The following is a 144179-nucleotide window of genomic DNA, read 5'->3' as shown; positions in this document are numbered from 1 at the left end:
AGAAAACTAAGCTGTAGAACATTTCATGAAGAGCTTAGAAGCAAGCTAGACTGTTAGAATTTGTCATGTACCATAAGAAATCATTGTCATCGATGTCTTGGAAGGAAGTAGTCAATTGCCCCAGCGTCATAGAATATTTGCCAGTAACATGGATAGATGAAGCAGTACTCTTGCCAGATTCAACAAGAGAGATAGGTTGCACAGGTTTGTGCCAGAAAGGAGTATTAGTCCTTTTCCCTGAGTGGCACACCCTGTGACTCAGAAGCTGCTGAGATCACAGAATAATCATGTCATTTTCAGTTCTCAAACAATTCAGATAAACTCCAAGTTGGAGCTTTTTTCTGATTTAAAATAATTTTTTGATATAGCATGGTCCTCAGCAATGATTAAAATGGAATAAGTCACTTTAAAGGGAACCTGTCATGTCAAAAAATGCTGTTTACCTGCATATATGAAGTTACTGTGCAGGTTAATCGAGTTCTAAAGCTGCCTGGTCACTGCACTGAAAGCCTGGCAACTGGGAGAAAATTAACTTTATTGTACTTCTGAGCCTGCTGTCAGTAAGTTGCAGGGGATGCAGTCGTCACTTACTATGTACTGAGCAGTGACTGAAGCCACACGGGATGCCCCTCTATGACTGAAAGACATAGATTGCAGGAACAAAGTTAATTTCCTTCCAGCAGCCATGCTTTCAGTACGACGGCCGAACAGCTTTATAACATTTTTAACCTGCAGATTTACCCCAGATCATGTCGTTTTAACTTTTTAATAATAATGTAGAGAAAATGATTTAAACAATTTTTAAAATATACCTTATAAATGAAATCTGAAAGAAAACTTTTCGAAAACCTTCTAGAAGATGTTCCCCTGTGCTGTTTCCGAAGCAACTCTGTGTTCGGCTCCAAACACACTGAATATGACTTTCTAAGGGTAGGGGCAGAGCCTAAACAGCGTGCACGCTCCTGACTTAAAGGGGTATTCCCGTCTCCAAGATCCAAACCCAATATGTAGTAGGTGTAATAATAATTATATTAGCAAATACCTCCAATTAGAAATGTAGTGTAGTTTTTCTGATTCGCTATGTCTCTTTCCTCATGTGCAGACATTGAAGGACCTTAGGTATCCATGATTACGACCACTAATATAGTGACAGTTAGTTAGCTAGTTGCCAGTGGTCATATCCATGGATACCTAAAGTCCTGCAATGCCTTCACATGAGGAAAGAGACATAACGAATCAGAAAAACTATACTACATTTCTAATTGGAGATATTTGCTAAGATTATTATTATTACACCTACTACAGATTGGAATATGATCTTGGAGATTGGAATACCCCATTAATCCCATGTATTGTATGTGAGTGCATCAGCAGGCTACCTCAGTTACACAGTGCACAGCGCTGAGCTCTGTCAGTACTTGGTTGTCTGCACACTTCTCCTTCTGCTCAGTCAGCTGGTTCCTGTGTGTTCCATGATGTCTCCAGTTTTCCTCAGTGTATAGCAGACTCACAAGACAATCAGCTGACAGGGCAGAAGGAGCTCAGTAACACCTGCACTCCCCTCAGTATTTACCACACTGCTCCTTCTGCCCTGTCAGCTGGTTCCAGTATGCTCAGTGGCATTGGCACTTCTCAGTGTATAGCACAGGCACACAGGACAATGAGCTGACTGGGCAGAAGGAGCTCAGTAACACCAGCACTTCCCCTCACTGTTTACCACACTGCTCCTTCTGCCCTGTCAGTTGGTTCCTGCGTGATCAGTGGCATTGGAACATCTCAGTGTATAGCACAGGCACACAGGACAATGAGCTGACTGGGCAGAAGGAGCTCAGTAACACCAGCACTTCCCCTCAGTATTTACCACACTGCTCCTTCTGCCCTGTCAGCTGGTTCCTGTGTGCTCAGTGGCATTGGCACTTCTCAGTGTATAGCACAGGCACACAGGACAATCAGCTAACTGGACAGAAGGAGCTCAGTAACACCAGCACTTCCCTTCACTGTTTAACACACCGCTCCTTCTGCCCTGTCAGCTGGTTCCTGTGTAGTGCTGAGCAACCCCCGTAGTGTTCGAGTTCGGTTCGGTTCGTCGAACACCCGTATGTTCGCCGAACTGTTCGTCGAACACCTTCAAACACCGTTAAAACCAATGGCAGGCAAACAAAAACACATAGAAACACATAGAAAACACATAGAAAACACTTCAAAGGTGTCCAAAAGCTGACAAACTGCTCAGAAGACACAACTAACACATGGAAAAGTGACAAGTACATATAGTCATGCGAAAAGAAAACAGGTGGAGGAGTAAAAGGAGGGGGAGACACAGATATAGGCATGTCATGCCCTTCTAAAATCAAGAAAAGCTGGAGTAAAAATCTAAAATCAGCCTACCAACACCCAGACGTCGTGACAAGAAAATTAAAAAAAGAAATATCTTTAGGTAGAATGGTAGTTCCATTCAGAACACTTTCCTTACAAGACGTAGTGGTATCCCCGTTGTGAGTTGTGCCAAAAACGGAACCCAATACATTCGGACTAATCCACCATTTGTCATATCCAAGGGGCAGGTCCATAAACGACAACATCGATGCAGAACCAAGTACAGTAGTATATACTGTACATCCTTTGACAAGGCAATCAGGCGGATCAAGAAGTTGGGAAGGGTCACCCTAATGGCAAAAACAGACATTGATGCGGCGTTCCGGTTACTTCTACCTGTGCCTCCGAATAGTGTCCACCTATTGGGCTGCTTCTGGGAAGGAGCATACTATATAGATCGCTGTTTGCCCATGGGGTGCTCCAGATCCTGCTCACTATTTGAGGCGTTTAGTTGCTTCCTCGAATGGGTTGTAATGGACGTTTCTAAGGGGGCACATATTATCCATTACCTCGACAACTTCTTATGCCTGGGCCCAAAAGATTCGCCACAGTGTGAATACACGTGTTAGTCCACCTGTGAGAAGGAGAGAGCTGGAGGGAGAGCAGACACCACAGAGCCGAGGGGTTAGATGAAGAACGGAAGAAGGAAAGAGGGCGAGGGAGGTAAGGGAGTACAGTGGAAGGCCGACCTGAGTTCCCCCCACGTTCCTGCTGGGCGGGGAACAGTCCTGGGAAGAAAAGCCGCTTGCGCATCCTTTTGAGGTTACGGGCGTGAGCAGGCAGAGGCACTACGCTGGAGTGCAAAGCCGACACGGCCAGTCCGTTCCTGCCCGTGCGACCTCCGTGTCACCGGGTTTGTGCCAGAGCCGCGGAGGACCCTGACGGCCAGCCCCCCTCTCCCAATACTGGTGCCTGTCCGCTGGTGGGTTGAGCCCCCCCGCGGTGGGGGGGGGGGAGTAACATCTGCAGAAGAAAGACCATCTTCCAGCCAAACTAAGATGTCTACTTCTTTTCGTGGACAATGTGATACGATCCCTTTTCTACGGACACGCCCATCGCTACAAATTCCAGATGAGGCACAAAAACAGCAGAGACTTCAACGGATATCAAGTGCTCCTTCATGTGGGCTCTCCTCCACCTCAACTTCAACATCACAAATGCTCCAGTCCTCAGAGGTGTCACCCCAATCGCACTTGCTTCCTCACATCTCCCAAGTCTCCAGCTACCCGTCTGAGTATGGGGTAACACAGATGGTTGAGTCTGCACAGCTGTCTACTCATACTATAGCCTGGGAAATGGAGGTCTGCTCCAGAGCTTCTGTTAATCCAGACGAGGAAATGATCTGCACTGATGCCCAGAATCTTTATGAGTCGGATCCAGGACCAGATGAAGAAGGTTCTGAGCATAATGTATACCCTCGTTCCCAAACTGTAACTCCTGTTGGTGGAGACAATGATGAAGACGATGATGAGACTCAAATACCTGATTGGAGCGACAACTTGACTTTTCGGTCAGGGCAGGAAGAGGTTGGCTCTGAGGACGACGGGTGTGAGAACACACAGGGTGATGATGACGAGGTTGGAGATCCCACTTACTGTCAACCCACAGTCAGCCAGTCGATGAGGTCCTCAGAGGAGGTGGAGGAGGATGTGACTAGCCCAGGGGATGGGGATGACTCGGTACCCGGGCCTTTGCCTGGCCTTTGGGATAATTGTTAATTTTATAAGAGTTCGTGATGCCACCTGTGGTATCTGGTGAGAAGCAGCGCTGCAGCAGTCCACTGAGGCCAGTGATAAGGCAGCTCGATGGTATAGCTCCCCACAGGTGGAGCTAGGCCTCAGAAAAGCGTATGCAGGGGGAATGCAGGACAGGCGAGACCCAGCTGGGTCAGAGCAAGAACGGGAACGGACACAGTAGTCACTTCAGTACCTTTTACTGGTGGAAATTCAGGCACATCCCGGAGCACTGTAGGGTGAAGGGTGCATATCAGAAACCTCCACAATGAGCGGGTGTAGGGCCTTCTGTTTCTTGCCTCTGCGTAGTAAGTTTCTGACCTGCCTGGAGCTAGGCCCAACTTTGTCTCTGTCCTGCGCTGGCTGACCTTGTGGTAGGGCCTTGTCTTGGAGTTCACGCTCCCAGTATGCGGGGCCTAAGCGTCTCCTGGCTCTGTTACGTATCAGCACCTTAGCGATCCTGGGACTTGTAGTTCTCGAGGGATTCCGGTTATGCCTTACTGGGTCATAGATATCCCGGTAAGCTCGGATCCGGTGTCCGGTAAATGCTTCGGGATGAGCTGGTTAAGCTCCTCTGCCCCCTATGTACTAACTCTCCACTCGTCTTCGGCCTACTCGGGCCCTCACTAGGCTATACACACTAACGGCAGCTTGCCGCGCTTCACCGATCTTATGGCGCCGGCACACCTTAAGCTCTAACTGGGTTCCCTGAATCTAGCTAACAGGAGCCTCGTGCTCCACTGCTGAACTATTAACTGAGTTCTCTAGACTAGACTGAGCTCCACTGCAGACTGACCTCTCTTAGACTTCTCTACAACAGGAACTCTTCAGAGGAACTGAACTGCCTAGCTCCACCTTCACTATTTATATCCCTAATGGGCTCCCTCTTCTGGTCTGAGGTGGAAGGTGGAGATGTGTGAATGTTTATGGGGGCCTCTTGTGGAGGATTCCATCAATGCACTCTTCACAGATGTTATTGACGACGAGGTTAGGTTGCGCCTTCCTGGACCGAGACGGAGTACTGGAAGCACGTCAACAACTGCATCCTCAACCACAACTCTGCCTCTGATCACAAGTCGTAGTGGCTCTTCAGGTCGCATGGGCTCTAAGCCTTGCATAGCCTGGGCATTCTTTCAGATCGATAAGGATGACCCAACTCGTGTTATCTGTAATATTTGTCACCAAAAGCTAAGTAGAGGCCAAAAAATCCATAGTTTGAGTACTTCATGCATGAACCGTCACATGGATATGAAGCATAAGTTGCAGTGGGAAGCTCACTGTGCTACAATGCGGCCTAGCGGGCTGGGCCAGCCACTGTCTGCCCCATCTTGTGCATCCGCGGCCTCTTCATCCTCTGTGACTGGGGGGACAGCAGTCACACATGTTTTTGGATGCAGACCTGCCACCTCTTTACCCACAACAGCCAGTGTGATTGGCAAATCATCATTTCATTTGGAAGTGAAAACACCAGCTGGTGTTGAGCGCTCTCCGACATCGAGAGCACCACCTTTGGATCAAGGCAACCTAACTTTTCCGCCTGCATCTTCCTCACAGACCGGCAAGTTTGCCGGGGACACCCTACTCCACCCTGTCTAAGCACAACAGCCACCCTTCGGTCCCTCAGATGTGGACAAATAAAAGACCATTTCCTCCTAGCCATGACAAAGCTAAGAGGTTGAATTTCACCATCTGCAAGCTGTTGGCTACAGAAATGCTGCCTTTCCGCCTAGTGGACACAGAGGATTTTCAAGACCTTATGTCCGTCGCAGTGCCCCAGTACCAGATGCCCAGTCGGCACTACTTCTCAAAGAAAGGTGTGCCTGCGCTCCACCAGCTTATCGCACACAACATCATCGCTTCTTTGAGAAACTCTGTGTGTGACAGGGTGCATTTCACCACAGACACTTGGGCGAGTAGGCATGGACAGGGGCGTTACATGTCGCTGACTGGGCACTGGCTAACTATGGTGACAGCAGGACAAGGGGCTGTTGTCCAAGTCTTGCCGATCCCATGAGTTGCACGTCAATCCTCTTTATCTAGAAGTTCCTCCACTGCTTCTGCCTCCTCAACCTCCTCTCGGTCCTCCACCTGCACCCAAAGCCTGTCTGGTAATGCCACCCGCTTTCTAACTGCGCAGAAGGAATGGTGCACACCTCCTTACTATGCTGGCAGCAGGGCTCAACGGCATCAGGCGGTGTTTACTTTGAAATGTCTGGGAAATGTGAGTCACACAGCTGAGAAGTTGTGGTCAGCTCTGGAGACACAGTTTCATGAATGGTTGTCTCCACTGGACCTGCAACAAGGGAAGGCCGTGTGCGACAATGCTGCAAACCTGGGTGCGGCCCTTAGCCGGGGCAATGTTACACACGTGCCTTGTATGGCTCACGTGTTGAACCTGGTTGTCCAGCAATTTTTAGCCCACTATCCCGGACTAGATGGCCTTCAGCAGAGGGCACGGTCGCTGTGTGCTCACTACCGCCGTTCGCATCCCGTAGCTCAACTACTTACATCTCTACAGAAGTCGTTGGGCCTGCCAGTTCACCGGCTGAAATGCGATGTGCCGACACGGTGGAATTCAACTCTGCACATGTTGCAGCGACTGTGGCAGCACCGAAAAGCCCTGGTGCAATACGTTCTGAAGTATAGCCTGGGCCAACGAGATCCAGAGGTGGGGCAAATCACGCTGCAGGAGTGGTCTCACATCAGGGACATATGAAGTTGACGCACCCCCTGGGCCGTGGGGTACCCGGAGCCGGGCCGGTAGACCCTGGGGGTTGTAGACACTGTGGCGGCGACCCGGTCTGTGACCCAGGGGGGTCAATCCAAGGGTAATTTGTATATATGGGTTTTATAATGTCCGACTACGCCACCTATGGAGTGCGGCCAAAGGGGCCGCCCTGCGGAACAGTCCTCTGAAGCTGGTGGTTTTGCAGCAATGGTATTATTACTCCCCACAGGAAGAGTGTAGCTTCAGGGCAGTGTGGGTGGATGATGGTGGTTGTAGTGCAGAGAGTCAGTAATGAACACAGAGTCCGTGTGATGCAGTCCCAAGATCTTTACTCACAGTTGTTGCAGTCCAGATTACAGGTACCAGAGCAATCTCCCCCGTCGTGCTGTGCGTACTCAGTGAGGGGCTCAGTCCACCCCGAGATAGCTCCGGAGTACTTAGCAGGACCCCCTTCTGTGTGTCCTTTCTCTGGCCTTCTCCCTGCACCTCACTCCCAGTGACACTTCTATCTGGTATCCTCGGGCATTGGCGGGCGACGTGTGTTCCGTCCCCTGGGTCCTATGTGGCTACCTTCTTAGTGAGACTGGTGTGGACTTTGGCCTGCAGTACATGAAATGCTGCAGCCTCCAGTTTCTAGTTGAGCCTTGCTGTTTCTCCACTAGTTGAGGGACCGGTTCCCCTTATCTGGCCTGACCCCTCTACCTCCTGGTAGCAGCGGGCGTACGGGTGGCCTTCTGCATGGCCCGTACCCCTAGGGTCCCTTCGGTTCCTGGAGCCTTCCTGCTCCCACTCCTCTCTTCTCTCCTTCAGTCCTGGGCCTCCCAGGCTAGGCCCGCCTCCGGAGCAGAGCTCATGCAGAGCCTCTGCTCCTGTCACTTCTCCTCTGACTGGCTTGCTCTTTCTAAGATGGCTTCCTATTTATACTCTCCCTGTCATGTGCTCCCCTAAGCTGCTTTCTCCACCCACACCCACTACATAAGACCCTCCCACCAGCTAGGGACCTGGGACTGTGCTCTCCCTTAGGAGCAATCTCGCCCTACCCCCACTGCGGGTATGTGTTGGATGCAGGTGTTAGGGTCCCGAGCCATGCTCCTTCCTTACCTGAGGGTGAGATACCACACCTCTGGGTGAGATGCAGTACCTCTGTGGCGACTGAACCCTCAGGGGCGCCACACACCCTTCTGCAGAGTTTTGAAATGGCGACGAAGATGTTTAGTGCTGACGACGATGCCATTATCAGCATGACTATTCTGGTGACTTACATGCTGGAGCACACGTTAAACAGAATTCAGAGTCAGGTGGTGGGACAAGAGGACGTGGAGGAAGTAGAGGAGGAGTTGTATGCGGAAGGGATAACATCTCCAAGGTCCAGACAGTCGGCAGTACCAAGACGGCAGGCATGGGAGGGTGGGGGAGAGGGATTAACCAGGGCGCATGGTAGTAGCCAAACTGTTGAGGAAGGTGCAGGAGCCGAGGAAGAAGTGGAGGACGAACTGGCGGTAGGCATGTAAGATTCATCAGATGAGGGAGACCTTGATCACATTTCTGTTGTGTGAGGTTGGGGGGAGAGGTCAGAGGAATGAAGCATGATTCTTACCTCGCTACCAACACAACAAGGACTTGGTCCTCCTGGATGCGCAAGACACATGAGTGCCTTCTTGCTGCACTACCTGCAACATGACCCTCGGATTGTCAGAATTCGAAGTAATCCCGACTACTGGGTTGCCACACTCTTAGTTCCCCGGTACAAAGGTAAATTTGCCGAAATAATTCCTGCCATAGAAAGGGATTCAAGCATGCAGGAGTATCAGCAGAGGCTGTTGCAGAATCTTACATGTGCTTTCCCACAAAACACCAGTGGTGCACGTAGTTGATCTCACAGTTCTAACTTTCAAACCGTGGGACTGTCGAGTCTTCATCACTCAAACCGTAACAAAGATGAACAAATCATGGATCCGCAAGGACTTTTCTACCCCTGTGTCATCCTGGGGAGACTAAAAGCTTGAGGATTTGGTTAAATCACCTCACCAACCGTTTTAAGCATCTCTGGGGCAATTGATGCCACTTAAGTGGTGTCTGTGCCACAATCTTTGGAAAAAATGGAAACTCTTTTTGGAGTCCCCTTGCTGTGTTTTATGTGACGTTGTCATCGTCAATTCCAGGTGGGTTGGGTCGCTCCCCCCCCCTTTTAACTGTAAGAAACTACATACACTATGGCTTGGGGTAACACAGATGGTTGAGTCTGAAGAGCTGTTTACTCAGAGGTCTGCTCCAAAGCTTCAGTGTCTGCTAGTCAGCGTAGAATTTTTAACTGCATCTAGCCTAGGCAATACTTTGGGCGTAGTAGCCCAGCTGCGAAGCAAGCTGCACCGCCTGTGTATCTAATAAGAATTTTTAAATGCATCTAGCCTAGGCAGATTGTGGGGACCCCCAACCAAACCCAGACGCTCAGCCCCCCTACCGCCCCCCTTTCCTTGACAATACAATAATGTAACTCTTACAACTGGATGGGTAAGGATCGGTCACAGCTTTATTAACTCTTTATACTCATTCCATTAGAAAGGCATTTTATTTCTAAAATAATTCAGCTTGTTGCAGCATGCCCTGGGTCTCCACACCGGCAAGTTGGCCAACAAGTGTAACTCTCCAACATGTCCTTTCTATTTCCAGGCCACGGAGGATCCTGCATCCTCGTATGCAGGACTCTGACCCCCATCCATCACTCTTAACGCTTGTTCCACTCCGTCCTGGAGTCCTGACAGGAATATGTCCAGTCCAATATCCATTAAGCGAACACCATCGGGCTGTATGAGGCCTGCTTTATCGCCTTCCAGTTGTCGGTGTTTTATCACTACACCGCCTCTGTCTCTTCTAAATTTTGCCATCCGAATATTTATTACCCGCCTTGTACGTTCGATGGCCGTAATGTCTCGCGCACCTTGCCATACCGCTATCGGCACAATCTCTGACCATACTATAGTTAGTTTTGTGAAAAATTCTCTGAAGCGCTCAGTGTCTAGTTTCATTATTGCCATTAGTTATGCACTCTTGTGATGACCTAGGTCGTTTCCCCCTGCCTGTATAACTACGATGACCGGACCTCTTGCCTCTCTCCCTACCTTGATTACCTCCATTAGTACCTCTGGCCATAGCAGGCCTCTAATACCTCTCCAGTTGAAATATGTGTTATGAAACTCTAATTTCCTCCCGCCTGGGTGGACTTTCGCCCTTTTTTCTGCCCAATATATATACGAGTGGCCTATCACCCACACTGTTGGCTTAGCGTCACCTGTAAAAGAAACAAACCACGTTAGGATAACAAGTCCGGTCTTATGTATCTCGCCAAACACGTGGATCGCCATCTCCCTATCCTCTGAACTTCCGTTTCTGACAGTCCTGCTCTTGCTGATTCCGTGGCCGTGCCTATGCAGAATGAGTGTGTCCCGTAATCTTTGGGGTGGTTCCCTGCCGATGTTATGCATTTATTAAATATAGCTTGGAACTGGTATCTTGATAATGGCGTTCCATCAATGTGTGATAGGAAGAAATTACTTTGTGATCTGATGGTTATATATGTTTTTACTATTGTTACCCGACTCAGTGTTCCGTTTGTGGGTTGTAGAAGTACCCAAGTGCCCCTGCCCGCTGGAATAGTTTTCGATTGGCGTATGCGTAGACGTATTACATTATTGGCTATGACTACGTCCTGGTGTAATAAGCCTCCACTGGTGGTAATTTTGGATTGAGGGACTAATTCGCTTATGCATAGCGCCCCGAAGAAGGCGATCGCAAATGCAGTAGACAGTAGTGTTGCTTAAAATTGTGAGTGTCATGTTAATGGTGTTAGGGATATGATGTGAGAAATCACTTTTAGTGACACGGGATGGGACGTCTACACTTCTGACTTGGCTGACCCCTTTTCCACCCTTTTATGGATTGTCTGATGATGAATCTCTTTGTCACATCTCCCCAATTCAGTAGTTGGAAGTGAAATGCTACTCCGGTCAGACACCGCTGCGCTGACGCCCCTGATATGCCCCTCATCATTAGCTGGTGGAGAAATTCTATGGTGACTTGTAATCTGGCTTGTTCACATTGGTCAACCCATCTGCCTGCTACTAGTCGTGTCCACTCTTCCCATGCCTTACCGTATGCTTGACACGTCGATGGGGCAACTGACGCTCTGATTAATGGCATCAACTATTCGCCACTAGATCCCATAGGGAGGGTGGGCAACTGTTGCCCGATGGGTGGGCGTTGGGGAGGAGCTCTGTGAAAATCTGCCAATTGAATTGTGATAAAGCGTTAGCAGCAGCTTTAGACCCCTCAGCATCGTGCCTAGCGCGGACCCATACATTGTGTTTTAGGCACAGGAATGCTAGCCGGCGTAGTAGGCCTAGCACTGGGAGAGACGATGATGCCATCTTATTAATGCAGTGCGCTAGGCTGGTGTTTTTTGTTATGAAGCGTATATTTTTGTTAGCCAGGAGTGCGCCCCATATTTCTATTGCTACCACTATTGGGAAGAAAAATTATTTTCCTGGCTAGATGCAGCTAAAAATTATTATTAATTTCAAAGCTGGTGGAGCTTGGTATAGATGGCCTAATACAATGAGTACCACACACTGCTACTATGCCCAAAATTATTTTCCAGGCAAGATTCAGCTAAAAAATATTAGTAATTTGAAAGGTGGTGGAGCTTAGTATAGATGGCCTAATAGAATGAGTACCACACAATGCTAATATGCCCAAAATTATTTTCCAGGCAAGATGCAGCTAAAAATTTTTATTAATTTCAAAGCTGGTGGAGCTTGGTATAGATGGCCTAATACAATGAGTACCACACACTGCTAATATGCCCAAAATTATTTTACAGGCAAGATGTAGCTAAAAATTATTATTAATTTCAAAGCTGGTGGAGCTTGGTATAGATGGCCTAATACAATGAGTACCACACACTGCTACTAAGCCCAAAAATTATTTTCCGGGCAAGATGCAGCTAAAAATTATTATTAATTTCAAAGCTGGTGGAGCTTGGTATAGATGGCCTAATACAATGAGTACCACACACTACTACTATGCCCAAAATTATTTTCCAGGCAAGATGAAGCTAAAAATTATTAGTAATTTGAAAGCTGGTGGAGCTTAGTATAGATGGCCTAATAGAATGAGTACCACACACTGCTAATATGCCCAAAATTATTTTATAGGCAAGATGCAGCTAAAAATTATTATTAATTTCAAAGCTGGTGGAGCTTGGTATAGATGGCCTAATGCAATGAGTACCACACACTGCTACAAGCCCAAATATTTTTTCAGAGCTAGATGCAGATAAAAATTATTTTAAATTTGCAACCTGGTGGAGGTTAGTATAGATGGACTAATAGAACAAGTCCCACACACTGTTGAAGCCCAAATATTTTTTCAGAGCTAGATGCAGATAAAAATTATTTTGAATTTGCAACCTGATGGAGGTTAGTATAGATGGACTAATAGAACAAGTCCCACACACTGCTACAAGCCCAAATATTTTTTCAGAGCTAGATGCAGATAAAAATTATTTTGAATTTGCAACCTGGTGGAGGTTAGTATAGATTGACTAATAGAACAAGTCCCACACACTGCTACAAGCCCAAATATTTTTTCAGAGCTAGATGCAGATAAAAATTATTTTGAATTTGCAACCTGGTGGAGGTTAGTATAGATGGACTAATAGAATGATGCTATGCCCAAAAGGTTTTACTTCACTAGGTGCAGTAAAAAAATTTGTATTCTATACACAGGTGGTGTAGCTTGCAACACAGATAGGCTACTCCACTGACTAACACACACTGCAAGAGGCCAAAAAGGATTTGCTTTGCTAGATTTAGCCAAATGCTGTTGAAAAACTTGCACAGCACTGGCACAGACCTGCCTGGCAAAAAGTGATAGGAACTGATGTAACCTAGCCCTCAAAAGGACTGCAATTACTATTAGTCTTTACTCCCAACCTATCTATTTAAGAGCACAGACCTGCCTGATAAAAGTCGTAGGAAATGATGTAACCTAGTCATCAAAAGGACTGCAATCACAACTATTCCCTACTCCCAAGCTATCTGTGGATTTGTGCGAAAATTGGCTTGAAATTAACACTCAAAGTATAACGCACACAGCAACTGCGGTGCCGTCTAACACGCAGCTGCAGGAGTGAGAAAATGGTGGCTACGTGGAAAATGGCTGGTTCTTATAGGGCAAGGACTTGTGACATACACTGCCAATGACACATGCCCTTGCTTGTGTGAAAAAAAGCAGTTCGCTCCGTGTGTGCGCTGCTGATAGGCTGACAGATTGCACCTCCACACTGTAAATGCGGGAAAGAGAAAAAAAAATGGAGATCTTCATTATTTATGCAGAGATCCATCCCCTGCCCCTCCCCCCGCCCCGCTGTACACTCAAACTGCATATTAACATTAATTTTCAGCATTGCTGAGAAAAAATCCAGTTATGATTTTGGTGCACGAACAGTTATCGAACATAACCTCGAACAGCCGAATGGCTCGAACACCGCCCAAAACAGCTCGAATTTGAGATTGGCGAACAGTTCGAGTCGAACTCCGCTCATCTCTATTCCTGTGTACTCAGTGGCATTGGCACTTCTCAGTGTATAGCATAGACACACAGGACAATCAGCTGACTGGGCAGAAGGAGCTCAGTAACACAGGCACTTCCCCTCACTGTTTACCACACTGCACCTTCTGCCCTGTCAGCTGGTTCCTGCGTGTGCTCAGTGATGTTGGCAGTTTCCCTCAGTGTATAGCACAGACATACTGGACAATAAGCTGACAGGGCAGAAGGAACTCAGTAATATCGGCAGTTCTCGTCAGTGTTTACCACGCTGCTCCTTCTGACCTGTGATCTGATTGTCCTGTGTATCTGTGCTATACACTGAGGAAAACTGCGGACATCACTGAGCACACAGGCACCAGCTGACAGGTCAGAGGAGCTATGTGACTGAGGTAGCCTGCTGATGCACTGACATACAGTGCAAGGGATTCAGCCAGGAGTGTGCATGCTGTGTAAGCTCTGCCCTCACCATTAGAAAGCCGTATTCAGTATTTGTGGAAATGAATACGAATTTGCTTCAGAAACAGCATTGGGTGGTCATGTTCTGAAAGGTTTTTGAAAGTTTTTCTTTTGAATTTCATTTATAAGGTATATTTGAAAAATTATTAAAATCACTTGCTCAACTTTATTATTTATTAAAAATTTAAACTACAGCTACGCTTTAAGAACCATTGTTTTGCATGGGTTTGTAACTGTGTAAATTTACTGTAATGTGTGAAGGTTTTACTTAGCTATGGAAAAAATGTTGCAAAGTAAGAATGCTTACTAAAATACTTACTTAAAAAAAGAAGTGTTAATAGTTTATTTTTATCAATTAATAAAATGCACCGTGAATGAACAAAAGAGAAATCTCAATGAAATTAATATTTAGTGTGACCGCCCTTTTCCTTCAGAACAGCATCAATTCTTCTAGGTACACTTGAACACAGTTTTTGAAGGAACTCGGCAGTGAGGCTGTTACAAACATCTTTGAGAAATAACCACAGATCTTCTATGGATGTAGGCTTGAGCAAATCCTTCTGCATCTTCATGTAATCCCACACAGACTCAATGGTGTTGATATGAGGTCTCAGCGTTGGCCCTATCATCACTTCCAGCACCAGTTGTTCTTCTTTACATTGAAGATAGTTCTTAATAATATTGGGTGTATGTTTGGGATTGTTGTCATACTGCAGACTAAACTTGGAGCATTCGGATGTCTCCATTATAGTGTTTTATGATGGACAAGTATCTGCCAGTATTTTTCAGCATAGATACACAATTAATCTTGACCAAATTCCCATCTCCATTTCATGAAATGCAGTCCCAAATTTGCAATAAACTTCCACCATGCCTCATTAGTTACTGCAGATGCTCACTATTGTATCACTCTTCAGCCCTTCAGTAAACAAACTACATTTTGTTACAACCACATATTTCAAAGTTTGACTCATCAGTCCAGAGCAATCCAGCCATTTTTCTGCACCCTAGTTCCAGTAGTTCCATGCATAGTTGGCTTTGTTTCCGTGTCAAAGTTATAGCTTTTATCCGTAATTCTTCCATAAAAAACACTTGTGGCCAGACTCCTCTGAACAGTAGATGAGTATATTTGCCCCACTAGCAACTGCCTGTTCTGAACTGATGGAACTGCTCTTCCCATTTCAAAGTATGATATGTCTTTTATATGCTGCACTAAAGTATCTTTCCTGACCAATTTGTCTATGGTCCTCAACATTGGTAACTTCTTACTGATTCCTCAAAAGAAAGTTGAACTACACCTCTTGAAACCCCAGTTTGCGTTGAAATATTTTCCTGGGAGAGATCTTGCTGATAAAGTATAACTACCTTATATCCTGTTGCTGTGCTTATTCTTGCTATGGTGTATGACCAGTGACATGAAACAGCCTTCCACATATTTCTCTTTGTAGCAGAGTTTGGCTGTCCCTTAAACAGTCTAAAGCCTCCTATACAGCTGTTTCTATTTCAGATAATGGCTGTAAGTCATCTTACAGTACAGACCAAAAGTTTGGACACACCTTCTTATTTAAAGGTTTTTCTGTATTTTCATGACTTTGAAAATTGTACATTCACACGGAAGGCATCAAAACTATGAATTAACACATGTGGAATTATATACTTAACAAAAAAGTGAGAAACAACTGAAAATATGTCTTATATTCTAGGTTCTTCAAAGTAGCCACCTTTAGCTTTGATGACTGCTTTGCACACTCTTGGCATTCTCTTGATGAGCTTCAAGAGGTAGTCACCGGAATTGGTTTTCACTTCACAGGTGTGCCCTGTCAGGTTTAATAAGTGGGATTTCTTGCCTTATAAATGGGGTTGGGACTATCAGTTGTGTTGTGCAGAAGTCAGGTGGATACACAGCTGATAGTCCTACTGAATAGACTGTTAGAATTTGTATTATGGCAAGAAAAAAGCAGCTAAGTAAAGAAAAATGAGTGGCCATCATTACTTTAAGAAATGAAGGTCAGTCAGTTCGAAAAATTGGGCAAACTTTGAAAGTGTCCCCAAATGCAGTTGCAAAAACCATCAAGCACTACAAAGAAACTGGCTCACATGAGGACTGCCCCAGGAAAGGAAGACCAAGAGTCATCTCTGCTTCTGAGGATAAGTTTATCCGAGTCACCAGCCTCAGAAATTGCAGGTTAACAGCAGCTCAGATTAGAGACCAGGTCAATGCCACACAGAGTTGTAGCAGCAGACACATCTCTTCAACAACTGTTAAGAGAAGACTTTGTGCAGCAGGCCTTCATGGTAAAATAGCTGCTAGGAAACCACTGCTAAGGACAGGCAACAAGCAGAAGAGACTTGTTTGGGCTAAAGAACACAAGGAATGGACATTAGACCATTGGAAATCTGTGCTTTAGTCTGATGAGTCCAAATTTGAGATTTTTGGTTCCAACCACCATGTCTTTGTGCGACGCAGAAAAGGTGAACGGATGGACTCTACATGCCTGGCTCCCACCGTGAAGCATGGAGGAGGAGGTGTGATGGTGTGGGAGGGCTTTGCTGGTGACACTGTTGGGGATTTATTCAAAATTGAAGGCATACTGAACCAGCATGGCTACCACAGCATCTTGCAGCGGCATGCTATTCCATCCGGTTTGTGTTTAGTTGGACCATCATTTATTTTTCAACAGGACAATGACCCCAAACACACCTCCAGGCTGTGTAAGGGCTATTTGACCAAGAAGGAGAGTGATGGGGTGCTACGCCAGATGACCTGGCCTCCACAGTCACCAGACCTGAACCCAATCGAGGTGGTTTGGGGTGAGCTGGACCGCAGAGTGAAGGCAAAAGGGCCAACAAGTGCTAAGCATCTCTGGGAACTCCTTCAAGATTGTTGGAAGACCATTTCCGGTGACTACCTCTTGAAGCTCATCAAGAGAATGCCAAGAGTGTGCAAAGCAGTCATCAAAGCAGAAGGTGGCTACTTTGAAGAACCTAGAATATAATACATATTTTCAGTTGTTTCACACTTTTTTGTTAAGTATATAATTCCTCATGTGTTAATTCATAGTTTTGATGCCTTCAGTGTGAATGTACAATTTTCAAAGTCATAAAAATACAGAAAAATCTTTAAATGAGAAGGTGTGTCCAAACTTTTGGTCTGTACTGTACATATGAAAATACTGATGATTGTCACCTGTTTGGTATAATTGGTTACTCATACATCTGACTATGATTCTAGAAAATCGCTGACTTTGTACAAATGTACCTAGAAGAACTAATGCTGTTTTGAAGAGAACGGGTGGTTATTAGAGCTGAAATTTCAATTTGCTGGGTTTGCCAAACTTTTATAAAAAAATTGATCTTCAACGTTTTTATTGCAATACTGCAAAACCTCTATTTGCCGGGCAATATGTGTCCAAGACTCTGACATATCCTAGGAGAGTTTTGAACTCCTTTTCAGCTCTATAATGCAAGCAAACCTTTATTCATTTTCAAGTGACCTCATCTTATTTGGCTAGAGGAAAACAGATAATAACTAGTGATAACCAACAGCCTAATTAAAGTACATCTGTAAGTAATATCAACCCTCCTAAGCCTTCTGTATGGGCATGCAGATTATAGAAAGTTGAATAAAATGAAGCCTTGATATCTGTGATCTGTTGTCTTGTTTCAAAGAAATCTATCTTCTTCTTATATGCAAATTAGTTGTTACGATCTGTGGGCTGGATACCGATCTCCCTGAAAATCTGCCTCCAGAAATTATTTTAAAGGGATTTGTCCACTACTAGATCAACTTCTTCTCATACCCCACTCTTGGTCCGATAAAATAAAAAAGGGGGCTCTCGTGAGGTTGTGGTGATACCGGCACACAATCAGCGCTGGCGTCAATGTCCCTGCCTTCGGACATTTTGAACATGAAGAAGTCAGAGATCAGCTGCAGCCCAGACTTCCTCTTCATGTTAAAAATGTCCAAAAGCGGGGACAGTGACGCCAGCACTTATTGGGCACCGAGGTCACGTGTCTTCATAACAACTGCATGAGAGCCCCGGGAATATGGGTGGCAAAACTTGTGGAACGGCACCGACAACGGAGGTGAGCATAAGCTTTTTTATTTTATCGGGGCCAAACATTTAGATCAAGAAAAGAGTTGCCCTAGTAGTGGCCATCCCCTTTAAATGAAAGGGTGACTCAACAGCATGAGAAATGTAGTGACTGACAGTCTGCTCTGCTGATCTACATATTTCACACTGGTAATGCCCTCTTTCATTTAAAATAATCTCCGAAGGCAGAAAAACTTGGATTTCTCGGGAATAATACATCGGTTTGCAGAGATAAATGTAATATTCTATTCAACTTTTTATGACCTACACGCCCATTTAGACGGCTTAGGAGCATTTAGCCTACTGAAAGATTCCCTTTAACAGCACTCTACAGTATCAGACTTTTTAGGCAACCTAAATTGTAAAAATGGTTCAAAAATTATTATTTTTGGGGGGCAGATGACTGTCTTGCTGGTGTTCATACACAGGCAGCGCAAATGTAAGAAGTCACGTCATTTTGCATAAGGGGTGGTGCTAGGTAGGTTTATATTCCAAAAAAATGTACTTGCAATAAGCCACTGTATTCAGTTAGCATAAACAGTTTTTATATTGGACAACGAGGAATTATGCAGACAAAAAAAAAAATTCTGACATATTTTATTTCAGCGTGCACACTTTGTGAGGTCATTTTAAATTTCTGGATTGTGGAGATTATTCTTTTGTCTTAAAAAATTGTTTTTCTCATCTTGCAAGCCAAGAAGCACACTTTCTGTGACTCACAAGCTATGTTTTCAGGATTTAGCTTTAATGGCAAAATTAGGACAAAGTGGTACTAAACTGCCTTCCTTATTTATAATGAGTGGGAAATAATAATAATAGTAATAATAAAATGCAGGTATTAAGGTGATATTACTGCAGTACATCACAGATGAATTAATTTACAGTGACACTGACTATGCAGGTACAGCACCTCCCTATATCACTTGACACTTTTGATTTTTATTCCCAGACTAAGACCACCACTTCCATTTTCAATGTGCTTCAGTAGTATACCACAATCAGATTTAGGCTTTTTTCTATTACTATGTGAAATGATGCTGCTTAGCAAGCTTTCATCTTTTACAGTGGTTGTGATAGTCCCCCAACTGGTTGCAGTAGACCATGTGATGTGATTGCTGGAAAAAGTTATGGGGAAGCTCGCTCTGCCACACCTGACATTAGTATCCCGCTTTTTGCAGTTTTCAGAAATGTGTTAAATAACATCAGGCTTTGTTTTTCCATTTCTCTTTTGTTCGTTCACTTTGCATTTTCTTAATTGACATAAATTAACTATTAACACTCCTACTTTTGAATGGATTCTTACTTTATAGCATTTTTCAACATTTACTTATTTGTATGTATGTATTTTTTTTTCTAGGTTATGTAATTGAAATGTGTGTATTTGCACATGCCTGTATATACTGTATGTGTGCATTGTTAATCCATACATGTTAATGTATTAATTATGTTTGTATCAGTCTGGCTCATCCACAACAGTATCTGCATGACTAATGGCTTTCAATGACTGCATTCTGATGGCAGCAGGTTGTCTCATAAGTATATGCAAACAGATGCTTGTGCTTGTTTATTTATTATGAAAAGACAAAAATTTAATGTCATGTAGAAAAATATTGTCATGCAAAGTGTGGGAAAGACTTAGTGCAACACAGAGGAAAGAGGGAAAGGGAGCCCAGACACTAGGGAAAGTGGGGAGTGGAGACCTTCTAGTCTGGTCTAGTGTCACCCAGTCTCAACTACAGTCCCTATATTGGCTCTTCACCAATCGCCGCACGCGTGCCTTGCCCTGACTTTCCCTGGCATATGGCTAAGGCTAGGGAAGGAAGGAGATGAGGTACATTTTTATTAATTCATGATCAGACATAGAAAAAAGGGAGGAATACATAGTAACAGGGAACAATAATCGATAAAATAGTAGAAAAAAACAAAACAAGCAAAAAGGGGCACAAGCAAGGAACATGATAGTACAAAATCCATAATAGGAAATAACAGCCAGGCTGCCAATCAAGGATCTAAAATTGATCCACGGGTAATATCTAAAGTGCAAATGCTTAGAGGACCAGTAAAGACTACACGATAGTATGGTAGAGACGAGGGCTCAAGAGGTTCCACATATTTTTTAAGTAAGGACCTATGGAACACTTTGTGGACTCCAAGGACCTGAGGAAGTTCAAGACGAAACGCTGCTGGGTTAATGACGGCGGTTATTTTATAGGGACCAATAAACCTAGGTCCCAGCTTCCAAGAAGGAACTTTCAATTTTATATTCCTAGTAGACAACCACACAAAGTCATTCACATTCAGGTCCAGACCTGGCAAGCGCTTTCTGTCAGACATACGTTTACACCTGTCTCCCATGATCTTTAAATTACTCAGCACACCCTGTCATACCGAGGGGAGCGACGAAGCAAACCGTTCCTCCTCAGGAACTCCTGAAGCTCCTCCCCCACTAAAGGTACCAAACTGTGGGTGATAACCATATGCACCGAAGAACGGTGACCTGCCAGTGGATTCTTGACGAGGATTAATAATTGCAAATTCTGCTAGCGGTAGGTAGGATTCCCAATCCTCCTGATTTTCAGAAATGAAACACCTGAGGTAGGTCTCCAAATTCTGATTGACACGCTCCGTCTGTGAATTCGACTGAGGGTGGAAGATAGAGGAAAATGACAGCTGCACCCCTAGTCGAGAACAAAATGCCTTCCAGAACTTGGAAACAAACTGGGTCCCCCGATCTGACACCACATCGGAGGGAAGCCCGTGAAGCTTCACGTTCTCATGTATGAACACCTGAGCAAGTGTCTTGGCCTTTGGAAGCACACACGAAATGCGACAAAATGAACCATTTTACTGAACCTATCTACTACCACCAAAACCACCACTTTGCCTGCAGAAACTGGTAGGTCAGTAATAAAATCCACGGACAAGGGTGTCCATGGCCTACTAGGAATAGGTAGCCGAAGAAGAGTACCAGACGGACGGGTTTGCAAAACCTTAGAACGCACGCAAATACTACAAGCAGCTACGTATTCAATTACATCCCAATGCTACCTCAGCCACCAAAAACAACGAGAGAGGAGTTCCGCGGTTGCCTTGGTACAAATAACTTTCCTGAAAGGCAGGAGGCAGGGGCGTCCCTCTGTGCCTCCAACACCTCACCCTCCAGTTCAGGATAAAGTGCCGAAATGACTACCCCTTTCTGTAATATCGGGGCAGGGTTCTCATGGTCACCACCACCAGGGAAGCTCCAGGACAAAGCATCAGCCTTGACATTTTTGACCCTTGGACGAAAAGTGACAACAAAATTGAACCTAGTAAAAAACAGGGACCATCTGGATTGCCTAGGGTTGAGACGTTTAGCTGACTGGAGATAAGACAGGTTCTTATGGTCCGTAATAACAGTAATAGGATGGAAAGCCCCCCTCCAACCAATGTCGCCATTCCTTGAACGCCAATTTGATTGCCAAAAGTTCCCTATTTCCCACGTCATAATTTCTCTCAGCCGAAGACAATTTTTTAGAAAAGAAGGCGCATAGACGCCTTTTACCAGGGGAAGAACCCTGAGACAACACAGCCCCAACCCTGATATCCGACGCATCAACCTACACAATAAGGGGTTGACTGAGTATAGGTGCAGTGGCAAAATGATTCTTTACGGAAGAAAAAGCCTGAAGGGAAGCATCCGACTAATTGGAAAAATCAGACCCCTTCTTAGTCCTGTCAGTAAGGACACTATATTACACTTTAACAGAGTAATTTTGGATGAATTTCCTTTAAAAAATGAGTAAAGCCCAAAAAACGCTATAAAGCCTTCAGGTTCTCGGGACGTTCCCAGTCAAGGACTGCAGGGATCTTCTTCGGATCCATCCGAAAACCCGAAGATTACAACAAGTGCCCCAAAAACTGCACCTCCTGAACAGTGAAAATACATTTTTCTAGTTTGGCATAAAGTTTGTTATCCCTTAATATCTGGAGCACCTGCTTAACATGTCCCCGATGAGTCTCAAAATCAGATGAGTAAACCAAAATATTGTCCAGATAGACCACCACAACCCCCCCCCCCCACCAAATTATGGAAAATGTCATTTATGAAATGCTGGAATACCGCAGATGCATTGGTCAAACCAAAAGGCATAACCAGACTCTCGAAATGTCCTTCTGGGGTATTGAATGCTGTTTTCCATTTGTCCCATTCTCTGATTCTAAACAGGTTGTAGGCTCCCCTTAAATCCAACTTGGAGAATACCTTAGCTCCCACAACCTGGCTGAACAAATTAGGAATCAGAGAAAGAGGGTATGGACCACGGACGGTAATTTGATTTAATTCCCGGAAATCTAAACAGGGACGTAGACCACCATCTTTTTTCTTTACAAAGAAGAACCCTGCCGCCACGGGCAAAGATGAGGGTCTGATATGTCCCTTCTCCAGACTTTACGCAATGAAATCCTTCATGGCTTGTCTCTCAGGGCCAGAAAGATTATACAGTCTGGACTTCAGTAGTTTAGCTCCAGGGGTCAGGTTAATAGGACAGTCATAAGCACGATGAGGAGGCAAATCCTGACACCCCCTCTCAGAAAAAACTTCCTCAAAACCATACAGAAAAGCAGGAAATATTTCCATAGAGACAATAGCAAGGGAATTATCTAAACAGTTCTCATGGCAGTAATCTCCCCATTCAATAATCTCCCCAGCTTGCTAATCCACCAATGGATTATGTTTAACAAGCCAAGGGATACCCAAGACAAACGGTGTGGGAAGATTGTCCAGAATATAGCAAGGGATTATTTCACAATGAACTGACCCCACCCTCAGTGTTACATTATGTACAATCTGAGTAAATGCTTTCTGTGCAAGTGGCGCCAAGTCGATGGCGAAAATGGAAATAGGTTTATCTAAAGCACAGCAAGCAAGACCATGAGTTTTCACAAACTCAGCATCCACCATGCTGACTCTGGCTCCACTGTCAACAAACACAGAAATTTTCTCGGTTTTGCTCTCTATCACCACCACTGCTGTCAGGACAAAGTGGGAACTGTAGTTTGGCCACAAATGCACCCCTTGTGTATCCAACTCCAGACTACTAAGAGTTAATCGAGTCTCCTTTTGTTTAGGAATTGAAGGACACATCCCAAAAAAATGTACCTTTTTCCCACAAAAAAACATACGCCTTTTTCTTGCAAATCTCCTGGGAGATGTATGATGCAGAGACTTTCCCCAACTGCATGGGTTCCTCCACATCCCCCAGTACTGGTTCACCCCCAGAACACTTTCCTGGCAGAGGTACACAACCCCAACAAGAATGCCCCAGAGAAGGTGGTCTCACCCGTCTATCCCGAAGGCATCTATCAAGACGTATGGCCAAAGATATGGCAGCCTCCAAGGACACGGGTTTCATATACTGTCAAGGCATCTTTTAACCTTTCAGTAAGCCCCTCACAAACTTGACTTCTAAGGGCTGAGTCATTCGATTAGGAATCTGTTGCCCTTCTACGGAATTTTTGTAACTGTATGTCTCCACTTACCAATTTCCCTGCTGAAGTCGACGTAGCCTAGACTCAGCCAAGGTGACTCGATCAGAGTCATCATAGATAAGGGACAGAGCCCTGCAGTAAAGAAAATAGCCAGGATTGAGGATTGCCCTGCAGTAGAGAGATCACAATTCAAACCCGTTGCTCCTCATTTCCGGAGGAATAGGGACAAAGTTTGAAATACAATTTGCAGGCCTCCTTGAATACAAAAAACTTGTCCCTACCTCCAGTAAACATGTCCGGGACGGCAACCTTGGTTCAGGCTGGGCAGGCCTATCTGCAGAGACCCCCATATAGGCGACCTGTAGCCGCTGATGTTGCTGTTGTACCTCCCCGCGGAGGTCATTCACCTCCAGAGACAGCCTGTGCAGCCGCTCTGCAACTGAACCCATACCAAAGGAGAAAGGAAAAAAAAAAAGCCACGCCCAAAAACACAGAGCAAAAAAAAAAATATCAGTTTTTTTTTTCCTCTTCAAAATGTGCTCGGCCGGTGATAATTTCACGCAAGGTGTGGGAAAGACTTAGTGCAACACAGAGGAAAGATGGAAAGGGAGCCCAAACATTAGGGAAAGGGGGGAGTGGGGACCTCCTAGACTGGTCTAGTGTCACCCAGTCTCAACTACTGTCCCTATATTAGCTCTTCATCAATCGCCGCACGCGTGCCTTGCCCTGACTTTCCCTGGCGTATGGCTAAGGCTAGGGAAGGAAGGAGATGAACACTAGTTGATCTCCACTAAACTCTATAGACAACAAGGGTAGACGAACAGGGGGGAATTGCTTAGCTTTAGACGACTCTAAACAAATGCGCACACGGCCTCAAGCTCCAGAGAGGACGAAGTACTGCTCTTACTAAAGCCTCACAAGTAGTAATGAATATCACTGGCACCTCGCTCTCAGACACACCAGGTATTTATACACCCAGGCCAGGGAGCTAATTAGCCAGAGGGAGGTAGCTGCTGGGTCCTAGAGAGAGTCAGCTTCCAAGAAGATGTCTGTAATGCCAAACTTAGAGATCTCCTGCAACCGACTGCAGGGCGACTGTCTGTCACCTCTGACACACCCGTGACAAATCTTTAACTAAAGAAATGTGTTTAAAGGGAATCTGTCAGTAGAATTTCATTGCCCAAACCGTTTTATGTTCATGCAGCTCTTGCAAAGACAAGTCCATCTGTAAGAATGGTGGACTGTACTGTCATGTTCCTAACCCTGAAGACACCAGCCGCATTATGTAGATAATGTCATGCGTTTTATGTGTTAGAACCCTCCTGTTAGTTTTCTTTCTATTTTGTGGTCACTTGCTGCCTATTTATTCCAGCTCCGCCCGTCTGGCTTTGCTGGACTTCAGTGTTATTTGACTCTCTATCTAGCCAGGTGCTTCTGTACCTATCTCTCTAGTTCGTTTGGTCCTTTGGACCTCTAAGTACTTTTTGTCTGTTTGGCTTTTTCCCCCGCTACAACTTCTGCTAGGAGGTGTCCAATTTTGTCCCAGTCCTTAGTTCTTTAGGGACCCCTCCCTTTATTCTATAGGTCTGCGTTCAGACTAGCTGAGGACGAAGGCGGGCCTGTTCACAAGGAACAGGTCGCCCGCTGCAACATAGGGAATCAGCTTAGTCTTATTGTAGGGACAGATTCCCTTTCTTTCCTTAGTTCTTGTAGCAGATCATAACAGTAAGTCCAGCCCAAACTAAAACTTAGGGAAGAATTCCGGGGATCAGTATGGTGTCTGTTCAAGAGTTGGCTCAACGCCTGCAGGGATTGTCTCTAGAGGTGGCCAAGCTCCAGCAACACATGAGTAGCTGTCCTGGAGCGCATTTTGTGGAACCAAAGGTAGGACTGCCTGATATTTTTGATGGTAAACAACAAGATTTTTTTTCCTTTACAAATGCTTGTTTATTATATTTTCGTTTGAGACCCAGGTGTCTTCTGGGAATGAATCACAGCTAGTGTTGAGCATTCCGATACTGAAATATCGGGTATCGGCCGATATTCACGGTATCGGAATTCCGATACTTTTAGAATATCGAATACCGGAATCGGAAGTTCCCATAATGCCTGCGCTCTGCAGTGTCTCTGAAGGATGACAAGCTGGATGGCAGCGCTCAGCTGCGATCCAGCCTGTCATCAGAATGCCATCGCAGCGTGAGAGAATTCTCTTGATTGTTTAAAAGCCGGCGGGCGGTAAAAAGCCGCCGGCTTTTAAGCAATCAAACAGCCCCATACTGCTTCCCTGCAGCCTCCCACCCCGATCCTCCGCTCCCCTCGCCACCTCCCATCCCGATCGTAAGTTAGGACCGGGCGGGGAGCACAGCACCAAGGAGCGGAGAGCGAAGGAGCCGGGCGGGGAAGCCAGCAGTGAAAAGACTTCATCACCGGCTTTCCCGTTCTGTGCTGCGCTTTCCCGCCGGTTATTTCAAATGAACAGCTGAGGTATCAGGTGATGCCGATCAGCTGTTCATTTGAAGTAGCCGCGGTGCCCTCGGAGGGTTCATGTGAGTTCATGCTTGACTGCATTGCATGAACTCACATGAACTTTCCCACGGCCGCACAGGTCAGCCTCACCTCCCAGACCATCAGACCGGTCATGATTGGTTGTGTTCGGTGTCTGTGCGATGTCTGTGAGTGTGTGCGGGTGTGCGCGGTGTCTGTGCGATGTGTGCAGGCAAACATAGGCCGATGTGACACTACTACTCCCATCGGCCTATGTCTGTCCCCCGTCCACTCGTGCCAGCAGGATCAGCTCGATGGGAGCAGTAGTTCCCATCAGCCTGATCCTGCTATTTAAATTGCCCTACTGTGTCCCTAATAAATTTTAAATACATGTCATTGGTGGCCAGTGGTTACCTACAATAAATTAGTTTATACATTACCTGTCCCCGCCGATCGCCACCTAAAATAAAGTAAAAAATAAAAAACTGCACCTATACTCACCTAGACACCTAATTCCCCGAAGCCATCGATCTCCTGTAATAAAATATAAAATAATAAACCACAACCTTATCCTTACCCCTCCGTAGTAGTCCACGAGTGTCCCACGAAGATCTCCAGTTTAGAGCAGCCACATAGAATGTGACCGCTCTGAACCGCCGCCGCCGCTAGAATGATGGGGCCGTAAAGCAGCCCCGTCATTGCATAAGCAGGTTCGCCGGAGTTCAGGCAGCGCTGCTCCGGATAGCTGCTTTACGGCCCTGCTGTACCGTGAGAAATTCCCACGGTACAGCAGTGCCGTAAAGGAGGTCTCCGGAGCAGCGCTGACTGAATGCACTCCGGTGACCTCAGTCAGGGGCTCCCGCTGCCGGGAGAGGACGTGTTCCCGGCAGCGTGAGCTTATAGCAGCAATGACAGCTGTCACATCTCCAGATGTGACAGCTGTGCATGGGAGATCAATGCAGGAACGTGGACAGGTAACTATTTTTTTTTAGTAAACTAAGAATTAAATAAAATGGTGTGTTTTATTTCAAATAAATTATTTTTTTCTGGGTGTAGTGAGTTTTTTATTTTTAACACTTTGTAGGTTAGTAATGGGGATGTCTTATAGACGCCCATCACTACTAACCTGGGCTTCATGGCAGCTGGCGCTGACATGAACCCCAACCCTATTACCCCCTGCCACCGCACCAGGGCAGCGTGGAAGAGCGAGGCTAAGTGCCAGAATTGGCGCATCCTATGGATGCGCCATTTCTGGGGCGGCTGACGGCTGGTGTTTCTAGCCTGGGAGGGGGCCAATATTCATGGCACCCTTCCTGGGCTATTAATATCAGCCCCCAGCTGTCTGCTTAGCCTTTGCTAGCTATTAAAATAGGGGGGACCCCACGTCATTTTTTTGGGGGGTTTCCCATTTTAATAGCTAGTAAAGGCTAGGTATTCAGCTGGGGGCTGATATTAGTAGCCTGGGAAGCTCCGTGGGTATTATCCTCTTCCCAGGCTTCAAACATCTGCCCCAGTCGTCTGCTTAACCTCCACTAGAAACTACAATTATGGGGGATCCCACGGCAATTTTATTTTTAATAAATCCTTTATTTTAACACTAAATGACACTTGAGGGGTTAATAAAGATGCAGTCCCTAAATTATTATTTATTTTTTAATTAATTTTTCCCAAAAATTTTGACGTGGGCTTTGCCATATTTTTGTATGCCAGACAGGTACACCATCCAGGAACGGGCTGCCCCCAACTCCCAGCTGCCTATTTGTACCTGGCCGGACACAACAATATAGGGAAGCCCTTTTTTTTTAAATTATTTCATGAAATAATTAAAAAAAAATTGAAGTGGGGCTTCGCACTATATTTGTGTCCAGCCAGGTACAGCAGGCAGGAACGGGCTGCCCCCAACCACTAGGTGCCTATTTGTACCTGGCCGGACACAACAATGTAGGGAAGCCCTTTTTTTAAAATTATTTCATGAAATAAGTAAAAAAAATTGACGTGGGGCTTCGCCCTGTTTTTGTGTCCAGCCAGGTACAACTAGGCAGCTGGGGGCTGGAATCTGCAGCGCAGGGAAGCCCAAGCTTTCTGGGCCACCCCCGCTGCAAATTGCAGTCCGCAGCCACCCCGGAAAATGGTGCGTTCATAGAAGCGCCATCTTCTGGCGCTGTACCCAAATCATCCAGGGCCCTGGTGCGGTGGCTCACTGGGTAATAAAGGGGTTAGGGCCAGCTTGGCATTATCAGCCAATATTAGACATGACCACCATGACACTGAGAAGCGCAGGCTTGCTTGCACTCCTCAGTGTCTGGCTGTGACGGCATAAAGATGAGCCGAGGTCATGTCCAATGAACTCGGCTCACCTCATGCACGTCACTGACAGCGTGGGAAAATTCTCCTGCACTCAGCGCTTCAGCGTGAGAATTCTCCCACGCTGTCAGTGACGTGCATGAGGTGAGCTGAGATCATTGGACATGAACTCACCTCATGCACGTCACTGACAGCGTGGGAAAATTCTCACGCTGAAGCGCTGAGTGCAGGAGAATTTTCCCACGCTGTCAGTGACGTGCATGAAGTGAGCTGAGTTCATTGGACATGAGCTCACCTCATGCACGTCACTGATAGCGTGGGAAAATTCTCACACTGAAGCGCTGAGTGCAGGAGAATTTCCCACGCTGTCAGTGACGTGCATGAGGTGAGGCCATGTCCAATGAACTCAGCTCACCTCATGCACGTCACTGACAGCGTGAGAAAATTCTCCTGCACTCAGCGCTTCAGCGTGAAAATTCTCCCACGCTGTCAGTGACGTGCATGAGGTGAGCCGAGTTCATTGTCGGCTCATCTGGATGCCGTCACAGCGAGACACTGAGGAGTGCAAGCATTCCTGCGCTTCTCAGTGTCTGCGGGATGACAGGCTGGATGGCAGCTTTCTGCTGCGGTCCAGCCTGTCATCTCGATGTAGCAGAGCTGAAGCTGTCGTGGGAACCATGGAAAGGTAAGGATGATCTTGCTTTATTTTTTTTCTTTCATTGCAGGAGATCGTTGGCTTCAGCTGGAATGGGCGTGATGGTAAGTATGGTTTAATTTAGAACATTAAAGAATTGTGTGTTTATTTCAATTAAAGGATTTTATTCTGGGTGTTTGTGTTTTTTTTTAACTTTGACTATGGGGTTAGTAATGGGGGTGTCTTATAGACGCCTCTCCATTACTAACCTGGGCTTGATGTCAGCTGGCATTATAAGCTGACATCAACCCCAACCCTATTACCCCACTGCCTCCGCTACAGGGCAGTGGGAAGAGCGAGGCTAAGTGCCAGAATTGACGCATCCTATGGATGCGCCATTTCTCGGGCGGCTGACGGCTGGTGTTTCTAGCCTGGGAGGGGGCCAATATTCATGGCACCCTTCCTGGGCTATTAATGTGAGCCCCCAGCTGTCTGCCTAGCCTTTGCTAGCTATTAAATTAGGGGGGACCCCATGTCATTTTTTTGGGGGGGTCCCCCATTTCAATAGCTAGTAAAGGCTAGGTATTCAGCTGGGGGCTGATATTAGTAGCCTGGGAAGCTCCGTGGGTATTACCCCCTTCCCAGGCTTCAAAAATCTGCCCCAGCTCTCTGCTTAACCTCCTCTAGAGCCTAAAATTACGGGGAACCCCACGCCAATTTTTTTTTTTTTTAAATCCTTTAATTTAAAACTAAATGACAAGTACAGTAATCAACACTGTCACTGTACTTCATATATATGTGACTGACATGTTTCTATCTATCTAATCTATGTGTGATTCTCTATTCCTTCTATTCTAAATTGTCGGGTACAGATGCTGAATTGCCGGCCGGCTTTTTTAAAGAGACGGTGCATGAAAACACTATTATTTTTTTTAAGAAATCCTTTACACTAAATGATAAGTACAGTAAGCAACACTGTCACTGTGCTTCATATATATGTGACTGACATGTTTATATCTTTCTAATCTATGTGTGATGCTCTATTCTTTCTGTTCTAAATTGTCGGGTACCGGTGTATGCCGCTGCTGAATTGCCGGCTTTTCGTGTAATACATTCTACATTATTCTTAGTTGTTTTACTTCATGTAGAATTAACCTATAAGGAAAGGAAGGGTTTATTTTCATTCCGATATTTGTGTCCCATTGACTTGCATTGGTTTCCGGTATCGGAATCGGCGATATCCGATACTTTTTGGGTATCGGCCTGATCCCATCCGATACGATATTTCCTGATTTCGGAAGGTATCGCTCAACACTAATCACAGCGCATTGAGTTTATCATATCACTTTTGCGCAAAGAACCACAGGGGTGGGCCTTTACTCCCCAACCTAATGATCCGTGTTTTAGATCAGTGGAGGATTTTTTTTCTGCTATGGGGTTATTGTATGACGATCCTGATCGAATCTCATCTGCTGAGACAGAACTGAGACATTTGAAGCAGGGGTCAGGTGTTGTTTAAAATTATTGCACACACTTCAGAAGGTGGTCTTCAGAAGTGAAATGGAATGATTCAGCGTTAAAATGTTTGTTTCTTGCCGGTCTAAGTGAAAGGGTTAAAGATCTGCTGATTGCATTCCCTGCACCTGTGACCTTGCAAGAAGCCATGCAAATACGTGTGGACAGGAGACTGCGTGCCAGGGTTAATGATGAGAAAATTCCCGCAATGGCAGCTCCTAGTCCTCAGAGTGTCTGCTCGGAGGGCGGAGAACCGATGGAGGTTGGGGCGATGTCACTCCGCTCTCAGGAAAGAGACCGCAGGTTTTCCAAGGGATTGTGTTTTTACTGTGGTAAATCTGACCATTTGATTAAGAACTGTGAGCTTCGTTTAAGCAAAGAAAAAAAAATGGTCAGTTATGCCCGTATTGCTTGTTTGAATTCTAAGGGAGTATTTCTTTCAGGGAGTACCTCATTGCAGGAAGATTTGATTGAATTTCAGGTATTTGTGGATTGTTCTTCAACACTTAATGTGATTGATAAGGGATTTTTGGAAAAACTTAAATTGGAATCCAAACCTTTGTCATCACCTATTTCTGTGATTGCTATTAACAACACTCCTTTGAAATGTATTACTCACAAGGTTGCTGAATTTCCCCTCACTATCAATGGTATTCACCAGGAAAATTTGGATTTGGTGGTATTAAATAATTTACCTTCTCCAGTAGTTTCAGGCTTGCCTTGGTTAAAACTGCACAATCCTTTACTGGACTGGTCTACTAATGAGATTAAGTCATGGAGTCCTAAGTGCTATGATAAGTGTTGTAAAGGTCGCATTGCGGCTGTGGAAAAAGGGGAATTACCTGTACCTATTCAGGATTTTTGGAAGGTTTTTTCAGAGGAGGAGTCGCAAGTTTTACCTCCTCATAGGGACTATGATTGCACCATTGAGTTTGTTCCTGGAGCTACTCTTCCCAAGAGTCTCTTATTTAATCTGACTATCCCTGAGAGAAAGGCCTTGGAGGAATACATACAGATGAGCTTGGCTGCTGGTCACATTAGACCTTCTAAGTCGCCTGTGGCTGTTGGATTTTTTTTTGTAAAAAAGAAAGGACGGCGGTTTATGTCCATGTCTGGATTTCGCGAAATTAATAAAATTACCGTACTCAATTCCTACCCATTGCTGTTAATTCCTGACTTATTTAACCAGTTAGTGGGGGCCAAGTGGTTCTCTAAAATTGATCTCCGGGGGGCATACAATTTGTTACGAATAAAGGAGGGTGACAAATGGAAAACTGCTTTTAACACTCCGGTAGGTCATTTTGAGAATCTGGTGATGCCTTTTGGTCTTACCAATGCACCCGCGTTTTTTCAGAACCTTATTAATGACATCCTGAGACCTTTGATTGGTAAGAATGTGGTTGTGTATTTGGATGACATTTTTATTTATTTGCCAGATCTGGAGTCTCATTGGCAGAGCGTACGTGAGGTATTGCAGTTATTAAGTGACAATTCACATTTTGCTAAGCAGGAGAAATGTGAGTTCGCTGTGCAGAGAATTAGTTTTTTGGGCTACATTATCTCCAGCGAGGGCTTTGAGATGGACCCGGTGAAGGTTCAAGCTGTGCAGGAATGGCCTAGGCCTATTGGTTTGAAATCGATACAGAGATTTTTGGGTTTCGCCAATTATTACAGAAAATTCAATAAGAATTTTTCTATAATTGTTAAGCCGCTGACCGATCTCACCAGGAAAGGTGCGAATACGGTCCAGTGGACTACTGAGGCCATTGAAGCTTTTGTGTATCTCAAGGAGAGGTTCAGTTCTGCCCCCATCCTTGTGCAGCCTGATGAGACCAAGCCTTTTTTGGTCGAGGTTGATGCTTCTTCGGTTGGGGTCGGTGCGGTTTTGTCTCAGGAGAACAAGGATGGAGTACATCCCTGTGCTTTTTTTTCAAAAAAATTTTCAGAAACCGAACTTAATTACGAAGTTGGTAATCGGGAATTGCTGGCTATTAAACTCGAGTTTGAACATTGGTGGCATTCTTGGAAGGTGCTAAATTTCCAGTTCAGGTTTTCACTGATCATAAAAATTTGATTTATCTGGATGCTGCCAAGCGCTTGAATGCCCGTCAGGCTATGTGGGCACTTTTTTTTTCTCGGTTTAATTTTTCTGTTACTTACATCCCTGGTACCAAGAATGTTAAAGCCGATGCTTTATCTCGTAGCTTTTCTCCCATGGTTGGTACCGAGGAGGAGGAGAGCATTTTACAGGAAGGAGTTGTGGTAGCTGCATTGGACTCCATTTTGGAAGATGGGATTCTGAAAGCCCAGGAGGATGCCTCATCTAACACTCCCCATAGGAGGTTGTTTGTGCCTAGAACCTTTAGGAAAGATTTGTTTGTGGAATATCATGAGTCTCGGTTGGCAGGTCATCCAGGAATTTCTGATTCTAAGAGACTTATAAGTCGCAGTTTTTGGTGGCCTGGGTGGCAGAAGGAAGTCATCAAGTGGGTGCATCAATGTACGCTGTGTGCTAGGTCAAAGACTTCACATACCCCTGCTGCGGGGTTGCTTTGCCATCTGGAGGTTCCTAGTGCGCCTTGGACGCATCTGGCAATGGATTTTATTACTGACCTTCCCGTGTCCGAGGGTTTCAATGTCATTTGGGTGGTCGTGGACCGTTTTAGCAAGATGTGTCATTTGGTTCCTTTCATTAAACTACCCTGCGCTAAGACACTCGCTAAGGCGTTTGTTAAGGAAATTGTCAGACTCCATGGCGTTCCCACCGACATTGTTTCTGATAGGGGACCTCAGTTTGTGGCTCGCTTTTGGCGTGCTTTTTGTGACAGGTTGGGAGTCCATTTGTCATTTTCATCTGGGTATCATCCTGAGTCTAATGGACAGACAGAAAGAAAGAACCAGGATGTTGAACAGTTTTTGCGTTGTTTTGTGGCAGACAATCAAGAGGGGTGGTCTGAGTTTCTGCCACTCGCTGAATTTTCTCTTAACAACCATGCATCCTGTTCTGCTGGGTGTTCTCCTTTTTTTTGTTGTACTGGGAGACATCCGTCGTTTGGTTCGTTCTCCAAATTGGTGTCGGCTGTGCCGGAGGAGGAGAATTTTTCCGGTGATTTGGAGAGAGTTTGGACTGACGTACCTTGTAACCTTCAAGAGGGTAACAAAAAGTCCAAGAAGTATTTTGACAGGAAACGTAAAGACGTTTTGTTTACGGTGGATGACATGGTTTGGTTGTCCTCAAATAATCTGCGGTTGAGGATTCCCTCTAAAAAATTGGGTATGAAGTTTGTGGGGCCATTTAAGGTGCTTCAGGTGGTTAACCAGTCTGCTGTTAGGTTGGAGGTCCCCACATCCTTTAAGATTAATCCTTTGTTTCATGTTTCCTTATTGAAAAGGCTGATGTATCGGATAGGGATGCTGCTGTCACAGTTCCTCCGGTGGTGGAAGACGGCGAATATGAAATTTCTCGTATCCTGAATTCCAGAAGGCATAGAGGGAGATTATAGTATCTCGTCGCTTGGAAAGGTTTCGGTCCCGAGGATAACTCCTGGGTAAGGGCGGATGATGTCTCTGCCCCTAGACTTGTCAGAGCGTTCCACAGGAGGTTTCCTGATAGGCCTGGGCCTGGAGGATCCGGAGGATCCTCATAGAAGAGGGGGTACTGTTAGAACCCTCCTGTTAGTTTTCTTTCTATTTTGTGGTCACGTGACCTGCTGCCTATTTATTCCAGCTCCGCCCTTCTGGCTTTGCTGGACTTCAGTGTTATTTGACTCTCTATCTAGCCAGGTGCTTCTGTACCTATCTCTCTAGTTCGTTTGGTCCTTTGGACCAAAAAGTACTTTTTGTCTGTTTGGCTTTTTCCCCCGCTACAACTTCTGCTACGAGGTGTCCAATTTTGTGCCAGTCCTTAGTTCTTTTAGGGACCCCTCCCTTTATTCTATAGGTCTGCGTTCAGACTAGCTGAGGACGAAGGCGGGTCTGTTCACAAGGAACAGGTCACCCGCTGCAACGTAGGGAATCAGCTTAGTCTTATTGTAGAGACAGATTCCCTTTCTTTCCTTAGCTCTTGTAGCAGATCATAACATTATGCATATATTGTGTTATGTGAAGTGTGAACTAGGTATTGCGGTTTTATAGTGTATATTTTAAATAGACTGGGTTATGGTAGTGTACAGCATAGGGTAGAGACATAGATTAGAGTCTATGACATAAGGTAAGGGCAATAGGCTTAGCACATACTGTTATGCAAAGAGTAACTGTAGTTATCTAATACATAAGATATGATACAGTTAATGTTTTGGACTAGCCCACAGTGGGAGGGGGATTTGTACTAGTGAAAAGCAGACACTCCCTGATAGTTAGTCAGATAGGAAAGTACAGTAACCAAGATCAAGTTCAAGTGCAGTGAGCTGCTAGTGTCAGCAAGTATCTATTGTTCATGGCAGTCGGAAGCCTTACTAGAATGCCTTGTGAACATTCCTGCAACGTCCAGAGCTCAGGGCTCAGTATGGGTATTATGGAGAATGCCTTATCCTCTGGCGCACAGGGGATGATGAATGTGGAACCGCGAGAAGGGAAGGCAAAGGATCCCTGGAGGAATGTGCGACTGGATGGGAATTCTCAAAGGCTGAGGGAGCCAGTGAACATGGGGATAGTCCAGGAGGAATGGGATAGCAATGCTGAGGGCATGCTGTGTTAAGGAAACAAGATACGGGAAGTGTTGTGTCCAATACTGCGTGTTGCAATCTGAGGAACTTGAACTGTCCAGTAAACTTTTAGTTGTTGAAACAAACCAAGTGTCCCTTGATCTATGTGCGGAGGCTCATGAAGATGGAGGCCTGGAGACGGCGAAGGTTTGTGGCCTACAAGTTAGTGTGATCTACCCGTCATAAGATAGCACATTGGGGCTAGAACACGATTTTCCTGTAAAGTTGCGGGGCATTATGGAGCAGCAGCTCAGTAATGGCTACCACCTGTGGTCACTTAATACATATATACATCAATGCCTTTAACTATCCAGTCTGTTCCACTCTTATCTAGAAATTGCCATTTGAAAATAAGGTTGGAATGCTTTTGGTGTGTAGAAGTGCTTCCCATGCTTCTGCTCTGCCCAGTTTTATTCCCTGCTCAGGGCCACTTTCTCTTGCTTAACTGACAGTTTCAGTTCTCCTGCTGTTTGACTTCATGCAGGAGAAGATGGCGCAGGGCAGATGATACAGCTGGGGAGAGCAGAAGCTTGGGAGACTTTCTGTATACAGTATATACCTACAGTACCTACGTAGAATTTCTTGTCACGTTCTTTTTGGTCAAGGAGGAATAATTGGGGTTGTAAAAGTTTTCAAAAGCTAACTACTCTGTTGCATAATCTGAGCAGTAGCACTACCAAACACAGGTCACAATTGGCCTCCAGAAAGCATATTACTTGGGAGGAAGCAGAGGGAGTTATAGAATATATGCCACACCACTTGCCTCAGTCACAGTAGAATGACTAAATATATTTGTGTTAACCGGTTCCCGACCGCCCACTGTACATAAACGTCGGCGCTGCCTGGGCTCTGTGCAGCGCCGACATTTAAAAACGGTGGGTGGTCCAGCAGCGCTCAGGACCCCCAGGGTCCTGCTAGCGCTGCGGTACCGGTTCAGAGCGATAGCTCTGACATGTGGCATCATGGGGACCTGATTGGATCAGGTCCCCATGATGTTAACCTGTTCCTATCTTCTAGATGCCGCGATCCATAGCGATCGCGGCATTTAAAAGATAGTGACAGCCGGTGGTCGGCGATCAGGACCCCCCACATACCTGCCAGCGGCGGGGATCCCGGTGCTGTGACCTCTGACATCATCGAGACCTGATTGGCTCAGGTCTCGATGATGTCAGCATCACACCAGCCAATCAGAGAGATCACCAGGGAAGTTTGTTTTAGCAACAAACTTTCCCGGGCGATCTGCCTGATAAATACATTGTTTCTCCTCCGATCTCAGTGAGAGAGCAGAGGAGAAACACTGTGACAAGAGCTGTCAGCCTTGCCACAGTAAAAATGAAAAAAATAAAATAAAAAAGAAAGTAAGAGTTAGGGTTAGTCAGTCCTGTCAGATCAGTCAGTCAGTCCTGTCAGATCAGTCAGTCAGTCCTGTCAGATCAGTCAGGCAGATCTGTCAGTCAGTCAGTCCTGTCAGATCTGTCAGTCAGTCAGTCCTGTCAGATCTGTCAGTCAGTCAGTCCTGTCAGATCTGTCAGTCAGTCCTGTCAGATCAGTCAGTCCTGTCAGATCAGTCAGTCCTGTCAGTCAGTCAGTCCTGTCAGATCAGTCCAGTCAGTCAGTCCTGTCAGATCTGTCAGTCAGTCAGTCCTGTCAGATCAGTCAGTCCTGTCAGTCAGTCAGTCCTGTCAGATCAGTCCAGTAAGTCCGGTCAGATCAGTCAGTCAGTCCTGTCAGATCAGTCAGTCCTGTCAGTCAGTCAGTCCTGTCAGATCAGTCCAGTCAGTCCTGTCAGATCAGTCAGTCAGTCCTGTCAGATCAGTCAGTCCTGTCAGGTCAGTCAGTCCTGTCAGGTCAGTCCGGTCAGTCCAGTCCGGTCAGTCCAGTCCGGTCAGTCCAGTCCGGTCCCGTCCTTTCAGTCCGGTCCGTTCAGTCCGGTCCGTTCAGTCCAGTCAAAAAATATTAAAATAAAATGGCCCGTCAGACTTATACCGCAGAAGAGGTGAATGCCCTGCTATATTCTGACACTGATGACAGTGCAATCTCAGATGGAGATATGGATTTTGAGGGCTTTAGTAGCGGCGACACTGAGAGCTCAGAAATGAGCACTGATTCTGTTCCATCCTCAAGCCCAAGGACCAGTACAGCAATAGGGGCAAATAGCGCTACTGGAGAAACGTCTCCAAATCAGGGAACACTGCCCAGTACAAGCGCTGTCCCTGCTACTAGTGAATTGGCGCACGCCAGTGTACAAGGGGCGTTGCCACATGATCTAGCATTTCCCAGATGGGAGGCTTCGGATTCGGCTGCTCCATTCAGCCCTGATTTCAACGCCATTCCTGGTATAAATGTGGAGGTGGAAGATTTTGGACCAATTCATTTTTTTAATTTGTTTTTTACAGACAGCTTGCTAGAGCATATTGTCGTGCAAACAAATTTATATGCATCCCAATTCATAAGCCAGAATTCCCGATCTTACTATGCTAGGGCAAATTTATGGACACCAACTAATGTCCCGGAAATAAAAAATTTTTTAGGACTTACATTTGCCATGGAGCTTGTTAAAAAACCGAGCATTCGATCCTACTGGTCCAACCACCCTGTTCAAGTCACCCCTATGTTTTCAGTCGTTCTGCCTAGGACCCGTCATGCCACAAGTGCCACTGTAGAACTAGGATCCACCACTCCGAAGCAAAAACCTGTGTCAGTCATTGACTACAACAAACACATGGGGGGTGTGGACCTTGCAGACCAGGTTCTACAGCCATACCAGGTATCAAGAAAGTCCTATACCTGGTATAAAAAGTTGGTTATTTATTTGTTTCAGGTGGCCACATACAATTCTTTTGTGTTGTACCAAAAAGCAGGAAATTCAGATCCTTTTCTTGATTATCAAGAAAAGGTAATTGAAAATCTTGTCTTTCAAAGTGTTAGCCCCGCTCATCCATTAGAATCTGAGGATGTGAAAAGACTCACTGAGCGACATTTTATTGCACTTATTCCAGCAACGGAAACAAGAAGGAACCCCCAGAAAAGATGTCGTGTATGTACTAAGAGAGGAATGAGGCGTGATACCCGCTACTATTGCCCACAATGCCCATCATTGCCAGCCTTATGCGTCACTGACTGCTTTAAAATCTTCCACACAGAACCACGTTTTTAAACTGTAAAAATGTATCCCAATTTGTCATTCAAACATTTGGTTCATTTAGTGAATGACACATTCGAGTAGAGCTCACTTAATTTCCAGGGGGGGGTTCTCCAGAATCTAAACCTTCCATTGCGTGCTTGTTTCTGGAAATCATCCATTGAGTTAAAATGGTCACTAAACCCATAGATGAATTCCCAGAGGGGTGTCATTTCCAAAATGGGGTCACTTCAGGGGGGATTCTTTAGCTCTGGTACTCTGATTTTTTCACAAATAAACGCAAGTGATATAGAAGAAATTTTACCACTATCATGAAGTACAATATGTCACAAAAAAAACATTCTCAGAATTAGGGGGATCCGTTGAAGCGTTCCAGAGTAATTACCTCATAAATTGACAGTGGTCAGAATTGAAAAAATTGGCCCGGTCACGAAGGCAAAACCAGGCTCTGGCGCGAAGTGGTTAAAGAGCTTAAAAGAAGTTGGATACAGTCCTTGAAGAACTCTGGGTGTTACACACATGTTTTCAGGGAAATTGGAGGCTTTGCAGTATTGCAGTTCACAGCAAATTAATACACTGTAAATCAAAGTTTGGGGAAAAATTTGCTGAACATGGCAAATTTAAATTTCAAAACATTTGTTCATCTCTATTAGCAACCTAAATAATGCATGTATTGTTCATATGCATGTGCAACATTAAGAAAAAGCTATTTTTAAGTGGCATTCGGAGAATCCATAACTATATACAGTGGGGAAAATAAGTATTTGATATACTTCCGATTTTGCAAGTTTTCCCACCTACAAAGAATGGAGAGGTCTGTAATTTTTATCATAGGTACACTTCAACTGTTAGAGAAAAAATTGTAAAAAAAATCCAGAAAATCACATTGTATGATTTTTACATAATTAATTTACATTTTATTGCTTTGAATAAGTATTGGACACAATAGAAAAAGAGAATATTTGGTACAGAAATATTTGGTTGTAATTACAGAGGTCAGACGTTTCCTGTAGTTCTTGACCAAGTTTGCACATTGCAGCATGGATTTTGGCCTACTGCTCCATACAGATCTTCTCCAGATCTTTCAGGTTTCGGAGCTGTCGCTGGTCAACATTGAGTTTCAACTCCCTCCAAAGATTTTCTATTCGATTCAAGTCGGAAGACTGGCTAGGCCACTCCAGGACCTTGAAATGCTTCTTACAGAGCTACTCCTTAGTTGCCCTGGCAGTGTGTTTTGGGTCATTGTCATGCTGGAAGATCCAGCCAAGACCCATCTTCAATGCTCTTACTGAGCGAAGGAAGTTGTTGGCCAAAATCAATACATGACCCCATCCATCTTCCCTTCAATATTGTGCAGTCGTCATGTGCCCTTTGCCGAAAAGCACCTCCAAAGTATGATGTTTCCCCCACCATGCTTCACGGATGGGATGGTATTCTTGGGGTTGTACTCATCCTTCTGCTTCTTCCAAACATGGCGAGTGGAGTTGATACCAAAAAGTTCTATTTTGGTCTCATCTGACCACATGAACTTCTCCCATCCCTCCTCTGGATCATCCAGATTGTCATTGGTGAACTACAAAAAGGCCTGAACATGTGGTGGCATGAGCAGGGGAACCTTGTGTGCCCTGTAGAATTTTAATCCATGGTGGTGTAGTGTGTTACTAACAATAATGTTTGAGACTGTTGTCCCAGCTCTCTTCAGGTCATTGACTAGGTTCTCCCATGCAGTTCTGGGCTGATTCCTGAACTTTCTCATAATCATCCTTACCCCACGAGGCGAGACCTTGCATTGAGCCCCAGATCAAGGAATATTGACAGTCATCTTGTGTTTCTTCCATTTTCTAATATTTGCACCACAAGTGGTTGCCTTCTCACCAAGCTGCTTGCCTATTGTCCTGTAGCCCTTCCTAGACTTGTGCAGGTATACAATTTTGTCCCCGCTGTCCTTAGACAGCTCTTTAGTCTTGGCTATGGTGGAGAGGTTGGAGTGTGATTGACTGAGAGTGTGGACAGATGTCTTTTATACAGGTAACGAGTTCAAACAGGTGCAATTAATACAGGTAATGAGTGCCGAGTAGGAGGGCTTCTTAAAGAAAAACTAACAGATCTATGAGATCCAGAATTCTTGCTGTTTGGTAGGTGATGAAATACTTATTTCATGTAATAAAATGCAATTTAATTATTTAAAAATCATACAATGTGATTTTCTGTTTTTTCTTTTTAGATTCTGTCTCTCACAGTTAAAATGTACCTATGGTAAAGATTACAGACCTCTCCATTCTATGTAGGTGGGAAAACTTGCAAATACTTATTTTCCCCACAGTATTAGATCAAACTTTTTTCTTTCACTAATTTAAACATTGATTACCCTGGAAAAATCATCTAATGTAACTTTAAGTTTATGTTTTGACTAAATTTTTGCAATTCAGGCACTAAAATACTTAAAAAGTTAATTTCAAACAGATTTGCATTTTTAATCACAGAACTCTTAATTAAATACACACTGAAAGATGTAAATTTAGCTCAGGTATTAATTTCTGGTGTAAATGCGACAGAAGGTTTCTGTTCATGCTAGTGAATTTCATTTTCAGCATGCAATACCAAAGTTTTACGTTTATTGAATTGGCTATAAGATCCAGATCTTTGTGTATAGCAGATGTGTGTTAATTATTGGGATCAAGACTCTATGTAACCTCTGGCCTGAAATGGACAAAATTTTGCTCATTTTATGTGTTCTATTTATTGGAAAAAATCTGTGTCAGCTGCATGAATATCAATAAAGATGTCTACTTTTCAGTCTTGGGAATTGGTTATTTTTAGTGATGTTCCATCTGTGGTTATTAGCTTATATGATTATGTTGCCTTGAGTATTAAAAAATCTAATTTCTGCTGAAACATTTATCTGCGCCAAGGATGGATTTCCAATAAGGACAAATTTAATTCCAGTAAATAAGATAACATATGAGTAGTGTTGAGCCACCCCCGTAGTGTTCGGGTTCGGTTCGGTTCGTCGAACACCGGGATGTTCGAGGAACTGTTCGTCGAACTGTTCGTCGAACACCTTAGAACACCGTCGAACACCGTTAAAACCAATGGCAGGCAAACAAAAACACATAGAAACACATAGAAAACACCTTCAAAGGTGTCCAAAAGCTGACAAACTGCTCAGAAGACGCTCTCTTTAAAAAAAGCCGGCCGGCAATTCATCAGCGGCATACACCGGTACCCGACAATTTAGACAAGAAGGAATAGAGCATCACACATAGATTAGATAGATAGAAACATGTCAGTCACACATATATATGAAGTACAGTGACAGTGTTGCTTACTGTACTTGTCATTTAGTGTAAAGCATTTATTTAAAAAAATAATAGTGTTTTCATGCACCATCTCTTTAAGAAAGCCGGCCGGCAATTCAGCAGCGGTACCCGACAATTTAGAACAGAAAGAATAGAGCTTCACACATAGATTAGATAGATAGAAACATGTCAGTCACATATATAAGAAGTACAGTGACAGTGTTGCTTACTGTACTTGTCATTTAGTGTAAAGCATTTATTTAAAAAAATAATAGTGTTTTCATGCACCGTCTCTTTAAGAAAGCCGGCCGGCAATTCAGCAGCGGTACCCGACAATTTAGAACAGAAAGAATAGAGCTTCACACATAGATTAGATAGATAGAAACATGTCAGTCACATATATAAGAAGTACAGTGATAGTGCTGATTACTGTACTTGTCATTTAGTGTTAAAATAAAGGATTTATTAAAAAAAAAATTGGCGTGGGGTTCCCCCTAATTTTAGTCTCTAGCGGAGGTTAAGCAGACGGCTGGGGCAGATGTTTGAAGCCTGGGAAGGGGGTAATACTCATGGAGCTTCCCAGGCTACTAATATCAGCCCCCAGCTGAATACCTAGCCTTTACTAGCTAAATAAATGGGGGACCCCCCCCAAAAAATGATGTGGGGTCCCCCCTTTTTTAATAGCTAGCAAAGGCTAGGCAGACAGCTGGGGGCTGATATTAATAGCCCAGGAAGGGTACCATGAATATTGGCCCCCTCCCAGGCTAGAAACACCAGCCGTCAGCCGCCCCAGAAATGGCGCATCCATAGGATGCGCCAATTCTGGCACTTAGCCTCGCTCTTCCACGCTGCCCTGATGCGGTGGCAGGGGGTAATAGGGCTGGGGTTGATGTCAGCTTATAATGCCAGCTGACATCAAGCCCAGGTTAGTAATGGAGAGGCGTCTATAAGACACCCCCATTACTAACCCCATAGACAAAGTTAAAAGAAAACACAAACACCCAGAATAAAGTCCTTTAATTGAAATAAAGACACAATTCTTTATTGTTCTAAATTAAACCATACTTACCATCACGCCCATTCCAGCTGAAGCCAACGATCTCCTGCAATAAAAGAAAAATAATAAAGCAACCTCATCCTTACCTTTCCATGGTTCCCACGATGGCTCCAGCTCTGCTACATCGAGATGACAGGCTGGACCGCAGCAGAAAGCTGCCATCCAGCCTGTCATCCCGCAGACACTGAGAAGCGCAGGCATGCTTGCGCTCCTCAGTGTCTCTCTGTGACGGCATAAAGATGAGCCGAGGTCATGTCCAATGAACTCAGCTCACCTCATGCACGTCACTGACAGCGTGGGAAAATTCTCCTGCACTCAGCGCTTCAGCGTGAGAATTCTCCCACGCTGTCAGTGACGTGCATGAGGTGAGCTCATGTCCAATGAACTCAGCTCACCTCATGTACGTCACTGACAGCGTGGGAGAATTCTCACGCTGAAGCGCTGAGTGCAGGAGAATTTTCCCACGCTGTCAGTGACGTGCATGAGGCTGATATTTAAATTTGGCGCACAAATCGGTGATTGGTCGCGGGCAGCGTCCGCGACCAATCAGCACGGTAGTGTTTAACTTTGGCGGCAAGATCAGTGATTGGTCGCGCGCCAAGACCGCGACCAATCACCGATTTGGGCGCCACATTTAAATATTGGCCGCGACCAATCAGCACAGCGTTGTTTAAATGTGGATCCAAGATCGGTGATTGGTCGCGGCCTATATTTAAATTTGGCGCACAAATCTGTGATTGGTCGCGGGCAGCGTCCGCGACCAATCAGCACAGTAGTGTTTAACTTTGGCGGCAAGATCAGTGATTGGTCGCGGTCAAGACGGCGACCAATCACCGATTTGTGCGGCACATTTAAATAGCGGCCGCGACCAATTGGATGTCAGCGCCGCTCCCCGGTCCTCCCTTCACATCCTAGCCGCTGATGTCCCCACAGTATCCACATGGTGTTACAAAGGTCCGGACATTTGTGTTAAAAATCGCTGATTGGTCGCTGGCGCTGCCCGCGACCAATCACCGATTTGGGCGCCAAATTTAAATATCCTCCGCGACCAATCACCCATCTTGGCTCCACATTTAAACACCGCTGTACTGATTGGTCGCGGACGCTATTTAAATGTGTCACAGCACAGCGGTGTTTAAATGTGGAGCCAAGATTGGTGATTGGTTGCGGCCGATATTTAAATTTGGCGCCCAAATCGGTGATTGGTCGTGGGCAGCGCCAGCGACCAATCAGCGATTTTTAACACAAATGTCCAGATCTTTGTAACACCATGCGGATACTGTGGGGACATCAGCGGCTAGGGTGTCAAGGGAGGAACGGGGAGCGGAGCTGCAGGTCGAGATACTTCTGCTGCGAGCAGTCGCTCATCTCCCGGCTTCTCGCAACGGAAGTATCCGACCAGGCAGCGGCGCTCCCCGGTCCTCACCAATACGATTAGCTGATTGGTCGCGCTCTGCGCACGCGACCAATCAGTGATCTTGGCGCTAAAGTTAAACACCGCTCTGCTGATTGGTCGCGGACGCTGCCCGCGACCAATCACCGATTTGGGCGCCACATTTAAATAGCGGCCGCGACCAATCAGCGAGCTTGGCGCCAAATTTAAACAAAGCTCTGCTGATTGGACGCGGACGCCAGCCGCGACCAATCAGCGAGATTGGCGCCAAATTTAAACCCCGCTCTGCTGATTGATCGCGGTCGCCGTCCGCGACCAATCAGTAGTATTGGCGCCAAATTTAAACCCTGCTCGTCTGATTGGTCACGGTTGCCGGCCGCGACCAATCAGCAGTATTGGCGCCAAATTTAAACCCCGCTCTGCTGATTGGTCACAGTTGCCTTCCGCGACCAATCAGCGATTTTGACGCCAAATTTAAACACCGCTCTGCTGATTGGTCGCAGCCGGCGATTGCGACCAATCAGCATTATTGGCACCAAATTTAAACCCCGCTCTGCTGATTGGTCGCGATGCCGGCCGCGACTAATCAACATTGTTGCTGCCAAATTTAAACACCGCTCTGCTGAATGGTCGAGGTCGTGACCAATCACCATTATTGGCGCCAAATTTAAACACCGCTTTGCTGATTGGTCGCGACCACAACCTATCAGCATTATTGGTGCAAAATTTAAACCCTGCTCTGCTGATTAGTCGCGACCGCCGGCCGTGACCAATCAGTGATATAGTTGCCAAATTTCAACACCGCTTTGCTGATTGGTCGCGGTTGCTGGCCGCGACCAGTCAGCGATTTTGGCGCCAAATTTAAACACCGCTCTGCTGATTGCGCCGGGTCTGCCGCATACATATTCTAGAATACCCGATGCGTTAGAATCGGGCCACCATCTAGGTTCATGAAATAATTTAAAAAAAAATTGACGTGGGGCTTCGCACTATATTTGTGTCCAGCCAGGTACAGCAGGCAGGAACGGGCTGCCCTCAACCACCAGCTGCCTATTTGTACCTGGCCGGACACAACAATATAGGGAAGCCCTTTTTTTCTTAATTATTTCATGAATTTCATGAAATAATTAAAAAAAAAAATACGTGGGGCTTCGCCCTATTTTTGTGTCCAGCCAGGTACAACTAGGCAGCTGGGGGCTGGAATCTGCAGCGCAGGGAGGCCCAAGCTTTCTGGGTCCGCCCAGCTGCAAATTGCAGTCCGCAGCCACCCCGGAAAATGGCGCATTCATAGAAGCGCCATCTTCTGGCGCTGTACCCAACTCATTCAGGGCCCTGGTGCGGTGGCTCACTGGGTAATAAAGGGGTTAGGGCCAGCTTGGCATTATCAGCTGGCCCTAAGCCCGAAATTCATGGGGTCAAGCCAATATTAGACATGACCACTATGAATTTCTAGTAAAGTATTTAAAAAAAACACAACACCCAGAAAAAAGTCCTTTAATTGAAATAAACACACAATTCTTTATTGTTCTAAATTAAACCATACTTACCGTCACGCCCATTCCAGCTGAAGCCAACGATCTCCTGCAATAAAAGTAAAATAATAAAGCAACCTCATCCTTACCTTTCCATGGTTCCCACGACAGCTTCAGCTCTGCTACATCGAGATGACAGGCTGGACCGCAGCAGAACGCTGCCATCCAGCCTGTCATCCCGCAGACACTGAGAAGCGCAGGCTTGCTTGCGCTCCTCAGTGTCTGGCTGTGACGGCATCCAGATGAGCCGAGGTCATGTCCAATGAACTCAGCTCACCTCATGTACGTCACTGACAGCGTGGAAGAATTCTCCTGCACTCAGCGCTTCAGCGTGAGAATTCTCCCACGCTGTTAGTGACGTACATGAGGTCAGCTGAGTTCAATGCATATGAATGAGCTCACCTCATGCACGTCACTGACAGCGTGGGAAAATTCTCCTGCACTCAGCACTTCAGCGTGAGAATTTTCCCACGCTGTCAGTGACGTGCATGAGGTGAGCTCATTCATGTTCAATGAACTCGGCTCACCTCATGCACGTCACTGACAGCGTGGGAAAATTCTCACGCTGAAGCACTGAGTGCAGGAGAATTCTCCCACGCTGTCAGTGACGTGCATGAGGTGAGCCGAGTTCATTGTCGGCTCATCTGGATGCCGTCACAGCGAGACACTGAGGAGCGCAAGCATGCCTGCGCTTCTCAGTGTCTGCGGGATGACAGGCTGGATGGCAGCGTTCTGCTGCGGTCCAGCCTGTCATCTCGATGTAGCAGAGCTGAAGCTGTCCTGGGAACCATGGAAAGGTAAGGATGAGGTTGCTTTATTATTTTACTTTTATTGCAGGAGATCGTTGGCTTCAGCTGGAATGGGCGTGGTGGTAAGTATGGTTTAATTTAGAACAATAAAGGATTGTGTCTTTATTTCAATTAAAGGACTTTATTCTGGGTGTTTGTGTTTTCTTTTAACTTTGACTATGGGGTTAGTAATGGGGGTGTCTTATAGACGCCTCTCCATTACTAACCTGGGCTTGATGTCAGGTGGCATTATAAGCTGACATCAACCCCAGCCCTATTACCCCACTGCCACCGCTACAGGGCAGTGGGAAGAGCGAGGCTAAGTGCCAGAATTGGCGCATCCTATGGATGCGCCATTTCTGAGGCGGCTGACGGCTGGTGTTTCTAGCCTGGGAGGGGGCCAATATTCATGGCACCCTTCCTGGGCTATTAATATCAGCCCCCAGCTGTCTGCCTAGCCTTTGCTAGCTATTAAAATAGGGGGGACCCCACGTCATTTTTTTTGGGGGGGGGTCCCCCATTTTAATAGCTAGTAAAGGCTAAGTATTCCGCTGGGGGCTGATATTAGTAGCCTGGGAAACTCCGTGGGTATTACCCCCTTCCCAGGCTTCAAACATCTGCCCCAGCCGTCTGCTTAACCTCCGCTAGAGCCTAAAATTACGGGGAACCCCACGCCAATTTTTTTTTAAATAAATCCTTTATTTTAACACTAAATGACAAGTACAGTAATCAACACTATCACTGTACTTCTTATATATGTGACTGACATGTTTCTATCTATCTAATCTATGTGTGATGCTCTATTCCTTCTATTCTAAATTGTCGGGTACAGATGCTGAATTGCCGGCCGGCTTTTTTAAAGAGACAGTGCATGAAAACACTATTATTTTTTTTAATAAATCCTTTACACTAAATGACAAGTACAGTAAGCAACACTGTCACTGTACTTCATATATATGTGACTGACATGTTTCTATCTATCTAATCTATGTGTGATTCTCTATTCTTTCTATTCCAAATTGTCGGGTACCGCTGCTGAATTGCCGGCCGGCTTTTTTAAAGAGACGGTGCATGAAAACACTATTATTTTTTTTGATAAATCCTTTACACTAAATGACAAGTACAGTAAGCAACACTGTCACTGTACTTCATATATATGTGGCTGACATGTTTCTATCTATCTAATCTATGTGTGAAGCTCTGTTCTTTCGGTTCTAAATTGTGGGGTACCGGTGTATGCCGCTGCTGAATTGCCGGCTTTTCATGTTTCACTGTGAGCACTGTTCCCATCGATTTGGGCAATCACTGTAATGCCACAACCACCATGGCTGTGGCATTACAGTGAGTGGCAGACAATCCCTGCATGATTGGTGCTCTAAATAGCGCCAGACATGCAGGACACGCTTTTGGTGCACGAACAGTTATCGAACATAACCTCGAACAGCCGAATTTTTTGCAAATCGTTCGGGTTCGTCGAACAACTCGAACACCGCCCAAAACAGCTCGAATTTGAGATTGGCGAACAGTTCTAGTCGAACACCGCTCATCTCTACATATGAGTATGTCAGTCAGCAAATTTTCCTCCTGCTTTTCTCAATATTCTATTGAGAGAAGTGGATGAGAAGCTAGCCAGCATGTGATTGTAAATATGTAGATCACATACTCACAGTCACATGACAACCGCTCTGCTCTAGCTGACAAGGTAAATCCTAACTATGTACTGTACATATTGCAGACTGCCAGGATTCATTAATCTGCTCTCACATTAAATATTAAATTTTAGCTGAAGCCAGAAAACACATTTATTTTTAAAGTAACTGTATAATAAAGAATTTTTAAAAAGTTATGAGTTGTATTGTATTATATGGGGTTGTCCGGTCTAAAATGAAAAGTCTGTATTCACTCTCTGTGACCACAGACTCTTGAATCCCCTCTGTCCGCTACGATGTTTCGCCGGTTTCTGAGTCGGGAATGGCGGTGATGTGTGTGATATGCATATGTAGTAGAGACGAGAGAGTCTTTAAGAGAACTCTTACATGATGCTTCAAAGATGGAGAGAGACTGCCATCTGCTGGCCAGACACAGTCAAGCGGAACCAACATATACAAGAGAAGTTGAAGGGAGAGCAGATTTAGACGCTGGACCCGGTCAGGTGACTTCCAGGAAGGAGTTCCTGGAGATAAGAGGCCAGCGCGCCATGCCTGAGGGGTTTTTGGCGCCAAGCAGCAGAGAGGATCAGACGTGTTCTCTGCGTGCTGAGAAGTCCCGCCACGCGGGCCTAAGCCAGAGGCCAGTGAGGTGCCACAGCTGGGAGCCGCTGGAAGAGCTCCGGATCCCTTACAGATGTGACCCGAATGCCGTGCCTGCTGCGGAGACTCGGAACCTGCTTACGGTGCTGAGTGAGTTTGCTGAACCCGACGTCGCCCACCGACAGACCAAGTCTGGACTCCCCTACCCAATGCTTGAGAGATCGCCTCCAACAGTCAAGCAGAGAGGAGTTGAGAGACGGCTGCCCCAGGAAAGTCACGCCAGTGAAGGCAGAGGAGCTGTATACGTGAACAGGGCCGTCACTTCTACTGTTCACTCACGGTACTGGGGCCAATTGGGTTTAGGTACTCAGGTTGGGAGGGGAACGGTTGGGGCTAAAGAAGCTCAAAGTGATCTAATTGAATTTGTCCGGAAAAGACTTTTGGCCTAGCGGGAATAACTGGTGACCCCCGCTAGGGCCATATTGAGAGTTAAAGAATCCACGTGGTGTCTCCCATGATTTAGGGTGACACATCACTTCGAGAGACTTTGTATTTTGCTAACATTTCAAATTACTGTTCATTACCCTTGTTGCCAATCCCTTGTTCAGAATACCTGTAACATATATATAAACTGTTTATATTCATCTCTGACTGTTCTCGCCTTGTGTCTCTGTGTGTTGCATTCCGGCACCTGCATTACACATACTCTCGGGCAGAAGCTGTCTAGTGGGCGCGGCCTTGCTGCATTCAAGTGTATGCCTACAGACTTAAATGAACTGCTGGCATCAACAGAACAAGGATCCTCGTGTAAGAGGTGTGGAGACAACAACTCCAGATTATTGCTAAGGCTAGAAGGAGATGTGAGTCGTGTTTCTTGATCAGTTGAGCTCAAGCAAGCGGAAATGTGATGCCACGGCTGAGGAGTTACTTTAGCAATTTCCACTGCCAGTACTACAGCACAAAGTTCAAGCCTTGATATAGCGTGCAGATTTTGAGGTCAACTCCGCCTTTCCCAGAACAAATCCATAATGTACCTTGTTCTTGGCTACTGAGGTCTTCAAATAGGCTGCTGCAACTATGGACTCTGTAGATGCATCAGAGAAGATGTGGACTTGATGGCAGCTGAAAGCAACTTTAATGAATAATAACGTGGACTTGGAGATCTTCAAAAATCTTCAAAGACTTCTTCCATGTCTCCCACCTTTGTTGTTCCTGAGACAGGACAGGTAGTCAAGTGTCCCATTCCCTGTTCTCAGCAGTAAACTGTCTCAGCAGCATCTTGCCTTGAATGGTGATGGGTGTTATAAACCCAATGTATCATAGATGTTGTTTATAACAGATAAGACTCCTCATTTGGTGAAGGGTTTGACGCAGGTTGACTCTTGGGATGTGAATGTGTCCTGTTTAATGAAGAAAATAAGAAAGTAAACCAGCTCACCATTCCTGTAGTCCAGCATGCACAGAATAACGTCACGACCAAACGTTGAGAATGAGTAAAATAGAAGAAAATCCAGCTTCTGGCAATAATTAATAAAATAGAAAATTTATTGAAATATTTAAAAAATGCAGGAGATTCAAACGGGGAGCAGTATGCAACATAGCTATGCAATTCGAAACGCTGTCTGCGTTCTTTCTCAAGGCTTGGATTTTTAAAATATTTCAATAAATTTTCTATTTTATTAATTATTGCCAGAAGCTGAATTTTCTTCCACTGTCCTTTTTAATGTCCCACAGCAGACCAAGGCTGCATTTCATGGGAGGAACTTTAGAACCCAGATTGAGGTCCTTGAAGCTCGTTGCATGGTCCTGAGATGGAAATGCTTTCATTACCTCCTGGTTGTTGTAAATGATCTTATGAAGTCTGAGATTTGCTGCAGCAGCATTTCCTGTGTTCTAGAGAGTATATCAATTGCCTTTTCACTTGTGGACAAAGACTTAAATCTATCATCTACGTAGAAGTTCTTCTCCACAAATAGACGAGCATAAGATCCGTACTCTCCCTCACCTTCCATGGCTGTCCAATTCAGTCCATAGATTGCCACAGCAGGTGAGGGGCTATTGCTGAAGACATGTACCTTAATCCGGTAATCTATGAGCTCATTTTGGATGCCATAGTCTTTCTGCTATAGGAACCTGAGGTAGTTTCTACTATCTTTCCTCACAAGAAAACAATGAAACATTTGCTGGATGTCTGCCATTACTGCAACAGGTTCTTGTCTGAAGCGAATCAGTACTCCTACAAGGCTGTTTAGATTAGGCCCCTGTGAGGAGCAGATTTCTTCATATTGAGCACTGGAGTCTAAGGCTATGTGCCTACGATGCAGAAATGCTCCGGATTTTTTCCTGAGCGTTTCTGCATCTCCCTGGCAGAAAAAGTACATGCAGATTGTACATGCGTTTTTCCTGCCAGGGACAAGAGGATGTGAAGCGTTCTTCACATGCATTTACGCATGCGGGTTGACAAGCGCTTTCCAAGTGATTTTAACATCACTTGGAAAGTGCTTGACAACTTGGTCACACTATATAAATCCATGCAACCGGCATGGATTTATATAGTGTGACCGTAAACAATGGTAAAAAATAAAAAATAAATCTATACTTACCTTCTGATGGCTCCCGGAGTCTTGATTCGATGCGTCTCGGCTTGCCGGCAGCTCACGGTACACTGAAGGACGTGCCATCACATGACTAAATGACGTCAGCGCAGGTCCTTCAGTCCACCTCGATCTGCCGGCAAGCAAAGACAAGCACACCGGGGGCCATCAGAAGGTAAGTATAATATTTATTTTTTATTTTATTCTTTTTTTTACAGGTACTATGGTACCCGGGTCCGGAGGAGAGTATCCTCTCCTTCAGACTCGGGTACCATCTGCACATTGAAACGCATGGATTCCGCATGTACAGATGCAGTGATGCGGAATACAAGTGTTCCAATGCAAGTCAATGGTGAAAACGCAGTGTTTCCGCAAAATAATTGGTAGTGCTGCGTTTTTTTCCGCAATGATAATCCGCAGAGAAAATTTCCGCAGCGTGTGCACAGCACATGCGGATTATCATTGGGGAACGTAGCAGACCTTCTACCAAGTGTTTTTTAAGCGTTTCTGCAGCGGACCTCGGCGTCTGACGTCAGGCTCCCACAATCCTCCGCTAGACGTGTCAGAGTCTGAGGCAGGGAGCTCAGCATCACTGAGACTCTTGTGGTTGTCATGGCTGCAGGGCTCGGTTGAAAAAGGACGCGCACCATGCTGCTATCTAGAGGCTTTTTAGAAATCATGCAAGCATCCATACTAACCATAGAAAAACAAAGAAATATATCAAAACCACCGGCATTATATTCTTTCTATTCCTCTTAAATTTTAAATAATGATTATACTATAATAAATAATTAAATATTATACATACAAGGAAAATAATTAAATGTAAATAAGAACAAATATTACATAAGAGAAATTTCATTAATAGCAACATTCCATTTCATAGTTAAAAAAATTAATCAAAATACATAATTAAGTTATAGAGGAAAAAATAAAAAAATATTTTATTGAATATAAAAATATATACTGTATGTGTAAAAAAATCAGTGATAAAACCAATGAAATGTGAAAAACACGTAAAAATATATATAAACACTGGTGTATAGTGAAGCTCAAATTGATGTGAAATACGATAAAAAAAAGTGGGTAGGGTAAGATTTCTAATACCTGACCTAGGAATCGAATCAAAAAGATAAAATCACCCATCCTGAACACAAAATACAGGGAAAACAGTATGAAAAAAAGTGACAAAAAAGGATTGTTAAAAAATAAGGGACACTGCAATTGGACTATCAGGCCACCTAATGGTGGATAGAGAGTGCAATCACAACCTCCAATAAAGTGAGTTATGCTGAACAGATAAAAATCAATAACTGATTACACTTACAATATATTTATATACACATTACAACTGTTACTAACTATGAAATAAATAATAAAAAGAAAATATATAACGTCCCAGAGTTGATTTTCAAAGTAGGCCAATTTTCAAGATGGAGCCGTGAGGTGAGTATACAAGAAAATTAAAAACCTAAAAATAATAAAATAAAACAACTAAAAAACAAAAGCTTATCAAAAATGACTTGCGCCCAAGTCATAAAAAAGTACACAAAAAGAAAAAGTGGGCACTGCTGACGAATAATAATCACAAATAGAAAGGGGTGCTACAGTAACCTGATGTAAAGACACAAAATTATTCGGAAGAAAAAGACTCAGGATATATAACCATGCACACCCAATGTTGGAAAAGTGAAAAAAATCTTTATTACATGATTACATTTAGACAACAAAAAAAATTTTTTTAAAAGCATTTAAAACAGACAAAAAACATGTGCAATCTTCATATGGGGAAATTCATGATAATAAGCATAAAAATAGCAATAAACCCCACTATGTTATGTGCCACAGGTATATTTTACATCACTTATATAACATTCGATTAATGTAGACCAACTAAGCAACCCTGGCTATAAATAGCACAGCATAACCAGTCAAAATATGTGTTTATGACAAAGCAAACCCCCCTAAATAATATAAGTGAATCAAGGAATGAGGAGAGATGGTCTATTGGCAATGGGGGCCCATATTTTAGAGGTATTGGCCAGATTGTGTCACCAAAGTCATATATGACGTGGCACAGTTGATCCACATATAAATAACAAGCCAGGCATTCCTGAGTGGTCAAGTCAAGAAAATAAGTAAATTAAAAATATATGGAAGAATAATTACCTGCTGGCACCAGAGACCCTACGCGTTACGCTGCTCAGACGCAGTTTCGTCTGAGCAGCGTAACGCGTAGGGTCTCTGGTGCCAGCAGGTAATTATTCTTCCATATATTTTTAATTTACTTATTTTCTTGACTTGACCACTCAGGAATGCCTGGCTTGTTATTTATATGTGGATCAACTGTGCCACGTCATATATGACTTTGGTGACACAATCTGGCCAATACCTCTAAAATATGGGCCCCCATTGCCAATAGACCATCTCTTCTACTCATTCCTTGATTCACTTATATTATTTAGGGGGGTTTGCTTTGTCATAAACACATATTTTGACTGGTTATGCTGTGCTATTTATAGCCAGGGTTGCTTAGTTGGTCTACATTAATCGAATGTTATATAAGTGATGTAAAATATACCTGTGGCACATAACATAGTGGGGTTTATTGCTATTTTTATGCATATTATCATGAATTCCCCCATATGAAGATTGCACATGTTTTTGTCTGTTTTAAATGCTTTTAAAAAATTTTTCTTTTGTTGTCTAAATGTAATCATGTAATAAAGATTTTTTTCACTTTTCCAACATTGGGTGTGCATGGTTATATATCCTGAGTCTTTTTCTTCCGAATAATTTCAAGTCATAAAAAAGGTGCAAAACTCAAAATTTGGTTTAAACCTTTGCGGCGTACAGTATCGACCTTCCAAATCCATCGTGCCTCAAGCTAAGCTAACATATTTTTTAAATTGCCTCCCCGTTGTTCAAATTAACTTGATCTATTCCCTTCACCTTCAGTAATCTAGCATTACAATCATGTTTCAACTTGAAATGTCTAGGAATCGGTTTGAGTGTGGTTACATCACAGATCTCTTTGGCTTTACCAATATCAAGTATGTGCTCCCTTACTCTAACCCGGAGTCTTCTGGAAGTGAGTCCAATATAAACTAGTCCACATAGGCAGGAAGCAGAGTATATGACCCCCTCAGTATCACAGGTAATATGTTGTGTGATCCTAAAGGTTTTGGTGTTATCACTGGAGTCAAAAGTAAGGGATCTTTCCATGTTAGGACAGGCCAAACATTGGCCACATGGATAGAAGCCCCATTTAGGGCCTTTCGTACCAAACGCATTATGTAAAGTTGTACCTGAACTGACTATTTACCAGAATATCCTTCAAATTTTCGGCTCTCCTGTAAGTAATTGAAGGGATAGCTGGAACATACTTACCAAGTACTGGATCATTGGTCAACATAGACCAGTATTTATCCAAAGCTCCCCGCATTTCTCCCAATGATCATTATAAGAAGAAATGAATCTCACCTAATCATTTTCTTTTTGTCTTTTCTTCGGTTTGAAGAAGCCTCTTGACCTTATCTATGCAGACATTGCCTATGATAACCTTTCCTAGATCAAGGCATTGGGCAAATGGAGTATCATGTGGTCCATTGATTTGCTGACGTACAGGTGCTTCTCACAAAATTAGAATATTATCAAAGAGTTAATTTATTTCATTTCTTCAATACAAAAAGTGAAACTCATATATTATATAGAGTGCTTACGCATTGATGCAGTAATTGATGTAAAAGGAGCCTGACCAAGTATTGAGTGCATTTACTGAACATACATTATAGTAGGCCAACATTTCGGATTTTAAAAACATTATTCAAGCTGTTGTTATAAAGTATTCTAATTTACTGAGATAATGACTTTTATGTTTTCATTGGCTGTAAGCCATAATCATCTACATTAACAGAAATAAACACTTGAAATAGATCACTCTGTTTGTAATGACTACATAATATATGAGTTTCACTTTTTGTATTGAAGAACTGAAATAAATTAACTTTTTGATGATATTCTAATTTTGTTAGAAGCACCTGTACCTTGAGTAGCCGAAGAGTGTCTCTGCCAAGCAGAATCAGGATATCTACACTGTTGTCAAAGACTGGTATCTTGTTGGCTATAGTCTTTAGATGAGGGTAATGAAGAGCAGCCTAATGCATCGGTATATCGTCCCTATTGGATGGTATTTGGTTGTAGTTGATGAGTGTGGGTAGGGGTATCTCTTCATTGTTCTCAAGAGAAGCTACTATAAGTCCATTGGCTCTTTTCCCAGAGACCTCTGTAACACCACTGCAGGTACCTAAGGATTAAAGGTAAGTATTTCCCTTTAAGTTGAACAGGTCAAAGAGTTCTGACCTTGCGAGTGATAGGTTGCTCTAATTGTCCAGGATGGTGTACACCCTTGCAGTTTTCTCTGGTTGATCCTTGGGATATACGTTCACCAGGCATATCTTAGCATATGACTTGTTCCAAAGAACTTCTGTGCACACTGCTGTGCATGAAGATGATACTGTGTTAGGACTTGCTGCTTTTTCTGCATCCTCCCCGCCATGGCTTGTGGTGGGCAAGAAGGTGTAGGCTGTGCAGAGTTAGGTTGGGATCGATATAGCGCTTGTACGTGGTCCTCACTGTCACACTTCAAACACTTAATAGTAACTTTACGGTCTTTAGCAAAGTGTTCAGTAGATTCACAACAACTGAAACATACCGCACACTTCTTTATAAGTTCCTTGCGTTCCTGGAGCAGTTTCTTTTTAAGCTGATGCAATTCTTTAGGAAATGTGGCTTTTTATGAATGGGACACAGATGATTAGGGTTTTCAACCTTTTCACTTTTGTTGCTCTTGTCTGGAGCAGATGTAGGTCAGGGAAGAATATCAATTTTTTTCACTGACACTGGACCTCTCCAGTTTCTGTTGTTAGAACGTGGACTGTCATATTTAGGAGGAGGTAAACAGCTGTGTTCTTCATAGGAAAAGCATAGGTCTGCCTTATAATCTACAATATTTTTGGTAAACTCACATAAGTAGGAAAGCGCAGGAAAAGAGACTTGGTTTTCGATTTTGCATCTTGAGCAAAGTATGGTCCACTTTTCTTGAATATGGTATGGTAGCTTAGAGACTATTGGGTTTACCCTATGAGCAGTGTTCAGATAGCTGAGGCCAGGCAGGTGAGTGTCTGCCATGGCCAGCAGGAGCTATAACAGCAAGTGACTGAATTCTATGAATTTTGAACTGTCCTTACTGGATTTTTTGGGAAAGCCTATAGTCGTTTGAACAGTGCTCTCTCTGTGGCTTCAGGACTGCAAAACTTTGTTCTAGTCTCTCCCATGCAGCCATGCGGCCAGTTGTTGGATGACTGATGTGAACAGATTTGAGTTTCTTGACCAGCTTTGTGGATTGTGGCCTTAGCCACCTGATCAGCAGTCTAGCTCTTCAGCAGCAGTGATGCTAAGTTCACTAATTTCAGTTCGAAAGGCACATTTCCAACCTCTATGGTTCTCAGATTTGTCACCGAACCTTATGAGACCAGTCTTAGTAAATTTACAGTGTACCATGTACCCTGCAAAGTCAGACAAGTCTTTTTTCTCTGATTTTGGAAAGAAAATTGCTGGCTGAGCAGTGGTATTCATATGGTTGGTAGACATAGAGGTGCTGGAAAGTATGATGCAGCATAGGTATTCAATCCAGTAACTAGTTTCAAGTACATAGTTTTTGCAATGTGTGAAATTGGAACTGTGTAGTTGTCCGGAGTGTGATGACTTGCCGCCAATATATTGGCTTGCATGTGGGTGTCTGTGTAAAAGGTTTGCTGAGGTGCAGGGGCTTGGTACATTCTGATGCATGAAGGAGGTTCAGGATGAGTGATTGGAAGCGCATTGTACTGACCTTGAATGCAGTATGCTGGAGAAGGATCTGCATCCTATTGCCTTGATGGAATGTCTGTACTGTCAGGAACAGTTGTAGCATTCAGGAGTGCACTACCTTGGCTTAGTACGTAGTCTCTTGTGCGCATAAGAGGGTCTTTGTCATCTATTTCACTTAAGCTGATGCTATCTCCTTTAATCCCATTGACAGCTTGTTCCAGGATCTTTAACCTTGCCATGGCTGTGGCATGCTCGCATTCCTTCTCTAAATCCTCTTTTTCTGCCCTATAACATGCTGCTTCTGCTGCCATGATTGCTTCCAATATATTAATTTCCATATTCCCGCATGCCGCTTCTGCTGCTATGCTTGCTTCCATTTCTGCCTTCTTGTGGAATGCATCTGCTGCTGCGCTTGTGACGCGCCCCCTGGGCCATGGGGTACTCGGTGCCGGGCCGGTCGGTGCAGGGGATGTCACAGTGGCAGTGACCCGGTCCGTGACCCAACGCAGTCAATAAAAGGGGATTATAGTTTTTATAGTTTAATGTTCGTGACGTCACCTGTAGTATGCGGTTATATGGAACCGCCGCTGTGGTGCAGATCCTCTAGAGCTGATGGTGATGCAGCAGAGTTGAGACAGCTCTCCACAGGCAGAACTTAGCTCCAGGGCAGGAAATTGTGATGTTATAGATGTTGCTGTGCAGTGTAGTGCAGGGGATGGTGCAGATAATAACCAGTCCACCACTTAATGGCGGTTTCCTCTTATCTTTACTTGCGGTGGTTAGGCAGACCAGGGCAGGGTACTAGCTTGTAACAGAGGTTTGGGCTGCCTGGAAGCAAGTTGGGAATCCACCTCTCCAGGTGAAGTTGGAGGCCTTCCCTTTGCGCTAATCTCTTTGGCCCTGCTGCTTATAGCTGTGCTGTGGTCCTCGTCCCTGAGTAAAACGTCTTTGTGCTCACCTGTATAGCAGGCAGCTCGGGCCTTCCTGGAGTGTTACTCCCACGTGGTGGTGCTGGGCCCTATGTGCTGCTGAGCCTCCGGGTGTCTGATGGGGCCAGGAGACCTGCAGTCTTCTGCCCTCTTGTTTCTGCTGCCGGGGCTTCAGTGCCCCACAACCTCGGACTCCAGTGTCTGTTTCTTCTACGCTCCTCTGTGGGGTGAGCTGCCGTGCAGATCCACTCCCCAGATCTTTCCTCTTCACTATCCTGTCTTTAACTCCTCTCACTAACTCTAACTAACTCCGCCTCCAGATTCCAGTTGCTAAGGGGAGGAGCTCCCCTTGCTGGTCTGGAGCCAGGAAAGTGTTGCATGCTAATATACCTGACTAGGGGACCCCTGCTTGCTTCCAGGCATTGCATCACCTCTTGTGAGGGAGGCAATGCCACTGTGGCAACCGGACCCCTGAGGTGCCACACTTGCTTCCAGTGCATCCATTCTGCCTTCTTGTGTGCTGCATCTGCTGCTCCACTTGCTTCCAGTGCGTCCATTTTTACCTTCCTTTGTGCAAAGGCGGCTTGTATCTTAGTAGCCTCAGCTTCTTTGCTTGCCCTTACAAGCTGCTCATAAGATGCTCAAGTTGAACATTTTGAAGAGCATTACTTAGATGATGGTTTTGACTTCTTGGAGAACCAAGAAATGTGAGAGGATGTCTCTGATATTTGTGCAATTCTTGCCTCTGTCTTGGACTTAATATCACGTACTGTACGGTCTCTCTCAAAATTAAGTTGCTGGAACTTTTGCAGTTCCTCATGAGAATCATGTGTATTAAGCTTACTTAGAGTTGTAATATATTCATGCGCCTTTCTGGTATAAACATCATAAACTGAACACAGTTGTCCTAGAGCTTCCTCTAGTGGTAGTTTATGAGTAGTAGGCTGAGAGATGATGTTGATGTGACTCAGAAATTTTTGCCATAAGTCTGATGCATTACAAAAGAATTCATGTTTAATGGTTTCAAGATGTTCTTTAACTTTCCATGTAAACTTGGTAGAGCGTTTAGTTTTTATCACTGAGCTCTGAATTAAGTTCTGCACTTTCTTCATCTAATTGTGGATCTTGCAAAGACAGCACAGTCTTTCCCTCAACCATTGTACTTCACAGGCAAAATGGATCTGTATAGTGATGTGAGCTGCTGGATTCTAGCAGGGTCTGCACTGAGGGAAGCTTTGCTGTGATGCTTTACACACACACACACTGATGAATTCTTATATGCTGTGAGCATTTTGATGTCTGTAGTGTATCTTCATAGAAGCTGTATTCTGGATTTACAGATGAATCTGATAGAAGTCTTGTTTACTATTCTGACTCCATAACTAGGCTTTGGGTGTAGAGTGCTTGAGAAACCATTTTTGCGAATTTTTGTATAGTTATTTATTATTATTATTATTATTATTATTATTATTATTATAGTGCCATTTATTCCATGGTGCTTTACATGTAAAAAAAAGTATACAAAAAAACAAGTACAATGATCATTAACAATACAAGACACCAACTGGCTCACAGTCTGCAAGAGATGGGTGAGGATACAGTAGGTGAGGGTTGAGCTGGTGGTGCAGCGGTATGGTGAAACAAGGGTTATGTACCATGTGTACCCAACATGTATGTACCATTACCCACACGAATAGATAGCTTGACTTGACTACAGGAGGCACGTATGAAGATTCCAGAAGAAGGTTTATTTTCAAGCTAAATTCTTGTAGTTATGTACAATTACAATAACAGCTGCTGCATCAACTGCAGTAGGTAAAAAAGACTATTCTGAACCAGAAGTGCAAGACATGTGGCTTCTTATGATGGCTGCCATGCACTCACTATGAGGAAAAAGGAAGGGGGATTGCTGACATCATTGCTAAGGAGGCAGACAGGGAGAGAGGGAGGAAAACTTCTAAAAGGAAAACCGTATTGCATAGCAACGAAACTGCAATAATACAATACAATACTGTATGATTCCCAAGTTGTGGGGCATGACAGTATGAACTTAGAGAAGGGAGACAGGAGAGCTAGTGTCTTTCCATGAGGTACACCTTAGGGTCATTGGTGGATGGCTTACCGGTATACATTTTTTGATTAAAAGCTGTTAATCAAGTCATTCACATTTTTATGTGAGTAGCAATAATTTAATTTCATTGTTCATTAATACATGCATTTTGATTCTCATGCATTTTGTTGGTGTATATATGTTTGTATATTGGCTATTTCCACATCATTAAAAACTATAAATAGCCCTGTTTGTATATTTTATATTGTATATTAACTTACTGTAATAACATAACATATGTAGCCTTTTACTGATTTCACATTATTTATTGAAAAAAAATTAGTTTTTAGAAAATTTTCAATAATTTAAATCAGTTTGTATCAGGCTGTATGGGCAAATACAAATCTCTAATTTTACTACACTGGCTCAAGTTTTATCAACGTAAATGCAGTACTGCTGCTTCCTTTTAATAAAAACACCACAGCTGCTGACTAGTGTTGAGCGAGCACTAAAATGCTCGGGTGCTCGAAGCTCGGGCCGAGCTCGCCGTGATACTCGGGTGCTCGACCCGAGCAACGAGCCCAATGTTAGTCTATGGGAGACCCGAGCATTTTTGCGGCGGCACCCCCGGCAGTCTTTTAAAAGCCTAACAAGTGCCCAAAACGATAGTGACAGTGCTCAAATGACATGGGGACAGCATGGGGATCGCCCCAGGAAACATTTCTGACCCCCAGGTCACTGTTGTCAACAACGTGGTCAGAGGTATTAAGCCACTTTTACAGGCTCATAATAAAACGTTCAAAAACGAAAGTGAAACTTTTTTTCTGTGAAATATGTTAAGGAATTTCTTTTCCAGGGTAAAGACTTGTGTATAAGGTAAAATAAATAACCAAAAACAAAAATACTCCTCCACACCTTGGGCTATGTTCACAAGTAGCATTTTTTATGCGTTTTTGCACTTTTGTATTGCTTTGAACTGTGACAAATGCATTCACCGGGAAATGTCATTTTAACATTTTATAACCTTATCTGGCCATGTGCTGTGTGACACATGCATACAGTGCTGAAAAGATATGGGTCAGCATGGGGAAGACCCCTGGAAGCATCTCTGACTCCCAGGTCACTGCCTAAAAGTATGCCCATCAGAAGTGATCCTTGCCGCATCAGAAGATGCAGACTTGCAACTATCCCCGTGCAAGTCCTTGTCCCAGGGCAGTGTTCAATTGTACCTCCCCCATTCCTTGCAATGCAAGCGCAAATATGCAGCCAACCACCCACCCACCCGCAGGCTGCAATACCATACTGCTAGCTTGCACTTGAAATGGAGCCTTTTAGTTTTGAGGAGGCCAAAGCTGGCCACTACCTCATGGCTGCTAAGGCAGCGAGGTATCCATACTCAGTCCCCAGCCGCCCGGTGGCCGGGTGTCCACGCTCGGTCCCCAGCCGCCAGGGGGCGGCCAGGTGTCCACACTCGGTCCCCAGCCGCCCCGCGGCCGGGTGTCCACACACGGTCCCCAGCCGCATGGGGGCGGCCGGGTGTCCATAAACGGTCCACAGCCGCCCTGATTTCTCCACGGAATATCCCCACAGACTTTTCTTTGCCCGGCCTACTTTAGGGCAGCATTGGACGAGCCCACCAGAGAACCAGACTCCTCCGGTGGGCCCTGGCTTCTCCATCAGGGCAGTTGAGAATGCCAAGGTGAGGAGCATGATGATGATGATAGAAGTTAGCATCTGCATTGTTTTGTTGGAATGCAAGAGTAAGGGTGCAACCTGCCACCCACCCACCCCCAGGCTGCAATACCATACTGCTAGCTTGCTTGCACTTGAAATTGGGCCATTTAGGCATGTGGAGGCAGACGCATGTCATGGCTGCGTTGGTGGCCCTTTTATCCATACTCAGTCCTTAGCCGCCCGGCGGTCGAGTGTCCACGCTTGGTCCCCAGCCGCCAGGGGGCGGCCGGGTGTCCACACTCGGTCCCCAGCCCCCCCGCGGCCGGGTGTCCACACACGGTCCCCAGCCGCCCCGATTTCTCCTGTTACTGACCCACACACTTTTATTAAACTGGCCTGCTTTAGGGCAGCATTGGACGAGCCCACCAGAGAACCAGACTCCTCTGGTGGGCCCTGGCTTCTCCATCAGGGGAGTTGAGAGTGCCAAAGTGAGGAGCATGATGATGATAGAAGTTAGCATCTGCTTTGTTTTCTTGGAATGCAAGCACATGTATGTAGTAGCAGCTAGGCCTTAGGTGGTCAGCGTTTTGGAGCATATCCTACCTCCTATGAGGGTTGCTGGATGTTTTCCTGCTACTATCCCAGTTCTATGACTCCTGTTAAAACAAAGCTTCAGGTGATAAATGATGGATGAGGTGGTGGCAAAGGAGAAAGAGCAGGAGGAACAGGGACCATTCACATCAATATCAGGCCAGTCAACCACACATGTCTTGTAGGATATGTTTCTGTAACAAAAGGAGCGGTTCTGCTACACAGTTATAGGGCATACAGTGAGTGCAATGCCTATCAAACATTTCGAGGCACTCCAATGCCCCTTGGAAGTGACATGGAGGTCAGAGGGCCTTAACTAAACCGTTTTTTCCATTTATAGCAACTGGGTCTCCTGTACACTGTTGGCCTAAGTAGTGAATGGAAGGCTTTCCAAAAATTATGAGGAACTGCAATGCCCCTTGAAACAGACGTGGATTACAGCGTACTAAGAACCTTCTACCCATTATTGAAGAGTGGGTCTCCGTTAGTTTTCGCCTTTGCATTGAAAAGCAAAAGCTGACTAAAATTAGGAGGAAATGCAATGCCCATTGGAACAGTCGTGCAGGTTAGAGGTAATTAAAAACAACATTTCAATGCCCCTCGGAAGAGACGTGGAGGTCACAGTAGCTTAAGAAGACGGTTTTAATGCCCCTTGAAAAAATGGTGGAGGTCACAGTAGCTTAACAAGACACTTTTAATTCCCCTTGGAAGAGACATGGAGGTTGCAGTAGCTTAACAAGACGGTTTTAATTCCCCTTGGAAGAGACATGGAGGTCGCAGTAGCACAACAAGATGCTTTTAATGCCCCTTGGAAAAGTGGTGGAGGTCGCAGTAGCTTAACAAGACGGTTTTAATGCCCCTTGGAAGAGACGTTGAGGTCAGAGTGGTATAACAACATGCTTTTAATGCCCCTCAGAAGAGACGAGGAGGTCCCAGTAGCTTAACAAGATGCTTTTAATGCCCCTCAGAAGAGACGTGGAGGTCGCAGTAGCTTAACAAGATGGTTTTAATGCCCCTTACAAGAGCCATACAGTACAGCATATTACAATCAGTATTCCCATTATTGGGAAGTGGGTCTCCCATATTCTTTGCTTATGCCTTCCAAGCAAAAGGTGACAAAAATTAGGACGTAGGAACTTGCAATACCCTTACAAGAGCCATGCAGTACAGCATATTACAAACATTATTCCCATTATTGGAAAGTGGGTCTCCCATAGTCTTTGCTTATGCCTTCCAAGCAAAAGCTTCCAAAAATTAGGATGCAGGAGCTTGCAATACCCTTACAAGAGCCATGCAGTACAGCATATTACAAACATTATTTCCATTATTGGGGAGTGGGTCTCCCATAGTCTTTGCTTATGCCTTCCAAGCAAAAGCTGCCAAAAATTAGGCCGGAGGAACTTTCAATGCCCCATGCAAGAGCCATGCAGTACAGCATATTACAAACATTATTCCAATATTGGGGAGTGGGTCTCCCTTAGTATTTGCTTATGCCTTCCAAGCAAAAGCTGCCAAAAATTATGAGTAAATGCAATGCCCGTTCGAAGAGTCGTGGAGGTCCCAGTAGCATAACAAGACCGTTTTAATGCCCTTCAGAAGAGACGTGGAGGTCAGAGTGGTATAACAAGACGGTTTTAATGCCCCTCAGAAGAGATGTGGAGGTCACAATAGCTTAACAAGACGCTTTTAATGCCCCTTGGAAAAGTGGTGGAGGTCGCAGTAGCTTAACAAGATGCTTTTAATGCCCCTTAGAAGAGCCATACAGTACAGCATCTTAAAAACATTATTCCCATTATTGGGGAGTGGGTCTCCCATAGTCTTTGCTTATGCCTTCCAAGCAAAAGCTGCCAAAAATTAGTACGGAGGAACTTGCAATGCCCCTTGCAAGAGCCATGCAGTACAGCATATTACAAACATTATTCCCATGATTGGGGAGTGGGTCTCCCATAGTATTTGCTTATGCCTTCAAAGCAAAAGCTGCCAAAAATTAGGATGGAGGAACTTGCAATGCCCCTTACGAGAGCCATGCAGTACAGCATATTACAAACATTATTCCCATTATTGGGGAGTGTGTCTCCCATAGTCTTTGCTTATGCCTTCCAAGCAAAAGCTGCCAAAAAATAGGACGGAGGAACTTGCAATGCCCCATACAAGAGCCATGCAGTACAGCATATTACAAACATTATTCCCATTATTGCGGAGTGGGTCTCCCATAGTATTTGCTTATGCCTTCCAAGCAAAAGCTGCCAAAAATTAGGATGGAGGAACTTGCAATGCCCCTTACAAGAGCCATGCAGTACAGCATATTACAAACATTATCCCCATTATTGCGGAGTGGGTCTCCCATAGTATTTGCTTATGCCTTCCAAGCAAAAGCTGCCAAAAATTAGGATGGAGGAACTTGCAATGCCCCTTACAAGAGCCATGCAGTACAGCATTTTACAAACATTATTCCCATGATTGGGGAGTGGGTCTCCCATAGTATTTGCGTATGCCTTCCAAGCAAAAGCTGCCAAAATTATCAGGAAATGCAATGCCCGTTCGAAGAGTCGAGGAGGTCCCAGTAGCTTAACATGACCGTTTTAATGCCCCTCAGAAGAGACGTGGAGGTCAGAGTGGTATAACAAGTTGCTTTTAATGCCCCTTGGAAAAGTGGTGGAGGTCGCAGTAGTTTAACAAGACGTGGAGGTCAGAGTGGTATAACAACACGCTTTTAATGCCCTTCAGAAGAGACGTGGAGGTCACAGTAGCTTAACAAGATGCTTTTAATGCCCCTCAGAAGAGACGTGGAGGTCACAGTAGCTTAACAAGACACTTTTAATGCCCCTCAGAAGAGACGTGGAGGTCAGAGTGGTATAATAACACGCTTTTAATGCCCCTCAGAAAATACGTGGAGGTCAGAGTGGTATAACAACACGCTTTTAATGCCCCTTGGAAGAGATGTGGAGGTCAGAGTGGTATAACAACACGCTTTTAATGCCCCTCAGAATAGACGTGGAAGTCAGAGTGGTATAACAAGACGGTTTTAATGCCCTTCAGAAGAGACGTGGAGGTCCCAGTAGCTTAACAAGACGCTTTTAATGCCCCTCAGAAGAGACGTGGAGGTCCCAGTAGCTTAACAAGACACTTTTAATGCCCCTCGGAAAAGTGGTGGAGGTCGCAGTAGCTTAACAAGACGCTTATAATATCCCTTACAAGAGCCATACAGTACAGCATCTTAAAAACATTATTCCCATTATTGGGGAGTGGGTCTCCCATAGTCTTTGCTTATGCCTTCCAAGCAAAAGCTGCCAAAACTTAGGACGGAGGAACTTGCAATGCCCCATACAAGAGCCATGCAGTACAGCATATTACAAACATTATTCCCATTATTGGGGAGTGGGTCTCCCATAATATTTGCTTATGCCTTCCAAGCAAAAGCTGCCAAAAATTAGGATGGAGGAACTTGCAATTCCCCTTACAAGAGCCATACAGTACAGCATCTTAAAAGTATTATTCCCATTATTGGGGAGTGGGTCCCCCATAGTCTTTGCTTATGCCTTCCAAGCAAAAGCTGACAAAAATAACGACGGAGGAACTTTCAATAATGGCAACACTGACCACTGTCACCCTGGTGGTATAGTGGTGGTGGAGGCTGAGGATAAGGAGAAGAACATAAAACAGCTGAAATGAGGAAGCGTGTACCCATGTGTGGGTGTGAAGCGGTGGATTTGAATACACCTCCTGAAAAAACACAGTGGATTTGACTTTAAGTTACTCTGCTGTCATTTGGTGGTGATAAGAAGTCCGGCCCAATCCAGCCCTTGTTCATTTTGATAAGGGTCAGCTTTTCAGCATTGTCAGTTGACAGGCGAGTGCGCTTATCAGTTATAATTCCCCCAGCGGCACTAAAAACATGCTCCGATAACACGCTAGCGGCAGGGCAGGCCAGGGCCTCCAAGGCGTACAGAGCGAGTTCATTCCAAGTGTCCAGCTTGGATACCCAATAATTAAAAGGAATCACGGAGGATGCTGGTACGGTCAGCAAGGTACTCCCTCATCTTCTTTTGAAACTTTCCACTCCTTGTGAGAGTACCCCGAACCTCAGGGCCTGTAAGCTGGGCGGGTCACAGAAAACTGTCCCAGAACGTTGACAGTGTTCCCCTGCCTCTGCTGGATTGGAGTTGCCTCTCTCTCGCTTGTACGCCTTGGTTGGTCAATGAACTGTGACCTCTGCCGCTAGCGTGTTGAGATGGTAATTTTTTTAACAGTTCTGCAGCAAGGGCCTTCTGGTACTGCCCCATTTTTGTAGACCTCTCCACCTCAGGAATAAGAGAGTGAAAGTTCTCCTTGTAGCGGGGGTCTAAAAGTGTCACCAACCAGTAATGACTGTCACCCAACATTTTGACAACGCGAGGGTCACGGTTAAGGCAGCGTAACATAAAGTCAGCCATGCGTGCCAGACTGGTAACGGGCACGACTTCCGTGTCCTCACCAAGATGACGACTGACCATGCTCTCCTCCTCCTCCCCCCTGTCCTCAGGCCACCCACGCTGAACCGACGGTATGACAGTTGTACAGGTACTACCGTCTACAGCGCATGACACAAGCTCCTGTTCTTCTACATCCTCCTCCTCCTCCTCTCCCTCATTGTCCCCCAATGTGTGTTGGGATGAGATGAGGCTGGGCTGTGTGTAATCGACCGCTACGGCTTCTTGATCCATTTCATCATACTCTGGCTGCAATGCCTCCTCTTTAATTCTCTGCAGAGAGCGTTGCAAAAGACAGACAAGTGGAATGCTGACGCTAATGATGGCATCATCGCTAGTGTTGAGCCACCCCCGTAGTGTTCGAGTTCGGTTCGGTTCGTCGAACACCCGTGTGTTCGCCGAACTGTTCATCGAACTGTTCGTCGAACACCTTCGAACACTGTTAAAACCAATGGCAGGCAAACAAAAACACATAGAAACACATAGAAACACCTTCAAAGGTGTCCAAAAGCTGACAAACTGCTCAGAAGACACAACTAACACATGGAAAAGTGACAAATACATATAGTCATGCGAAAAGAAAAGAGGTGGAGGAGTAAAAGGAGGGGGAGACACAGATATAGGCATGTCATGCCCTTCTAAAATCCAAAAAGTGAGAAGCCGACACGCTCAGTCCGCTCCTGCCCGTGCCACCTCCGTGTCGCCGGGTTTGTGCCAGAGCCGCGGTGAACCCTGACGGCCAGCCCCCCTCTCCCAATACTGGTGCCTATCCGCTGGTGGGTCGAGCGAGCCCCCCTGTGGTGGAGGCAGCTCTAAGCTTTTTAATTTAAATTGTCTCTCTAATTTGAATAAATACACTTTAAATCCATTTACAAGGATCTATTGGAGGGCAAGTCTCATGCCAGCAGCCGCGTAATTCCAGCTCCAGTAGCGTCCACTAAAGCTGCTGCAGTTAAAAAGCTTTTATAAGGATCGAGCTCGGCTGTCCACCGCAAGGCATCCTACTGCCAGTCTGAGCCCCTATGCTTTGGGGTGCCTCCTGATGCTCTTCACTGAGTATCCCGTGGTCCCGAAGTATTTCCTTTGAAAAAATGAAGTGTCCAAACTACAGGTGGTGTAGTTTGCTTAACAGCCGGGATAATCCGCTGACTAGCAGACCTGCTACTAGGCACAAAGTATTTCCTGGGCTAGATGCAGTTAAAAATTTGTAATTAGATACTCTCGTTGGATGCTGAGAAAGCATTCCATAGAGTCTCCTGGCACGCCATATATGATTCTCTTAAAAAGCTTGGGGTAGGGGTCTAGGGGACCCTTTTATAGCCAAAATCACGGCCCTGTATTGCAATATGTCACCTAGGCTGAAGATAAATGGAACTGTAGCACCCTGAGGGCTCGGTTGCTACAGAGGTATTGCACCTCACCCAGAGGTGTGATATCTCACTCTCAGGTAAGGATGTAGTGTGGATCAGGACCCGACACCTGCATGCATTACACCACATTGCTGTGGGGCAGGGCGACCAATATGCCCCTGAGATGGGCACGACAGTCCCTGTCCCTGGCTGGAGTGGGGGGAGGGAACACTGAGGAAGGGGAACCCTGTAGTGCAGGAGCAGGGAGGAAGCAGTTCCTGGGTGCATTGAGAAGGGAGTATAAAAGGTGGGCACCATCTTAGTTCAGTGCAGAGAAGTCTGAGCAGAAGTGGCAGGGAGCAGGGGCTCTGCATGAGCTCTGCTCCGGAGGCGGGCCTAGTAACAGAGGCCCAGGCCTGGAAGAGGGAGAAGGAAGGAAGAGGAGCGGAGAAGGCTCCAGGAACGAGGAACGAAGTGATCTCAGGGGTGCGGACGGGCGAGTCGCCACCGCACGCCCGAATCCACCTGCGTGGAGGGGTCAGGCCAAAGGGGGAGACCGGTCCCCGACACTAGTGGAGGCAGGAAACGACCCTCAGCTAGAAACAGGAGGCTGTGACATTTTATGTGGCGCAGCCCCTCGCTACACCCGCTAGGAAGGCACCACATAGGGTCAGGGAAACTGGCGCCAAGTTTACCAAGAGGAGGCCCGAGGCAGCCGGACAGAAGGGTTGGTAAGAAAGGCCAGACAAAGGACACACAAAGGGGGTCCTGTGAAGCACTCCAAAGTTATCTGGGAGTTGTCTGAGCCCCTCACCTGGTGAGCACAGTACGACGTGAGCAGCCGTTACCTGCAGACGTGGTCTCGATAATAAGAACTGTGAGTAAAGGCCCTGGACTGCATCACTGACTCCGTGTCATTACTGCTGCTGCCCTGCACCATCACCCCCATCCTCCGCATACACTGCCCTGAGGCTATACTCCTCCCGTGGGGAGTTATGCTACGCTCTGCTGCACCCACAACACCAGCCTCAGCGGTCTGCCCTGGAGCGGCGGTTCACTCTGACCGCAATCCACGGGTGGCGTAGTCGGACATTTAAACATCAAAACCACATAAATAGTTCCGCCCCTGGTTTGACCGCCCTGAGCCACGGAACCAGGTTGCCCCCACGGAGACTACAACCACCAACATCCACCAAAAAGGGTCCGGCTCCGGGTGTCCCAAGGCCCAGGGGGCGCGTCAGAACATTTTCATCACCTTTCACAATCACCAATGGGGTAAGGCAGGGATGTTCTCTGTCCCCTCTCTTATACATCCTAGTGACGGAGCACCTGCTCTCATCAATTCGCCATAACCCCAATATTAGGTGGATTGAGGTGGGAGGCACCGAGTACAAGTGCTCTCTATTTGCTGATGATGTCCTAGTATATATCACTCAATCACATATATCCATCCATGCTGTTATGGCTGAAATAGATCACTTTGTTACATGGTCAAATTTTAAAATCAATGCAGCGAAGTCTGAGGCCCTCGATGTCTCCCTCCCCAAATCCATATAGGATTCCATCCAGTCCAACTTTCCCTTTGCCTGGCCCTCACAGGGTATCAAATACTTAGGAATTCCTATTCATAGAGACCTCTCCCATCTATGTTATCTTAATTTTGGGCCCTTTATTGAACAACTCCATACAGACCACGGTTGGCAAGTTAGAACTGTAAGATTCACTACGTGAACCACTGGTGTTTTGTGGAAAAGCACATGTACACTGTGTTCCAAATTATTATGCAAAAAGTGTTTAGGAGTAATAAGGGAAGAATTTGTTTGTTTGTCAGTTAAACTCATTGATGGTGATGTGTGTCAGGGCTCTTTATATCACTGTAAGCAATTGCAGACACCTGTGCTAATTAGTTTGGCAGGTGTGTCCAATGAAAGGCAAGACTACTTAAGAAGGCTCTCTCACATTATTAAGCAGCCTACATTTTCTGCCAAAATGGGAAAGAAAAAGGATGTGTCGGCTGCTGAGAAGCAACAAATTGTGGAGTGTTTAGGTCAAGGCATGACTACAATCAACATTGTGCGATGATCAGGATGAAGTGTCTTGGCAATCAAGAAGTATGTAGCTGATTCACAGTCACACGTGTGCGTGCTGATAAGGGCAAATTGAGGACTCTTTCCTACAGGCAATTACGTCAGGTTGAAAGAGCAGCGGCAAAAAAGCCTTGTCATAGCAGCAGACAAGTTTTTGAAGCTGCTTATGCCTCCAACGTCCCCCAAACAACAAGATGCAGGGTCCTTCAGAGGTTTGCAGCTGTGCATACGCCATCCTGTCGACCTCCTCTATCCACTTCACACAAGCAGAAACGGCTCCAGTGGGCCAAACATTACATGAAGACTGATTTCAAAACTGTTTTGTTCACGGATGAGTGCCGTGCAGCGCTCGATGGTCCAGATGGATGGAGTGGAGGATTGCTGGTTGATGGACACCCCACGCAAACACCGCTACAGCGCCAACAAGGAGGAGGTGGAGTAATGTTTTGGGCTGGAATCATGGGGAGAGAGATTGTCGGCCCCTTTAGGATCCCTGAAGGCGCTAAAGATGAACTCCATAATGTATGTGGATTTTCTCAAACAGCACTTCCTGCCATGGTTCAAGAAGAAGAACCGTGTATTTCACAGCAAGATCATTTTTCTGCATGATAATGCACCATCTCATGCTGCACATAAAACATCTGCATCTCTGGCTGATATGGGCATAAAAGGGGACAAACTTATGGTGTGACCCCCATGCTCCCCTGACCTCTACCCCATTCAGAACCTTTGGAGCATCATTAAAAGGAGTGTCTATGATGGCGGGAGGCAGTTCACATCTAAGCAACAGCTCTGGGAGGGTATTCTGTCCTCATGCAAAACAATTGAAGCAGAAACCATCCAAAACCTGACAAATTCAATGGACGAGAGAGTTCAGAAGCTCCTTTCGAACAAGGGGTCCTATGTGAAAATGTAACATCACCTACAATAAAGTTTTGAGTTGAAAACTGTTTGATTTCAGTTTCTAACAACCTGCTAATGCTTATAATTTCAAAAATGAACATTTTTTTGGTCTTTATTAAAATGAAAAGGTTGATCGAAAAGTTTGGGGGATCTAAGAGTGTGGCAACCCAGTAGTCATGATTACTTCGAATTCTGACAATATGAGGGTCATGCTGCAGGTAGTGCAGCAAGAAGGCACTTATGTGTCTTGCGCATCTCGGAGCCCCAAAATTATTTTCTGGGCTAGATGCAGCTAAAAATTATTATTAATTTTAAATCTAGTGAAGCTTTAGTATAGATGGCCTAATAAGATCAGTGCTGCACACTGCTACAAAGCCCAAATTATTTTCCAGTCAAGATACAGATAAACATGATTAGTAATTTTAAATCTGGTGGAGCTTATTATAGATGGCCTAATAGAATCAGTGCTGCACACTGCTACAAAGCCCAAATTATTTTCCAGCCAAGATACAGATAAACATGATTAGTAATTTGAAAGCTTAAAACAGTTGGTAGGGTGATTTTAACCAATCATCAAGCTTTTACTCTCCCCAGGATGACACAGGGGTAGAAAAGTCGTTTCGGATCCATGATTTGTTCATCTTTATGAACGTGAGTCTGTCTACATTATCAGTGGAGAGCCGCGTGCGCTTATCTGTCAGCACACCACCAGCAGCGCTGAACACACGCTCAGACAGAACGCTGGCTGCGGGGCATGACAAGATCTCCAAGGCGTAAGTGGTTAGCTCCGGCCATTTATCCAGATTGGAAGCCCAAAAAGAGCAAGGGTCCAGTGACACAGTCGTGGCTTCAATGTTTACTTGGAGATACTCCTGTACCATCGTCTCTAGGCGTTGACTATGTGTCAGACTTCTTGTCTCCTGTGGCCTTGCAAAGGATGGGCTAAAAAAGTGGTGAAATGATTCCGCAAAATTGATGTTACCAGCAGATACTGTGGTTCTGTTATGGTTTGAGTCAGGGGCGGACACAGACTGTAGTGGGCCCCTGTGCAAGAAATTTTGGGGGGCCCCCCCTGCCCTTCATAAGGCAACAAAGTTATGTAAACATAACCCCCCATGTGCATCTCTCACCCCCCCATGTGCAGCTCTCATCCCACCCATGTGCAGCTCTCATCCCACCCATGTGCAGCTCTCACCCCCCCATGTGCATCTCTCACCCCCCCATGTGCATCTCTCACCCCCCCATGTGCATCTCTCACCCCCCCATGTGCATCTCTCACCCCCCCATGTGCATCTCTCACCCCCCCCATGTGCATCTCTCACCCCCCTCATGTGCATCTCTCATCCCCCCGTGCATCTCTGATTCCCCCCACTCATAGTTAATTAATTGTATTTAAAAAAAATAAAACTTGTTATACTTACCCCCATGCAATCCCTGCAGAATCCTGGCGCTCGTCCACGTCGCTGCCACCAGGTTCTCCTGACGTTCGGCCATGTGACGGCGCCACATACATAGCCATCAGCTTTTGTTTTGGCCAAAAGATTTTTAAAGCCGCCACCACGATAAGGTAGACTCTTCTGGGCGGGCCCTACTCTAACCTATTATAATTTTCTTAAAATATCCAATACTCTTTTTAGATATATTTTTATTTAGTTTTCTTTAAGGGAATGTGTCATATACATTTTTTTTTTAAATGACCAATAATACCACATACAGGGAATACCGCCACACCATGACCAGACCACATATTACCACAACATAGTGACCGAATAATACCACACAGAAGGGAGAAAAACTGCCACACCATGACCAGACCACATATTACCACTACATTACTAATATTACCACCACATTACTAATATTACCATAAGTGTCATTATACATGGGAGCTCTATACATGGTATGTATAACGTAAGTGTCCAGGTAATCTAGTGATCACCAGTGAAATTATACACAGGAGCTCTGTATATAGTGTCAGTGTACAGGTAATACAGTGATCACCAGTGACATTATACACAGGAGCTCTGTATATAGTGTACAGGTAATACAGTGATCATCAGTGACATTATACACAGGAGCTCTGTATATAGTGTCAGTGTACAGGTAATACAGGGATCACCAGTGACATTATACACAGGAGCTCTGTATATAGTGTCAGTGTACAGGTAATACAGGGATCACCAGTGACATTATACACAGGAGCTCTGTATATAGTGTCAGTGTACAGGTAATACAGTGATCACCAGTGAAATTATACACAGGAGCTCTGTATATAGTGTCAGTGTACAGGTAATACAGTGATCATCAGTGACATTATACACAGGAGCTCTGTATATAGTGTCAGTGTACAGGTAATACAGTGATCACCAGTGACATTATACACAGTGTACATGTAATAGACTGACTCACTGGTGACGTCTCTAGGTGAAGTCCTTCATCTTCGCTTTTCTCCTTCATCCAGCACAGACCGCCATCACGTCTTCCAGCCAGGACTCGTCTCTGCATAAAATAACACAGTTATCTAGAGCACATTCCCCAACTTCTACATTACGCAGCTGAATACAGACGTGCATCCACCATCAATATATGGTTAGTTATTATGCAACCTACCATTCCAAATATAAATTGTAATCCACCACTGTGCCCCCATTAACTGTAAATAGGCACTTAATATATAATTTAATTAGAACCTCTACTCTTTCCGCCAATTTGTTACCAGTCACACTCCTGCATCCGCAACGCCCCCTACTCTATACTTCCTGCTCCCCGCATTCAATATTTACATGCACCCCCTGCCCCAATTCATTATATCATGTCCGTGCTCTCCCCACCCCATCATCATTTATCATTTACTCTCCCCCACCCCACATTCGTTATGTGCAGCTCATTATCCCCCTACTCCCAATTCCCCCATGTGCAGCTCTCAAACCCCCCCATGTGCAGCTCTCATCCCCCCCCATGTGCACATCTCTCACCCCCTCCCCCACATGTGCCCCTCTCGCCCCCCTCCCCCACATGTGCCCCTCTCTCATCCCCCTCCCCCACATGTGCCCCTCTCTCATCCCCCTCCCCCACATGTGCCCCTCTCTCATCCCCCTCCACCACATGTGCATCTCCCATCTCCCCCCCACACATGTGCATCTCCCATCTCCCCCCCCACACATGTGCATCTCCCATCTCCCCCCCCACACATGTGCATCTCCCATCTCCCCCCCCACACATGTGCATCTCCCATCTCCCCCCCCACACATGTGCATCTCCCATCTCCCCCCCCACACATGTGCATCTCCCATCTCCCCCCCCACACATGTGCATCTCCCATCTCCCCCCCCACACATGTGCATCTCCCATCTCCCCCCCCACACATGTGCATCTCCCATCTCCCCCCCCACACACGTGCATCTCCCATCTCCCTCCCCACACACGTGCATCTCCCATCTCCCCCCCCACACACATGTGCATCTCCCATCTCCCCCCCCACACACATGTGCATCTCCCATCTCCCCCCCACACACATGTGCATCTCCCATCTCCCCCCCACACACATGTGCATCTCCCATCTCCCCCCCACACACATGTGCATCTCCCATCTCCCCCCCACACACATGTGCATCTCCCATCTCCCCCCCACACACATGTGCATCTCCCATCTCCCCCCCACACACGTGCATCTCCCATCTCCCCCCCACACACATGTGCATCTCCCATCTCCCCCCCACACACGTGCATCTCCCATCTCCCCCCCACACACGTGCATCTCCCATCTCCCCCCCACACACATGTGCATCTCCCATCTCCCCCCCCCCACACACGTGCATCTCCCATCTCCCCCCCCACACACATGTGCATCTCCCATCTCCCCCCCCACACATGTGCATCTCCCATCTCCCCCCCCACACACATGTGCATCTCCCATCTCCCCCCCCCCACACACACACACACACACACATGTGCATCTCCCATCTCCCCCCCACACACACACACACATGTGCATCTCCCATCTCTCCACTCCTAGTTAATTGTATTTTAAAAAAAATAAAACTTGTTATACTTACCCCCATGCGATCCCTGCAGAATCCTGGCGCTCGTCCAAATCGCTGACAGCAGGTTCTCCTGACTTCCGGCCATGTGACGGCACCGTCACATGACCGGAAGTCAGGGGAATCATGAAGGCGCTGCTGCAACAGCGCAGCTCAGCGCTGAAAAGTCCCGGACCCGGCGCATAGCATGGGGCCGGGGGCCCCATGAGGAGAGAGACGCACAAGAGGGGGGCCCCCGAGGGGGCCCCTACCGGCCGGGCCCCATACTGGAGTCAGGGCAGTCATGCCCTGATGGCGGCCCTGCTGGAGGGGCCCCCTCTCCCTCGGGGCCCCCGTTCAATGAACCGGCTGCACGGGCGGTAGTTCCGCCCCTGGTTTGAGTGCTGAACACTTGACGGTCCCACGGTTGGCAAGTTGGAACTGTGAGATTCACTACGTGCACCACTGGTATTTTGTGGAAAAGCACATGTAAGATTCTGCAACAGTCTCTGCTGATACTCCTGCATGCGTGCATCCCTTTCTATGGCAGGAATAATTTCTGCAAATTTACTTTTGTACCGGGGATCTAACAGTGTGGCAACCCAGTAGTCAGGATTATTTCTAATTCTCACAATTCGAGGGTCATGTTGCAGGTAGTGCAGCAAGAAGGCACTCATGTGTGTTGCGCATCCAGGAGCACCAAGTCCCTGTTGTGTTGGTGGCGAGGTAACAATCATGCTTCCTTCCTCTGTCCTCTCCCCCCAACCTCGCACAACAGAAATGTGATCAAGGTCTCCCTCATCTGATGAGTCTTCCATCAGTTCGTCCTCCACTTCTTCCTGGGCTCCTGCACCTTCCTCAGTAGTTTGGCTGCTACCATGCGCCCTGGTAAAACCATCTCCCCCACCCTCACATGCCTGCCGCCTTGGTGCTGCCGACCGTCTGGACCTTGCAGATGTTAGCCCTTCCGCATACAACTCCTCCTCCTCTACTTCCTCCACCTCCTCTTGTGCCACCACCTGACTCCGAATTCTGTTTAACATGTGCTCCAGCATGTAAATCACCGGAATAGTCATGCTGATAATGGCATCGTCAGCACTAAACATCTTCGTCGCCATTTCAAAACTGTGCAGAAGGGTGCATAGGTCCCTGATCTGAGACCACTCCTCCAGCGTGATTTGCCCCACCTCTGGATCTCGTTGGCCCAGGCTATACGTCAGAACGTATTGCACCAGGGCTTGTCGGTGCTGCCACAGTCGCTGCAACATGTGCAGAGTTGAATTCCACCGGGTAGGCACATCGCATTTTAGCCGGTGAAGTGGCAGGCCCAACGACTTCTGTAGAGATGTAAGTCGCTGAGCTGCGGGATGCGAACGGCGAAAGTGAGCACACAGCGACCGTGCCCTCTGCAGAAGGCCATCTAGTCTGGGATAGTGGGCTAAAAATTGCTGGACAACCAGGTTCAACACGTGAGCCATACAAGGCACGTGTGTGACATTGCCCCGGCGAAGGGCCGCACCCAGGTTTGCAGCATTGTCGCACACGGCCTTCCCTGGTTTCAGGTCCAGTGGAGACAACCATTCATGAAATTGGTTCTCCAGAGCTGACCACAACTCCTCAGCTGTGTGACTCACATTTCCCAGACATTTCAATGTAAAAACCGCCTGATGCCATTGAGCCCTACTGCCAGCATAGTAAGGAGGTGTGCAGGATCCCTTCTGCGCAGTTAGAAAGCTTGTGGCATGACCAGACAGGCTTTGGGTGCAGGTGGAAGACCGAGAGGAGGTTGAGGAGGCAGAAGCAGTGGAGGAACTTTGACATAAAGAGGATTGACGCACAACTCGTGGGGACGGCAAGACTTGGACAGCAGCCCCTTGTCCTGCTGTCACCATAGTTACCCAGTGCCCAGTCAGCGACATGTAACGCCCCTGTCCATGCCTACTCGTCCAAGTGTCTGTGGTGAAATGCACCCTGTCACACACAGAGTTTCTCAAAGAAGCGGTGATGTTGTGTGCGACATGCTGGTGGAGCGCAGGCACACCTTTCTTTGAGAAGTAGTGCCGACTGGGCATCTGGTACTGGGGCACTGCGACGGACATAAGGTCTCGAAAATCCTCTGTGTCCACCAGGCGGAAAGGCAGCATTTCTGTAGCCAAGAACTTGCAGATGGTGAAATTCAACCTCTTAGCTTTCTCATGGCTAGGAGGAAATGGTCTTTTACTTGTCCACATCTGAGGGACCGAGGGCTGGCTATTGTGCTTAAACGGGGTTGATAAGGGTGTCCCCGGCAAACTGCCGGTCTGTGAGGAAGATGCAGGCGGACATGTTAGGTTGCCTTGATCCAAAGGTGGTGCTATCGATGTCGGACAGCGCTCAACACCAGCTGGTGTTACCACCTCCAAAGAAAATGATGACCTGCCAATCACGCTGGCTGTTGCGGGTAAAGAGGTGGCAGGTCTGCGCCCCAAAACAGGTGTGACTGCTGTCCCCCCAGTCACAGAGGATGAAGAGGCCGCGGAAGCACAAGATATGGCAGACGGTGGTTGGCCCGGCCGGCTAGGCCGCATTGTAGCACACTGAGCTTCCCACTGCAACTTATGCTTCATGTCCATGTGCCGGTTCATGCATGAAGTACTCAAACTATGTATTTTTTGGCCTCTACTTAGCTTTTGCTGACAAATGTTACAGATAACACGAGTTGGGTCATCTTTATCGATCTGAAAAAATGCCCAGGCTATACAAGGCTTAGCACCCATGCGACCTGAAGAGCCACCACGACTTGTGGTGAGATGCAGAGTTGTGTTTGAGGATGCAGTTGTTGACGTGCTTCCAGTACTACGTCTCTGTCCAGGAAGGCGCAACCTGACCTCGTCGTCACTAGCATCTTCCTCCACCTCCTCTGCTGACCTCATCTCTTGGCTGACTGTGGGTTGACAGTAAGTGGGATCTCCAACCTCATCATCATCACCCTGTGCGTTATCACACCCGTCGTCCTCAGAGCCAACCTGTTCCTGCCCTGACAAAAAACTAAAGTTGTCGCTCCAATCAGGTATTTGAGTCTTATCATCGTCGTCCTCATTGTCTCCACCAACAGGAGTTACAGTTTGGGAATGAGGGTCTACATTATGGTCAGAACCTTCTGCGTCTGGTCCTGGATCCGACTCATAAAGATTCTGGGCATCAGTGCAGATCATTTCCTCGTCTGGATTCACAGAAGCGCTGGAGTCGACCTCTGATTCCCAGGCTATAGTATGAGTAAACAGCTCTGCAGACTCAACCATCTGTTCTACCTCAAATTCAGACGGGCAGCTGGAGATTTGGGAGCTGTGAGGAAGCAAGTGCGATTGGGGTGACACCTTTGAGGACTGGAGTATTTGTGATGTTGAAGTTGATGTGGAGGAGAGCCCACTTAAAGGAGCACTTGATATCCGTTGAAGCACATGCTATTTTTGTGCCTCATCTGGAATTTGTAGCGATTGGCGTGGCCGTAAGAAAGGGACCTTATCACATTGTCCGCTAAAAGAAGTAGACATTTTAGTTTGGCTGGAAGATGGTCTTTCTTCTGCAGATGTTACTGTTGCTTTAACACCTACCCCACGGACACAACCTTTTTTCCCCTTCCCAACACGCCTATTCCCCTTTCCACCAGCGGCAGGCCTTTTTCCACTCATTTTGGTGGTTAACTAATTAACAACTCTGGAGTTGTTTGCACAAAAAAACAATGGATGGGAACCGAGCAGAGCTGAGTGGCCAAACTGTGGTATTAAGCCAAAACTATTGGCTGGGTTAGATGCAGAAAAAAATTATATTCAATTTGCAACCTGATGGAGGTCAGTATAGATGGACTAATAGAGAAAGTCCCACACACTGCTAGAAGGCCAAATATTTTTTCAGAGCTAGATGCAGATAAAAATTATTTTTAGTTTGCAACCTGATGGAGGTCAGTATAGATGGACTAATAGAGAAAGTCCCACACACTGCTAGAAGGCCAAATATTTTTTCAGAGGTAGATGCAGAAAAAAATATATTCAGTTTGCAACCTGATGGAGGTCTGTATAGATGGATTAATAGAACAAGTCCCACACACAGCTAGAAGCCCAATATTTTTTCAGAGGTAGATGCAGAAAAAAATATATTCAGTTTGCAACCTGATGGAGGTCAGTATAGATGGACTAATACAACAAGTCCCACACACATCTAGAAGCCCAATATTTTTTCAGAGGTAGATGCAGAAAAAAATATATTCAGTTTGCAACCTGATGGAGGTCTGTATAGATGGATTAATAGAACAAGTCCCACACACAGCTAGAAGCCCAATATTTTTTCAGAGGTAGATGCAGAAAAAAATATATTCAGTTTGCAACCTGATGGAGGTCAGTATAGATGGACTAATACAACAAGTCCCACACACAGCTAGAAGCCCAATATTTTTTCAGAGGTAGATGCAGAAAAAAATATATTCAGTTTGCAACCTGATGCAGGTCTGTATAGATGGATTAATAGAACAAGTCCCACACACAGCTAGAAGCCCAATATTTTTTCAGAGGTAGATGCAGAAAAAAATATATTCAGTTTGCAACCTGATGGAGGTCAGTATAGATGGACTAATACAACAAGTCCCACAGACAGCTAGAAGCCCAATATTTTTTCAGAGGTAGATGCAGAAAAAAATATATTCAGTTTGCAACCTGATGGAGGTCTATATAGATGGATTAATAGAACAAGTCCCACACACAGCTAGAAGCCCAATATTTTTTCAGAGGTAGATGTAGAAAAAAATATATTCAGTTTGCAACCTGATGGAGGTCAGTATAGATAGACTAATACAACAAGTCCCACACACAGCTAGAAGCCCAATATTTTTTCAGAGGTAGATGCAGAAAAAAATATATTCAGTTTGCAACCTGATGGAGGTCTGTATAGATGTATTAATAGAACAAGTCCCACACACAGCTAGAAGCCCAATATTTTTTCAGAGGTAGATGCAGAAAAAAATATATTCAGTTTGCAACCTGATGGAGGTCAGTATAGATGGACTAATACAACAAGTCCCACACACAGCTAGAAGCCCAATATTTTTTCAGAGGTAGATGCAGAAAAAAATATATTCAGTTTGCAGCCTGATGGAGGTCTGTATAGATGCACTAATACAACAAGTCCCACACACAGCTAGAAGCCCAATATTTTTTCAGAGGTAGATGCAGAAAAAAATATATTCAGTTTGCAACCTGATGGAGGTCAGTATAGATGGACTAATACAACAAGTCCCACACACAGCTAGAAGCCCAATATTTTTTCAGAGGTAGATGCAGAAAAAAATATATTCAGTTTGCAACCTGATGGAGGTCTGTATAGATGGATTAATAGAACAAGTCCCACACACAGCTAGAAGCCCAATATTTTTTCAGAGGTAGATGAAGAAAAAAATATATGCAGTTTGCAACCTGATGGAGGTCAGTATAGATGGACTAATACAACAAGTCCCACACACAGCTAGAAGCCCAATATTTTTTCAGAGCTAGATGCAGAAAAAAATTATATTCAATTTGCAACCTGATGGAGGTCAGTATAGATGGACTAATAGAATGATGCTATGCCCAAAAGATTTTACTTCACTAGGTGCAGTAAAAAAATTGGTATTCTATACACAGGTGGTATATCTTGCAACACAGATAGGCTACTCCACTGACTAATACACTCTGCAATAGGCCAAAAAGGATTAGCTTTGCTAGATTCAGCCAAATGCTGTGAAAAAAACTTGCACAGCACTGGCACAGACCTGCCTGGCAAAAACTGATAGGAACTGATGTAACCTAGTCCTGAAAAGGACTCCAATTACAATTAGTCTTTACTCCCACAATCTATCTATTTAAGAGCACAGACCTGCCTGATAAAAGTCGTAGGAAATGCTGTAACCTAGTCCTTAAAAGGACTGCAATCACAACTATTCCCTACTCCCAAGCTATCTGTAGATTTGTGCGAAAATTGGCTTGAAATTAACAAGGTATAGCGCACACAGCAACAGCGGTGCCGTCTAACACGCAGCTGCAGCAGTGAGAAAATGGTGGCGACGGGGAAAATGGCTTGGTCTTATAGGGCAAGGACATGTGACATACACTGCCAATGACACATGCCCTTGCTTGTGTGAAAAAAAGCACTTCGCTCCGTGTGTGCGCTGCTGATAGGCTGACAGATTGCACCTCCCCACTGTAAATGTGGGAAAGAGAAAAAAAAAATGGAGATCTTCATTGTTCCTGCAGAGATCCATCCCCTGCCCCTCCCCCCACCACGCTGTACACTCAAACTGCGTATTAACATTAATTTTCATCATTACTGAGAAAAAATCCAGTTATGATTTTGGTGCACGAACAGTTATCGAACATAACCTCGAACAGCCGAATTTTTCTCAAATTGTTCGTGTTCGCCGAACGGCTCGAACACCGCCCAAAACTGCTCGAATTTGAGATTGGCGAACAGTTCGAGTAGAACAACGCTCATCTCTAATCATCGCCACTCACCATTTAGGTGGACTCCTCAAAGTTTGTCAAGATGGTACAGATGTCAGACGTCCAGGTCAACTCCTGAGGTCTTATGTGTGGAGTCTGACCTGAATATCGACGGCCTTGTTGCAGCTGGTACTCCACAACTGCTCTCTTCTGCTCACAAATCCTTTGCAACATGTGAAGGGTAGAGTTCCAACGTGTGGGGACATCACACACCAGTCGGTGTGACGGAAGCTGCAAACGCTGCTGCACCACAGTAAGGGCGGCGGAAGCTGTAGCTGACTTGCGAAAATAAGCTGACAGGTGGCTTACTTTGACGAGCAGATCTGGCAACTCAGCGTACGATTTAAGAAACCGCTGAACCACGAGGTTAAGCACATGAGCCAGGCATGGTACGTGTGTGATCTCGCCTCGACTCAGAGCCCCCACCAGGTTACGGCCATTGTCACACACGACCATGCCTGGATGTAGGTTCAGCGGTCTCAGCCACAGATCTGCCTGCTCTTTCACAGCTGCCCACAACTCACAAGCAGTGTGAGGTTTCTCACCTAAGCTTATGAGTTTCAGCACAGCCTGTTGCCGCTTGGCGGAGGCAGTACTGCAGTGCTTCCAGCTTGTAACTGATGTATTGATATCTGAGATGGAGACTGAACATGAGGAGGAGGAGGATGATGCGCAGGAGCTGTACACTGTGGGGGCAACTCTGACTGACATAGGGCCCGCAATCCTCGGTGTGGGGAGGATGTGTTCCGTCCCAAGGTCCGACTGGGTCCCGGCTTCCACTATGTTTACCCAGTGCGCCGTCAGGGAGATGTACCATCCCCGGCCACAAGCACTTGTCCACGTGTCCATTGTCAGGTGGACTCTCCCAGTAACTGCGTTGTTGAGGGCACGGCAGATGTTTTGGGACACGTGCTTGTGTAGTGCGGGGATGGCACACCGGGCAAAATAGTGTCGGCTGGGGACCGAGTATCGAGGGACGGCCACCGCCATAAGGTTGCGGAAGGATTCCGTCTTCAGCAGCCTAAAAGGCAGCATTTCCAACGCAAGCAGTCGTGAAATGTGCAAATTTAGGGCTGTGGCCTGTGGGGCGTTAGCTGCGAATTTCCGCTTTCGTTCAAAGGTCTGGGATATGGACAATTGAACGCTGCGGTGGGACGTGGAAGTGGACGTTGATGCTGTTTCTTGAGAAACTGCCATAACAAGTGAAGACTGAGAGGAGGGCGCATCTTTGCATGGAGTATGGACAGGGGATTGCCTTGCACACACAACAGGGGGTTCTATTGCACGCACAACAGCGGAAGAAGCAGTGGTGACACCCGCTGACACTGGTCGTGGACCCTGGGGTTCGCCCCACAAAGTCAGGTGCTTTGCTGCCATGTGCCTGATCATGCTGGTGGTGTTCAGGCTGGTAGTTTTGTCATCCCTGCTGATGCTGGCATGGCAGGTGGTACAAATGGCCTTTTTGGGGTTATCAGCAGAGTCTTTAAAAAAAATCCAGACTCTGGAAGACCTACAGGTTGTACTGGCAACGTCCCTCATGTTGGTGTTACGGGAAACGGTTGCCTGACTTCTGTCTGCGGCCACCACACTGCTTCTTCCTGCCTGTTGGAGTACTCTGCCTCCCTCCCCCTGTGTGTTGCTGGCCTCACTCTGCATGTCCTCCTTCCACGTTGGGTCAGTTACTAGATCATCCACCTCCTCCTCCTAGTCCACTTGCGCACCACGATCCTCCTCCTCACTTCCTGGCAATTGTGTCTCGTCATCGTCCACCTCTTGTGACAAATTGCCAGCGTCGACTTCCTGTGGCCGTGGCTGTTCAAATATTTGTGCATCGCTACATGGGATCTCTTCCACCACTTCAAGCGGAGCAGGCGAGGGGCACAAACCTGGAAATGGACCAGTGAACAGCTCTTCAGAGTGTCCAAGTGTGGGATCAGTTGCTGTCTGACGACACTTGGCATGGTGGGAGGAAGGAGCATCAGAGTGAGGAGGAGTTTGTGGTCGAGACTCACGGCTACTAAGAGTCGACTGTGTAGAAGACAGGCCGGAGGTGGTGGTGCCCAGGTAACTGGAAGTATTATCTGCTGTCCAATTAATAACCTGTTCACACTGATCAGTTCGCAATACTTGTGTTGTTCTGTGCTTCCCTAGTAATTCGGTCAAGAAGTGGGAGCGAGAAGATGTGGCTGTTGGTTATGGCACATTTTCACCTTGGCCACTGCCCCGTCCTGTGCATGCACCATCACCAGAACGTCCACTTTCACGTCTCTTGCCACGCGCCTTGCCCATTGTAAAGGAAGTAAAAGAGCGTACACTCGCACTATCAATGGAAAAAGGGTAATTAAAAGTAGATTAGAACCGTGGAAGAGGAAAACCACAGTTCTATTTCTCTGGCCTAGTCCCGACTCTTTTAAAAAATCTGAACAATCAGGGAGAAAATATTACTGTTTTTCTTTACGGAAAAAATACCAAAAGCTGAATAATAGAGATTTTTTACCGTGGAACAGCAAAACCACTGTTATAATTTACTGGTGTATGTATACCAGACTTTTTTAAATATATATATATTTGCGCCTGAACAGTGAGCGACACACTGACACTGTTTTTTTTTTTATACAAGTGGCCCAAAAGTGGATAATACAGAGGTTTGAACCGTGGAACTGCAAAACCACACTTGTATTTCTAGGGCCTACACCAGACTATTTTCAACAGATATATTTGTGTCTGAACAATCAGGAGACACTATTTATTTTTTATGGCAAAAAATGCCAAAAGCAGGATAATAGAGATTTTTTACAGTGGAACAGCAAAACCACAGTTATAATTTTCTGGTGTATACCAGCCTATTTTCAACAGATATATTTGTGTCTGAACAATCAGGAGACACTATTATTTATTTTTTACAGCCAAAAATTGCTAAAAGCAGGATAATACAGAGATTTGACCCGTGGAACTGCAAAACCACACTTGTATTTCTCGGGCCTACACCAGACTATTTTCAACAGATATATTTGTGTCTGAACAATCAGGAGACACTATTATTTATTTTTTATGGCAAAAAATGCCAAAAGCAGGATAATAGAGATGTTTTACCGTGAAACAGCAAAACCACAGTTATAATTTACTGGTGTATACCAGACTATTTTCAACAGATATATTTGTGTCTGAACAATCAGGAGACACTATTATTTATTTTTTATGGCAAAAAATGCCAAAAGCAGGATAATAGAGATTTTTTACTGTGGAACAGCAAACCCGCAGTTAGAATTTACTGGTGTATACCAGACTATTTTCAACAGATACTGTATATTTGTGTCTGAACAATCAGGAGACACTATTATTTATTTTTTACGGCAAAAAATGCCAAAAGCAGGATAATAGAGATTTTTTACCGTGGAACAGCAAAACCACAGTTATAATTTACTGGTGTATACCAGACTATTATCAACAGATATATTTGTGTCTGAACATTAGGAGACACTATTATTTATTTTTTTACGGCCAAAAATTGCGAAAAGCAGGATAATACAGAGATTTGACCCGTGGAACTGCAAAACCACACTTGTATTTCTCGGGCCTACACCAGACTATTTTCAACAGATATATTTGTGTCTGAACAATCAGGAGACACTATTATTTATTTTTTACGGCAAAAAATGCCAAAAGCAGGATAATAGAGATTTTTTACCGTGGAACAGCAAAACCGCAGTTAGAATTTAGTGGTGTATACCAGACTATTTTCAACCGTTACTGTATATTTGTGTCTGAACAATCAGGAGATACTATTATTTACTTTTTACGGCAAAAAATGCCAAAAGCAGGATAATAGAGATTTTTTACCGTGGAACAGCAAAACCACAGTTATAATTTACTGGTGTATACCAGACTATTATCAACAGATATATTTGTGTCTGAACATTAGGAGACACTATTATTTATTTTTTACGGCCAAAAATTGCAAAAAGTAGGATAATACAGAGATTTGACCCATGGAACTGCAAAACCACACTTGTATTTCTCGGGCCTACACCAGACTATTTTCAACAGATATATTTGTGTCTGAACAATCAGGAGACACTATTATTTATTTTTTATGGCAAAAAATGCCAAAAGCAGGATAATAGAGATTTTTTACCGTGAAACAGCAAAACCACAGTTATAATTTACTGGTGTATACCAGACTATTTTCAACAGATATATTTGTGTCTGAACAATCAGGAGACACTATTATTTATTTTTTACGGCAAAAAATGCCAAAAGCAGGATAATAGAGATTTTTTACTGTGGAACAGCAAAACCGCAGTTAGAATTTACTGGTGTATACCAGACTATTTTCAACAGATACTGTATATTTGTGTCTGAACAATCAGGAGACACTATTATTTATTTTTTACGGCAAAAAATGCCAAAAGCAGGATAATAGAGATTTTTTACCGTGGAACAGCAAAACCACAGTTATAATTTACTGGTGTATACCAGACTATTATCAACAGATATATTTGTGTCTGAACATTAGGAGACACTATTATTTATTTTTGTTACGGCCAAAAATTGCGAAAAGCAGGATAATACAGAGATTTGACCCGTGGAACTGCAAAACCACACTTGTATTTCTCGGGCCTACACCAGACTATTTTCAACAGATATATTTGTGTCTGAACAATCAGGAGACACTATTATTTATTTTTTACGGCAAAAAATGCCAAAAGCAGGATAATAGAGATTTTTTACCGTGGAACAGCAAAACCGCAGTTAGAATTTAGTGGTGTATACCAGACTATTTTCAACCGTTACTGTATATTTGTGTCTGAACAATCAGGAGACAATATTATTTACTTTTTACGGCAAAAAATGCCAAAAGCAGGATAATAGAGATTTTTTACCGTGGAACAGCAAAACCACAGTTATAATTTACTGGTGTATACCAGACTATTATCAACAGATATATTTGTGTCTGAACATTAGGAGACACTATTATTTATTTTTTACGGCCAAAAATTGCAAAAAGTAGGATAATACAGAGATTTGACCCATGGAACTGCAAAACCACACTTGTATTTCTCGGGCCTACACCAGACTATTTTCAACAGATATATTTGTGTCTGAACAATCAGGAGACACTATTATTTATTTTTTACGGCAGAAAATGCCAAAAGCAGGATAATAGAGATTTTTTACCGTGGAACAGCAAAACCACAATTATAATTGACTGGTGTATACCAGACTTTTTTAAATATATATATATTTGAGGCTGAACAATGAGCGACACACTCAAACTGGGGTTTTTTTAGATACAAAAGGCACAAAACTGGATAATACAGAGAATTCACCCGTGGAACTGCAAAACCACACTTCTGTTTCTGTGGCCTATACCAGACTCTTTTCAACAGATATATTTATGTCTGAAAAATCAGAGACACACTTATTTTTTTGGGGGGGGACACCAATAGGTTAATAAGACTGGTATTTGTACAGTGTGAAGGAGGAAAAAAAAAAGAGGATTTAGATTAAAAAAAAGGATTTTTCCTGGCCCCCGAGACCTGGAGCTAAGTCCAGCAATTTCAGAAACAGGAGCACACAGGACTGTAATGCAGCATTTGCTGGTATAACTCCACTGCGTCTCCTATACAGCCTGCCTGTCTACCTGATATCTGGGATGGATATTAGTCCTGAGAAGGACTGTTTGTTTGATCTGGCGGCCTTTACAGACCCTACACTAACTACTTCGCAGGATAAATCTCTCCCTAGCTCAGCAGCGCTGTCCCTACACTGTCTAATCCGGAGCGACTGTGTCCAAGATGGCGGCGCCTGGTTTTAAATACTCGAGGTGACGCTGTGCGGCCAGCCAATCACTGTAATGCCCACAAACAACATGGCTGCGGCATTATAGTGACTGGCTGGCAATCCCTGCATGTTCATTGGCTCTGTAAAGAGTGCCAAACATGCAGGGCGGAGACCCGAGCTCCCGCCCGAGTAACCCGGAAATGCTCGGTGCTTGCCGAACATCCCCAGTAGCGTGATGCTCGGGCGAGTACCGAGCAGTGTCGAGCATGCTCGCTCAACACTAGTGCTGACTTGTAAGACAAAATTAAAATTATAACAATATGCAGACAAAACCATTAAAGCATCTACCTGGAAAATTACTGCATATGATTCTTAGTTGCTAACAGCAGAGTATAATAGCAGTAGTCATGAGTAAATATATTCAAGTGGAATTTAATTTTACTCAAATATTACAAATATCTGCATTCTCAAAATTCAGGTTTTTTTAATTTTGCTTCCGTGCTGATTAAGCAAAATGTCAGCTACTGGCCAACATTTTGTTAAACTGTAAAGGGCCACCAAAAAGTTATAAAAATACCAAATATCTCCCTCATTTTTGGCATCATGACATTGTGATCTTAAGCTCATCCTGGGCCAAATCATAGCTGGAAGTCCCAGCCTTAAGAGGCATGTGAATACGTTTACTGAAACAGTGACTATTTAATATTTCTGGATGAACTAATTTGTAACATGGCTATTATAAAACAATAAAACACTCTGTACTTCAGCAGACAGCAGCCGGGTAGCTAGCAATGTGCCTTGGATAATGATCTCTCCAGGGTTAAAGGAACCCCATAGGAATTCTATTATTTTCCATTTATAGAGTGCTTAATGCACTGCATACATAGTAATTCAAGTATTATCAGAGACCTGCTGACAGTAACACAAATTGTTTGCATGTTACATTTGATAATAACACATAGATACAATATTTTAGTCCAATCTTATTGATATTCAAAAGTTTCTATTTTGTTAACAAGCCAAAACGCTCAATAGTTCTTTGTTATTCAGTAGAAATGCCAGTAAGTCAGCAAATATTGAACAAAACCCATTTACTGCATTATTTCAGAGTTCTAGCTACAAACTTACAGAAACTCAGAAATGTGCATGTGAAATGTTATCGCTCGGGAAGCAAAGTCTTTAATTTGCTTGCTTAGTGCTGTAGGTTTTCTTAGAAGTGTTAGGCAATTGTAATGTTTAAATTCAGTCATTAAAAAGTTATTCCCTTGCAGGAAATGCAAAAAAATGATGAAATGTCCTGGTTTACACTACTGTATGTGGCTATTAGAGTTGAGCCACCCCCGTAGTGTTTGAGTTCGGTTCGGTTCGTCGAACAGCCGTATGTTCGCCAAACTGTTCGTCGAACTGTTCGTCGAACACCTTCGAACACCGTTAAAACCAATTGCAGGCAAACAAAAACACATAGAAACACATAGAAAACACATAGAAAACACTTCACAGGTGTCCAAAAGCTGAAAAACAGCTGAGAAGACACAACTAACACATGGAAAAGTACATATAGTCATGCGAAAAGAAAAGAGGTGGAGGAGTAAAAGGATGGGGAGACACAGATATAGGCATGTCATGCCCTTCTAAAATCAAGAAAGGCTGGAGTAAAAATCTAAAATCAGCCTACCAACACCCAGACGTCGTGACAATAAAATTAAAAAAAGAAATATCTTTAGGTAGAATGGCGGTTCCATTCAGAACACTTTCCTTACAAGACGTAGTGGTATCCCCGTTGTGAGTTGTGCCAAAAACGGAACCCAATACATTCGGACTAATCCACCATTTGTCATATCCAAGGGGCAGGTCAGTAAATGACAATATCGACGCGGAATCAAGTACAGTAGTATATACTGTGCATCCTTTGACAAGGCAATCAGGCGGATCAAGAAGTTGGGAAGGGTGACCCTAATGGCCAAAACAGACATTGATGCGGCATTCCGGTTACTTACTACCTGTGCCTCCGAATAGTGTCCACCTATTGGGCTGCTTCTGGGAAGGAGCATACTATATAGATCGCTGTTTGCCCATGGGGTGCTCCAGATCCTGCTCACTATTTCAGGCGTTTAGTTGCTTCCTCGAATGGGTTGAAATGGACGTTTCTAAGGGGGCACATATTATCCATTACCTCGACAACTTCTTATGCCTGGGCCCAAAAGATTTGCCACAGTGTGAATACACGCGGTAGTCCACCTGTGAGACGGAGAGAGCTGGAGGGAGAGCGGACACCACAGAGCCGGGAGGTTAGATGGAGAACGGAAGAAGGAAAGATGGCGAGGGAGGTAAGGGAGTACAGTGGAAGGCCGACCTGAGCTCCCCCACGTTCCTGCTGGGCGGGGAACAGCCCTGGGAAGAAAAGCCGCTTGCGCATCCCTTTGAAGTTACGGCGCGAGCGGGCTGAGGGACTACGCTGGAGTGCCAAGCCGACACGGCCAGTCCGTTCCTGCCCGTGCGACCTCCGTGTCGCCGGGTTTGTGCCAGAGCCACGGTGGACCCTGACGGCCAGCCCCCCTCTCCCAATACAGGTGCCTGTCCGCTGGTGGGTCGAGCCCCCCCCGCGGTGGGGGGGTAACATCTGCAGAAGAAAGGCCATCTTCCAGCCAAACAAAGATGTCTACTTCTTTTCGTGGACAATGTGATACGATCCCTTTCTTACGGACGCGCCCATCGCTACAAATTCCAGATGAGGCACAAAAACAACAGGTGCTTCAACGGATATCAAGTGCTTCTTCAAGTGGGCTCTCCTCCACCTCAACTTCAACATCACAAATACTCCAGTCCTCAGAGGTGTCACCCCAATCGCACTTGCTTCCTCACAGCTCCCAAGTCTCCAGCTGCCCGTCTGAGTATGGGGTAACACAGATGGTTGAGTCTGCACAGCTGTTTACTCATACTATAGCCTGTGAAATGGAGGTCTGGTCCAGAGCTTCTGTTAATCCAGACGAGGAAATGATCTGCACTGATGCCCAGAATCTTTATGAGTCGGATCCAGGACCAGATGAAGAAGGTTCTGAACATAATGTAGACCCTCGTTCCCAAACTGTAACTCCTGTTGGTGGAGACAATGATGAAGATGATGATGAGACTCAAATACCTAATTGGAGCGACAACTTGACTTTTCGGTCAGGGCAGGAAGAGGTTGGCTCTGAGGACGACGGGTGTGAGAACACAGAGGGTGATGATGACGAGGTTGGAGATCCCACTTACTGTCAACCCACAGTCAGCCAGTCGATGAGGTCAGCAGAGGAGGTGGAGGAGGATGTGACTAGTAGTGTTGAGCCACCCCCGTAGTGTTCGGGTTCGGTTCGGTTCGTCGAACACCGGGATGTTCGAGGAACTGTTCGTCGAACTGTTCGTCGAACACCTTAGAACACCGTCGAACACCGTTAAAACCAATGGCAGGCAAACAAAAACACATAGAAACACATAGAAAACACCTTCAAAGGTGTCCAAAAGCTGACAAACTGCTCAGAAGACACTCTCTTTAAAAAAGCCGGCCGGCAATGCAGCAGCGGCATACACCGGTACCCGACAATTTAGACAAGAAGGAATAGAGCATCACACATAGATTAGATAGATAGAAACATGTCAGTCACACATATAAGAAGCACAGTGACAGTGTTGCTTACTGTACTTGTCATTTAGTGTAAAGGATTTATTAAAAAAAATAATAGTGTTTTCGTGCACCGTCTCTTTAAAAAAGCCGGCCGGCAATTCAGCAGCGGTACCTGACAATTTATAACAGAAAGAATAGAGCATCACACATAGATAGATATAAACATGCCAATCACATATATAATAAGTACAGTGACAGTGTTGGTTACTGTACTTGTCATTTAGTGTAAAGGATTTCTTTAAAAAAAATTAGTGTTTTCATGCACCGTCTCTTTAAAAAAGCCGGTCGGCAATTCAGCCTCGGTACCCGACAATTTAGAACAGAAAGATAGAGCATCACACATAGATTAGATAGATAGAAACATGTCAGTCACATATATATGAAGTACAGTGACAGTGTTGATCACTGTACTTGTCATTTAGTGTTAAAATAAAGGATTTATTAAAAAAAAAATTGGCGTGGGGTTCCCCGTAATTTTAGTCTCTAGCGGAGGTTAAGCAGACGGCTGGGGCAGATGTTTGAAGCCTGGGAAGGGGGTAATACCCACGGAGCTTCCCAGGCTACTAATATCAACCCCCAGCTGAATACCTAGCCTTTACTAGCTATTAAAATGGGGGACCCCCACAAAAAAATGACGTGGGGTCCCCCCTATTTAAATAGCTAGCAAAGGCTAGGCAGACAGCTGGGGGCTGATATTAATAGCCCAGGAAGGGTGCCATGAATATTGGCCCCCTCCCAGGCTAGAAACACCAGCCGTCAGCTGTCCCAGAAATGGCGCATCTGTAGGATGTGCCAATTCTGGCACTTAGCCTCGCTCTTCCCACTGCCCTGTAGCGGTGGCAGTGGGGTAATAGGGCTGGGGTTGATGTCAGCTTATAATGCCAGCTGACATCAGGCCCAGGTTAGCAATGGAGAGGCGTCTATAAGACACCCCCATTACTAACCCCATAGTCAAAGTTAAAAGAAAACACAAACACCCAGAATAAACTCCTTTAATTGAAATAAACACACAATTCTTTATTGTTCTAAATTAAACCATACTTACCATCACGCCCATTCCAGCTGAAGCCAACGATCTCCTGCAATAAAAGTAAAATAATAAACCAACATCATCCTTACCTTTCCATGGTTCCCACGACAGCTTCAGCTCTGCTACATCGAGATGACAGGCTGGACAGCAGCAGAACGCTGCCATCCAGCCTGTCATCCCGCAGACACTGAGAAGCGCAGGCATGCTTGCGCTCCTCAGTGTCTGGCTGTGACGGCATAAAGATGAGCCGAGGTCATGTCCAATGAGCTCGGCTCACCTCATGCACATCACTGACAGCGTGGGAGAATTCTCACGCTGAAGCGCTGAGTGCAGGAGAATTTTCCCACGCTGTCAGTGACGTGCATGAGGCTGATATTTAAATTTGGCGCACAAATCGGTGATTGGTCGCGGGCAGCGTCCGCGACCAATCAGCACAGTAGTGTTTAACTTTGGCGGCAAGATCAGTGATTGGTCGCGGTCAAGACGGCGACCAATCACCGATTTGTGCGGCACATTTAAATAGCGGCTGCGACAAATTGGATGTCAGCGCCACTCCCCGGTCCTCCCTTCACGCCCTAGCCGCATGGATGTCAGCGGCGCTGCCTGTGCGGATACTTCCGCTGCGAGAACCCGGGACATGAGCGGGCGCTCGGAGCAGAAGTATCCCGACCCACAGCGCCGCTCTCCGGTCCTCCCTTTACACCCTAGCCGCTGATGTCCCCACAGTATCCGCATGGTGTTACAAAAGTCCGGACATTTGTGTTAAAAATCGCTGATTGGTCACTGGCGCTGCCCGCGACCAATCACCGATTTAGGCGCCAAATTTAAATATCGGCCGCGACCAATCACCCATCTTGGCTCCACATTTAAACACCGCTGTACTGATTGGTCGCGGACGCTATTTAAATGTGGCGCCAAAATCGGTGATTGGTCGCGCCCAGCGTCGGCGACCAATCAGCACAGCGGTGTTTAAATGTGGAGCCAAGATCGGTGATTGGTTGCGGCCGATATTTAAATTTGGCTCCCAAATCGGTGATTGGTCGCGGGCAGCGCCAGCGACCAATCAGCGATTTTTAACACAAATGTCCGGATCTTTGTAACACCATGCGGATACTGTGGGGAGATCAGCGGCTAGGGTGTCAAGGGAGGACCGGGGAGCGGAGCTGCGGGTCGGGATACATCTGCTGCGAGCAGTCGCTCATCTCCCGGCTTCTCGCAGCGGAAGTATCCGACCAGGCAGCGGCGCTCCCCGGTCCTCACCAATACGATTCGCTGATTGGTCGCGCTCTCCGCACGCGACCAATCAGTGATCTTGGCGCTAAAGTTAAACACCGCTCTGCTGATTGGTCGCGGAAACTGCCCGCGACCAATCACCGATTTGGGCGCCACATTTAAATAGCGGCCGCGACCAATCAGTGAGATTGGCGCCAAATTTAAACATCGCTCTGCTGATTGGTCGCGGACTCCAGCCGCGACCAATCAGCGGGATTGGCGCCAAATTTAAACCCCGCTCTGCTAATTGGTCGCGGATGCCGGCCGCGACTAATCAGCATTATTGGCGCCAAATTTAAACACCGCTCTGCTGATTGATCGCGGTCGCCGTCCGCAACCAATCAGCAGTATTGGCGTCAAATTTAAACCCTGCTCGGCTGATTGGTCACGGTTGCCGGCCGCAACCAATCAGCAGTATTGGCGCCAAATTTAAACCCCGCTCTGCTGATGGGTCATGGTTGCCGGCCGCGACCAATCAGCGATTTTGGCGCCAAATTGAAACACCGCTCTGCTGATTGGTCGCGGCCGGCGATTGCGACCAATCAGCATTATTGGCGCCAAATTTAAACCCCCATCTGCTGATTGGTCGCGACCGCCGGCCGCGACTAATCAACATTGTTGCCGCCAAATTTAAACACCGCCCTGCTGAATGGTCGCGGTCGTGACCAATCACCGTTATTGGCGCCAAATTTAAACACCGCTTTGCTGATTGGTCGCAACCGCAACCAATCAGCATTATTGGCGCAAAATTTAAACACCGCTTTGCTGATTGGTCGCGACCGCGACCAATCGGCATTATTGGCGCAAAATTTAAACCCCGCTCTGCTGATTAGTCGCAACCGCTTGCCGTGACCAATCAGCGATATAGTCGCCAAATTTCAACACTGCTTTGCTGATTGGTCGCGGTTGCTGTCAGCGATTTTGGCGTCAAATTTAAACGCCGCTCTGCTGATTGCGCCGGGTCTGCCGCATACATATTCTAGAATACCCGATGCGTTAGAATCGGGCCACCATCTAGTTTCATGAAATAATTTAAAAAAAAAATACGTGGGGCTTCCAGCTGAAGCCAATGTCTTCTGCAATAAAAGTAAAATAATAAAGCAACCTCATCCTTACCTTTCCATGGTTCCCACGACAGCTTCAGCTCTGCTACATCGAGATGACAGGCTGGACCGCAGCAGAACGCTGCCATCCAGCCTGTCATCCCGCAGACACTGAGAAGGGCAGGCATGCTTGCGCTCCTCAGTGTCTCGCTGTGACGGCATAAAGATGAGACGAGTTCATGTCCAATGATCTCAGCTCACCTCATGCACGTCACTGACAGCGTGGGAAAATTCTCCTGCACTCAGCGCTTCAGCGTGAGAATTCTCCCATGCTGTCAGTGACGTACATGAGGTGAGCTGAGTTCATTGGACATGACCTCGGCTCATCTTTATGCCGTCACAGCCAGACACTGAGGAGCGCAAGCATGCCTGTGCTTCTCAGTGTCCGCGGCATGGCAAGCTGGATGGCCGCGTTCTGCTGCGGTCCAGCCTGTCATCTCGATGTAGCAGAGCTGAAGCTGTCGTGGGAACCATGGAAAGGTAAGAATGTTGTTGCTTTATTATTTTACTTTTATTGCAGGAGATCGTTGGCTTCAGCTGGAATGGGCGTGATGGTAAGTATGGTTTAATTTAGAACAATAAAGGAATGTGTCTTTATTTCAATTAAAGGAGTTTATTCTGGGTGCTTGTGTTTTCTTTTAACTTTGACTATGGGATTAGTAATGGGGGTGTCTTATAGACGCCTCTCCATTACTAACCTGGGCTTGATGTCAGCTGGCATTATAAGCTGACATCAACCCCAGCCCTATTACCCCACTGCCACCGCTACAGGGCAGTGGGAAGAGCGAGGCTAAGTGCCAGAATTAGCGCATCTTATGGATGCGCCATTTCTGGGACAGCTGACGGCTGGTGTTTCTAGCCTGGGAGGGGGCCAATATTCATGGCACCCTTCCTGGGCTATTAATATCAGCCCCCAGCTGTCTGCCTAGCCTTTGCTAGCTATTGAAATAGGGGGGACCCCACGTCATTTTTTTGGGGGGGGTCCCCCATTTTAATAGCTAGTAAAGGCTAGGTATTCAGCTGGGGGCTGATATTAGTAGCCTGGGAAGCTCCATGGGTATTACCCCCCTCCTAGGCTTCAAACATCTGCCCCAGCCGTCTGCTTAACCTCCGCTAGAGCCTAAAATTATGGGGACCCCCACGCCAATTTTTTTTTAAATAAATCCTTTATTTTAACACTAAATGACAAGTACAGTAATCAACACTGTCACTGTACTTCTTATATATGTGACTGACATGTTTCTATCTATCTAATCTATGTGTGATTCTCTATTCCTTCTATTCTAAATTGTCGGGTACCGCTGCTGAATTGCCGGCCGGCTTTTTTAAAGAGACAGTGCATGAAAACACTATTATTTTTTTTAATAAATCCTTTACACTAAATGACAAGTACAGTAAGCAACACTGTCACTGTACTTCATATATGTGACTGACATGTTTCTATCTATCTAATCTATGTGTGATTCTCTATTCTTTCTATTCTAAATTGTCGGGTACCGCTGCTGAATTGCCGGCCGGCTTTTTTAAAGAGACGGTGCATGAAAACACTATTATTTTTTTTGATAAATCCTTTACATTAAATGACAAGTACAGTAAGCAACACTGTCACTGTACTTCGTATATATGTGACTGACATGTTTCTATCTATCTAATCTATGTGTGATGCTTTATTCTTTCTGTTCTAAATTGTCGGGTACCGGTGAATGCCGCTGATGAATTGCCGCTTTTCATGTTTCACTGTTGGCACTGTTCCCATCGATTTGGGCAATCACTGTAATGCCACAACCACCATGGCTGTGGCATTACAGTGAGTGGCAGGCAATCCCTGCATGATTGGTGCTCAAAATAGCGCCAGACATGCAGGACACGCTTTTGGTGCACGAACAGTTATCGAACATAACCTCAAACAGCCGAATTTTTTGCAAATCGTTCGGGTTCGTCGAACAACTCGAACACCACCCAAAACAGCTCGAATTTGAGATTGGCGAACAGTTCTAGTCGAACACCGCTCATCTCTAGTGACTAGTCCAGGGGATGGGGATGACTCAGTACCCGGGCCTTTGCCTGGCCTTGGGGATGTCGCGGTGGTCGGCTCCCGGGCCTGTACCCTAGGGTCACTCTTTACAAGGGTGGATAATTGTTAATTTTATAAGAGTTCCTGACGCCACCTGTGGTATCTAGTGAGAAGCACCAGCGCTGCAGCAGTCCACTGAGGCCGGTGATAAGGCAGCTCGATGGTATAGCTCCCCACAGGTGGAGCTAGGCCTCAGAAAAGCGTATGCAGGGGGAATGCAGGACAGGCGAGACCCTTCTGGGTCAGAGCAAGAACGGGAACAGACACAGTAGTCACTTCAGTACCTTTTACTGGTGGAAATTCAGGCACATCCCGGAGCACTGTAGGGTGAAGGGTGCATATCAGGATCCTTCCCAATGAGCGGGTGTAGGGCCTCCTGTTTCTTGCCTCTGCGTAGTAAGTTTCTGACCTGCCTGGAGCTAGGCCTAACTTTGTCTCCACCTTCCCTATTTATATCCTTAACGGGCTCCCTTTGCTGGTCTGAGGTGGAAGGTGGAGATGTGTGAATATTTTGGGGGGCCTCTTGTGGAGGATTCCATCAATGCACTCTTCTAGGTTCTGTGATACTAAGCCCAGCAGGGCGTCACAGATGCTATTGACGACGAGGTTAGGTTGCGCCTTCCTGGACAGAGATGGAGTACTGGAAGCAAGTCAACAACTGCATCCTCAACCACAACTCTGCCTCTGACCACAAGTCGTAGTGGCTCTTCAGGTTGCAAGGGCTCTAAGCCTTGCATAGCCTGCGCATTTTTTCAGATCGATAAGGATGACCCAGCTCGTGTTATCTGTAATATTTGTCACCAAAAGCTAAGTAGAGGCCAAAAAATCCATAGTTTAAGTACTTCATGCATGAACCGTAACATGGATATGAAGCATAAGTTGCAGTGGGAAGCTCACTGTGCTACAATGCGGCCTAGTGGGCCGGGCCAACCACCGTCTGCCCCATCTTGTGCATCCGCGGCCTCTTCATCCTCTGTGACTGGGGGGACAGCAGTCACACATGTTTTTGGATGCAGACCTGCCACCTCTTTACCTGCAACAGCCATTGTGATTGGCAGGTCATCATTTCATTTGGAAGTGGAAACACCAGCTGGTGTTGAGCGCTCTCCGACATCGAGAGCACCACCTAACTTTTCCGCCTGCATCTTCCTCACAGACCGGCAGTTTGCCGGGGACACCCTACTCAACCCGGTCTAAGCACAACAGCTAGCCCTCGGTCCCTCAGATGTGGACAAGTAAAAGACCATTTCCTCCTAGCCATGACAAAGCTAAGAGGTTGAATTTCAACATCTGCAAGCTGTTGGCTACAGAAATGCTGCCTTTCCGCCTGGTGGACACAGAGGATTTTCAAGACCTTATGTCCATCGCAGTGCCCCACTACCAGATGCCCAGTCGGCACTACTTCTCAAAGAAAGGTGTGCCTGCGCTACATCTGCATGTCGCACACAACATCACCGCTTCTTTGAGAAACTCTGTGTGTGACAGGGTGCATTTCACCACAGACACTTGGACAAGTAGGCATGGACAGGGGCGTTACAAGTCGCTGACTGGGCACTGGGTAACTATGGTGACAGCAGGACAAGGGGCTGCTGTCCAAGTCTTGCCGTCCCCACGAGTTGTACGTCAATCCTCTTTATCTAGAAGTTCCTCCACTGCTTCTGCCTCCTCAACCTCCTCTCGGTCCTCCACCTGCACCCAAAGCCTAGCAGGTAATGCCACCCGCTTTCTAACTGCGCAGAAGGAATCTTGCACACCTCCTTACTATGCTGGCAGCAGGGCTCAATGGCATCAGGCGGTGTTTACTTTGAAATGTCTGGGAAATGTGAGTCACACAGCTGAGGAGTTGTGGTCAGCTCTGGAGTCCCAGTTTCATGAATCGTTGTCTCCACTGGACCTGCAACCAGGGAAGGCCATGTGCGACAATGCTGCAAACCTGGGTGCGGCCCTTCGCCGGGGCAATGTCACACATGTGCCTTGTATGTCTCACGTGTTGAACCTGGTTGCCCAGCAATTTTTAGCCCACTATCCCGGACTAGATGGCCTTCCGCAGAGGGCACGGTCTCTGTGTGCTCACTTCCGCTGTTCGCATCCCGCAGCTCAACGACTTACATCTCTACAGAAGTCGTTGGGCCTGCCAGTTCACCGGCTGAAATGCGATGTGCCGATACGGTGGAATTCAACTCTGCACATGTTGCAGCAACTGTGGCAGCACCGACAAGCCCTGGTGCAATACCTTCTGACGTATAGCCTGGGCAAACGAGATCCAGAGGTGGTGCAAATCAAGCTGGAAGAGTGGTCTCAGATCAGGGACCTATGAAGTTGATGCGCCCCCTGGGCCGTGGGGTACCCGGAGCCAGGCCGGTAGACGCTGGGGGTTGTAGTCACTGTGGCGGTGACCCGGTCCGTGACCCTGGACGGTCAATCCAAGGGTAATTTGTATATATGGGTTTTATAATGTCCGACTACGCCAACTATCGAGTGCGGCCAAAGGGGCCGCAGCTGCGGAACAGTCCTCTGAAGCTGGTGGTTTTGCAGCAATGGTATTATTACTCCCCACAGGAAGAGTGTAGCTTCAGGGCAGTGTGGGTGGATGATGGTGGTTGTAGTGCAGGGAGTCAGTAATGAACACAGAGTCCGTGTGATGCAGTCCCAAGATCTTTACTCACAGTTGTTGCAGTCCAGATTACAGGTACCAGAGCAATCTCCCCCGTCGTGCTGTGCGTACTCAGTGAGGGGCTCAGTCCACCACCAGATAGCTCCGGAGTACTTAGCAGGACCCCCTTCTGTGTGTCCTTTCTCTGGCCTTCTCCCTGCACCTCACACCCAGTGACACTTCTATCCGGTATTCTCTGGCCTTGGCGGGCAACGTGTGTTCCGTCCCCTGTGTCCTATGTGGCTACCTTCTTAGTGAGACTGGTGTGGACTTTGGCCTGCAGTACATGAAATGCTGCAGGCTCCGGTTTCTAGTTGAGCCTTGCTGTTTCTCCGCTAGTTGAGGGACCGGTTCCCCTTATCTGGCCTGACCCCTCTACCTCCTGGTAGCAGCGGGCGTACGGGTGGCCTTCTGCACGGCCCATACCCCTAGGGTCCCTTCGGTTCCTGGAGCCTTCCTGCTCCCACTGCTCTCTTCTCTCCTTCAGTCCTGGGCCTCCCAGGCTAGGCCCGCCTCCGGAGCAGAGCTCATGCAGAGCCTCTGCTCCTGTCACTTCTCCTCCTCTGACTGGCTTGCTCTTTCTAAGATGGCTTCCTATTTATATTTGTGCTCCCCTAAGCTGCTTTCTCCACCCACACCCACTACATAGGACCCTCCCTCCCTCTATTTATATTTGTGCTCCCCAAGCTGCTTTCTCCACCCACACCCACTACATGGGACCCTCCCGCCAGCTAGGGACCTGGGACTGTGCTCTCCCTTAGGAGCAATCTCGCCCTACCCCCACTGCGGGTATGTGTTGGATGCAGGTGTTAGGGTCCCGAGCCATACTCCTTCCTTACCTGAGGGTGAGATACCACACCTCTGGGTGAGATGCAGTACCTCTGTGGCGACTGAACCCTCAGGGGCGCCACACACCCTTCTGCACAGTTTTGAAATGGCGACGAAGATGTTTAGTGCTGACGATGCCATTATCAGCATGACTATTCCGGTGATTTACATGCTGGAGCACATGTTAAACAGATTTCAGAGTCAGGTGGTGGGACAAGAGGAGGTGGAGGAAGTAGAGGAGGAGTCGTATGCGGAAGGGATAACATCTCCAAGGTCCAGACGGTCGGCAGCACCAAGGCGGCAGGCATGGGAGGGTGGGGGAGAGGGATTAACCAGGGCGCATGGTAGCAGCTAAACTGTTGAGGAAGGTGCAGGAGCCAAGGAAGAAGTGGAGGACGAACTGGCGATGGGCATGTAAGACTCATCAGATGAGGGAGACCTTGATCACATTTCTGTTGTGTGAGGTTGGGGGGAGAGGGCAGAGGAAGGAAGCATGATTCTTACCTCGCTACCAACACAACAAGGACTTGGTCCTCCTGGATGCGCAAGACACATGAGTGCCTTCTTGCTGCACTACCTGCAACATGACCCTTGGATTGTCAGAATTAAAAGTAATCTCGACTACTGGGTTGCCACACTCTTAGATCCCTGGTACAAAAGTAAATTTGCCGAAATAATTCCTGCCATAGAAAGGGATTCACGCATGCAGGAGTATCAGCAGAGGCTGTTGCAGAATCTTACATGTGCTTTTCCACAAAACACCAGTGGTGCACGTATTGAATCTCACAGTTCTAACTTGAAAACCGTGGGACTGTCAAGTCTTCATCACTCAAACCGTAACAGTAACACAGTATCTGCTGGTAACAGCAATTTTGTGGAATCGTTTCACCACTTTTTTAGACCATCCTTTGCAAGGCCACAGGAGACAAGAAATCTCACACATAGTCAACGCCTAGAGAGGATGGTATAGGAGTATCTCCAAGTGAACGTCGAAGCCATGACTGTGTCACTGGACCCTTGCTCATTTTGAGATTCCAATCTGGAAAAATGTCCGGAGCTCGCCACTCACGCCTTGGAGATCTTGTCATGCCCTGCAGCCAGTGTTCTCTCTGAAAGTGTGTTCAGAGCTGCTGGTGGTGTGCTGACAGATAAGCACACGTGGCTGTCCAATGAGAATGTAAACAGACTCACGTTCATAAAGATGAACAAATCATGGATCCGCACGGACTTTTCTACCACTGTGTCATCCTGGGGAGACTAAAAGCTTGAGGATTTGGTAAAATCACCTCACCAACCGTTTTAAGCAACTCTGGGGCAATTGATGCCACTTAAGTGGTGTCTGTGCCACAATTTTTGGAAAAAATGGAGACTCTTTTTGGAGTCCCCTTGCTGTTTTTTACGTGACGTTGGCATCGTCAATTCCAGGTGGGTTGGGTCGCCCCCCTCCTTTTAACTCTAAGGAACTACATACACTATGGCTTGGGGTAACACAGATGGTTGAGTCTGAAGAGCTGTTTACTCAGGGGTCAGCGTGCCCTGGGTCTCCACACCCGCAAGTTGACCAACAAGTGTAACTCTCCAACATGTCCTTTCTATTTCCAGGCCACGGAGGATCCTGCGTACTCGTATGCAGGACTCTGACCCCCATCCATCACTCTTAACGCTTGTTCCACTCCGTGCTGGAGTCCTGACAGGAATATGTCCAGTCCAATATCCATTAAGTGAACACCGTAGGGCCGTATGAGGCCTGCTTTATCTCCTTCCAGTTGTCGGTGTTGTATCAATACACCGCCTCTGTCTCTTCTAAATTTTGCCATTCGAATATTTATTACCCGCCTTGTCCGTTCGATGGCCGTGATGTCTCGCGCACCTTGCCATACCGCTATCGGCGCAATCTCTGACCATACTATAGTTAGTTTTGTGAAAAATTCTCTGAAGCGCTCAGTGTCTAGTTTCATTATTGCCATTAGTTATGTGCTCTTGTGATGTCCTAGGTCGTTTCCCCGGCTTGTATAACTAAGATGACCGGACCTCTTGCCTCTCTCCCTACCTTGATTACCTCCATTAGTACCTGTGGCCATAGCAGGCCTCTAATACCTCTCCAGTTGAAATATGTGTTATGAAACTCTAATTTCTTCCCACCTGGGCGGCTTTCGCCCTTTTTTCTGCCCAATATATATACGAGTGGCCTATCACCCACACTGTTGGCTTAGCGTCACCTGTAAAAGAAACAAACCACGTTAGGATAACAAGTCCGGTCTTATGTATCTCGCCAAACACGTGGATCGCCATCTCCCTATCCTCTGAACTTCCGTTTCTGACAGTCCTGCTCTTGCTGCTTCCGTGGCCGCGCCTATGCGGAATGAGTGTGTCCCGTAATCTTTGGGGTGGTTCCCTGCCGATGTTATGCATTTATTAAATATAGCTTGGAACTGGTATCTTGATAATGGCATTCCATCAATGTGTGATAGGAAGAAATTACTTTGTGATCTGATGGTTATATATGTTTTTACTATTGTTACCCGACTCAGTGTTCCGTTTGTGGGTTGTAGAAGTACCCAAGTGCCCCTGCCCGCTGGAACCGTTTTCGATTGGCGTATGCGTAGACGTATTGCATTATTGGCTATGACTACGTCCTGGTGTAATAAGCCTCCACTGGTGGTAATTTTGGATTGAGGGACTAATTCGCTTATGCATAGCGCCCCGAAGAAGGCGATCGCAAATTCAGTAGACAGTAGTGTTGCTTCAAATTGTGAGTGTCATGTTAATGGTGTTAGGGATATGATGTGAGAAATCAGTTTTAGTGACACGGGACGGGACGTCTACACTCCTGACTTGGCTGACCCATTTTCCACCCTTTTATGGATTGTCTGATGATGAATCTCTTTGTCACATCTCCCCAATTCAGTAGTTGGAAGTGAAATGCTACTCCAGTCAGACACCGCTGCGCTGACGCCCCTGATATGCCCCTCATCATTAGCTGGTGGAGAAATTCTATGGTGACTTGTAATCTGGCTTGTTCACATTGGTCAACCCGTCTGCCTGCTACTAGTCATGTCCACTCTTCCCATGCCTTACCATATGCTTGCCACGTCAATGGGGTAACTGACGCTCTGATTAATGACATCAACTATTCGCCAGTAGATCCCATGGGGAGGGTAGCAAATGTTGCTCGATGGGTTGGCGTTGCTGAAGAGCTCTGTGAAAATCTGCCAATTGAATTGTGATAAAGCGTTAGCAGCAGCTTTAGACCCCTAAGCTAGCGCGGATCCATACATTGTGTTTTAGGCACAGGAATGCTAGCCGGCGTAGTAGGCCTAGCACTGGGAGAGACGATGATGCCATCTTATTAATGCAGTGCGCTAGGCTGGTGTTTTATGTTATGAAGCGTATATTTTTGTTAGCCAGGCGTGCGCCCCATATTTCTATTGCTACCACTATTGGGAAGAAAAATTATTTTCCGGGTTAGATGCAGCTAAAAATTATTATTAATTTCAAAGCTGGTGGAGCTTGGTATAGATGGCCTAATACAATGAGTACCACACACTACTACTATGCCCAAAATTATTTTCCAGGCAAGATGCAGCTAAAATTTTTTCTTAATTTCAAAACTGGTGGAGCTTGGTATAGATGGCCTAATACAATGAGTACCACACACTGCTACTATGCCCAAAATTATTTTCCAGGCAAGATGCAGCTAAAAATTATTAGTAATTTGAAAGCTGGTGGAGCTTAGTATAGTTAGCCTAATAGAATGAGTACCACACACTGCTAATATGCCCAAAATTATTTTACAGGCAAGTTGCAGCTAAAAATTATTATTAATTTGAAAGCTGGTGGAGGTTAGTATAGATGGCCTAATAGAATGAGTCCCACACACTGCTAATATGACCAAAATTATTTTACAGGCAAGATGCAGCTAAAAATTATTAGTAATTTCAAAGCTGGTGGAGCTTGGCATAGATGGCCTAATACAATGAGTTCCACACACTGCTACTATGCCCAAAATTATTTTCCAGGCAAGATGCAGCTAAAAATTACTATTAATTTCAAAACTGGTGGAGCTTTGTATAGATGGCCTAATACAATGAGTACCACACACTGCTACTATGCCCAAAATTATTTTCCAGGCAAGATGCAGCTAAAAATTATTAGTAATTTGATAGCTGGTGGAGCTTAGTATAGATGGCCTAATAGAATGAGTACCACATACTGCTAATATGCCCAAAATTATTTTCCAGGCAAGATGCAGCTAAAAATTATTATTAATTTCAAAGCTGGTGGAGCTTGGTATAGATGGCCTAATACAATGAGTACCACACACTGCTACAAGCCCAAAATTATTTTCCGAGCTAGATGCAGATAAAAATTATTACTAATTTGCAAGCTGGTGGAGCTTAGTATAGATGGCCTAATAGAATGATGCTATGCCCAAAAGGTTTTACTTGGCTAGGTGCAGTAAAAAAAATTGTATTCTATACACATTTGGTGTAGCTTGCAACACAGATACGCTACTCCATGGACTAACACACACTGCAAGAGGCCAAAAAGGATTTGCTTAGCTAGATTTAGCCAAATGCTGTGAAAAAGACTTGCACAGCACTGGCACAGACCTGCCTGGCAAAAAGTCCTAGGAAATGCTGTAACCTAGTCCTCAAAAGGACTGCAATTACAATTATTCCCTACTCCCAACCTATCTATTTCAGAGCACAGACCTGCCTGCTAAAAGTCATAGGAAATGCTGTAACCTAGTCCTCAAAAGGACTGCAATCACAACTATTCCCTACTCCCAAGCTATCTGTATATTTCAGAGAAAATTGGCTTGAAATTAACACTGAAAGTATAGCGCACACAGCAACAGCGCTGCCATCTAACACGCAGCTGCAGCAGTAAGAAAATGGTGGCGAAGAGGAAAATGGCTGGGTCTTATAGAGCATGGACATGTGACATACACAGCCAATGACACATGCCCTTGCTTGTGTGAAAAAAATCAGTTCTCTCCGTGTGTGCGCTGCTGATAGGCTGACTGATTGCACCTCCCCACTGTAAATGCGGGAAAGAGAAAAAAAAATGGAGATTTTCATTATTTCTGCAGAGATCCATCCCCTGCCCCTCCCCCCGCCCCGCTGTACACTCAAACTGCGTATTAACATTGATTATCAGTATTACTGTGAAAAAATCCAGTTATGATTTTGGTGCACGAACAGTTATCGAACATAACCTCGAACAGCCAAATTTTTTTCAAATCGTTCGTGTTGGCCGAACGGCTCGAACACCGCCCAAAACAGCTCGAATTTGAGATTGGAGAACAGTTCGAGTCGAACAACGCTCATCTCTAGTGGCTATACAAAAACAGAATTTAGAATGTTGCTTATTGTGTATCTTAAAGGGATTTTTAAAAATGGGCCAAGTGCTGGAAATTTCTTAAGATATTAAAATAACCATAACTTCCCAGTTTAATCTTTCACTGCCCCAGATCTGATGCTGGAGAGATGCCATCACATCCATTATTCACATAACTGCTGCTGCCACTCCATGACCACGGCTAACATATGCTGTACATGCAAGTGTTACCAATGAGGCCAGTGATTGGCTGCATTGGTCCTGTGAATAATAGTTTTTCTTCTGTTTTATTTCTGTCTTTTTCGGAGATTAAATGTGTAAGGTAATTCCAACTGTGTACCACTTTCCAGCTTTAGTAAATGCTACTTTTTCTCCCTGTCTAAGCCTATGTTAGTGGCTAGGTACAGTAGATCACATTATTTCACCAAACTTTTATTTACAAACAAATTCACACTGTTCTCATGTTCGCTGATGAAGCCATAAACACACTCTAGGTCAAACAGGAGAACCATGCCCTAGGTCATGTCTTTCTCCAGGTTCATAGAATTGAGTCAAATCAGCCACTGCACTGTCATGTTCTCCACCACCTTTTTCCTCTGGATAACCTATGCCACCCACTCCTCTTAAGTTCAGCAGTTCTCCAGCATTTTCCCGCCAGAAGTCAGTATGGCCTGCTCGCTAAGAGAATGTCATCTCTTTATTATTCTACTTATTTCTAAGCCATCATCGGGATTTCTAAAGGTGGGTATTCTCCACCAGGTTTTCTCTACTGATCGTGCTTTCTCAAATAAGCTGCTTCACAGAAACCTGTCAGGTCAGCACTGCTGCTCTTCCTGCTTCTTTGTGTCATTTTCTCTTGACCTCCCTCTCACAATTGGCAGGGCTTTGAATCTCTTCATGGCACTCGCTTGTGTGCACCACCCACAATGTTCTGAACTTTTGACTTAATTTCATCACAAGAGCTGGGCTTAATACCACACAGCGCGTTCTGCTTCCACATTGGGTTGTTGTGTTTTTTTTCTTATTGTACCATGGCTATCTATCTTGATAACATTTTGCAGGGCTTCTCATGCTTCTGTCTGCACTAATTTATAATGTAGTGGGGAATAAGCCAAGATCTGTCAGAGGCAGCTCCAAAAAACATTAGTGAAAGCTAAATTCTTACATGTGTGACCTTTATGTGAAACTGCTCTTAAGAACACTGGCTGATAAACCTTTGGATTCTAACATTAATGAAAATTGTTCACAATAATTGTGAATGCATTGAGTGACTGAATGATGTGTTCAAAAACACTTTTTCATCTCACATGAAATGGTTTGTACGAGCAAAAAAAATTCCTGCTCATCTTTCAAAAATTGTGTAATGTAAATGGGGATTGTTCACTCGTTCAATGATTAGACCGGCAAAAAGAAAGAGTAGAAATTCAAATCTAAATAGATATGGCTTTCGGTGATTGATTAATCGTGCTCAGAGGCAATTGTTCTGCAGGAGCACTGGAAAGAGTACATACAGGTGCATCTCACTAAATTAGAATATCATCAAAAAGTTAATTTATTTCATTTCTTCAATACAAAAAGTGAAAGTCATATATTATATAGAGTCATTACAAACAGAGTGATCTATTTCAAGTGTTTAATTCAGTTAATGTTGAATATTATGGCTTATAGCCAATGAAAACACAAAACTCATTATCTCAGTAAATTAAAATAACAAAAAATACCTGGAAAGGCTTCCTACGCATTTAAAAAGGTCCCTTAGTCTGTTTCAGTAGGCTCCACAATCATCAGGAAGACTGCTCACTTGACAGATGTCCAGAAGGCAGTCATTGACACACTCCACAAGGTCCCAGAGTTGCAGTTTTCATTTGGAAATTAAGGTCCCAGAGTCTGGAGGAAGAGTGAAGAGGCACATAATCCAAGCTGCTTGAGGTCTAGTGTGAAGTTTCCACAATCAATGATGGTTTGGGGAGCCTTGTCATCTGCTGATGTAGGTCCACTGTGTTTTATCATGACCAAAGTCAGCGCAGCCGTCTACCAGGAAATTTTAGAGCACTTCATGCTTCCCGACAAGCTTTTTGGAGATGGAAATTTCATTCTCCAGCAGGACTTGGCACCTGTCCACACTGCCAAAAGTACCAATACCTGATTTGAAAACAACAGTATCACTGTGCTTGATTGGCCAGCAAACTTACCTAACTTTAACCCCATAGAGAATTTATGGGGTATTGTCAAGAGGAAGATGAGAGACACCAGACTCAACAATGCAGACGAGCTGAAGGCTGCTTTCAAAGCAACCTGGGCTTCCATAACACCTCAGCAGTGCCACAGGCTGATCGCCTCCATGCCACGCCGCATTGATGCAGTAATTGATGCAAAAGGAGACCAGACCAAGTATTGAGTGCATTTACTGAACATGCATTTCAGTATGCCAACATTTTCAATTTTAAAAACATTTTTAAAGCTGTTGTTTAAAACTATTCTAATTTACTGAGATGATGAGTTTTGCGCTTTCATTGGCTGTAAGCCATAATCATCAACATTAACAGAAATAAATACTTGAAATAGATCACTGTTTGTAATGACTCTATGTAATATATGAGTTTCACTTTTTGTATTGAAGAACTGAAATAAATTAACTTTTTGATGATATTCTAATTTCGTGAGATGCACATGTATTCATGTCATATTGTTAATCATTATTATTGCAAATGTTACTGTTCATATAAAATTCTGAAATTGATTATGGAACATATTATTCTTAATTCGATTACATTTTCTTTGCACATGATCAATGAAAATGTTTATACAATACTTTATAAATACATATACTCAAAATAAATAGTCTCATATAGGATTTGAACGTTGAACATTTCAGATTACCTGTCACTGAACATTGTTTGAAGTTACAATGTAACAATCCCTATTCAATCATTTCATTTGCGATACTCGTCCTACATAAAGTCTAGCACTGTTTGCTACTCATGAGTTACGATCGCATCAATCATAATTTAAACAAATATCTGCACAACAAACCCTTTGTTATAGCTGAACAAGAGATATTCAAGATTTCAGAAAATGTATTTACTTTACTTGGATAACAAACAGTATATATAAATAATAGCAGGAACAGTTCTTAGTAGTTCCATGTCTTTAACAGAAGTTTCAGTTTAGTGGTTATCAATGGCTGCTCATCACTTGAGAACAGCAATACAGTTTCATGACACAATATTGTTGACCCTACAGTAATATGTTTTCCTTCCTAAGGTCCAGCTTCAGTGCAATTCCTTAGTGCTCATGGTATTGCGTCACTTGGTTTTAAAGACCTGGTCTAAACTGGCTCCAGACCCACTTCCCACCTAGACTATTTGGCTTTGCCACATGACTTAGGATAGGAAGCCAAACTAGAAACTCCGGTTGCAGACACGTGCTTTGGGGTGTTTGTTCCTCATCAGTGTAAAACAAGAGGTCTGATTTGGTTTGGTGAGAGAACCTGACAGGGGCTAAGGAGTAACATTTCTCTTTGTGCAGAATGCCAAGTTGGTGTAAGGTGACTTATAGGCCATGCAAAGCCCTTTGGGAATTACATAGTTACATATAGTTACATAGTTAGTAAAGCCGAATAAAGACTTGCGTCCATCAAGTTCGACCTGCAAGTTATGTGGTTGCTAAAGTTAATCCAGAGGAGGGCAAAAACCCCAAATGATTTGGCCAATCTTCACCTGAGGAAAAATTCCCTCCCGACTCTGAAACCAGCAGTCAGAATAAATCCCTGTATCAACTTACTATTTTATTCTATTTTTAAGTATATGCTGAAATCTGCCTGGTATGTAGAAATGCATCCAGTCCCCGCTTGAACTGGTTTAGTGCATCCGACATTACCGTCTCCTCACTCAGTGAATTCCATATTCTCACTGCTCTTACCGTAAAGAACCCCTTCCTATGCTGGTGCTGGAACCTTTTCTCTTCCAGTCTTATTGAGTGCCCTCTTGTTACCGTAATATCCCTCCTTTTGAACAAATCCCTGGCAAGGTCTCTATACTGTCTCCTAACATATTTGTACACATTTATTATATCCCCCCTCAACCTTCTTTTTTCCAGGCTGAATAGTCCTAGTTTTGCCAACCTCTCTGGGTATTGCAGTCCCTCCATTCCCCTTATTAATTTTGTTGCCCTCCTTTGTACCTTTTCAAGCTCGTTTATATCCTTTCTATATATTGGGGCCCATAACTGAGCACAGTATTCCAAGTGTGGTCTGACCAGTGCTTTGTACAGTGGAAGAACAATGTTCTCATCCTTTGCAGCTATACCTCTTCTGATTAGTGTTGAGCGATACCTTCCGATATCGGGAAATATCGGATCGGATTGGATCGGACCGATACCGAAAAAGTATCGGATATCGCCGATTCCGATACCGGAAACCAATGCAAGTCAATGGGACATAAATATCGGAATTAAAATAAACCCTTTCTTTCTTTGTAGGTTAATTCTACATGAAGGAAAACAACTAAGAATAATGTAGAATGTATTGGAGGAGGTGGGGGAGACAATAAAGGCATAGAGGTTTAGCCCAATCAAATGGAATAGCAGGAATTACTATTTTTTTAAGATGTTCTGAGTTACGGAAATATTAACTATGTTAAGTATTTTTATATTTTGTCAGATATTTATGTTTCACTACTTCCATGCTCTTCACCTTCTTTTTTACTTCTCCCACACTTTCTCCTTCATCATCCTCAGCATCTTTTTCATCCACTTCTTCTTCACCTTCTTCTTCTTCACCTTCTTCGTATTATTCTTTTTTTTACATTCTTCATATTCTACTTCTTCATCTTCTTCATATTCTTCTTCTTCATCATATTCTTATTTGTGACAGGCATTCCTGTAGTTGTTATCTATAAAAGGTTGGACATTACACCTTTCGTTCTGCCCGTCACAAAAGATTCACAACAGGATTTGTCCGCGTTCAGTTTGGCCTGCAGCAGCAGGTCTTTTCCAGGGGCACCACGAGGAGGAACGGACTCACCCCCATACACTGCTTAGTCATATTCTGCTTATAATTTAGATATTATCTTTTGCTCTGAATTTTAATCTTATGCTTAATGTTCTTCCGCTTTTTGTTCTGCAGCTTCTTGTATTTCTGCTTCTTGGTTTTCTGTCTCTTGTTCTTCTGTATCTTGGTACTTGTCTTCTCTTCTTTGTCCTTTTGGTCAACTTCTTCAGGGTCATCTTCTTGGTCTTCTTCAGGGTGGTCTTCAGGGTGGTCGTCTTCCGGGTCCTCGTCTTCGGGGTCCTCGTCTTCTTCGGGTTCGTCTTCTGGGTCCTCGTCTTCGGGGTCCTCGTCTTCTTCGGGGTGGTCTTCAGGGTCCTCGTCTTCTTCGGGGTGGTCTTCAGGGTCCTCGTCTCCTTCGGGGTGGTCTTCAGGGTCCTCGTCTTCAGGGTCCTCGTCTTCTTCGGGGTGGTCTTCAGGGTCCTCGTCTTCAGGGTCGTCGTCTTCGGGGTCCTCGTCTTCTTCGGGTTGGTCTTCAGGGTCCTCGTCTTCAGGGTCCTCGTCAGGGAGATCCAGAGTGATTACCAAGAACCATTTCAAAAAGCTTGAACTTGGAAATGTAGCAGAAAGTACAAGAAGGCTGAGGAACTACCGAGGACCAGCTGACGGTACTGGAACCCGGATGGGTAGCAGAAGGTACAAGAGCCAATGGAACTACCGAGGACCAGCTGATGGTACTGGAACTCGGTTACTAAGCAGGAGGTACCTGTGCCAGAAAGCACTACCAAGGACCAGCAGACGTTGGTGGAACTTGGATACCGAGAAGGAGGCACCTAATCCAAAGGCACTGCCGAGAACCAGCTGACGGTACTGGAACCCGGATGGGTAGTAGAAGGTACAAGAGCAAATGGAACTACCGAGGACCAGCTGACGGTACTGGAACCCGGATGGGTAGCAGAAGGTACAAGAGCCAATGGAACTACCGAGGACCAGCTGATGTTACTGGAACTCGGTTACTAAGCAGGAGGTACCTGTGCCAGAAAGCACTACTAAGGACCAGCAGACGTTGGTGGAACTTGGATACCGAGAAGGAGGCACCTAATCCAAAGGCACTGCCGAGAACCAGCTGACGGTACTGGAACCCGGATGGGTAGTAGAAGGTACAAGAGCAAATGGAACTACCGAGGACCAGCTGATGGTACTGGAACCCGGATGGGTAGCAGAAGGTACAAGAGCCAATGGAACTACCGAGGACCAGCTGATGTTACTGGAACTCGGTTACTAAGCAGGAGGTACCTGTGCCAGAAAGCACTACTAAGGACCAGCAGACGTTGGTGGAACTTGGATACCGAGAAGGAGGCACCTAATCCAAAGGCACTGCCGAGAACCAGCTGACGGTACTGGAACCCGGATGGGTAGCAGAAGGTACCCATGTAAAAAAAAGTTCAAGTCCGTGAGCCGGCCGCAGTTACCAAAACCCACAGTCCTACAGGGGGTGCTTGTCCTATTGGCACTATGGAACCAGCCTTCATTGCCAGATCCCGCAGCCCACATAGGAGTCACCTAAACTGCAGGGACCATAAAGTCGGCTAACCCGACCGCAACACGACAGGACAACGCATTGGAGGCAAAGTGACGTTGACACTACCCGGACACAGCTGGCGTGCTGGAACCAGGCTGGGCAGGAGGGAGTACCCGTGCCAAAGACACTGCCAAGAGCCAGCTGGCTGTGCTGGAACCCAGGGTAAATAATAAAAACAGAGTGGAGTCAGAGGCCTAATTGGAGCAAGTTTTAAATAAGTAGCACAGTGAATGTGGACAGAGCAGGAGAAATTGCCGTGAACACAGCAGGGGAACAGCTGACGTTACTGAACCCCAATAACACCGCAGCAAGTGTTGACTGTGCAGACGGCACTTCTGAGCGCCAACTGGCGGTGCTGGAGCCCAGGGATAAGAATAAAAACAGAGGAGCCAGAGGTGTAATTGGAGCAACTTTAAAATGTGTAGTACAGTGGATGTGGACAAAGCAGGAGAAATTGCCGTGAACACAGCAGGGGAACAGCTGACGTTACTGAACCCCAATAACACCGCAGCAAGTGTTGACTGTGCAGACGGCACTTCTGAGCGCCAACTGGCGGTGCTGGAGCCCAGGGATAAGAATAAAAACAGAGGAGCCAGAGGTGTAATTGGAGCAACTTTAAAATGTGTAGTACAGTGGATGTGGACAAAGCAGGAGAAATTGCCGTGAACACAGCAGGGGAACAGCTGACGTTACTGAACCCCAATAACACCGCAGCAAGTGTTGACTGTGCAGACGGCACTTCTGAGCGCCAACTGGCGGTGCTGGAGCCCAGGGATAAGAATAAAAACAGAGGAGCCAGAGGTGTAATTGGAGCAACTTTAAAATGTGTAGTACAGTGGATGTGGACAAAGCAGGAGAAATTGCCGTGAACACAGCAGGGGAACAGCTGACGTTACTGAACCCCAATAACACCGCAGCAAGTGTTGACTGTGCAGACGGCACTTCTGAGCGCCAACTGGCGGTGCTGGAGCCCAGGGATAAGAATAAAAACAGAGGAGCCAGAGGTGTAATTGGAGCAACTTTAAAATGTGTAGTACAGTGGATGTGGACAAAGCAGGAGAAATTGCCGTGAACACAGCAGGGGAACAGCTGACGTTACTGAACCCCAATAACACCGCAGCAAGTGTTGACTGTGCAGACGGCACTTCTGAGCGCCAACTGGCGGTGCTGGAGCCCAGGGATAAGAATAAAAACAGAGGAGCCAGAGGTGTAATTGGAGCAACTTTAAAATGTGTAGTACAGTGGATGTGGACAAAGCAGGAGAAATTGCCGTGAACATAGCAGGGGAACAGCTGACGTTACTGAACCCCAATAACACCGCAGCAAGTGTTGACTGTGCAGACGGCACTTCTGAGCGCCAACTGGCGGTGCTGGAGCCCAGGGATAAGAATAAAAACAGAGGAGCCAGAGGTGTAATTGGAGCAACTTTAAAATGTGTAGTACAGTGGATGTGGACAAAGCAGGAGAAATTGCCGTGAACACAGCAGGGGAGCAGCTGACGTTACTGAACCCCAATAACACCGCAGCAAGTGTTGACTGTGCAGACGGCACTTCTGAGCGCCAACTGGCGGTGCTGGAGCCCAGGGATAAGAATAAAAACAGAGGAGCCAGAGGTGTAATTGGAGCAACTTTAAAATGTGTAGTACAGTGGATGTGGACAAAGCAGGAGAAATTGCCGTGAACACAGCAGGGGAACAGCTGACGTTACTGAACCCCAATAACAACGCAGCAAGTGTTGACTGTGCAGACGGCACTTCTGAGCGCCAACTGGCGGTGCTGGAGCCCAGGGATAAGAATAAAAACAGAGGAGCCAGAGGTGTAATTGGAGCAACTTTAAAATGTGTAGTACAGTGGATGTGGACAAAGCAGGAGAAATTGCCGTGAACACAGCAGGGGAACAGCTGACGTTACTGAACCCCAATAACACCGCAGCAAGTGTTGACTGTGCAGACGGCACTTCTGAGCGCCAACTGGCGGTGCTGGAGCCCAGGGATAAGAATAAAAACAGAGGAGCCAGAGGTGTAATTGGAGCAACTTTAAAATGTGTAGTACAGTGGATGTGGACAAAGCAGGAGAAATTGCCGTGAACACAGCAGGGGAACAGCTGACGTTACTGAACACCAATAACAACGCAGCAAGTGTTGACTGTGCAGACGGCACTTCTGAGCGCCAACTGGCGGTGCTGGAGCCCAGGGATAAGAATAAAAACAGAGGAGCCAGAGGTGTAATTGGAGCAACTTTAAAATGTGTAGTACAGTGGATGTGGACAAAGCAGGAGAAATTGCCGTGAACACAGCAGGGGAACAGCTGACGTTACTGAACCCCAATAACACGGCAGCAAGTGTTGACTGTGCAGACGGCACTTCCGAGCGCCAACTGGCGGTGTTGGAGCTCAGGGATAATACTGAAAACAGAGGAGCCAGAGGTGTAATTGGAGAAACTTTCAAATCTGTAGTAGTGAGAATGTGGACATAGCAGGAGAAATTGCCGTCAGCACAGCAGGGGAACAGCTGACGTTACTGAACCCCAATAACACGGCAGCAAGTGTTGACTGTGCAGACGGCACTTCCGAGCGCCAACTGGCGGTGTTGTAGCTCAGGGATAATACTGAAAACAGAGGAGCCAGTGGTGTAGTTGGAGAAACTTTCAAATCTGTAGTAGTGAGAATGTGGACAGAGCAGGAGAAATTGCTGTCCGCACAGCAGGGGAACAGCTGACGTTACTGAACCCCAATAACACGGCAGCAAGTGTTGACTGTGCAGACGGCACTTCCGAGCGCCAACTGGTGGTGTTGTAGCTCAGGGATAATACTGAAAACAGAGGAGCCAGAGGTGTAATTGGAGAAACTTTCAAATCTGTAGTAGTGAGAATGTGGACAGAGCAGGAGAAATTGCCGTCCGCACAGCAGGGGAACAGCTGACGTTACTGAACCCCAATAACACGGCAGCAAGTGTTGACTGTGCAGACGGCACTTCCGAGCGCCAACTGGCGGTGTTGTAGCTCAGGGATAATACTGAAAACAGAGAAGCCAGAGGTGTAATTGGAGAAACTTTCAAATCTGTAGTAGTGAGAATGTGAACAGAGCAGGAGAAATTGCCGTCCGCACAGCAGGGGAACAGCTGACGTTACTGAACCCCAATAACACGGCAGCAAGTGTTGACTGTGCAGACGGCACTTCCGAGCGCCAACTGGCGGTGTTGTAGCTCAGGGATAATACTGAAAACAGAGGAGCCAGAGGTGTAATTGGAGAAACTTTCAAATCTGTAGTAGTGAGAATGTGGACAGAGCAGGAGAAATTGCCGTCCGCACAGCAGGGGAACAGCTGACGTTACTGAACCCCAATAACACGGCAGCAAGTGTTGACTGTGCAGACGGCACTTCCGAGCGCCAACTGGCGGTGTTGGAGCTCAGGGATAATACTGAATACAGAGGAGCCAGAGGTGTAATTGGAGAAACTTTCAAATCTGTAGTAGTGAGAATGTGGACAGAGCAGGAGAAATTGCCGTCCGCACAGCAGGGGAACAGCTGACGTTACTGAACCCCAATAACATGGCAGCAAGTGTTGACTGTGCAGACGGCACTTCCGAGCGCCAACTAGCGGTGTTGGAGCTCAGGGATTACAGTTCAGGTGGTAGAAACATGAACAGAACAGGAGACCTGGATACTGTTGCCAACCAATTATTTATTCTGGAAGAGGACTGGCAAATTCATGAGAGATCCAGGCCTTGTTCATTTTGAGAAAAGTAAGCCGGTCAACGTTATCGGAGGATAGTCGCATGCGACGGTCTGTTAGTACACCACCTGCGGCACTAAAGACGCGTTCTGATAATACACTAGCAGCAGGGCAAGCTAGCACCTCCAATGCATACTGACTAAGCTCTGGCCATGTATCCAGCTTACAGACCCAAAACTTGAAGGGAGAAGAGCCGTCTGGGAGTACACTAAGAGGGCAAGACATGTAGTCTGTTACCATCTGACGGAAACGTTGCCTCCTGCTGACTGGAGCCGTCTGTGATGGTGTAGACATTTGTGGCGGCGGGGACACAAAACGTTGCCACATTTCGGCCATACTGGTCTTGCCTTGTGCTGAGGCGCTGCTTCTGCTCCCTCTTTGTGCAGAGCTTCCTCCACTGCCTCGACGCACTGAGCTGCTTTGTAAAGCACTAGCAGCACTGCTCTCGGTTGGAATGGAGAACATGATGGAATGCACCAGTGCGTCTTGGTACTCCCGCATTTTACGCTCCCGGTTCAACGGTGTTATGAGGCTTTGTAAGTTGTCCCGGTAGCGAGGATCTAGGAGGGTGGACACCCAATAATCAGCCGTGTTGAGAATGTGGGCGATGCGGCGGTCGTTTCTCAGGCACTGCAGCATGAAATCAACCATGTGCTGCAGACTGCCAACTGGCCAAGAAATGCTGTCCCCTGCTTGAGGCGTGATCTCTGCCTGCTCTGCATCACCCCACCCTCGCTCTAGATACTGACTACTAGAGCATTGTGTACCTCCCTCCTCTGGACAGATGTCTTCCTCATCCATTGACTCCTCCTCATCCTCCTCACAAAGTGTCCCCTGCCTAGGCCTTTGTGAGGAACCACGTTGCGCAAACTGTAGAGAAGCAGATGGCATTTGTGACTCCTCATCCTCCACCTCTTCCAAAACCTCGTCCCTTAGTGCTTGCAGTGTTTTTTCAAGCAGGCAGATAAGGGGGATAGTCATGCTGACTAGTGCATCATCTGCACCCGCCATCCGCGTGGAATAATCGAAGGCATGCAAAACGTTGCAAATGTCCTTCATAGAGGCCCACTCAGTGGTGGTGAAGTGTGAACGGCGCGCACTGCGACTTGTTTGCGCCTGCTGCAGCTGGTACTCCATTACTGCTGCCTGCTGCTCACACAACCTCTCCAACATATGTAACGTTGAATTCCACCTGGTGGGTAGGTCACATATGATGCGATGTTCCGGAACACGTAATCGGCGCTGCAGAGCTGCAATGCGTGATCTTGCATTGTTGGAACGCCGCAAGTGAGCGCACTCTATGCGGACCTTGTGAAGCAGTGCATCAAGATCCGGATAGTCCCTCAAAAAACTCTGCACGACCAAGTTGAGCACATGTGCCAGACATGGGATGTGAGTGAGGTTGCCTAGGCCCAGAGCTGCCACCAGATTTCGGCCATTGTCACACACTACCATGCCTGGCTGGAGATTCGCTGGCACAAACCACACGTCGCTCTGCTGCTTGATGGCATTCCAGAGCTCCTGCGCTGTGTGGCTTCGATTCCCCAAAGAAATTAATTTTAATACGGCCTGTTGACGTTTGGCCACGGCTGTGCTCATATCGGTCATCATAACAGGTAACCGTTCACGGGTCGATGTGGAGGTAGACCGTGACGGCTCCTGCAGCGCTGATTCAGAGGAACTGGAGCATGAGGAGGAGTCAATGTGTACAGACTGGATTCCTGCAATCCTTGGAGTTGGCAGAACACATACAGCGCCACTCTCAAGATTTGTACCCGGCTCCACAACATTTACCCAATGGGCAGTGAGGGAAAGGTATCGTCCCTGTCCATGCTTACTGGTCCACGCATCGGTGGTCAGGTGGACCTTGCTACTGACGGCGTTTTGTAGAGCATGTTTAATTTTTCCATCCACATGATGTTGCAGGGCAGGGACGGCTTGCCTGCTGAAATAAAAGCGGCTGGGCACGTTGTATTGTGGGACTGCCAATGCCATAAAGTTACGGAATGTGTCAGTCTCCACCAGCCTGAATGATAGCATTTCAAGGGCCAGTAGTTTAGCAATGCCAGCATTCAGAGCGTGTGCTCGGGGGTGGTTTGCCGAGTATGGGCGCCTTTTCTCCCATGCCTGTGCTAACGATGGCTGTAGACTGGCCTGGGAGTGTGAGGATGACTGGGAAAGTGGTGCTGTGGGTGGAATTACACTGTGTCTCTGTACAACAGTGCCAGAGATTCTTCCATGGCGATCCTGTGAGGAAGCCGAACCAGCTGTGTGTGAGCTGGAGGAAGAGGCTACAACACGAGCTGAAGAGGTGGTAGGTGGCGCTGTAGGTTGGCCTAGGTCTTCAGTGTGTTTTTGTAACTCCACCACGTGCTTGGTCCGCACATGTTTCCACATATTTGTGGTATTGAGGTTGCTGACACTTTTCCCTCTTTTCACCTTCTGATTACACAGCTTGCATTTGACAAAGCAAATGTCATCTGCAACTGTGTCAAAAAAGGACCAGGCACTGCAAGTCTTGGGAGCGCCCGCTTTGGATTTTGGAAGAGCCATGCTCCTAATGGGTGCCGAAGTGGAGGCTACAGGCAACCAAGTCTGCCCCCTCCCTCTCCCTCCTTTTTGGGCCGTTCGGGGAATCTCTTCCTCAGAGCTGCTCCCACCACCTTCCTGTCCCTCACGCCATGATGGGTCAAGGACCTCATCATCTACACCACCCTCTTCAAACAACTGCTTCTCCTGGGTAGTCTCGACAGCACAGTACGCACCAGAAAGTGGCACCTGAGTCTCATCATCAGATGCGTACTGAGGTGTGCTGCTGACCATAGGCACTGGCCCACCCGCCTCTTCAGATTCAGAGAGACAAAACGGTTGCGCATCACTGCATACTACCTCTTCTTCAAATTCTCGAATTCTGCTTGGCTGGCCCCCTCTTTCCAAGCCAAGAGATTCAGAGAACAGAAGTAGAGATGGCTCCTGTCCAGGGCTCTCTGACTGCCTGGGCAATTTGGCAGGTGGTGAAGAGACAGATGGGTGCTCTTCAGTGCTCAGGACCTGAGAGGATCTGGAACTAATTGAAGTCTATGCGTTAGCTGCCATCCATCCGACAACGGCTTCAATTTGGTCCTCGCGCAGCAGTGGGGTACGGCTAGCTCCTACAAAGCTGCGCATAAAGGACTGTTCCCTGGTAAAACTGGGGGATGCTGAGTCACTGGTGCCCGCAGCAGGCACAGAATCCCCACGTCCTCTCCCTGCAGGCACAGAATCCTCACGTCCTCTCCCTGCAGAAACTCCACGCCCACGACCACATGCCTTACTCCCTGCCTTCTTCATCTTGGTAGACTGATAAAGATAGGCAGAAAAGTACTAAGGGCTTAGTGTGCTTATTCCTGAACAGCTGCTAACAGGTATAAGAAACACTAATTTTATAAAGTGTGGACTAGACTTTAATATGAGCTAATGTGGCCTACACAACTGTAAAGTGGAGTGTTTGGTGAACTTTATTTAGGTTTTTTTTTGTCACAAAAAGACACTGGATGTGCCTAAAGATGTAATAACGATAGTATCACAAACTTTTTGTAGCTATTACAATGTAGGAAGGTAACCTACAATGCAATAGATGAGGCTGCAAAAAATAGGCTAATACTAATCTGGCTGGGGCTGCAGGGCCCAATGCTGCAGAAAGGCTCCTCTATCTACTCCTATATAGTGTGTTTGGAACCAATTTAGCTGAATACGGATGGAACCACCACACTAATAGGAGATATCAGGAAAAATTATGAATTGGCAATAAAGGACAATGTATGAGGCAGTGACACACACTGAGTGCAATACAACCAGACGGGGTTGAAGCACACACTACAGGGTGAGCTGCACTCACACACCAGACCTTGCAGACAGCGGTGAACAGTACAGATGCAGAGCACTGTGCACTAGCGCTGCAAGACCAAAAAAATTTCTCTATCTACTCCTATATAGTGTGTTTGGAACCAATTTAGCTGAATACGGATGGAACCACCACACTAATAGGAGATATCAGGAAAAATTATGAATTGGCAAAAAAGGACAATGTATGAGGCAGTGACACACACTGAGTGCACTACAACCAGACGTGGTTGAAGCACACACTACAGGGTGAGCTGCACTCACACACCAGACCTTGCAGACAGCGGTGAACAGTACAGATGCAGAGCACTGTGCACTAGTGCTGCAAGACGGAAAAAAATTTCTCTATCTACTCCTATATAGTGTGTTTGGAACCAATTTAGCTGAATACAGATGGAACCACCACACTAATAGGAGATATCAGGAAAAATTATGAATTGGCAAAAAAGGACAATGTATGAGGCAGTGACACACACTGAGTGCACTACAACCAGACTTGGCTGAAGCACACACTACAGGGTGAGCTGCACTCACACACACAGACCTTGCAGACAGCGGTGAACAGCACAGGGAACTGTGCACTAGCGCTGCAAGGCACAGTGATTTAGAAAGTAGCTTGGGTAAAGCAGTATAGAGCAAATAGGTAGCTAAAACTGTCCCTCAGAACAACAGCGTCCTATCCCTAACTGAATTCACAGCAGAGTGAGCTCAAAATGGCGGCGGCGGCTTTTATAGTGCATCATGACATAATTTCAGCAGCCAATCACAGCCATGCCATTAGTTAAGATGCCTACATGCCTAACAGGATGTGCCCACACTTCTTAGGATCCTCATTGGCTGAAAAAAATGAAAATGGCTCATTGCATTATGGGAACTTCCGATTCCGGTATACGATATTGCAAAAGTATCGGAATTAAGTATCGGAATTCCGATACCGCGAATATCGGCCGATACCCGATATTTCAGTATCGGAATGCTCAACACTACTTCTGATACATCCCATTACCCTGTTTGCCCTTACAGCGGCGGCCTGACTTTGGGCACTCCAATTTAGTTTACTATCAATTAAGATGCCCAAGTCCTTCTCCATCTCTGAATTCCCCAATGATTTCCCATTCAGTGAGTACTGGTGACTTCCATTTTTCCTTCCCTTATGTATGACCTTACATTTCTCCTCATTAAACCTCATTTGCCATTTAATGCTCCACCTACCCAGTTTATCCAAATCCCTCTGTAGGTCTTCACTATCCTCTTTTGTATTAATCGTTTTACATAACTTTGTGTCATCTGCAAATATTGATATTTTACTATTTAACCCGTTGACTATGTCGTTAATAAAGATATTAAATAACATTGGGCCTAGTACAGACCCCTGTGGTACCCCACTAGTGACGCTTACCCATTCTGAGTATATTCCATTTATAACCACCCTCTGCCTTCTATCCTTTAGCCAGTTAGCTACCCACTTGCAAACATTTTCCCCCAGCCCCATCATTCTCATTTTGTATACCAACCTATTATGTGGCACGCTATCGAACGCTTTTGAGAAGTTGAGATACACGACATCCACTGGTTCCCCCTGATCTAATCGAGAGCTAACCTCCTCGTAGAAGTCAATCAGGTTTGTTTGGCAGGAGCGATTCCTCATGAATCCATGTTGGTTCGGGGTTAATAGATTATTAGCATCAAGATGCTCCATAATTGCCTCATTAATAAAGCCTTCAAAAATTTTGCCCACAACGGACGTCAGACTCACCGGCCGATAGTTTCCGGCATCACTTTTTGCTCCCTTTTTGAATATTGGCACTACATTCGCCTGTCGCCAATCAAGTGGTACAGACCCAGTCTCAACAGAGTCCTTAAATATAAGATATAACGGTCTGTCTATCACATTACTTAGTTCCCTTAGTACCCGTGGGTGTATGCCATCAGGTCCTGGTGATTTGTTTATTTTAATGTTACTGAGGCGTTTCTGTACCCCAGCTTGGGTTAGATTTGTCATACTTAGTGGAGGATTAAGCTTGTCCCTTCTCATTTCGCCTGTTAGTTCATTTTCCTTTGTGAAAGTTGACGAAAAAAATTTATTTCATAGATTAGCTTTATCCTCATCTTTCTCTATGATTTTGCCTTCATCACTTTTTATCGGTCCAATATTATCCGATTTAACCCTTTTACTATTTATATATGTAAAGAACAGTTTGGGATTTGATCTACTTTCCCTAGCAATACGTCTCTCTGTTTCCTCCTTCGCTATTTTTATTTGTTTTTTGCAGGTTCTCATTTTTTCCTTGTAACACATTAGTGCCTCCTTGCTGTTTTCCTTTTTTAATCTCTTGAATCCGTTTTTTTTGCTATTTAACGCCCCTTTTACGTTCTTATTCAACCATATTGGTTTCCTCTTGTTTCTGGCCCTTTTATTCCTATACGGTATATACCTCTCGCACTGGGTATTCAGAATTATTTTGAAGTTTTCCCATTTACTATTCGTATTCCCTTGATTAAGAACTTTGTCCCAGTCTATAAGTTGAAGGCTTTCTTTCAGCTGATCAAACTTCGCCCTCCTAAAGTTTAATGTTTTAGTTGTTCCCTTATTGATAACCCTACTGAAGGGCATTTTGAAATTGATAATATTATGATCGCTATTACCTAGGTGCCCCCCTATCTGTACATGAGTTATTCTATCAGGCCTATTAGTCAATATTAAGTCCAACACGGCCTTCCCTCTCGTTGGTTCCTGCACTAGTTGGGAGAGATAATTATCCTTAATATTTGTCAAGAACCTTTTTCCTTTCTGAGATCTACAGGTTTCAGTTTCCCAGTCAATATCCGGGTAGTTGAAATACCCCATTACAATCACTTCATTATTTTTTGCTACTTTGTCTATTTGTCCTAATAGCAGTTTCTCATTCTCCTCTGTTATATTGGGTGGCTTATAGCAGACCCCCAGTAATATTTTATTATTATTTTTAGTTCCCTCTATCTCTACCCACATGGACTCGACCCCCTCTTCTCCCTCTCCTATATCTTCCCTTAGTCTGGGCTTTAGACATGACTTTACATATAAGCAGACTCCTCCGCCTTTCCCCTGTTTCCGGTCCCTTCTAAATAAACTATAATCTAATAAATTTACCGCCCAGTCGTAGCTATCGTCTAGCCAAGTCTCTGTTATACCTACGATGTCATACCTCTCCTCCGATATAAGCGCCCGTAGCTCATCCGCCTTATTGGTCAGGCTTCTTGCGTTGGTCAGCATGCAAGATAAAATTTTGGGGTTATTTAGCATCCTACTCTTCTCTAATGATCTAACTGTGCTATCCCCACCCCCCTCTCCACCCTCATAATATTCACTTATCCCCTTCCCCCTTGCTTGCCTCACATCCCACCTACTTCCTTTGTTCCCCCCCCCCCGTCTCTAGTATAAATACTCCTCCAACCAATTAGCTATCTTCTTCCCCAGCACGGCTGCACCCTCCCCATTGAGGTGCAGTCCGTCCCTATGGTAGAGCCTGTAGCCGACCGCGAAGTCGGCCCAGTTCTCCATGAACCCAAACCATTCTGCCTTACACCAACTCTTTAGCCACTTATTCACCTCCCTAACCTCCCGTTGGCGCTCCTGTGTGGCTCGCGGGATTGGTAGTATTTCTGAGAAAACTACCTTGGAGGTCCTTGCCCTAAGCTTCCTACCTAGATCCCTGAAATCATTTTTAAGGACCCTCCATCTACCACTCACTTTGTCATTGGTGCCAATGTGGACCATGACCGCTGGGTCTTCGCCAGCCCCTCCCAGTAACCTGTCAACCCGATCCGCGATGTGCCGGACTCGAGCGCCAGGGAGGCAGCACACCGTTCGGCGATCCCGGTCTTTGTGACAGATTGCCCTGTCTGTCCCCCTAATAATAGAGTCACCCACCACCAGGACCTGTCTAGCCTGCCCTACACTTCCCCCCTCCCCCTCATTACTGGAGCATACACTCCCCAGGCGGTCAGAGGATTTGTCGTGCTCCAATAATGCCGGTTCTGAACCAGCCTTCCTATACTTCTTCCCTCTATCCCTTCTAACTGTTACCCAGCTCCCTGCCTGTTCAGCCTGCACTTCCCCACTATGCTCCACCCCCAGTGTTGACCCATTGAGTGTCTGCTCGGTGAGCAGCAAACTCCGTTCCATGTTGTCGATGCTCCTCAGTACCGCCAGCTGAGCACTTAGATCCAGGATTTGGGCTTCCAAGTGCACGATATGCTCACATCTCTCGCAGCAGTATGGATCCTCGAGCGGTAGCTCAGGGAATGCATACATTGCGCAAGATGTACACTGCACGGCTCCGGCCAACATGGACGTCATTCTAAATATTGGGATACAGTCAGTATATATGTTCAAGTACAAAACACAATTATTTATATATAAGTGTATGGACGGGGATCAATTAGGGATGTTCAATTGTATTGATTAGATATCGGCGCGGGATCAGTTAAGTATGGACGGGGGATCAATTAAGTATCAATTAAGTATGGACGGGGGAATCAGCTGAGTGGGTCAGGTGGATTAATTAAGTATGGACGGTGTGTCAATTAACTATGGAATGGGGATCAATAAGTATGGACTGGGGAAATAATTAATTGTGGACTAGGGAATCAATCAATTAATTATGGTCTGGGGGTTAATTAAATAGGATAAGGGGTAAAGCAAATAAATAGGTATGGACGGTGGGTTAATTAACTAAGGACTGGGGATCAATAAGTATCAATAATATCAATAAATATGGACTGGGGAAATAATTAATTGTGGACTGGGAAATCAATCAATTAATTATGGACAGGGGTTAATTAAATATGGTGGGGGATAAGGCAAATAGATAGGGACTGGGGATCAGTAAAAGTGGACAAAGGGAATCTATTAAATAGGACAAGGGGGATCAATCGATTATGGGCTGGGGGGGTCAATCAGTTAAATGTGGTCAGGGGGATCACTTTAATATGGACGGGGGGTGGTCGGGGATCAATTAAATGAGGATGGGGGGTCAATTTAAATGTGGTCAGGGGGATCAGTTAAATATGGATGGGGGTGATCAGGGGGAACAATTTAAATATGGACGGGGGTGATCAATTAAATATGGACGGGGGGTGATCAACTAAATATGGACTGGGGAATACAATACAATTACAATACAGATACAAATATAATACAGTACAGCACACACTGGGTTCAGTAGGGCCGCTTATCGCGGCCTCCTGCCCCTCACTCACCTCCTCTAGGGACGCTGCACGCTATCACAGCGCGCTCGTCCTTCCGGTCGCCTCTTACCGGTCCTCCTGGTCACCACCACTTGGCGCCCTCTGCCGGCCGGCGCTGCACGCTGTCACAGCGCTCTCTAGCGCTCTCTATCGCTCGTCCCTCCGGTCGCCTCCGGTCCACTCGGTCACCTCCGCCTGGCTCCCTCGCTGGAGGGCCGCGAGCCTAGTTGGACCACGCCGCACGCCACTCACCACAGGCCACGTGCACACTCCCCACGCGGTCCCACTTCCGGTCCCGCTGCTTCCTGCTTCCGGTCACCGCACTCACAGCTGATCTCCGGGTGAGACACCCTCTCCCCAGCTGATCTCTGGGTGAGACACCTCCTCCATCTTCCCTCTATCCCTTCTAACTGTTACCCAGCTCCCTGCCTGTTCAGCCTGCACTTCCCCACTATGCTCCACCCCCAGTGTTGACCCATTGAGTGTCTGCTCGGTGAGCAGCAAACTCCGTTCCATGTTGTCGATGCTCCTCAGTACCACTATCTGAGCACTTAGATCCAGGATTTGGGCTTCCAAGTGCACGATATGCTCACATCTCTCGCAGCGGTATGGATCCCTGAGCGGTAGCTCAGAGAATGCATACATTGCGCAAGATGTACACTGCACGGCTTCGGCCAACATGGACGTCATTCTAAATATGGGAATACAGTCAGTATATATGTACAAGTACAAAACACAATTATTTATATATAGGTGTATGGACGGGGATCAATTAGGGATGTTCAAGTGTATTGATTAGATATCGGCGCGGGATCAGTTAAGTATGGACGGGGGATCAATTAAGTATCAATTAAGTATGGACGGGGGAATCAGCTGAGTGGGTCAGGTGGATTAATTAAGTATGGACGGTGTGTCAATTAACTATGGACTGGGGATCAATAAGTATGGACTGGGGAAATAATTAATTGTGGACTAGGGAATCAATCAATTAATTATGGTCTGGGGGTTAATTAAATAGGATAAGGGGTAAAGCAAATAAATAGGTATGGACGGTGGGTTAATTAACTAAGGACTGGGGATCAATAAGTATCAATAATATCAATAAATATGGACTGGGAAAATAATTAATTGTGGACTGGGAAATCAATCAATTAATTATGGACAGGGGTTAATTAAATATGGTGGGGGATAAGGCAAATAGATAGGGACTGGGGATCAGTAAAAGTGGACAAAGGGAATCTATTAAATAGGACAAGGGGGATTAATCGATTATGGGCTGGGGGGGTCAATCAGTTAAATGTGGCCAGGGGGATCACTTTAATATGTAACAACTATAATCATTCCCTTCCTGTAATTGCACATGTCTCTGTTCAAACAACTCCCTTTCTGGGTGACTCAAGCTGTTCTTGTATTACAAGGATCGTTTCATTTCAACAGCCTCTATGTTAATATTACTTTTCCCCTGCTGTTGTTTGCTAAGGTGATCATATTATAAACCCAGTGGCTACCCTCCCAGATAAGATGAGTAGAGATGAGCGGTGTTCGACTAGAACTGTTCGCCAATCTCAAATTCGAGCTGTTTTGGGTGGTGTTCGAGTTGTTCGAAGAACCCGAACGATTTGCAAAAAATTCTGCTGTTCGAGGTTATGTTCGATAACTGTTCGTGCACCAAAAGCGTGTCCTGCATGTCTGGCGCTATTTAGAGCACCAATCATGCAGGGATTGTCTGCCACTCACTGTAATGCCACAGCCATGGTGGTTGTGGCATTACAGTGATTGCCCAAATCGATGGGAACAGTGCTCACAGTGAAACATGAAAAGCCGGCAATTCAGCAGCGGCATACACTGGTACCCGACAATTTAGAACCGAAAGAATAGAGCTTCACACATAGATTAGATAGATAGAAACATGTCAGTCACACATATAAGAAGCACAGTGACAGAGTTGCTTACTGTACTTGTCATTTAGTGTAAAGGATTTATCAAAAAAAATAATAGTGTTTTCATGCACCGTCTCTTTAAAAAAGCCGGCCGGCAATTCAGCATCTGTACCCGACAATTTATAACAGACAGAATAGAGCTTCACACATAGATTAGATAGATAGAAACATGTCAGTCACATATATATGAAGTACTGTGACAGTGTTGCTTACTGTACTTGTCATTTGCTGCAAAGGATTTATTAAAAAAAATAATAGTGTTTTCATGCACCGTCTCTTTAAAAAAGCCGGCCGGCAATTCAGCATCTGTACCCGACAATTTATAACAGAAAGAATAGAGAATCACACATAGATTAGGTAGATAGAAACATGTCAGTCACATATATATGAAGTACTGTGACAGTGTTGCTTACTGTACTTGTCATTTACTGCAAAGGATTTATTAAAAAAAATAATAGTGTTTTCATGCACTGTCTCTTTAAAAAAGCCGGCCGGCAATTCAGCATCTGTACCCGACAATTTATAACAGACAGAATAGAGCTTCACACATAGATTAGATAGATAGAAACATGTCAGTCACATATATAATAAGTACAGTGACAGTGTTGGTTACTGTACTTGTCATTTAGTATTAAAATAAAGGATTTATTATTAAAAAAAATTGGCGTGGGGTTCCCCGTAATTTTAGTCTCTAGCGGAGGTTAAGCAGACAGCTGGGGCAGATGTTTGAAGCCTGGGAAGGGGGTAATACCCACGGAGCTTCCCAGGCTACTAATATCAGCCCCCAGCTGAATACCTAGCCTTTACTAGCTATTAAAATGGAGGACCCACCCAAAAAAATGACGTGGGGTCCCCCCTAATTTAATAGCTAGCAAAGGCTAGGCAGACAGCTGGGGGCTGATATTAATAGCCCAGGAAGGGAGCCATGAATATTGGCCCCCTCCCAGGCTAGAAACACCAGCCGTCAGCCGCCCCAGAAATGGCGCATCCATAGGATGCGCCAATTCTGGCACTTAGCCTCGCTCTTCCACGCTGCCCTGGTGCGGTGGCAGGGGGTAATAGGGTTGGGGTTGATGTCAGCTTATAATGCCAGCTGACATCAAGCCCAGGTTAGTAATGGAGAGGCGTCTATAAGACACCCCCATTACTAACCCCATAGTCAAAGTTAAAAGAAAACACAAACACCCAGAATAAAGTCCTTTAATTGAAATAAAGACACATTCCTTTATTGTTCTAAATTAAACCATACTTACCGTCACGCCCATTCCAGCTGAAGCCAACGATCTCCTGCAATAAAAGAAAAATAATAAAGCAACCTCATCCTTACCTTTCCATGGTTCCCACGACAGCTTCAGCTCTGCTACATCGAGATAACAGGCTGGACCGCAGCAGAACGCTGCCATCCAGCCTGTCATCCCGCAGACACTGAGAAGCGCAGGCATGGTTGCGCTCTGCAGTGTCTGGCTGTGACGGCATAAAGATGAGACGAGTTCATGTCCAATGAACTCGGCGCACCTCATGCACGTCACTGACAGCGTGGGAGAATTCTCCTGCACTCAGCACTTCAGCGTGAGAATTCTCCCACGCTGTCAGTGACGTGCATGAGGTGACCTGAGATCATTGGACATGAATGAGCTCACCTCATGCACGTCACTGACAGCGTGGGAAAATTCTCCTGCACTCAGCGCTTCAGCGTGAGAATTTTCCCACGCTGTCAGTGCCGTGCATGAGGTGAGCTCATTCATGTCCAATGAACTCAGCTGACCTCATGTACGTCACTGACAGCGTGGGAGAATTTTCACGCTGAAGTGCTGAGTGCAGGAGAATTCTCCCACGCTGTCAGTGACGTGCATGAGGTGCGCCGAGTTCATTGGACATGAGCTTGTCTCATCTTTATGCCGTCACAGCGAGACACTGAGGAGCGCAAGCATGCCTGCGCTTCTGAGTGTCCGCGGGATGACAGGCTGGATGGCAGCTTTCTGCTGCGGTCCAGCCTGTCATCTCGATGTAGCAGAGCTGAAGCTGTCGTGGGAACCATGGAAAGGTAAGGATGAGGTTGCTTAATTATTTTACTTTTATTGCAGAAGACATTGGCTTCAGCTGGAATGGGCGTGGCGGTAAGTATGGTTTAATTTAGAACAATAAAGAATTGTGTGTTTATTTCAATTAAAGGACTTTTTTCTGGGTGTTTGTGTTTTTTTTAAATACTTTACTAGAAATTCATGGTGGTCATGTCTAATATTGGCGTGACCCCATGAATTTCGGGCTTAGGGCCAGCTGATAATGCCAAGCTGACCTTAACCCCTTTATTACCCAGTGAGCCACCGCATCAGGGCCCTGGATGAGTTGGGTACAGCGCCAGAAGATGGCGCTTCTATGAACGCGCCATTTTCTGGGGCGGCTGCGGACTGCAATTTGCAGCGGGTGGGGCCCAGAAAGCTTGGGCCTCCCTGCGCTGCGGATTCCAGCTCCCAGCTGCCTAGTTGTACCTGGCTGGGCACAAAAATAGGGCGAAGCCCCACGCATTTTTTTTTTTAATTATTTCATGAAATTCATGGAATAATTAAGAAAAAAAGGGTTTCCCTATATTGTTGTGTCCAACCAGGTACAAATAGGCAGCTGGTGGTTCGGGGCAGCCCGTCCCTGCCTGCTGTACCTGGCTGGACACAAATATAGTGCGAAGCCCCACGTCAATTTTTTTTTAATTATTTCATGAAATAATTTTTTTAAAAAAGGGCTTCCCTATATTGTTGTGTCTGGCCAGGTACAAATAGGCAGCTGGTGGTTGGGGGCAGCCCGTTCCTGCCTGCTGTACCTGACTGGACACAAATATAGGGCGAAGCCGCACGTCAATTTTTTTTAAATTATTTCAGGAAATTCATGAAATAATGAAAAAAAAATTGATGTGGGGCTTCGCCCTATATTTGTGTCCAGTCAGGTACAGCAGGCAGGAACGGGCTGCTCCCAACCACCAGCTGCCTATTTGTACCTAGCCGGACACAACAATATAGGGAAGCCCTTTTTTTCTTAATTATTCCATGAATTTCATGAATTTAAAAAAAAAATACGTGGAGCTTCGCCCTATTTTTGTGTCCAGCCAGGTACAACTAGGCAGCTGGGGGCTGGAATCTGCAGCGCAGGGAGGCCCAAGCTTTCTGGGCCCCACCCGCTGCAAATTGCAGTCCGCAGCTGCCCCGGAAAATGGCGCGTTCATAGAAGCGGCATCTTCTGGCGCTGTACCCAACTCATCCAGGGCCCTGGTGCGGTGGCTCACTGGGTAATAAAGGGGTTAAGGCCAGCTTGGCATTATCAGCTGGCCCTAAGCCCGAAATTCATGGGGTCACGCCAATATTAGACATGACCACCATGAATTTCTAGTAAAGTATTTAAAAAAAACACAAACACCCAGAAAAAAGTCCTTTAATTGAAATAAACACACAATTCTTTATTGTTCTAAATTAAACCATACTTACCGCCACGCCCATTCCAGCTGAAGCCAATGATCTCCTGCAATAAAAGTAAAATAATAAAGCAACATCATCCTTACCTTTCCATGGCTCCCATGACAGCTTCAGCTCTGCTACATCGAGATGACAGGCTGGACCGCAGCAGAACGCTGCCATCCAGCCTGTCATCCCGCAGACACTGAGAAGCGCAGGCTTGCTTGCGCTACTCAGTGTCTGGCTGTGACGGCATCCAGATGAGCCGAGGTCATGTCCAATGAACTCGGCTCACCTCATGCACGTCACTGACAGCGTGGGAAAATTCTCACGCTGAAGCGCTGAGTGCAGGAGAATTTTCCCACGCTGTCAGTGACGTACATGAGGTGAGCCGAGTTCATTGTCGGCTCATCTGGATGCCGTCACAGTCAGACACTGAGGAGCGCAAGCATGCCTGCGCTTCTCAGTGTCTGCGGGATGACAGGCTGGATGGCAGCGTTCTGCTGCGTTCCAGCCTGTCATCTTGATGTAGCAGAGCTGAAGCTGTCGTGGGAACCATGGAAAGGTAAGGATGAGGTTGCTTTATTATTTTTCTTTTATTGCAGGAGATCGTTGGCTTCAGCTGGAATGGGCGTGATGGTAAGTATGGTTTAATTTAGAACAATAAAGAATTGTGTCTTTATTTCAATTAAAGGACTTTATTCTGGGTGTTTGTGTTTTTTTTTTAACTTTGACTATGGGGTTAGTAATGGGGGTGTCTTATAGACGCCTCTCCATTACTAACCTGGGCTTGATGTCAGCTGGCATTATAAGCTGACATCAACCCCAACCCTATTACCCCCTGCCACCGCACCAGGGCAGCGTGGAAGAGCGAGGCTAAGTGCCAGAATTGGCGCATCCTATGGATGCGCCATTTCTCGGGCGGCTGACGGCTGGTGTTTCTAGCCTGGGAGGGGGCCAATATTCATGGCTCCCTTCCTGGGCTATTAATATCAGCCCCCAGCTGTCTGCCTAGCATTTGCTAGCTATTAAATTAGGGGGGACCCCACGTCATTTTTTTGAGGGGGGTCCTCCATTTTAATAGCTAGTAAAGGCTAGGTATTCAGCTGGGGGCTGATATTAGTAGCCTGGGAAGCTCCGTGGGTATTACCCCCTTCCCAGGCTTCAAACATCTGCCCCAGCTGTCTGCTTAACCTCCGCTAGAGACTAAAATTACGGGGAACCCCACGCCAATTTTTTTTAATAATAAATCCTTTATTTTAATACTAAATGACAAGTACAGTAACCAACACTGTCACTGTACTTATTATATATGTGACTGACATGTTTCTATCTATCTAATCTATGTGTGAAGCTCTATTCTGTCTGTTATAAATTGTCGGGTACAGATGCTGAATTGCCGGCCGGCTTTTTTAAAGAGACGGTGCATGAAAACACTATTATTTTTTTTAATAAATCCTTTGCAGTAAATGACAAGTACAGTAAGCAACACTGTCACAGTACTTCATATATATGTGACTGACATGTTTCTATCTATCTAATCTATGTGTGAAGCTCTATTCTGTCTGTTATAAATTGTCGGGTACAGATGCTGAATTGCCGGCCGGCTTTTTTAAAGAGACGGTGCATGAAAACACTATTATATTTTTTAATAAATCCTTTACACTAAATGACAAGTACAGTAAGCAACACTGTCACTGTACTTCGTATATATGTGGCTGACATGTTTCTATCTATCTAATCTATGTGTGATTCTCTATTCCTTCTATTCTAAATTGTCGGGTACAGATGCTGAATTGCCAGCCGGCTTTTTTAAAGAGACGGTGCATGAAAACACTATTATTTTTTTTAATAAATCCTTTGCAGTAAATGACAAGTACAGTAAGCAACACTGTCACTGTACTTCATAGATATGTGACTGACATGTTTCTATCTATCTAATCTATGTGTGATGCTCTATTCCTTCATGTCTAAATTGTCGGGTACCGGTGTATGCCGCTGCTGAATTGCCGGCCGGCTTTTTTAAAGAAAGCGTCTTCTGAGCAGTTTGTCAGCTTTTGGACACCTTTGAAGGTGTTTTCTATGTGTTTCTATGTGTTTTTGTTTGCCTGCCATTGGTTTTAACGGTGTTCGACGGTGATCTAAGGTGTTCGAAGAACAGTTCGACGAACAGTTCCTCGAACATCCCGGTGTTCGACGAACCGAACCGAACCCGAACACTACGGGGGTGGCTCAACACTAAAGATGACCTCTTTAACTCTAATATAATAACCTAACCTACAGTTGTTTTTGTTAATAAAGTCCTCATGTGATTGCTTTTTTTAACACATACTCTGAGTACAAATGACTGTAAGAAATCAGCCGTTTGGCAGTCAGATAACATTTTCAGTGAAGGTAATTCTGATGAATGCTGAGATGTTTCTCAAATAAAGTATGCGCCTAGTGATTTATGATTTCATTTAATTTCAGCTGAATACATGGACTTTCTAGGTTGTTTGTGCTGTCAGCATTCTTCTGATTTACCTTACATGTCAGAGAGGTTTTGCTGGAATAAGCAAACTTCCTTTATTTATTAAAATAAGCTGAAACTCTTGACTGAGCTTCCTCTGCTACCCCCAACAATGCATCAGAGTAGGAGAGCTGTGCCCTTCTATTATGTCTCACATCCCACACTATTTGTATTATGACTCCAACAGAAGTGCTGCTGCCTTCACATGTCTAGAACAAGTTCTATATATTATTTGGAAAATGTCAGAAAGGGCTCACTTAGCTGAGCAATCTGTCTCTGTCACATAGCCGAGCATCCCAAAATAAACCTGCACCATTCTGTGAGGGAGAGAGATATGCTAGAAAAGGTTTAAAACTTTTTAGCTGAAATTTTTACATTAAATGTGTAATAAAAGTTTCAAGGATAAATAACTGTGTGTGTCATAATATAGCTTAATATCCCAAATGTACTCCAAATACTGTATATAATAAAAAAAAATCTATTTACTGTATTTTTCGGACTATAAGACGTACCACAAATTTTGGGAAGAAAAATGGGGAAAAAAATGTAAATGTTAAAATGAGGGTCTGTCTTATAAACAGAATTTAGCTTACCGATGGGGCGGCGGTGGTAGAGCAGGGTCACAGGAGGCAGGATCGCTGCTGCAGGAAGCCGTTTGGCGGCAGGAGTGGGGTGATGCTGCAGGCCCGGGGCTAGGAGGAGGGCGTGTCCCGGCGGTGTGAGTCTGCGGGCTCTAGGCTTCAAGAAAATGTGAGGCAGGAGCGGAGTCCCAGCTATATGCATTGATTTACCATCGTTGGTCCTCAAGAAAATGGTGAATCGAGATCTAAATATGCACATGCGCAGCCTTCAGCGGTCACTTTCCTGAAGTCCACCACCGGGAAATCAATGTGCAGAGCGAGGATTCCATTCTTACCTCACTGCCGACATTTTCTTGAAGCACAGGGCCCCTAGCCTCTCACGGCTGGGACACTTCATCCAGCCTAGGACTCACAGCATCGCCCCACTCCTGTCACAGCCAGCGTCCTGCAGCAGTGACTCTGCCTCCTGTGACCCTGCTCCACTGCTGTCGCTCCCCCGGTAAGCTACATTCGGACCATAAGACGCACCCCCATTTTACTCCCAATTTTGGGGGAAAAAAAACTTTTTATAATGTGAAAAATACGGTATTTGCATATGATTTATTGCTAATGGATAGTCCAAATGTATTGTGCATTATTTTAATTAATGTAACACGTAATAATGAATTTGGAATGTGCAATTAATTTCAATCATGATGTTTTGAAAAAAAAATTTTTGATGTCCAAGAGTTGAATCCAATGGCCTTAGGCAATTAACAATATTCCAAAGAATCTAACACAAAGGGAATAATATCTAAACAAGGAAAAGCACAGAAGCTAAATTATGGCACAGACCGTATATTCCTGGAGTATAAGACGACTGGGCGTATAAGACGACCGCCAACTTTTCCTGTTAAAATATAGAGTTTGGGATATACTCGCCATATAAGACTATCCCTCTTCCAACGCACATACGGTAAAAATTAAAAAAACATCAGATTTAATTTCAATATGGTAATTTTAATTCAAATGCTTATGACATGCAAGTACTTAGCAGGAAAACTGTCACTTATAAACATAAGTCTGTTTGTCTTCAAACATGTAAACTAGAGATGAGCGGTGTTCGACTAGAACTGTTCGCCAATCTCAAATTCGAGCTGTTTTGGGCGGTGTTCGAGTTGTTCGACGAACCCGAACGATTTGCAAAAAATTCGGCTGTTCAAGGTTATGTTCGATAACTGTTCGTGCACCAAAAGCGTGTCCTGCATGTCTGGCGCTATTTAGAGCAGGGTTCCCCAACTCCAGTCCTCAAGGCCCACCAACAGGTCATGTTTTCAGGATTTCCTTAGTATTGCACAGGTGATAATTACATCACCTGCACAGGCAATAATTACATCACCTGTGCAATACTAAGGAAATCCTGAAAACATGACCTGTTGGTGGGCCTTGAGGACTGGAGTTGGGGAACCCTGATTTAGAGCACCAATCATGCAGGGATTGTATGCCACTCACTGTAATGCCACAGCCATGGTGGTTGTGGCATTAGAGTGATTGCCCAAATCGATGGGAACTGTGCTCACAGTGAAACATGAAAAGCCGGCAATTCAGCAGCGGCATACACCGGTACCCGACAATTTAGAACCGAAAGAATAGAGCTTCACACATAGATTAGATAGATAGAAACATGTCAGTCACATATATAAGAAGTACAGTGGCAGTGTTGATTACTGTACTTGTCATTTAGTGTAAAGGATTTATTAAAAAAAATATTAGTGTTTTCATGCACCGTCTCTTTAAAAAAGCCGGCCAGCAATTCAGCATCTGTACCCGACAATTTAGAATAGAAGGAATAGAGAATCACACATAGATTAGATAGATAGAAACATGTCAGTCACATATATAAGAAGTACAGTGACAGTGTTGATTACTGTACTTGCCATTTAGTGTAAAGGATTTATTAAAAAAAATATTAGTGTTTTCATGCACCGTCTCTTTAAAAAAGTCGGCCGGCAATTCAGCAGAGGTACCCGACAATTTAGAATGGAAGGAATAGAGCATCACACATAGATTAGATAGATAGAAACATGTCAGTCACATATATATGAAGTACAGTGACAGTGTTGATTACTGTACTTGTCATTTAGTGTTAAAATAAAGGATTTATTTTAAAAAAAATTGGCGTGGGGTTCCCCATAATTTTAGGCTCTAGCGGAGCTTAAGCAGACAGCTGGGGCAGATGTTTGAAGCCTGGGAAGGGGTAATACCCACGGAGCTTCCCAGGCTACTAATATCAGCCCCCTGCTGAATGCCTAGCCTTTACTAGCTATTAAAATGGGGGACCCCCCAAAAAATTGACGTGGGGTCCCCCCTATTTTAATAGCTAGCAAAGGCTAGGCAGACAGCTGGGGGCTGATATTAATAGCCCAGGAAGGGAGCCATGAATATTGGCCCCCTCCCAGGCTAGAAACACCAGCCGTCAGTCGCCCCAGAAATGGCACATCCATAGGATGCGCCAATTCTGGCACTTAGCCTCGCTCTTCCCACTGTCCTGTAGCGGTGTCAGTGGGGTAATAGGGCGGGGGTTGATGTCAGCTTATAATGCCAGCTGACATCAAGCACAGGTTAGTAATGGAGAGGCGTCTATAAGACACCCCCATTACTAACCCCATAGTCAAAGTTAAAAAAAAACACAAACACCCAGAATAAAGTCCTTTAATTGAAATAAAGACACAATTCTTTATTGTTCTAAATTAAACCATACTTACAATCACGCCCATTCCAGCTGAAGCCAAAGATCTCCTGCAATAAAAGAAAAATAATAAAGCAACATAATCCTTACCTTTCCATGGTTCCCACGACAGCTTCAGCTCTGCTACATCGAGATGACAGGCTGGACCGCAGCAGAAAGCTGCCATCCAGCCTGTCATACCGCAGACACTGAGAAGCACAGGCATGCTTGCGCTCCTCAGCGTCTCTCTGTGACGGCATCCAGATGAGTCGAGTTCATGTCCAATGAACTCGGCTCACCTCATGCACGTCACTGACAGCGGGGGAGAGTTCTCCTGCCCTCAGCGCTTCAGCGTGAGAATTCTCCCACGCTGTGAGTGACATACATGTGGTGAGCTGAGTTCATTGGACATGAGCTCACCTCATGCACGTCACTGACAGCGTGGGAAAATTCTCACGCTGAAGCGCTGAGTGCAGGAGAATTCTCCCACGCTGTCAGTGACGTGCATGAGGTGAGCTCATGTCCAATGAACTCAGCTCACCTCATGCACGTCACTGACAGCGTGGGAAAATTCTCACGCTGAAGCGCTGAGTGCAGGAGAACTCTCCCACGCTGTCAGTGACGTGCATGAGGTGAGCCGAGTTCATTGGACATTAACTCGGCTCATCTGGATGCCCTCACAGAGAGACACTGTGTAGCGCAAGCAAGCCTGCGCTTCTCAGTGTCTGCGGGATGACAGGCTGGATGGCAGCGTTCTGCTGCGGTCCAGCCTGTCATGTCGATGTAGCAGAGCTGAAGCTGTCATGGGAACCATGGAAAGGTAAGGTTGATGTTGCTTTATTATTTTTCTTTTATTTCAGGAGATCGTTGGCTTCAGCTGGAATGGGCGTGACGGTAAGTATGGTTTAATTTAGAACAATAAAGAATTGTGTGTTTATTTCAATTAAAGGACTTTTTTCTGGGTGTTGTGTTTTTTTTAAATACTTTACTAGAAATTCATGGTGGTCATGTCTAATATTGGCGTGACCCCATGAATTTCAGGCATAGGGCCAGCTGATAATGCCAAGCTGGCCCTAACCCCTTTATTACCCAGTGAGCCACCGCATCAGGGCCCTGGATGAGTTGGGTACAGCGCCAGAAGATGGCGCTTCTATGAACGCGCCATTTTCCGGGGTGGCTGCGGACTGCAATTTGCAGCGGGGGTGGCCCAGAAAGCTTGGGCCTCCCTGCGCTGCGGATTCCAGCCCCAAGCTGCCTAGTTGTACCTGGCTGGACACAAAAACAGAGCGAAGCCCCACGTCAATTTTCTTTAAATTCTTTCATGAAATAATTAAGAAAAAAAAGGGCTTCCCTATATTGTTGTGTCCGGCCAGGTACAAATAGGCCGCTGTTGGTTGGGGGCAGCCTGTTCCTGCCTGCTGTACCTGGCTGGACACAAATATAGTGCGAAGCCCCACTTCAATTTTTTTTTAATTATTTCATGAAATAATTTAAAAAAAAAAGAGCTTCCCTATATTGTTGTGTCCGGCCAGGTACAAATAGGCAACTGGTGGTTGGGGGCAGCCCGTTCCTGCCTGCTGTACCTGGCTGGACACAAATATAGTGCGAAGCCCCACGTCAATTTTTTTTAAATTATTTCATGAAATAATTTAAAAAAAAAAGGGCTTCCCTATATTGTTGTGTCCGGCCAGGTACAAATAGGCAGCTGGTGGTTGGGCGCAGCCCGTTCCTGCCTGCTGCACCTGACTGGACACAAATATAGTGCGAAGCCCCACGTCAATTTTTTTTAATTATTTCATGAATTTCCTGAAATAATTAAAAAAAATTGACGTGGGGCTTCGCACTATATTTGTGTCCAGACAGGTACAGCAGGCAGGAACGGGCTGCCCCCAACCACCAGCTGCCTATTTGTACCTGGCCGGACACAACAATATAGGGAAGGCCTTTTTTTCTTAATTATTTCATGAATTTCATGAAATAATTTAAAAAAAAATACGTGGGGCTTCGCCCTATTTTTGTGTCCAGCCAGATACAACTAGGCAGCTGGGGGCTGGAATCTGCAACGCAGGGAGGCCCAAGCTTTCTGGGCCCCCCCCCCCCGCTGCAAATTGCAGTCCGCAACCACCCCGGAAAATGGCGCGCTCATAGAAGCGCCATCTTCTGGCGCTGTACCCAACTCATCCAGGGCCCTGGTGCGGTGGCTCACTGGGTAATAAAGGGGTTAGGGCCAGCTTGGTATTATCAGCTGGCCCTAAGCCCAAAATTCATGGGGTCACGCCAGTATTAGACATGACCGCCATGATTTTCTAGTAAAGTATTTAAAAAAAACACAACACCCAGAATAAAGTCCTTTAATTGAAATAAACACACAATTCTTTATTGTTCTAAATTAAACCATACTTACCATCACGCCCATTCCAGCTGAAGCCAACGATCTCCTGCAATAAAAGAAAAATAATAAACCAACATCATCCTTACCTTTCCATGGTTCCCATGACAGCTTCAGCTCTGCTACATCGAGATGACTGGCTGGACCGCAGCAGAACGCTGCCATCCAGCCTGTCATCCCGCAGACACTGAGAAGAGCAGGCTTGCTTGCGCTCCTCAGTGTCTCGCTGTGACGGCATCCAGATGAGCCGAGGTCATGTCCAATGAACTCAGCTCACCTCATGCACGTCACTGACAGCGTGGGGAAATTCTCACGCTGAAGCGCTGAGTGCAGGAGAATTCTCCCAAGCTGTCAGTGACGTGCATGAGGTGAGCTCATGTCCAATGAACTCAGCTCACCTCACAGCGTGGGAAAATTCTCCTGCACTCAGCGCTTCAGCGTGAGAATTCTCCCACGCTGTAAGTGACGTGCATGAGGTGAGCTGAGATCATTGGACATGAACTCATCTCATGCACGTCACTGACAGCGTGGGAGAATTCTCCTGCACTCAGCGCTTCAGCGTGAGAATTTTCCCACGCTTTCAGTGACGTGCATGAGGTGAGTTCATGTCCAATGATCTCAGCTCACCTCATGCACGTCACTGACAGCGTGGGAAAATTCTCCTGCACTCAGCGCTTCAGCGTGAGAATTCTCCCACGCTGAAGCGCTGAGTGCAGGAGAATTTTCCCACGCTGTCAGTGACGTGCATGAGGTGAGCCGAGTTCATTGGACATGACCTCGGCTCATCTGGATGCCATCACAGCGAGACACTGAGGAGCGCAAGCAAGCCTGCTCTTCTCAGTGTCTGCGGGTTGACAGGCTGGATGGCAGCGTTCTGCTGCGGTCCAGCCTGTCATCTCGATGTAGCAGAGCTGAAGCTGTCCTGGGAACCATCGAAAGGTAAGGATGATGTTGCTTTATTATTTTATTTTTATTGCAGGAGATCGTTGGCATCAGCTGGAATGAGCGTGACAGTAAGTATGGTTTAATTTAGAACAATAAAGAATTGTGTGTTTATTTCAAATAAAGGACTTTATTCCTGGTGTTTGTGTTTTTTTTAATTTTCACTATGGGGTTAGTAATGGGGGTGTCTTATAGACGCCTCTCCATTACTAACCTGGGCTTGATGTCAGCTGGCATCATAAGCTGACATCAACCCCAGCCCTATTACCCCACTGCCACCGCTACAGGGCAGTGGGAAGAGCGAGGCTAAGTGCCAGAATTGGCGCATCCTATGGATGTGCCATTTCTGGGGCGGCTGACGGCTGGTGTTTCTAGCCTGGGAGGGGCCAATATTCAAGGCACCCTTCCTGTGCTATTAATATCAGCCCCCAGCTGTCTGCCTAGCCTTTGCTAGCTATTAAAATAGGGGGGACCCCACGTCATTTTCTTGGGGGGGTCCTCCATTTTAATAGCTAGTAAAGGCTAGGTATTCAGCTGGGGGCTGATATTAGTAGCCTGGAATGCTCCGTGGATATTACCCCTTCCCAGGCTTCAAACATCTGCCCCAGCCGTCTGCTTAACCTGCGCTAGAGACTAAAATTACGGGGAACCCGACGCTAATTTTTTTTTTAATAAATCCTTTATTTTAACACTAAATGACAAGTACAGTAACCAACACTATCACTGTACTTATTATATATCTGACTGACATGTTTCTATCTATCTAATCTATGTGTGATGCTCTATCTTTCTGTTCTAAATTGTCGGGTACAGATGCTGAATTGCCGGCTGGCTTTTTTAAAGAGACGGTGCATGAAAACACTATTATTTTTTTAAATAAATCCTTTACACTAAATGACAAGTACAGTAAGCAACACTGTCACTGTACTTATTATATATGTGACTGACATGTTTGTAATCTATCTATCTAATCTATGTGTGAAGCTCTATTCTTTCTGTTCTAAATTGTCGGGTACCGCTGCTGAATTGCCGACCGGCTTTTTTAAAGAGACGGTGCATGAAAATACTAATATTTTTTTTAATAAATCCTTTACACTAAATGACAAGTGCAGTAACCAACACTGTCACTGTGCTTCTTATATGTGTGACTGACATGTTTCTATCTATCTAATCTATGTGTGATGCTCTATTCCTCCTTCTCTAAATTGTCAGGTACCGGTGTATGCCGCTGCTGAATTTGCCGGCCGGCTTTTTTAAAGAGAGTGTCTTCTGAGCAGTTTGTCAGCTTTTGGACACCTTTGAAGGTGTTTTCTATGTGTTTCTATGTGTTTTTGTTTGCCTGCCATTGGTTTTAACGGTGTTCGACGGTGTTCTAAGGTGTTCGACGAATAGTTTGACGAACAGTTCCTCGAACATCCCGGTGTTCGACGAACTGAACCGAACCCGAACACTACGGGGGTGGCTCAACACTAATGTAAACATAAAACAGTGCAAGTGGATTAAACTTTTCCTAATTCACTCTAAAGGATAAGACAATAAACCCATGGGAGCTGCCATGCTGTTTGTTTTCTAAGCTGTCAACCAAATTGGAACTGATTATGATAGGAGGAAGATAATAAGCAATAGAGAGAGAGCAAGTGCCGGGCAAGTCCCTGGCAAGTCCCTGCAAGTTAGCAACGTCCATCAAAACTGCAAGCTATGGTATTTTTACAGGTTTTGCTGGCATGAGATTCCCTTTAAAAGCCTTCAAAACTTGCACAAAACATCCAGCTGTGGAGCACGCATGTTTCCTCCTTTTGTGAATGACTTTTCGCCGCTAACCATCCTTTCATTCCACTGTTCTCGAATGCGATCTTTAAATGGCTTGTTTAGGCACACATCCTGTGGCTGTAGCAACGATGTCAATCCTGCAGGAATAACTGCCACATGTGTGTTTAGTTTTGCAAGCCTTCGCTTGGTGCTGGGAGTTAAATGAACCCTGAACATATATCACACAAGTAGACTACATTTTTGAATATGTCCTCCTGGTCACCTGCTCCATACATTATCAAGCCATTGCTTTACCCCTTCTTCATCCATCCAGCCTTTTTCATTCACATGTACAAAACAACCAACAGGGAACTTGAGTTTCGGCATTGTTTTTCTTTTAAAAATAATCATTGGTCTCAGTTTGGCACCATCAGCTGTACATCATAATACCACTGTAAAACTGGACTTCACATGCCCTGTTGTTTTAATTAAAATTGTTTTTTCACCTTTTTGATGGACAGTTTGATTTCCAACCATATCAAAATTCATTGGAGTTTCATCCATATTTCCAATGCTACTTAACGGATAGCCATGTTTAGTGCGCTGTTGTATTACATATCAATGGAAACTATTTACTTTGCTATTAAGATCTGCAGGTAATTTTTGGTCAATTTTCGTCTTTTGCCTCAGTACCATATTATACCTTGCCATGAATCTAGTACACCAGGATACAGTGGCTTTAAATATGTTGCTGTGAGGAGCGAGGACCCTGCCCATGAGGGCTCACAATCTACAGGGGATGGGTGAGGATACAATAGGTGAGGGTAGAGCTGGTCGTGCAGCGGTATGGTGGAGCGAGGGTTACTGCATGTTGTAGGCTTGTCAGAAGAGGTTCCTTTTGAAGGTTTCCACAGTAGGTGAGAGTCTGACGTGTTAGGGTAGAGAGTTCCAGAGTAGGGGTATGCATGGGAGAAATCTTGTATACGATTGTGGGAAGAGGAGATAAGAGGGGAGTACAGAAGGAGATCTTGTGAGGATCGTAGGTTACGTGTAGGCATTGGGAGACTAGGTCATAAATATATGGAGGAGACAGGTTGTGCATGGCTTTGTATGCCATGGTTAGGGTTTTGAACTGGAGTCTCTGGGCAATGGGGAGCCAGTGAAGGGATTGACAGAGAGGAGAGGCCAGAGAATAGCAGGGGGACGTGGATTAGTCTGGCAGCAGAGTTTAGGATAGACTGGAGGGGTGCGAGAGTGTTAGAAGGGAGGCCACAGAGCAGGAGGTTTCAGTAGTTGAGGCGGGAGATGATGAGGGCATGCACTAATGTTTTTGCAGATTCGTGGTTGAGGAATGTGCGGATCTGGGAGATATTTTTCAGTTGGAGTCAGCAGGAAGGTGAAAGGGTTTGGATATGTGGTTTGAAGGAGAGATTAGAGTCCAGGGTTACCCCGAGGCAGCGAGCTTGCAGAACTGGGGAGAATGGGCAGCCATTAACTTTGATAGTCAGTTGGGGGGGTGGTTGAGTGAGATGGTGGAAAGATGATGAATTCAGTTTTATGCATGTTAAGTTTTAGGAATCTGTCAGAAAAGAAGGATGAAATATCAGACATAAATTGTGGGATTCTGGTTAGTAGGGAGGAGATATCGGGTCCAGAGAGGTAGATCTGTGTGTCATCAGCATAGAGGTGATACTGAAAGCTATGGGACTCTACGAGCTGTTCCAGACTGAAGATGTAGATGGAGAAGAGCAGGGGTCCAAGAACTGAGCCTTGGGGGACACTGACAGAAAGGGGGTGAGATGAGGAGATGGTGTGTGAGTGGGAGACCCTGAATGTCCGGTCTGTTAGGTATGAGGAGATCTAAGATAGGGCCAAGTCTGTGATGCTGAGAAATGAGAGAGTCTGTAGTAAGAGGAAATGATCCACTGTGTGAAAGGCAGATGACAGGTCCAGGAGGAGGAGGACAGAGTAGTGCCATTGGATTTGGCAGTTAGTAGGTCGTTGGTGACTTTAGTCAGGGCAGTTTCAGTAGAATGGTGCAATCGGAAGCCAGAATGTAAGCGGTCAAAGAGGGAGCAGGAGGAGAGCTGGGAGGACAGTTCAGAATGGACGTATTGTTCCAGTAGTTTTGAGGCGTAAGGGAGAAGTGATATGGGGCGATAGGTAGAGAGAAAGGATGGGTCATGGGATGGCTTTTTGAGGATGGGTGTGATCAAGGCATGTTTCAAGCATGAGGGGAAGACACCAGTTGTTAGTGACAGGTTGAAAAGGTGGATTAGGGTTGGGATGAAGACTCTGGTGAGGTTAGGGATGAGGTAGGATGGGATTGGGTCACGTTCGCAGGTGGTGAGGTATGATTTGGAGAGTACAGAGGAAAGTTGATCATCTGTAATGGTGGAGAAGCTGGTTTTGGAGGAGGAGGATTGAGTAAATATGAGGAGGGGCTGTGGGGACTTTAGGCAAAAGCTTTAACTGATGGTGTCAATCTTCTGCTTGAAGAATGAGGCAAAGTCTTCGCCTGAGAAGAGAGGAGAGGGAAGATGCACTGGAGGACGGAGGAGAGAGTTGAAAGTGTTGAATAGTTGTTTAGGGTTGTGAGACAGGGAGGATATGAGAGATGAGAAGTAGGTTTGTTTTGCTGCAGTAAGTGTGGATTTCATAATAGTGAGGGACTGTTTGAATGCGATGAAATGCTTGTTGGAGTGGGACCGTTTACATTTCCTCTCAGCAACCCTGGAGGCCCTTCGCAGTTCTTTAGTCAGGTTGGTGTGCCAGGGTTGCCTGTTGAGTGGGCGAGCTATGGTATGTGTGAGGGGGGCAACCAAATTGAGAGCTGCAGCTGTTGTGGTGTTATATAAGGTGGCAGCAGCATCTACATCGTGTAATGAACTTATGGAAAACCTATAACGAATCCACTAAAAGTGGAGTCTGACCCGATTATATAAACTTAACCAATAAAGGAGAGGAGGACAAAGACCTCTGATCTACAGTATATAGTCACAACAATTGAGCCCAAAAAGAAATAGAATATTATGACAGTATTAAGGTTTTAGCTAAGGGTTCAAATGAGTCTCAGAGGAATAAAGAAAGACCAGAGGACTCTTTGTCAAAAGAAAAACCGCGGGATCGGTTTAAATATCAAATTAATTTTATTAGA

Source organism: Phyllobates terribilis, unplaced genomic scaffold (assembly GCF_046119375.1).
Source record: "Phyllobates terribilis strain yellow unplaced genomic scaffold, ASM4611937v1 Scaffold_11__3_contigs__length_659146591, whole genome shotgun sequence".
Classification (NCBI taxonomy): domain Eukaryota; kingdom Metazoa; phylum Chordata; class Amphibia; order Anura; family Dendrobatidae; genus Phyllobates; species Phyllobates terribilis.
This window is presented reverse-complemented; position numbering follows the sequence as displayed.